Source organism: Heteronotia binoei, chromosome 15 (assembly GCF_032191835.1).
Source record: "Heteronotia binoei isolate CCM8104 ecotype False Entrance Well chromosome 15, APGP_CSIRO_Hbin_v1, whole genome shotgun sequence".
NCBI lineage: Eukaryota > Metazoa > Chordata > Lepidosauria > Squamata > Gekkonidae > Heteronotia > Heteronotia binoei.
Genome location: NC_083237.1, coordinates 56,988,290 through 57,110,185, shown reverse-complemented (window position 1 = coordinate 57,110,185; position 121,896 = coordinate 56,988,290). Strand labels below are relative to the sequence as shown.

At 47.9% G+C, this 121,896-nt stretch overlaps 2 protein-coding genes across 2 annotated transcripts; one reads left to right on the top strand and one right to left on the bottom strand.

Moving 5' to 3' along the window:
- Positions 1 to 741: 741 nt before the first annotated feature.
- On the bottom strand, positions 742 to 1,125 carry LOC132584117 (RNA-binding protein 25-like; the record flags this gene model as incomplete). Its single annotated transcript, XM_060255918.1, has 1 exon — positions 742 to 1,125. A coding segment is annotated over one exon (384 nt), but the record flags the coding sequence as incomplete, so codon positions are not given.
- A 301-nt stretch (positions 1,126 to 1,426) lies between these two features.
- Positions 1,427 to 67,638, top strand: IGFBP4 (insulin like growth factor binding protein 4). Its single transcript, XM_060255247.1, has 4 exons — positions 1,427 to 1,790; positions 59,806 to 59,969; positions 61,564 to 61,692; positions 66,011 to 67,638. The coding sequence occupies exons 1-4, from the start codon at positions 1,427 to 1,429 to the stop codon at positions 66,146 to 66,148; spliced, it is 795 nt and encodes a 264-aa protein (XP_060111230.1). The 3' UTR covers positions 66,149 to 67,638.
- The last annotated feature ends 54,258 nt before the right edge of the window (positions 67,639 to 121,896 follow it).

The window sequence follows — 121,896 nt, the reverse complement described above, 5'->3', positions numbered from 1 at the left end:
TTCTCAAAAGCCCCTTTGACAGAGCTGCAGGGGAGAGGCAGAGAGAGGCAAACTTGGTGACGATGCCAGTAGCCACTGCACCAGGCAAGTCAGGCAAAGAGCAGCTCAGTTGCTGGCTGTGCGTGCAGGCTGGGAGGGCTGCAAGCAGGGGGGAAACCGGGGAGAGGGAGCCAGCCTGGGGCCCTTAAAAGTGTGTGGGGGGGCCATAGGCCAGTGCCTACTTGGCCTAATTGTTAATCCAGCCCTGATCCCAGGCCAAGCCGTCCCAGTGAGCCCCTTTGGTGTAGTGGTTGCATGTGCAGACTTTTATCTGGGAGAACCGGGTTTGATTCCCCACTCCTCCACTTGCAGCTGCTGGAATGGCGTTGGGTCAGCCATAGCTCTCACAGGAGTTGTCCTTGAAAGGGCAGCAGCTGTAAGAACTCTCTCAGCCCCATCCGCCTCACAGGGTTTCTGTTGTGGGGGAGGAAGATAAAGCCGATTGTGAGCAGTTCTGACTCTGAGATTCGGAGTGGAGGGTGGGATATCAATCCAATATAATCATCTTCCTCCTCCTCCGCCTTCCCCAGCGCACCAAGTTCCCGGAGCCCGCTGGCCTCTTTGTTCTTCTTTTCCCCCACTCCAGTGGCGCAGCTGGTTTCCCTCCTTGCAGCTTCTGCAGCCGCGGGCTCTTTCTTTCTTTCTTTCTTTCTTTCTTTCTTTCTTTCTTTCTTTCTTTCTTTCTTTCTTTCTTTCTTTCTTTCTTTCTTTCCTCTTCTCTCTCTCTCTTTCTTTCTTTCTTTCTCTCTCTCTCTTCTGTCTCTTTCTTTCTTTCTTTCCTCTTCTGTCTGTCTCTCTTTCTTTCTTTCTTTCCTCTTCTGTCTCTCGCTTTCTTTCTTTCTTTCCTCTTCTGTCTCTCGCTTTCTTTCTTTCCTCTTCTGTCTCTCGCTTTCTTTCTTTCTTTCTTTCTTTCTTTCTTTCTTTCTTTCTTTCTTTCTTTCTTTCTTTCCTCTTCTGTCTCTCGCTTTCTTTCTTTCTTTCCTCTTCTGTCTCTCGCTTTCTTTCTTTCCTCTTCTGTCTCTCGCTTTCTTTCTTTCTTTCTTTCTTTCTTTCTTTCTTTCTTTCTTTCTTTCTTTCTTTCTTTCTTTCTTTCCTCTTCTGTTTCTCGCTTTCCTTCCTTCCTTCCTTCCTTCCCCGGGGCAAGTGAGGTCTTCGCTGCGCGGCGGCGCTGGGGCGGCCTCTTCTGCGCTGTGCTCTGGGTGCGGCGGGCGGGGAGGTGTGGCCAGAGGGCGGCGGTATAAAGTCCCAAGCGCGCGCGCCCCGCTCTCCAGTGCCGCGTTTCGCCCTCGCCGGAGTGGTGCCGAGGCTCCGCTCTGCCCAGCCGCCGCCTCCCTCCCTTTGCCGCTCGCCAGCCTCCTGTTGCCCGCTGGCTGCCGCCCGGCCCCCGATGCCCTCTCTGGCCATGGCCACGGCGGGCCCGGTGCCGGTCACGCTGCTGCTGCTGGCGCAGGTGGGCTTGGTGCGCCTGGAAGCCATCCAGTGCCCGCCGTGCGCCGAGGAGAAGCTGGCCCGCTGCAGGCCGCCGCTGGGCTGCGAGGAGCTGGTGCAGGAGCCCGGCTGCGGCTGCTGCGCCACCTGCGCCCTGGCCCGGGGGATGCCCTGCGGGGTCTACACGGCCCGCTGCGGCTCCGGCCTGCGCTGCTATCCCCCGCGGGGCGTGGAGAAGCCCCTGCACACCCTGATGCACGGCCAGGGGCTCTGCATGGAGCTGGCCGAGGTGGAAGCCATCCAAGAGAGCCTCCAGTCCACAGGTAAGGGAGAGGAGGGCGGGGGCGCGCCAGGTGGGCACGGCGGGCAGAGCGGACTGGCAATGCCCGGTGCCAGCCAGCCCGTTCCCAAAGAACCCCTTATAACTGGGCTGGCCAGACTTGCTTAACGTAAGAGCCGCAAAGAATACGTGTCAGATGTTTGAGAGCCCTAAGCCATGAGCATCGGATGTTGGAGAGCTGGAGGGAGGGAGGGAAATAGATGGGGGAGGGGGAGAGGTGGAAAGAAAGCAACTTTAAATGCAGTCTCAGCTGGCTTAGCTCGAAGAAGTGATTAAAGAGAAAAAAATGCCTTTTCCAAGCTGGGTAGTGGAGGCTTTGAGAGCCACACAATATGTGTGAAAGAGCCACGTGTGGCTCCCAAGCCACAGTTTGGCCACCCCTGCCTTATAAGGTCCATGTCAGGAGTGCCACAAGGGCAGCTTCCTTGGGGGGATGTCTTTCATCGAGGGCTAAAAGCTGGGGTTGGACAGGCTTCAAAGGGAACCCGCCAGCCGCTGCCTTTCCCATGTCAGCGGTGAGTTGCCCTTTCGTCGAGGTACAATTCGCCTTTTACCTACCCTTGCTTTTCCAGCCCTCTTCTGGGCTGTCAGTGACGGACCACAAACTTCTCCGCTGTCGATGTGACCCAAAAACAGCCCTTCTGCACATGCCAGATTGCCAGCACTAGGACAATCCTGCAACATTTCCCTTTACTTTTTTAAGGTTGTACTCCAAGGGTCATTTGATCATGGATGTTGTTTTTCTGTTGCAAGAGGGAAGAGTGCCCTCAGTTTGCACATACAGGCAGGGACTTTTTTGGGGGGGGGCGGGGGAATCCGCTCTGCTCCGCTTCACTGCCCGGAGCTTCACAGAGCCATAGCAACAAGCCGTGCGGATTTATTATTTCCACCTGTCGTGTATCGCCCTGTCGTTTCCACGTCGCCTTTTAAAACTCTGTAAGCGCTCAGAAGATAGCGCGTGTCTGGAAATAATTTCGACATCCCTAGCTGTGTCTGGATGCATGGTTTCAAAGCTTGGACAGATGTGGGCGCGGGGAGAGTTAACAGGTAGGCTTGCTTTCTCCTGTATAGGAGGTGTTTTGTGATCGACCATCAAATAGATTCCCCGAGAAGTCTGCTGTGGGTCGGTTGTGCTTTGTATACATCGTGGTCCCTTTTGGAATTGCGACCTCTGAGTTGCAGTTTAAGACCTTTCTTTCTTTGGGAATACCTCACGCAGGGGTGAACAACACACACAAAAACCTGACCTTGCACGCCTTGTTAATCTGAAATCATTCCACTCCTCTGACTCTGTACTGGTCGTCACAAGCACAGATGGGAAACGTTGCCTTCTCTTCTTGCAAGGACAGGGGGATTACATCATTTTACCCAGGAATGGGCGCACTGTGGCTCGGGAGCCACATGTGGCTCTTTCACACATATCGTGTGGCTCTTCAAGCCCCACTGGCCCATTGGCTGGCTTGGAGAAGGCATTTATCTTTTTAAATCACTTCTTCAAGCCAAGCCAGCTGGTGGCTTGGAGACTGCATTTAAAGTTAAAGTTGCTTTCTTTCCACCTCCCGCTCTCCAACATGTATTTGCTGCCTTCCTTCCTTCCTGTCTTGCAGCTCTCAAACATCTGACATTTATTCGATGTGGCTCTTACACTAAGCAAGCTTGACCACCCCTGATTTTGCCCAAGAACGTATCTGTAAAGAGTTGGATGGTGGATCAAAGGTGTTATAGCATCAGCAGGCACCATTACATGGCTACACGTATGCTTTGTGGACCAGTCCTGGTCTGTGGCCTGTTAGCAATAATTATTTCATTATATATTACAATGTAGTAATACTAATAATAAGACATTGGATTTATATCCCGCCTTCCACTCTGAATTTCAGAGTCTCAGAGCGGCTCACAATCTCCTTTGCCTTCCTCCCCCACAACAGACACCCTGTGAGGTGGGTGGGGCTGAGAGGGCTCTCACAGCAGCTGCCCTTTCAAGGACAACCTCTGCCAGAGCTATGGCTGACCCAAGGCCATTCCAGCAGCTGCAAGTGGAGGAGTGGGGAATCAAACCTGGTTCTCCCAGATAAGAGTCCACTCACTTAACCACTACCCCAAACTAATAGAAACACAGTGCACAATTGTATTATCCCAAACCCCCCACCCCCCCCAGTCCATGGAAAAATTGTTCTCCACAAAACCGGTCCCTGGTGCCAAAAAGGTTGGGGACCGCTGGTATCCAAGGTCCTTAGTATCAGCACTAAGGTGCACTGAAAGGGGACAGGCATCCGTCTTCTTACCTCTTTCCAGCAGGCCTGCTGCAGAGTTCCCTCTAAGCTGAGTTAGTGTGAGCTAGCTCCCAGTTTTTTAGCCTCCGGCACACACCTTTTGTCTTAGCTCAGGAAGGCCGGCCCCGGGGCAAGCAAATTTATGCAGTAGTCAAATTGCTCGCTCACAGCTTTAATGTCAGTAGCTCGTGAAGTAGAATTTTTGTTCACAAGACTCCACCGTGTAGAGGAGGGAGCATTGGCTGCAGTATTAACAGCTTCATGATAACAGGAAACCCAACAGGTGAGTTAGGCCATGTAGACTCCTCTCTGTCTATTGCATAGCTGTGCTGGCAAAAGTAGCTTCAGCTGACATGCGTAGCAGCTGTGCAGCGCTTAAGGGCACACGAAGGCTGCCAGGAAAAGAGCAGCGATGACAAAGCGATACAGCTATACTCTGAGCCCCTTCCATTGGGCACATAAGGCTGCTTAAACCAGAGCATCTGCTTGGTAAGCAGAAGGTCCCAGGTTCAATCCCTGGCATCTCCAAAAAAGGGTCCAGGCAAATAGGTGTGAAAAACCTCAGCTTGAGACCCTGGAGAGCCGCTGCCAGTCTGAGAAGACAATACTGACTTTGATGGACCAAAGGTCTGATTCAGTATAAAGCAGCTTCATATGTCCCTGCCACCAACCAGTATTGTGTGAGCACATTTCTAGGTGCTGTGATCCCACACTACATAAGTATGTGTGTGAATATGATCAGAGGGACAGAGCACACTGCATGGGGCTTCGAAGCTGGTCCCTCTAAAAAGTAAAGGTAGTCCCCTGTGCAAGCACCGGTTGTTTCCGACTCTGGGGTGACGTCGCTTCACATTTTCACGGCAAACTTTTTACAGGGTGGTTTGCCATGGCCTCCCGCAGTCATCTACCTTTCCCCCCCAGCAAGCTGGGTACTCATTTGACTGACCTCGGAAGGATGGAAGGCTGAGTGAACCTTCAGCCGGCTACCTGAACCCAGCTTCCACCGGGATCAAACTCAGGTCGTGAGCAGAGAACTCAGACTGCAGTACTGCAGCTTTACCACTCTGTGCCATGGAGCTGCTGGTCCCCCTACCTGTCAGTTAATGTCGAGAACAAAGAAGCTGTTTGAGCACAAGCAAGCAGAGGTCTATCGGTGGCTATTAGCCACAAGGTGGATGGAATGCTCTGTCTGGGGCAGTGATGCTCTGTATTCCTGCCCTGCTGATGGCTCGTGGGTGTTGGCCACTGGGTGACCCGGAGTGTTGGGCTGATATAGCCAATCACTGGCCTGATCCAACAGGGCTTCTTGTGTGCTTAATCATCAGGTGATGCTATTTAACTTGATGAAAGGAAATGAAATGTTTCCCAGTGCCCACTTCCACTCATTAAACTTCTATTAAAGGGGTGTGTGTGTTTTCTTTTCCTGACCCGTTGGCAACCTTAGCATGGCTCCTTCTCATACACCTGGCACCTTTCTGGGAAGAGGCAGGCTAGCTGGACAAGTGATAATCAGCCCCACCCGTGTGGCTGCGTTATTCTCCCTGAAGCCCCTTGCAGGGCTCCCAGGCTACTGGAAGTGTGTAAGAAGGATGCTGGCTAGTCTGCAGTTATAACACAAAAAACGAGGAACCGCAGAAGTTTGACAAAACTAACAAAGAACGCTGTGTTACAAAGTTATGTTGATCTTCAGTAATTTGACAAAAAAGTCATTTCAGTCTTTCGTTTTTCAGATTCGCATATGATTTTGATATATCAAGTCCACAATCAATATTTTGTCCTTCCAATCGTCTCTATAGTGGGATTTCCCTTATTAAAGTATTTTCTTTTGGTTGTATGCTCATATTTTCTTAAGTAAGTAAGTAAGTAAAATTTTATTTGTATCCCGCCCTCCCCCGCCGAAGCAGGCTCAGGGCGGCTAACAACATAATGACCAATGGTACATTAATAAATGAAACCTCATTAAGACCTCATTTGCAATATGTATGACTTTAGTATGGATATCATTACTTCTCTTATTCTCGATATCATATGATTATATGCCCTGTATATATATGTGTGTGTGTGTATGTGTGTTTGTATTATATATATATGTGTGTATGTGTATTTGTGTTTTATATATATGTGCGTGTGTGGATATATATGTGTGTGTGTGTTTTATATATGCATGTGTGTATATGTGTGTTTGTGTTTTATATATATGTGTGTGTATATATGTGTTTGTGTTTTATATATATATGTGTGTGTTTGTGTAGAAAAAGCCCAGCAGGAACTCATTTGCATATTAAGCCATATCCCTAACATTCACCATTGTTTTGCACAGTTTTTTGGCAGAAAAAGCCGTGCAGAACCTCATTTGCATGTTAGGCCATACGCCCTGATATCAAGCCAGCTGGAACTGCATTCCTGTGCGTCCTGCTTTAAAAAAGCCATGTGTGTGCATGCATGCATGTGTATTTGTGTATGTATGTGTGTGTGTGTATATATATGTGTGTGTATGTATTCTATATACATACAGCCTGCTCAGATACACTGGGTTGATTGCAGTGAGTTGCAGTCATCCCAAGAACCTTGGGTGCTGTGGAAAATGCTGAACAGATGGTATCTTGAGAGCAATAAGCCAAGAGCACCAGTTCCTTCATTAACTGTGACCAGAAGAAGATTCTTTAATAGAAACATGCTTTTGAGCCTGGGATGCATGTTGTTGCTTAGGAAAAAAAAATGTATGAATGAAACTGACAACTTATTTCAGGCTTCATGACTGGCATCACTTGAAATTGACAGCGACTTGTTGCAATCAGCCAGGTGTACCTGAGCAAGCTGGTAACTGCTGCAATTCTTTGTGGGAGGGCATAATATTGCTTGCGGACTTGATGTATCAAAACCTGAAAACCTTTTTTCATTGTGAACCTGAAAAACAAAAGAGACTGAAATGGCTTTCTTTGTCAAATTATTGGCTAGCATGTAGCAGTGCTACACAAGTCTTTGCTCGAGGGTCCATCTGCCATAGAGAACAGCAGTCCTGGACCTTTTATAGCTGTGAATTCTAGCAGGGGGAGCTTGCCTTGGTGGGATGTAACAAGCCAACAATGTAAAATTTCTCTTTTCTAAATGATGTGAGAGTTCTGCTTTCCTTTACACCACATCCCCAACGTGGAGAAACATCATCAACTTGGAGAAAGTATCTCTCTCTTTAAATCGCTTCTCCAAGCCAAGCCAACTGGTGACTTGGAGAACGCTTTAAGAGATACAGTTGCTTTCTTTACACCTCTCCCTCCCCATCGATTTGCTTCCCTTCCGTCCTTCCTTCCGGCTCTCAAATGTCTGACATTCATGTCTTGTAGCTTTCAAACATCTGATGTTTATTCTACGTGACTCTTACATGAAGCAAGTTTGGCCACCCCTGCTCTAGGGGTCTCCATAAATCAGCTGTGAGTTGACAGCAAAAAAAGAAAGTGTGTGTGTGTATATGGTGGAAGGGAAGCGAGAGCAATGGATGGCGGATGGGTGGTCAGGATTCAGTTAGAAGGACATTATCGTCAGGCTCGACTGCTGGCATGGTAGAGACACATTTGGGTGCAAGAGCTGTAAGACGTTCAATTTATGCTCATGTGCAATCTAGGAATTCAGTAACAGAAGGTGAGCTATTCCTCCGCAGTGGAACAAATAGCAGCCTAGAGAACAGGAAGAATTTAAACTAAGAAAATAGCAAAGTATGTGTGTGTGTTAACCTCCCCTCCCCTCCAGCAACACGGCCCTCCCAACTGCTTGAAAAAAGGAATCCTGTGACCTATCAGATTCAGCAGGAGCTCACAGGAGCGCAGTTCCTGAACCTTTCTGAGGGTTCCCCCTCGTCCTCCCCACCTACCTTGTCCATTGAATAGTAGGTGCAGCTGCATAACAATCCCTGGATTAGGAGAGCCAGCCAGCCACCAGGGGCTTTGCAGCTCTCATTAACCCCTGGAGAAACCCACACCACCTTTTCTCCACTTGTGTGATTTTGGGCAGCGGGTGGCTTGCTGGCCTTTTGACTGTGGGGGGAGGGAGGCAGCCCAGTAGAGCCCCAAGTGAGGCCTGCTTGAGCTGGCTGGATCTCTAGCCAGCCCAAGCAGGCCTCGCTCACCCGGGGCTCTCCTTTCTTGCATTGGATTGCTTTTGGCTGGGGGACGGGGGGACGGCGGCATATGCTAATAAGTTATGCTAGTGAGCTCCACCACCTATTTTTCTACAAAATGACCTCTGCCTATAACTGTGAGCTGGGAGAGGGAAACGCCTGTCTTCAGAATGTTGTGTAGTTTGGCTCCGTTCCTTTTGCACAAATTACCTGTTGCAGCAAAGGTTATCTATAATGGCTTAGGATGCCAGGCCATTGAGGGGGAGGGACTGGTGTCAGTGTGTTCCTTACCCCGAAATCATTTCTATTTCCAGAGGTGGTCCCTCTTTTCTGGAACTGGTCGGTCCCTGATTTATCACAGTGCCTATTTTTTTTACTTTGGTGGTGGTGGTGGTGGGGGGGAAGTCTTTGAAACCAACGTGTCAACGTGAGCTCATGTTCTCCAGTTCCCCTAAGATAGCTTCTTAGAACTGCTCTTCCAGATCAACGAAAATATGGATAGGTTTTAGGTTGCAGCTCTTGTATGACCGCCAGATGCACTGGGAAACGAAACATTCAGTTACGCTTTGTTATGGTCCCACCCAGTGTTCCCTCTAAGATGAGTTAGTGTGAGCTAGCTCACAGTTTTTAGCCTCCGGCTCACAGATTTTTTGTCTTGGCTCAGGGAAAATGGCCCCAGAGCAAACTCATCGATGCAGCAGCTCACAACTTTAATGCCAGTAGCTCATGAAGTAGAACCTTTGCTCACAAATCCCCGTTGCTTACGGAGAGGATTGCTCCCAGCTATGAATGCAACGTGCTTCAGAAGCCAGAGGCACGGAGGAAGCTGGCAAAGGATAAAAACCTTCAAGGGAAAGGAAAGCGTGTTCAGCATGGTGGAGTGATGGTTTGAGGCTGGATTCTTGGTGTGAGAACAGGGGTGTAATCTCCCCCCCCCCAAAAAAAAAATGGTGGAGGGGATAGGCTGTTGGCTTTCACAAGGCATGACTGCCAACTTGCAAGGTGCAGCTGTGCAGGAAATCAGTTTTTATTTAATTATTGGGATATTTAAATCCTGCTTTCCTCTGCACTAGGGAACCAAAACAGCCTGCAACATTGTTCTCCCCCCGCATTGTTAACCCTCACAACAACCCTGTGAAGTAGGCTAGAGCTGTGGGCACCAGGCCCCCCCTTTTTTGAGCCAGAACACACAGGAATGCAGTTTTGGCTGGCTTGGCATCAGGGGGTGTAGCCTAATATACAAAAAAGCCCTGTGCAAAACTATGATGACATCGGGGTGAGAGCCATTTTGGTGTAGTGGTTAAGTGTGCGGACTCTTATCTGGGAGAGCCGGGTTTGATTCCCCGCTCCTCCACTTGCACCTGCTAGCATGGCCTTGGGTCAGCCATAGCTCTGGCAGAGGTTACCCTTGAAAGGGCAGCTTCTGGGAGAGCTCTCTCAGCCCCACCCACCTCACAGGGTGTTTGTTGTTGGGGAGGAAGATAAAAGAGATTGTGAGCACTCTGAGATTCGGAGTGGAGGGCAGATATAAATCCAATATCTTCTTCGTCTAATATGCGAATGAGTCCCTGCTGGGCTTTTTCTGGAAAAAAAAGCGCTGGTGATTCCCCAGTCAGCTCCCACAGCAAAGCGAGAATTCAAACCTGGATCTTTTTGATTCCACTTTCACTCTCAGACCATTACACTACATGGGGGCTCCTCATTATATGCCTAGCACATTTAGATCACATTCCTCCCTCAAAAAGAGTAACGCGTGTGGTTTTTCCGTCTCTGTTTCACCATAACTACAGCTCTGTGATGTAAGTTAGGCAGAGTCTGTGTGATTGGTCCCGATATTAGCCCAACACTCCTATCCAAACACCACAGTGGATATTGACTGCAATGTCTATATAAATATTTATACGTTTATTATTCTTGGTGAACTGTGAATATCAGTTAAGTGTCCAGTGGCACCTTTACTACCAAATTTTATTGTAACATAATTTTTCGAGAAACACAGCTCTCTCCATCAGATGAAGAGAGCTGTGTTTCTTGAAAACTTACGCTGCAATAAAATTTGTTGGTTTTAAAGGTGCTGCTGGACTCTTTACTGTTTTGCAGCAACCGACTAACACGGCTAACTCCTCTGGATCTATGTTAATATCAGGAATTTATCAGGTGAAAAAAGGGATTTTGTTTTAAAATTCAAATGATAGTGCCATAGTGTACCCCCCAGGGTTGCCAACTCTGGTTTGGAAAATTCCTGGAGATTTGGGGAGGGGAGTGACCTCAATTTGGGGAGGAGAGTGACCTCAATTTCTTTCTAAAAGGCACTAAAACATCAGTATATCAACATAGACTTGTAAGTTTTTCTAAAAACCCAGCTTGCTTTCTTTTTTCAAGTAAATCTCTATGCCCTCCCCTTGCAAAGGTATAAGGAAAAAGGCATATCTCCACAAGTGAAAGACCCAGAGACTTTTTCCCTTTAAAAATGAGAGCTAGGCATTCAGAGAACCCGCTCTATCATTACTAGGCTTTTCTGAAATACTTGTTTTGAGTTTGCTTTTTTTAAAAAAAAATGCAGCCATGACGTTGCTATATCAGTGACAGCACCTTCCCTTGAAAATCCTGATTGTTTTAAGCAAGTGTGGAAAAAATTAAACTGATTTCACTGTGAAAATGGAGAGGGATAACAGACCTGCGGAAGAACAGTACCCTAAATGATTCCACTATTTGTGAATCAAATGCCAAGAAAATCAGGAGTAACCAGAGCATACAGAAAAGCCCAGAGTCTGCCCTTCAAAGGAGCTCACAACAACCCTGGAGTTACTAAGCTCTAGCCTGGAGATCAGTTGTAATTGTGGGAGATCTTACCTGAACTTCAGCAACACAAGCTCCCCCAGCTCTGTCCTGGACCTTCGACAGCCTGCCAGGTGGAAATGGAGGAGTTTTCCTATCACGGTTAGAAATACGTTCACCTGCTATAAATACCTGCTGTTAAAAGTGTCAGTGCAGAATCAGTCAAAAGAAAGCTTTTTTTCTTCTCTGGTGACTTCCTAGTTCCTATGTTTAGGCCAGACTCTTATGGACCTCTTCCAGAAACCCAACAATACATACATTAAGAAAGGCCTAGGATATACAACACATAAAGAAGTTAAAAATATAAAACGGGTGCCTGGTTGAGTTTGAGCCAACAGTGAAGAGGGTTTTTGGGCTGCTGCCAAGCTAATAATATCCCAAACAAGCATTCCAGCAAGAGTCTCTTCTGGTGCAACTATTTTCTTGCTAGTAATCTGCCTTTGAGGCCGTGATATTTTGGAACCCTCATACTGTCCAGGATAATTGAAAGTCTCCAATCGCTGGAATATGGAAGAACTGAGCCCTGGTTTAAACATATAGAAGAATGTATGGCAATGCTTCAAGTTGAGAGAATCACATGTGTGAATACTCTCTTATGCAAACAGAAACAACCACCCAACTCATCGCAAGCAGAAGACCAGCACAGCAGGGAGCCAACCTGGTTCATGTCTTTCTTGATATCTTAATTTTCTACCTGCAAGGAGGGCTTCCCCCTGTTGTGTGGGAGACCAGAGGAAAACAGTAACCCCTCAGCCTAGCAGTTTGAAGTGAAACTCTTCATTCTACCATCTGAAGATTAGGCACAGAGTCAGACGTAGCACATCGATAGGTATTTAATTGACTACACGGTAAAGAAGGTGATGATACTGGATTTATATTCCACCCTATACTCTGAATCTCAGAGTCTCAGAGCGGTCACAGTCTCCTTTACCTTGCCCCCCCAACAAACACCCTGTGAGGGAGGTGGGGCTGAGAGAGTTCTCACAGAAGCTGCCCTTTTAAGGACAACTCCTGCAAGAGCTTTGGCTGACCCAAAGCCATTCCAGCAGCTGCAAGCGGAGGAATCAAACCTGGTTCAAACCAGAATCAAACCTGGTTCTTCCAGATAAGAGTCCCCTCACTTAATCACTGCACCAAACTGGCTCTCACCAAACCAAAGGTATATGATTCCCATGTCTAGATGTACTGTGGATTAGGTTGGTGGTGAAACCATGCTTAGGTTTGACCACCCCTTGTGTGCAAAAAAAAGAGATAACATATGGCATCGAGCAGTTTCCGGACACTGCTTCTTACAGGACTGTAAATTTCCCTCTACGACCTTTCTTTAAAATGTAGTTTTGCTCTGAATTCAGTATTCGTCCAACCCTGAGAAAAGGATAATTTAGAATGGTCCTTAACCCAATAGACGGAAAATTGTAATCATGTGTTTATAATTCAAAATGGTCCTTAACCCAACAGACGGAAAAGTGTAGTCAAGTGTTTACAACACCTTACAGTGTGGATTAAGGAACGAAAAAGGTATTAAAATGTAGGTGTAGCCCTACTTACAAATCTCATCTTTTAAAATGCAAATTTCTAGTAATTATGGATGCGAAGAGAGTCTTGAACATGTGTGAACACCTGGTAGAGTTACTAGGTCCCCCCTGGTGACTGGTAGGGGAAGTGGGAGGTGGGGTTGCCAACTGCAGGTTGGGAAACTCCCGGAGATTTGGGAATGGAGCCTGGGGAGGACAAGGGCCCCAGTGGGGTATGGTACAATGTTATATCATTCACTCTCCAAAGCATCCATTTTCTCCAGGGGAACTGATCTCTGTAGTCTGAAGATGAGCTATAATTCCAGGGGATCTCCAGGTTCCATCTGGAGAAATCTCAGAAGCTAGAGGGAGTTCATTAGGATTTCTGGTATTCAGGACTAAATCTTTATCTCTTTTATCCTCCCCGTGATTAATACATTATGCAGGATTAATACATTATTATGCAGGATGTTTTGTGCAGATCAGTGAACATGGGGCTCAGAATTCTGATTTTTAAACCAAAACCTACCTTTGGCGTTCAGCATTGCGGATTTCTTCATGTCCTTGAACGGACTTTTTAAATCTTGGCTCAGGTAAATTAGGCCTAAGAGTTTGAACTTTATCATGCCTCTTTTAAATAAAAGTACTGGGCAAAGACTCTGAGTGGCTGTTCCGTCTTTTCTCCCCCCTCCCCCCCAATTCTGCCTTCTTTTCCCCAAAGGACCACACCGGCTGTTTAGTTTCAAGATGGTAGGAACCTCTGTTTCCATCTCAATTTTGCTTGGCCTCCCAAAGGATGCTACCCTGGAAGCTGCAGCAGGAAGCCACCTTTCCTGATTCCAGTGGAAACTGGGGAGGTGAGCCATCCAGGAAACAGCTGGGGCATCCGAGGAACATCCTCTTTGAGAATGAAGGCTGAGCAGGGGCTTCCTCAGTCAGTGTGTAGAAACAGTTTCCCCAACACCGAGATGGGTTGTATTGTGCTTATGGCCAGGTACCCCCTGACATTGCCTGGCAGAGTAGATCTGATGTTATGGAACGTTTATGGGCCCTCCATCTGCTTAGGGAACAAAGCTCTTGGTAACAAAATCATCGGTCTGCTTGACTGGACTATAACCTCACACAGACCTTACACAAGTTATTTTTCTGGGGAAGATTATAGAATCATAGAGTTGGAAGGGACCCCCAGGGTCATCAAGTCCAACCCCCTGCACAATGCAGGAAACTCACAAATACCTCCCCCTAAATTCACAGGATCTTCATTGCTGTCAGATGGCCATCCAGCCTCTGTTGAAAAACCTCCAAGGTAGGAGAGCCCACCACCTCCCGAGGAAGCCTGTTCCACTGAGGAATCGCTCTAACGGTCAGGAAGTTCTTCCTAATGTTGAGCCGGAAACTCTTTTGATTTTATTTCAACCCATTGGTTCCGGTCCTACTTCCTGAGGGCACAGAAAACAATTCCACACCATCCTCTATATGATAGTCCTTCAAGTACTTGAAGATGGTGATCCTATCACCTCTCAGCCGCCTCCTCTCCAGGCTAAACATCCCCAGCTCCTTCAACCTTTCCTCATAGGACTTGGTCTCCAGACCCCTCACCATCTTCGTTGCCCTCACCATCTTCGTTGACCCATTCCAGCTTGTCTATATCCTTCTTAAAATGTTGTGCCCAAAACTGGACACAATACTCCAGGTGAGGTCTTACCAGAGCAGAGTAAAGCGATTATAGCTTTATAGATAAACATATAGCCCTCATGATGCCTTCACATGTTCTTGACCAGCACACAAAGCAACTTACATACAAAAGCTCACAATGCCCAGCCATTTCATGTTTTCCATTGGTCCTAGGGCACAGAGCATTGACCGTGAGATTTCTGTAGTGAATGTCGATAAATCAAAAGTAGGCTTGCAATTTACAGGTGCACATCTTAACAGCATAGTCAAGATTGCCACAGCACAGGCATTGTCTCCAGATTTTGATGCAATAACTCAGAGCAAGTGGTGTCAGTTATCAGAGACTGTTAAACAAAATATTGCAGACATGCTAATGTTTTAAGTATGCTTTATTTCAAGGACAAAAATCTTTAACTGAGTTTGCCTGTGCCCTATAAAGTTTATATCTCCGCTACCTGGCATTACGTTTTATGACACACATGGCCTGGCCCAGCAAGGTCCCATTTAGGTCAGATACAGCCCTCGCAACAAATGAGTTTGAGACACTTGGTGCAGATAGTGGAGTAAGATATGAAAAACTGAGGTGAAAAGTAAGCAGAAGAGAGACACTTGAGGGAGAAGATTGGGATAGGGTTGCCAGGTCTGTATTGGAAAACACCTGGAGACTTTGCGGGTTGATCCAGGAGAGGGTGGAGTTTGAGAAGGGGAGGGGCCTCAGCATGGTCCAAGGCCATAGAGGCCACCCTTCAAAGCAGCCATTTTCTCCAGGGGAGCTTAAATCTGCCAGCTGGGGATCAGTTGTAAAAGCTGGAGATCTCCAGGCTCCAGCTGGAGGCTGGCAACCTTAGATTGGTACCTGTAGGCCCTGACCTGGGTAGTCCAGGCTAGCCTGATCTTGTCAGATCGCCAAAGTTAAGCGGAGTGGGCCCTGGCTAGTATTTGGATGAGAAGGCATGTTGGATCAGGCCAGTGGCACATCCAGTCCAACACTCTGTGTCACAGAAGAACATAAGAGAAGCCATGTTGGATCAGGCCAATGGCCCGTCCAGTCCAACACTCTGTGTCACATAAGAACATAAGAGGAGCCATGTTGGATCAGGCCAGTGGCCCCTCCAGTCCAACACTCTGTGTCACAGAAGAACATAAGAGAAGCCATATTGGATCAGGCCAATGGCCCCTCCAGTCCAACACTCTGTGTCACAGAAGAACATAAGAGAAGCCATGTTGGATCAGGCCAATGGCCCCTCCAGTCCAACACTCTGTGTCACACAGTGGCCAAAACAAGGGCCATCAGGAGGTCCACCAGTGGGGCTAGAAGGCCTCCCACAGTGCCCTTCCATGCACCAAGAATACAGAGCACCACTGCCCTAGAGAGAGAGTTCCAACAGTAGGCTGTGGCTACTATCCACAGATGGACCTCTGCTCCATATGCTTATTCAATCCCCTCTTAAAGCTGTCTATGCTAGTAGCCGCCACCACCTCCTGTAGCAGTGAATTCCATGTGTTAATCACACTGTGGGTGAAGAAGTACTTCCTTTTATCCGTTCTAACCCAACTGCTCAGCAATTTCATTGAATGCTCACGAGTTCTTGTATTGTGAGAAAGGGAGAAAAGGAATTCTTTCTCTACCTTCTCTATCCCATGCATAACCTTGTAAACCTCTATCATGTCACCCCACAGTCGATGTTTCTCCAAGCTCAAGATTCCCAAGTGTTTTAACCTTTCTTCATAGGGAAAGTGTTCCAACCCTTTAATCATTCTAGTTGCCCTTTTCTGCACTTCGATGGGTGACCTCCAAGGAATATCAGCATCATGATGCAGAGACAGGCAAGAAGAAGAAGACCACAGATTTATACTCAGAGCGGCTTACAATCTCCTTTATCTTCCTCCCCCACAACCGGCACCCTGTGAGGTAGGTGGGGCTGAGAGAGCTCTCATGGAAGCTGCCCTTTCAAGAGCAGCTCTGCAAGAGCTATGGCTGACCCAAGGCCACTCCAGCAGCTGCAAGTGGAGGAGAGGGGAATCAAACCCGGTTCTCCCAGATAAGAGTCCATGCACTTAACCGCTACACCAAACTGGCAATGGTAAACCACCTGTTTGTCTCTTTCCTTGAAAACCCTATGAAGTCACCATCAGAATCAGATGTCTGGACTAGAAGGCAAAAAAAAAGGGAGGGGTACTAAACAAAACAGTATGGGCCCATCAGGTCTAGACTTCAAGGGGGCCTCTGTGCCTTAAAGAATGCAACAAAAGGCAGGATTCTGTGAGATGGCAATTTTTAGTGTGCCATGAGATCTCAGAGTAGAACGGGACAGAACTTCACATATCAGTTTGGAGGAAGCAGCCAGTTCTGTGGCTGTAGGATTCTGGCTTGTTGAGTTCCCCAAACTGACCTTTCTTTTCTTCAATTACAGCTGCCTAACATGCATAACAGAGCCCATGGCGCAGAGTGGTAAAGCTGCAGTACTGCAGTCCTAAACTCTGCTGATGACCTGAGTTTGATCCCGGCGGAAGCTGGGTTCAGGTAGCTGGCTCAAGGTTGACTCAGCCCTCCATCCTTCCGAGGTTGGTAAAAGGAATACCCAGCTTGCTGGGGGGGGGAAGTGTAGATCTGGGGAAGGCAATGGCAAACCACCCCGTAAAAAGTCTGCCGTGAAAACATTGTGAAAGCATCACCCCACGATTTGTGCTTGCACAGGGGACTACCTTTACCTTTTTAACATGCATAACAGGACACGTGGTATAGTCCTGCATGCCCTCTCACTTCAGAATGCAGGCGAATGACTGCTCCCTCCTTGAAAAAAGCCTGCCTATCTATGGAATGCTACAAAGTCAGCAGAAAGGTGTTCTAGCCCAGCTTTCCCCCAGATGTCTTAGTTTTGGGGCTAGCGAAACATCATGCTTGCATTCTTTCTCCAGGACTGTCGAAGGAGGGCTGTATCATCTCCCACACACTTTCCACAGACTCTTGGGGTCATTCGTTTTCCAGGTTATGAAGCTTGTACAATTGTGGCGGCTACAACTTGATGGTTGACTTGCTATTTATCAGTAGACTGTAAATTCCTCAGTGTTGAGACTTCTTGTTCTGTGCACACTTCTCTCCATCGACCACGATTGTCTGTGCATTTCTTCCCTTGCCAGGCCCTCAAGGGGCTTTAATTTTTTTTTTTTGCTAACTGCTGTAGCATTCTCTCACTATAGCCAGGGCTTTTTTTGAGCAGGAACACACAGGAACGCAGTTCCGGCTGGCTTGGCAACAGGGGGTGTAGCCTAACATACCCATGAGCTCCTGGAATTTTCTGTAAAAAAGCCCTGTGTGAAACAATGATGGTGTTGGGATGTGTGGCCTAGTATGCAAATGAGTTCCTGCTGGGCTTTTTCTACCATAAAATGAGCTATAATTTCAGGGGATCCCCATGCCCCACCTGGATTCTGGCAGATAGAGGAGACCAGGGTTCCAATCTCTGCTCCACTGTGAAGCTCACTGGGTGACTGCACATACATGGGACTGGGTGACCTCAGCCTAGCCTACCTCATGGGGTTGTTGTGTGGATAAAATGGGGTGGCTTTTGAGAATAATCTATGCTGCTCAGCAGGGGTGGAATTCTAGCAGCAGCTCCTTTGCATATTAGGCCACACACCCCTGCTGTAGCCATTCCTCCAAGAGCTTACAAAAAAAGAGCCTTGTAAGCTCTTGGAGGATTGGCTACAGGAGGGGTGTGTGGCCTAATATGCAAAGGACCTGCTGCTAGAATTCCACCCCTGCTGGGCAGCAAAGGTTATTCTCAAAAAGCTCAGAGTTTGATGTAGCATTTTAAGTGTGTGGACTCTTATGTGGGCGAACCAGGTTTGATTCCCCACTCTTCCACTTGCAGCTGCTGGAATGGCCTTGGGTCAGCCATAGCTCTCGCAGACGTTGTCCTTGAAAGGTCAGTTGCTGTGAGAGCCCTCTCAGGCTCACCCACCTCACAAGGTGTCAATTGTGGGGGGAGAAGTTAAAGGAGATTGTAAGCTGCTCTGAGTCCCTGATTCAGAGAGAAGGGCGGGGTATAAATCTGCAATTCTTCTTTTTTTTTCTTCTTCTTCCTTGGAAGGAGAAAGGAAGCAAAACATAATCAGTAGAAACTTGCCTGGGACATTTGGCTGGACACTCCAAGGCCCAGTGGTGACCCAGAGTGGCAGTCCTTAACACGACACAGGCTAGCAGGAATTGCTGACTCCTGACTTATGCGTTGTACCTGGCAGGCGGCGCTGGGCGGTAGGGTTAATGTACAGCCCGGAGAGCAAACATTTTTTGTCTCGTGTTGCCTCAGTACTAAGAACAAAATCTTCTGAAACTGTTATTTTTGGCTCTGCCCTTTACAAAGGGACAAAGGCAAACCAATGCCCTTGGCAGTGGCGGAGGGAGGGCTGAGGTGGAGATAGGAAAGGGAGGGCAAAGGTGGTCGAAAGCCACAAATTGGCAAGAGAGATGCTTTTCTATGAAAAGGCAAGTTCTGTGTTTTGGGAACTGGGTCTCTCCCCCTCCTCTGTCCATTGCTGAGCAAAAAGCCTGCTGTAAAGGGGAGATGTTTAAAAAGGTTCTCACTCTCTCTCTCTGGCACTAAGCTTAGTTAGGCTGCGATCACACACACTTGGATCACACACAATTGGATTTTACTGTGTGAACAGGCAAAATCTAGTTGGAAAGTGCATTGAAAGTGGATTGAAAGTGCATGATTTAAAAAAATCTGCTGCACGATTGATGCTGAGGGATTGAAAATTGTCACAGGTGAGGCAAAACAGCCCTTCCCTTCCAAATGGTGGCTGCCAGTAAAGAGAGACTGTGGCCTCCTTTTCTCCCATGGGATGGTTGCTAGGCAATAGGGTGAAGCACAATGTCCCCCTCTAGTGGTAGCTGTATGTGAACAGAACTTAATATAATTACTGCTTTAGCTGAACGCAATCAATATTTTTTCCTGTTTAACTCCCCTAACTCTAGCTCTCACCAAGACTTTCTTCTCCATCCCTGTTTTTCCTCTCTTCTAATTTATTTATTTTCTAATTTTCATATTCAACTCTTTACACGTTCACTAGCATGAACATTTTGGATAGGAAAAGCCCAGCGGGAACTCATTTGCATATTAGGCCACGTACCCCAATGTCACTGTTGTTTCACACAGGGGTGGGTTTTTTGTAGAAAAAGCCCAGCAGGGACTCATTTACATACTAGGCCACACCCCCAGACACCAAGCCAGCTAGAACTGCGTTCCTGTGTGTTCCCGCTAAAAATAAAGTCCTGTTCATAAGGAGGATTCCTATCAATCGGATCTGTTTTCATTTCCCTTTTCTCTTTTTTTCCTCTTTAGTTGGACATGGTCTCCTTTTGGGGCTTTGATGGAACAGCTTCTGACTCATTTACAGTTAACTCGCTCTCTCTCACTCTCTCACTCTCTCTCTCTCTCTCTCTCTCTCTCTCTCTCTCTCTCTCTCTCTCTCTCTCTCTCCCCCCTCTGCCTCCACTTGTATAGTTAAAAGCTGCAACTGTTCTGTTATTTCCTAGTGAACTTTTGCCAAATCTGCCCAGGCCAGAATGTGACAAGGGAGTATTTTATTTTAAATGGACAATAATATCAGCTGTCTCGAGGGAAGCAACCCATGTAGCTCTGCCGCTCCCCTCTCCCCACCCTGTTTGCAAGCAGGGCAGCGTTTTAAAAAATGGCTTGATTGTTGTTTTATAGAATAAAATCTGCTCCCACCTTCACAAAATCGCAGTCTCAGGCTTCCTTCCCAATTACGTCCTGGAGAGGTACAGAATAGCTTCTTAATAATAAAGTGCTGTTAAGTTACAATTGACTTATGGCAACCCCTCGAGAGGTTTTCAAGGCAAGAGATTAACAGAGGTGGTTTTGCCGTTGCCTTCCTGGTCTTTCTTGGTGGTCTCCCAAGGCCAATCCTGATCTGCAGGAATCGTGGCTTAGCAGCAGAGCGTCTGCTTGACATGCAGAAAGTCCCAGGTTCAGCCCCCTGCATCTCCAGCTAAAAAGATCAGGCAGTCGGTGAGATGGAAGACCTCCGCCTGAGACCCCGGAGAGCTGCTGCCAGTCTGAGTAGACAATACTGCCTGTGATGGACCAGCGGTGTTCCCTCTAAGCTGAGTTAGCGTGAGCTAGCTCGCAGAGTTTTAGCCTCTGGCTCACACATTTCTGTCCTAGCTCATGAAGGATAACCCCGTCGCACACAGATGTATGCAGCAGCCCACACCTTTCACGCCAGTAGCTCACAAAGTAGAATTTTTGCTCTCAGGACTCTGCAGCTTAGAGGGAACATGGTGGACCAGTGGTCTGATTCTGTTAAATAGGGTTGCCACGTCTTACCTCTTTGCTGGTGGGGCCTGGGAGGGAGCTTTCCAGGAGAGGGGGGCGGGGCGACAGTAGGGTTGCCAATCCCCAGGTGGGGGCAGGGGATCCCCCGGTTTGGAGGCCCTCCCCCTGCTTCAGGGTCGTCAGAAAGCGTGGGGGAAGGGGGAGGGGAGGGAAATGTCTGCCGGGAACTCTGTTATTCCCTATGGAGATTTATTCCCATAGAAAATAATGGAGAATTGATCCGCGGGTATCTGGGGCTCTGGGGGGGGGCTGTTTTTTGGGGTAGAGGCACCAAATTTTCAGTATAGCATCTAGTGCCTCTCCCCAAAATATCCGCCAAGTTTCAAAACGATTGGACCAGGGGGTCCAATTCTATGTGCCTCAAAAGAAGGTGCCCCTATCCTTCATTATTTTCTATGGAAGGAAGGAATTGAAAAGGTGTGCCGTCCCTTTAAATGTGATGGCCAGAACTCTCTTTGGAGATCAATTATGCTTGTCACAGCCTTGATCTTGGCTCCACCCCTAATGTCTCCTGGCTCCACCCCCAAAGTCCCCAGATATTTCTTAAATTGGACTTGGCAACCCTAGGCGACAGTCTCGCTGTGATGACCTCACCCAGAAGTGACATCACGCCAGAGACGCCATGTGGCAATGCTCTGGTATTTTGGGCAATGAAGTCACTTCTACATGTCATCATGTTGGGGATGTCACATCAGGTCATGGCTGTTGGGGGGGGGGGCTATAGCCTGTGAAATTGGGGGCTCCCCCAATTCCAGCTGAGGTTGGCAACCCTATATATAAGATAGCGTTATGTGACGTGCTTGGACTAGTGTGGGCTATTCCGCCTCCTAATTTTTTATTTTAAGCATGGCTTTATCCCCCCATCTACTTTTAAAAGTTTCAGCATTTGACACAGGGCTGCCAGTCCCCAGTTGGAGGCAAGGGATCCCCTGGTTTGGAGGCCCTCCCCCCGCTTCAGAGTCATCAAAAAGCAGTGGTGGTGGAAATATCTGCTGGGCACTCCATGAAGATCGATTCCCATAGGGTATAATGGAAAATTGATCCGTGGGTATCCGGGGCTCTGGAGGGGCTGTGTTTTGAGGTAGAGGCACCAACATTTCAGCATAGCATCTGGCGTCTCTCCTCCAAACATCCTCCAAGTCTCAAAAAGTTTGGACCAGGGGGTCCAATTCTGTGAGCCCCTAAAGAAGGTGCCCCTATCCTTCATGATTACAAACGGAGGGAGGGCATTTAAAAGGAGTGTGGTCTCTTTAAATGTGATGGGCAGAACTCCCTTCGGAGTTCAGCTATGCTTGCCACACCCTTGCTCCAAAGTCCCCAGATATTTTTTGAGTTGGACTTGGCAACCCTAATTCGACATTCAGACCTAAAACAGAACAAACAAACAAACAAACAAATAAATAAATACATGTAGTTCTCAGCATCACTGCCTGCTAGATTCAGGGAAGGAAAAAGGACATACTTTGTAGGGTTGTCTGTCTCCAGCTGGGGCAGGGGATCCCCTGGTTTGGAGGCCCAGAAAGTGTGTGTGTGGGGAGGAGGGTTGAATGTCTGCTGGGCACTCCATCATACCCTAAAGAGACTGATGGAGAATCAATCTGTGGGGGCTGTTTTCTGAGGTAGAGGCACCAAATTTTAAGCATAGCATCTGGTCCCACTTCTCAAACCCCCCCCCCCAAGTTTTAAAAAGATTGGACGAAGGGAGCCCCAAAAGAAGGTGCCCCCATCCTCCATTATTTCCAGTGAAGGGAAGGCATTTAAAAGGAGTGCAGTCCCTTTAAATGTAAAGGCCAGAACTCCCTTCAGAGGCTAAAAGAACTGTGCACTAGCTCACACTAACTCACACTAGCTCACACTAACTCACACTAACTTAGAGGGAACACCGACCCAGTCCACAACTAGCTAAATAAATAATAATTCATCATCATCGTTTGGTGGTGGGTGTAGTAGTGTCTGAGCATGGGATGTGTGTAAGTTTCCCCACAATTTCCTTTCAATTCCTGTAGTGAGGAGGGGGGGGGAGGTGGTGGTTCTGCTCCCTCCTTTGCTGCTAACAGAAGACCTGTTCTCTTCTTCCCCCGACTGCAGCCGCTTAATTTGCATCGCTGTTCCTTTGCATGCTGTGCCTTTTGGGGGGGGCGGTGTCTGAAGAGGCTGCTGAAACAGAGGAATCCTGGAAAATCGCTGTTCTCTGCCTGGATGACACACCCAGGCACATAGCTAGTTAAATAAATAATAGTCGTCATCGCATGGAGGTCTGTGTTGTATAGCTAGGAGATCCTCGGACTGTCTGGCAGCCCGAATTTCTAGCTCTTATAGTGTTCTGCGCCACTAGGTGGCGAGCTACACTTGTTTTTAAGGCAAGCAGTAGTCAGAGGTGGTTTGCCATTGCCTGCCTCTGTGTCATGACCCTAGTATTCCTTGGAGGTCACCCATCCAAATACTAGCAAGAGCTGAACCTGCTTAGCTTCCAAAATCGGGCTAGGCTGGGCTCTCAAGGTCAGGGCATAACTAGCTAATTTTGTGCCTGAGCGAGAATATAAAATTGCACCCTTTATACTTTCATAGTAGTTATTTTGGTAAAAAATGTAAATACATAAATAACAAGAAAATGATAGTAACAACAGTAATTTTAGCAGTAATTTCTTCTTCAAGGCCAGCCTCTCAGATTTCAGTTCCTGCACATCAATAGCAATGTTTAGCAATGTTCAGGGACTTATTTGCACATTAGACCACACCCCCTGATATCACCATTTTTTTCACCCAGGGCTTTTTTGTAGAAAAGGCCCAGCAGGAACTCATTTGCATATTAGGCCACGCCTCCTGACGCCAAGCCAGCTGGAACTCTGTTCCTGTGCGCTCCTGCTCAAAAAAAGCCCTGACCGTATCCAATCTAAACAGCTGCTGTTTAGAACATTTAAGTTATTGATGTGAAAATGTTCTGCAAAGAATTGGTGATTTTAATGTTTGAATGCAATCTGGAAGTGTTGGGAGTTTTGGATTTCCTCTCAAACCTTCCTTGATAAAGACTATTTGAAATGGAGGATTACTGAGGCTAGCATCTCTGTAGGAGGAGGCATGAGAAGTTCCTTACCCATGGGCAAAGCTTTTTTTTTTTTGCAGAAAAAACCCAGCAGGAACTCATTTGCATATTAGGCCACACCCCTTGATGCCAAGCCAGCTGGAACTGCATTTCTGCGCGTTCGTGCTAAAAAAAAAACAAAACCCTGCCCATAGGAAGAATGGACATGTGAGCATTACAAGCACTTTCTACTACAATCACTTTCCGTCTTTCAAGTCTGGAGTTTGCATTTTCGAGTTTGGATGGACTTTAAAGATTTGCTTCTTGTTCTTAGATGTGTTTATGAATTGAAATATTGAAGCTGTGGATTGAAGTTGTGATTATAAACAGGTATGGAAGTCTACATATGTAAGATTCATTGTTATACTATATGGGTGGTATTTTTGGTTTGGTGCTTTATTCTTTGTCTGTGACTCTCCTAGGTGTTGTGAACAGGGCAGGGAAGCACCGGATTAGTAAATCTCTTGCCATGATTTTGGTGATGGCCTTTTAGATCACCAAAATCATGGCAAGATCACCAAAATCATAGCCTCACTCCCCACCTCTTTCAGGGCACACACACAGGGATTCCAGCCTCCAGGTGGAATCTGGGGATCCCCTGGAATTATAGCTCATCTCTGGATTACAGAGATCAGTTCCCCTGGAGAAAAGGGATGCTCTGGAGGGTGACCCCTGTGGCATTGTACCCCATTGTGGCATCATACCCTCCCCTTCCCAAACCTTGTTCTCCCTAAACTCCACCCCCAAAATCTCCAGGTAGTTCTCCAGTTATGGTTGCCAGGTCCAATTCAAGAAATATCTGGGGGCAGAGCCAGGAGCAAGGTTGTGACAAGTGCAATTGAATTCCAAAGGGAGTTCTGGCCATGTAAAGAGACCGCACACCTTTTAAATGCCTTCCCTCCATTGGAAAGAATGAAGGATAGGGGCACCTTGTTTGGGGGCTCACAGAATTGGACCCCCTGGTCCAATCTTTTTGAAACTTGGAGGGTGTTTTGAGGAGAGGAATTGAATGCTATGCTACAGATCTGATGCCTGTACCTCAAAAAACAGCCCCCCCCCGAGCCCCATATACTGTAGATCAATTCTCCACGATACCTATGAGAATTGGTCTCCATAGGGAATAATGGAGTGCCCAGCAGACATCCCCCTCCCCGCCGCTTTCTAATGACCCAGAAGTGGGGGGAGGGCCTCCAAACCGAGGGATCCCCTGCCCCCAAATGGGAATCGGGAACCCTATCTCCAGTTAAAGTTGACAACACTGGAGCTTAGGATTGTGAGGTTCTCCCTGGCCGTCAGCAGAGGATGGGAGCTAGGGTGGCAAGGTTCAGGTTGGGAAACTTCAAAAGATTTGGAGGTGGAGCCTTGGAAGGCCAGGGATGTCCTGAGGGGGGGCGGGTTTGGCAATCCTGAGTATAGAAACTTTGAAGCTCAAGCCTGGGGAGATTGGCAGTGGGCAGGGCTTTTGGAGTAGGAAAAGCCAAGCAGGAACTCATTTGCATATTAGGCCACCCCCCGGCATCACCATTGTTCTGCACAGGGCTTTTTTGTAGAAAAAGCTCAGCAGGAACTCATTTGCGTACTAGGCCATACCCCCTGACATCACCATTGTTTTGCATAGGGCTTTTTTGCAGAAAAAGCCCAGCAGGAACTCATTTGCATATTAGGTCACACCCCGTGACACCAAGCCAGCCAGATCTGCGTTCCTGTGCATTCCTGCTCCCAAAAAAGCCCTGACAGAGGGAAATGAGGCATCCACTCTTGAATTCAGGTGGCCAATGGCCCTGCTGGGCCTGGGAGACCTCCCGGAAATGGGCCCATCTCGACTTGAATCCAAATGAGCCACTTAAGGAATTGGTGCATGCAACTCCTGACGGATGCCATGTGCAGAAGAATGACAAATTGGAAAATCAGCCCGACATCCTGGTAGAGGGTAGGAAATCAATGCCAGCGCTTTCTTCCCGAATTTCCTTTCCTAGGTGCCAATTTTCCCCGTCCCCGTTTTTCACGGCGCTTCTATGTTCCATTAACCTTTTTTTTAAAAGGCTCTGTTTGCATCTGGCTTCATTCAAAACAATTTTATTTGCTCCCATTTAAATTCAATACCGAGGGAGAGATTTCAATTTTTTGTAGAACAGGCCAGGACCACTTCCTTTGCCCCGAGCGCTTTCCTTAATAGGCACCAGAAATGCAAACATTTCTGAACGATGATGAAGGAAAAACTGTTGCAGACTCATCCCATAAAGCAACTGCACCCCACTCCTTGCCTTTACTCCCTAAATTTTGCAATTTAACAAACCCACCTAGCTTGTGGCAAATAACCCTGCAGGAAGTGCAGCAACTATTAAAATACAAGCCAAAAGCCAAGAGGGAAAAAAAAACCCATCAGAGCATATACACAAACTTAACCTCGCTTGAAGTGGTTCTTTAACTGAAGAATCTTGGAAGCTGTCGTTTTGGAGGCCTCGTTTATGCTTGTGGCAGAGATAGGGTTGCCAGCCTCCAGGTAGTGGCTGGAGACCTGCTATTACAATTGATCTCCAGGCAACAGAGATCATTATAAAGGTAAAGGTAGTCCCCTGTGCAAGTGCCAGTCGTTTTCGACTCTGGGGTGACGTCACATCACGACATTTTCACAGCAGACTTTTCACGGGGTGGTTTGCCATTGCCTTCCCCAGTCATCTATACAGAGATCAGTACCCCTGGCGAAAATAGCTGCTTTGGAGGGCTGCCTCTATGGCATTATAATCTGCTGAGGCCCCACCCCTCCCCCAGGCTCCACCCCCAAAATCTCCAGGTATTTCCCAGTCCAGAACTGGCAAGCTGTAGGGCAAAATGAGATAGTACAATGAATAGGGTTGCCAGGTTTTACCTGGCTTCTGTGGGGGGGGGGAGGGAGTAAGACCTGGTACCATAGAGTTTTTTGCCCAAATGCTAGAGCATCCTAGTGCAATGATGATGTCACTCCCGGGTGACATCATCATGCTGGGCACGTCGGGTGCTGACAGAGCTCTTTGGGGGCAGCGCTTCCTTGGCCAGTTCTGTGCTGGTGGGTTGGAGACCCTGAAATTGGGGGAAACTCCACCCCCAGTGGGAGGCTGGGAACCTTAACAGTGAATGGTAATTCTGCCACTGTCTGGAATTTCGTTACAGCATTTCCCTGCGGGATTCTTAGCAGTTTCCGTGGAGATGGTGGAAAGTGCTGCCAAGTCACAACTGACTTACGGCAACCAATTTATATTGCGTAAATACAATAATCTCATTGCATATACTAAACGCATCTTCCACTATATTTTAATGCATTATTTTTTCCAATGACAAACTACAGTGATGTTTATAATGTATGTTACGTGTTAAAAAGCTTACAGTAGGCCCTATAAGAAGAGCCCTGTAAGCTCCAGGAGGACTGGCTGCATCAGGGGTGTGTGGCCTAATAGGCAAAGGAGGTCCTGCTAGAATTCCTTACAGGGCTCTTAGTACAGGGCCTGCTGAGAGCTCCAGGAGGACTGGCTGCATCAGGGGTGTGTGGCCTAATAGGCAAAGGAGGTCCTGCTAGAATTCCTTGCAGGGCTCTTAGTACAGGGCCTGCTGAGAGCTCCAGGAGGACTGGCTGCATCAGGGGTGTGTGGCCTAATAGGCAAAGGAGGTCCTGCTAGAATTCCTTACAGGGCTCTTAGTACAGGGCCTGCTGTAAGCTCCAGGAGGACTGGCTGCATCAGGGGTGTGTGGCCTGATATGCAAAGGAGTTCCTGCTACAAAAAAGCCCTGCCTTTTTAGAAAAACCGTTTTAGAATCATATAATCTTTTTATACATTACAGCAGCACAAGAAAGGTCCATTCTCACATTGCAATATTACAAGAAAGGTCCAATGAGCACCCAGATAAGTGTATATAGTTATATTAGGAGCTTAAGCCAGTCCTGAACTTCTTCTTTATCCTGATGCAAAAGCCTTCTGGAGTTGGCTGGCAAATTGCTCTCTGCAATATTTTTTCTTTGAAGCAAGTTGTTCCTTTTGATGGCAAAAATGCTCTCAAACTTTCTACAATTTATTTATTTATTAGTAGTAGTATTTTATTTGGAGCAAGCCGTTTCTATTTGATGGCAAAATGCTCAATGCCACTTAAGTGTATAATTTTGAGCAAGTCGGTTCTGCACCTCTTCTCTAACTAGATGCCAAAGTCTTCTAGAGCAGGGATGGCCAAACTGTGGCTTGGGGGAGCTTTTTTTGAGGTAGAGGTACCACATTTTCAGCATAGCATCCGATGTCTGTCCTCAATACACCCTCCAAGTTTCAAAACAACTGGACTAGGGGGTCCAGTTCTATGAGCCCCAAAAGAAGGTGCCCCTATCCTTCATTATTTCCAATGGAAGGAAGGCATTTAAAAGGTGTGCGGTCCCTTTAAATGCGATGGCCATTTGGTGTAGTGGTTAAGTGTGTGGACTCTTATCTGGGAGAACTGGGTTTGACTCCCCACTCCTCCACTTGCAGCTGCTGGAATGGCCTTGGGTCAGCCATAGCTCCCACAGAGGTTGTCCTTGAAAGGGCAGCTGCTGTGACAGCCCTCTCAGCCCCACCCACCTCACAGGGTGTCTGTTGTAGGGGGAGAAGATATAGGAGATTGTGAGCTGGTCTGATTCAGAGAGAAGGGCGGGGTATAAATCTGCCCCCACCTCACAGGGTGTCTGTTGTGGGGGGAGAAGATATAGGAGACTGCAAGCCGCTCTGAGTCTCTGGTTCAGAGAGAAGGGCAGGGTATAAATCTGCCCCCACTTCACAGGGTGTCTGTTGTGGGGGGAGAAGATATAGGAGATTGTAAGCCGCTCTTAGTCTCTGATTCAGAGAGAAGGACGGGGTATAAATCTGCCCCCACCTCACAGGCTGTCTGTTGTGAGGGGAGACGATATAGGAGATTGTGAGCCGCTCTGAGTCTCTGATTCAGAGAGAAGGATGGGGTATAAATCTGCCCCCACTTCACAGGGTGTCTGTTGTGGGGGGAGAAGATATAGGAGACTGCAAGCCGCTCTGAGTCTCTTGATTCAGAGAGAAGGGCAGGGTATAAATCTGCCCCCACCTCACAGGGTGTCTGTTGTGAGGGGAGAAGATATAGGAGATTGTGAGCCGCTCTGAGCCTCTGATTCAGAGAGAAGGGCGGGGTATAAATCTGCAATTCTTCTTCTTCCCTTTGGAGTTCAATTACGCTTGTCAAAACATTTGCTCCTTGCTCCACCCTCAGTGTCTCCTGGCTCCACCCCCAAAGTCCCCAGATATTTCTTGAATTGGCCTGGCAAGCCTTGTTGGCAATCCAGTGCTCAGAATCACTAACAGCCCCCAACATCCCATCGGCTGGTTTGGAGAAGGGATTTGTCTCTTTAAATCACTCTTCCAAGCCAAGCCAGCTGGCAGCTTGGAGAACACATTTAAAGTTGCTTCTTTCCACCTCTCTCTCCCCCAGTCCATTTTCCCTCCTTCCTCGTGGCTCTTAGGCATCTGACGTTCACGTCTTGTGGCTCTCAAACATCTGACATTTATTCTATGTGGCTCTTGCATTAAGCAAGTTTGGCCACCCTTTATGACGGCAAAGTCGCCCTTTGAAGCTGCTGTTTTCTCCAAGGCAACTGATCACTGTACTCTGGGGATCAGTGGAAATTCTAGGTGGACCCAGGTCCCAAATGGAGACTGGCAGGTCCCAGTGGACTGATGTCCACACACACAAAAACGAAGCAGGCGAAACGTTTCCAATTAACGTGTGCCAGAAAAAGCCTCATGAGGATATTAGTACAAGAACAGGGTCAGGGCCAATAAAATAAATATTAAGAAAGGCTCTGAATTTGAAATTTCCACATGCTCTGCCCTGGCCACTGGAAGGGGTTGGGGTAGGGTTGCCAGATCCCGCCTGGGAAACTCCTGGAGATTTGGGGGTGGAGCCTGGGGAGGACAGGGACCTCAGTGGGGTACAATACCATAGAGTCTACCCTCCAAAGCAGCTGTTTCCTCCAGAGCAGCGTTTCCCATTTGCAGGGTTGTGACCTGGTACTGGGCCATGCAAGCCTCAATACCGGGTTGCCAGGGGCGACCCAACAGCCCCCTCCCTTTTTTATTTATCTTCAGCGCCGCATGCCACGCTCCAGCTCCTGCCCCCCAAGCCACCGCCTGTAGCACTCAGAGAGCACTACAGAGACTGCATTCTGGCCAGAAGCCCTCTCTCGTCCTTCTCTGATGTTCAGAAACATCAGAGAGGGTGGGAAAAGCTCCTGGCTGGCGCGCAGTCTCTGTATTGCTCCCTGAGCGTCCTCTGCCTCGACCACGGGGAAAGAACTGGGCCACGGGGTGGGAGGGGAGTTTGGGAAACCCTGCTCCAGAGGAACTGATCTGGAGATGAGCTGTAATCCTGAGGGATTCTCAGGTCCCACCTGGAGGCTGGCACTCCAAGCCCAAAATGTCCTTCCCCTTAATCCCAGAATCGATGAGACTGGATGTCTCCTGGCATCCTGTATGGCTTCTCAGGGCTCCAATGAAATTTTGGATGTGTTACTAACATCACTTTACAGAACAGCCCAAGCACCAGCTCATTAGTCCACTAACCTAAAACGCTTAGAACAAAGTAGGAGTCCAGCACACTTTTAAGACCAACAAAGCTTTATTCACAGCGTAAGCTTTCGTGTGTGCATGCAGACGAGGAATCAGGTACAGTGAGCAGAGCTATATAGTGGTTTAGAATGCTAAATAGTACAAATTTAAGATCCAATGACAGAATAGTAAAATTAACAAACTGAGCAAATCTTTGATCTGGGTAGCATGAGTGTGCGAAAGCAATAACACAGTAATATGTCAAAATGTGAGAATGTCTGTCAATCGCTCTGTTATATAAGCGTGGATCAAAAAGAGGGCATTACTTTCTCAGAAGTTTTTCCCATCTGACTAATTTACCTTTTAACATGTAACATACATATAGTTTGCCATTAGAAGAGAAATACATTAAAATAAAGTGGAAGATGGGTTTAGTATATGTAATGAGATAAACAGCCAGTATCCCCATTTGAGTATGTCAGTACAGCTAAAAGAGAAATACATTGGATAGTGGCTGCCCCCTTGGATCTATCTAAAAAGTTTCTATCATGTAAATGCCATGGATTTCCCCAGGTAATCCTGGCAGATGTAGGATACTGAGTGTGCTGGGAATTCTGTTAATGGTTCTGAGTATAGGGTTGCCAACTAGGCTTGACAGGCCAGTTCAAGAAATATCTGGGGACTTTGGGGGTGGAGCCAGGAGAAAAGATAGGACAAGCATAATTGAACTCCAAAGGGAGTTCTGGCCATCACATTTAAAGGAACCGCACACCTTTTAAATTTATTTTATTTATTTATTTACTTATTTTAAAGTCATTTTTACCTAAAGCAAATAAATAAATTTTAAAAGCCTTCGCTCCTTTGGAAATAATGAAGGATAGGAGCACCTTCTTTTGGGGCTCATAGAATTGGACCCCCTGGTCCAATCCTTTTGAAACTTGGAGGGTGTTTTGAGGAGAGGCATCAGATGCTATGCTGAAAATTTGGTCCATCTACGTCAGAAAACAGCTCTCCCAAGCCCCAGATTCCCATGGATCAATTCTCCATTATACCCTATGGGAATTGGTCTCCGTAGGGAATAATGGAGTGTCCAACCGACATCCCATCTCCCTGTGTTCTGATGACTCTGAAGCGGGGGGAGGGCCTCTGAACCAAGGGATCGCCTGCACCACCTGAGATTGGCAACCCTATTGCCGCACTCTAGGTGGGGCCTGGAGATTTCCTGGAATTACAAATGGTCTTCACACCATGGAGATGTGCTCACCTGGAGAAAATGCCTGCAATAGCATTATTCCCTGCAGAGGTCCTTCCCCTTCTGAAACCCCGCCCTTCCCAGGCTCCTCCCCACCAAATCTCCAGGTGTTTCCCAACTAGGAGTTGGAGCTTTGCCTGCCTCACATTTCCCGAGTTTCCTTGAAGATGGGCAATAACTGTCAAAACCAGTTGACATCAGCAGCACAAATATACTTTGACAAACCTCTTTGGCTGAATGTGCCAGGTGGCAACCTTCGCATTGGAGATTTTTCTTTGAAAAAAATTACAGATTAAACTGAAAACAAACAATGCAGAGAATGAGAAGGCGGGCAGGGGGGGGAGAGAAAGAAAACAGAAAGGAACAATTTACCAACTAGCAGCTTCAGACTTTAACCTTGTTGGGAAAAGAAGAGGGAAAATTATCTCTGTCAAACATGCCTTGGAAAGAGGGAGGTAATAATAAGAAGGTATGTGGCCTGCATTTCCCAGTTAGGCTGGTATTCTTTTGCACAGCTCTCCTGCGGCAGCGGCTTGTCTATTCAAAATATTAAGTTGGATGTAACTCTGGTATTTATGCATATGAAGTCAAGCAAGACTTCTTTTTGTAGAAAAAGCCCAGCAGGAACTCATTTGCATATTAGGTTACACCCCCTGATGGCACCACTTTTTTCACACAGGGCTTTTTTTTTTTTTGTAGAAAAAGCCCAACAGGAACTCATTTGCTGAATCAGGCCCCCGGAGGGCTCCTATCAGGCCCCCGAGCAACTGGCTCTTTTCTGCTTCCTTCTCCCTCTTTCTTGCTTCCTTCTGCATCTCAACTTGCTTGGTGGGCTTGCTCAATCTCACAGGAGCAAAAGAGCAAAGCCTCGATTTTCTCCATTGGTTGAGGCTCCTCCCCCTCCCGGTCCCCTGGGGAGGGAGGAAAAGAGTCAGATGTTTCTTTGCCCATCCCGTGGGAGAAATCCAAAGAAAGCACCTTTAAGACCAACAAGTGCTAATGTTTTAAGCAGGTTTTATTTTAAGGTGTGTTTTTTTTTTAAAAAAAATAATTTTAGTCATGTTTGTCTGTGTCCTTTAAAAAGTTTATATCTCTGCTACTAAGTCTTAAATAGGTACACACATGGCCCGGCCCAGCCCGACAAGGTCTCATTTATGTCAGATCCGGCCCTCATAACAAATGAGTTCGACACTCCTGTGGGGGCAGCTAACGCTAAAATGTTATTGTAATCTTTACAGCCAGTCTGATCTCAAATGGGTAATCAGGAATCCTATTGGCTGGGAACCCACATAGCCTCACCACTTTCTGTTAATGGACATTGTGGCACCCTATATTGGGAGCCCCTGTTCTATACACTGAACTATTGGCTCAGACATCAGAAGTGTATGCCTGAATTGGTCTTCTGAGATGAACAAGGAGGTACTAACACATCTGTCCAGTACAGGGATGCATGGCAGATGTTTCAGCGCATGAGCTGCAATAGTTTGTCTGTGACTATGTGCATGCGCACAGAATCTAATGATTTACTTCCCCATCCATCTAGGTTTCTCAGTCCTATATTATTCTATTTAAATTTCAATTTATTTGTTTAACAGAAGTTCCTATCCCACTTTCCTGCCTTCATAAGGGCCAGCAAGGCAGCTCACAAATTAAAATGTACATAAGAAAATCACATCTTACAAACCATGAAAACCAACAAAAGATGCATCAAAACAATTAAAAGCAGAGCTAAAATATATACAGAAACATAAAAAACATTAGGCAGGAAGGGAGAATTCCTGAGGGAATGCCAAATGAAGGCAACAAACATAAAAGAGTATTCATCCGCTGGCATTAGGTGGCAACAAGGGGGCATATGCAACATTGGGGAGATATGTCCAGAGTTTTGGGACCACAGAGACCATCTCCCACTCACCTCATCTCAGAAGGCAGGGGGCACCCTCCAAAAATGATTATATCAGTCAGGTATTTGTAACTGCTAATTCCATTTCAGACAAACAGGTGCGGTCTCATTTGGAGTACTGTGTGCTGTTCTGGTCGCCGCACCTCAAAAAGGATATTATAGCATTGGAGAAAGTCCAGAAAAGGGCAACTAGAATGATTAAAGGGCTGGAACACTTTCCCTACGAAGAAAGGTTGAAACGCTTAGGGCTCTTTAGCTTGGAGAAACGTCGACTGAGGGGTGACATGATAGAGGTTTACAAGATAATGCATGGGATGGAGAAAGTAGAGAAAGAGGTACTTTTCTCCCTTTCTCACAGTACAAGAACTCGTGGGCATTCGATGAAATTGCTGAGCAGCCAGGTTAAAACGGATAAAAGGAAGTACTTCTTCACCCAAAGGGTGATTAACATGTGGAATTCACTGCCACAGGAGGTGGTGGCGGCCACAAGCATAGCCACCTTCAAGAGGGGTTTAGATAAAAATATGGAGCAGAGGTCCATCAGTGGCTATTAGCCACAGTATATGTATAAAATTTTTTGCCACTGTGTGACGCAGAGTGTTGGACTGGATGGGCCATTGGCCTGATCCAACATGGCTTCTCTTATGTTCTTATGTTACTCTTTGAAGCAGGGATTCAGACATTGCTGCTTCCTTTCCCCCTGCATAGTGAATTAGCACTTGAAAATCTCAAGACGTAATTAATCCTCCCCCTTTCCTCCTCTCCCCTTGTGACCCGTGGCATTAGAAGGTTTCTCAAGTTGATTTCCATACATATATGAAGAGAGCACTGACTCCTGAAAGTTCGTTCTGAAATAAATGTTGATAGATCCCAGTTGGCAGCCATGTTGATCTGAAGCAGTAGTACAAATTTGGAGTCCAGTGGCACCTTTAAGAGCCACAAAAGAAGAAGAAGAAGACTGCAGATTTATATCCTGCCTTTCTCTCTGAATCAGAGTTTTATCTCCTTCCTCCATAACAGATGCCCTGTGAGGTGGGTGAGGCTGAGAGAGCTCTCACAGAAGTTGCCCTTTCAAGGACAACTCCTACCAAGAGCTATGGCCAACCCAAGGTCATTCCAGCAGATGCATGTGAAGGAGTGGGGAATCAAACCCGGTTCTCCCAGAAAAGAGTCTGCACACTTAACCACTACAGGGGGAGAAGGTCTATGAGAGCTATGGCTGACCCAAGGTCATTCCAGCAGATGCATGTGAAGGAGTGGGGAATCAAACCCGGTTCTCCCAGAAAAGAGTCTGCACACTTAACCACTACAGGGGAAGAAGGTCTATGAGAGCTATGGCTGACTCAAGGCCATTCCAGCAGATGCATGTGGAGGAGTGGGGAATCAAACCCGGTTCTCCCAGAAAAGAGTCTGCACACTTAACCACTACAGGGGGAGAAGGTCTATGAGAGCTATGGCCAACCCAAGGTCATTCCAGCAGATGCATGTGAAGGAGTGGGGAATCAAACCCGGTTCTCCCAGAAAAGAGTCTGCACACTTAACCACTACAGGGGGAGAAGGTCTATGAGAGCTATGGCTGACCCAAGGTCATTCCAGCAGATGCATGTGAAGGAGTGGGGAATCAAACCCGGTTCTCCCAGAAAAGAGTCTGCACACTTAACCACTACAGGGGAAGAAGGTCTATGAGAGCTATGGCTGACTCAAGGCCATTCCAGCAGATGCATGTGGAGGAGTGGGGAATCAAACCCGGTTCTCCCAGATAAGAGTCCGCACACTTAACCACTACAGGGGAAGAAGGTCTATGAGAGCTATGGCTGACCCAAGGCCATTCCAGCAGATGCATGTGGAGGAGTGGGGAATCAAACCCGGTTCTCCCAGATAAGAGTCTGCACACTTAACCACTACAGGGGAAGAAGGTCTATGAGAGCTATGGCTGACCCAAAGCCATTCCAGCAGCTGCAAGTGGAGGAGTGGGGAATCAAACCCGGTTCTCCCAGATAAGAGTCCACGCACTTAACCACTACAGGGGAAGAAGGTCTATGAGAGCTATGGCTGACCCAAGGCCATTCCAGCAGATGCATGTGGAGGAGTGGGGAATCAAACCCGGTTCTCCCAGATAAGAGTGCGCACACGTAACCACTACAGGGGAAGAAGGTCTATGAGAGCTATGGCTGACCCAAGGCCATTCCAGCAGGTGCAAGTGGAGGAGTGCGGAATCAAACCCGGTTCTCCCAGATAAGAGTCTGCACACTTAACCACTACAGGGGAAGAAGGTCTATGAGAGCTATGGCTGACCCAAAGCCATTCCAGCAGCTGCAAGTGGAGGAGTGGGGAATCAAACCCGGTTCTCCCAGATAAGAGTCCACGCACTTAACCACTACAGGGGAAGAAGGTCTATGAGAGCTATGGCTGACCCAAGGCCATTCCAGCAGATGCATGTGGAGGAGTGGGGAATCAAACCCGGTTCTCCCAGATAAGAGTGCGCACACGTAACCACTACAGGGGAAGAAGGTCTATGAGAGCTATGGCTGACCCAAGGCCATTCCAGCAGCTGCAAGTGGAGGAGTGCGGAATCAAACCCGGTTCTCCCAGATAAGAGTCCACGCACTTAACCACTACAGGGGAAGAAGGTCTATGAGAGCTATGGCTGACCCAAGGCCATTCCAGCAGCTGCAAGTGGAGGAGTGGGGAATCAAACCCGGTTCTCCCAGATAAGAGTCTGCGCACTTAACCACTACACCAAACTGGTGTATTTAAGGTATGAGCTTTCGTGTGCAGACACATGTTCCTCAGATACATAGAAATGGAAGTTAACATTACATATTATGACCTATAAGCTTGACTTGGTTTTTGGTATTTAGTCTTTGCATCTGTCAAAACATCTTCAGTAAGTTGTATGCTGATTTGCTGTTCACCTATGTAAAGGCATCTACATAGAGATAGATAGATATGAATTGTTAACTTCTATTTCAATGTATCTGAGGTAGAGCGCATGCACACGAAATCCCAGACCTTGATAAAACCTTTTGTTGGTCTTAAAGATGCTACTGGACTCACAATTTGAAATAAATATCGTTAGTCTCTAAGGTGCCCCAGGCCTTTTGTTGTCTTTTGTCAACTTCACAGCGAGTATGATATAATGGTGAGAGGGCTAGGCCAGGATCCGAGAGGTCCAGGTTCAAATCCTGGCTTGCTATGAAACTGACTGTGAGCCAGTGTCCCTTGCAGGGTTGCTGTGAGGCGAAAATGGAGGGAAAATGCTGAGCTCGCTGGGGGAGGGGTGGGATTTAAAAATCATGAAGTAAATGAACTTCATATGTGAGGCGCAGCCTGACTTTCCCAAGAGCTAGCAATGTCTTGCACATTACTGTGTGATAACCAGAAGAGATATAATGCGATACATAAGCTGTTAATTCTTATTAACATGATCCGCAATCAATGCTCAATCACCAAAGGATCTCTCAGTATTTTGGGGGCTGCTTCGTTCCTAGTACAGCCTTTCTTTTCTCCCAGCACGCATTTGCCCATTGTGAAATATTTAAGATTAAATGGGATACCCACGTTGGGATAATTGAGAGTTGTCAGCTGTACTTTCTCTCTCAGGACTGGCAGAACTATTATTCTTGGCATTTCCCCTTGTAGAAGCCTGTCCTAGCCCAACTGGGCTTTCCCTGTAAGACTTCTCACAGCATCCATAGGCTTGCCCAGAGGGAGACCCTCTTCAGTTTCATTCGAAAGAGCTGGCAAGAGGCCCTAGGTTCTGGCAGCCGGTTTTGTTTCAGTCCGCCGGCGCTGCTCATCCTCAAAGCGAAAGTGCCACGGAGCTCTTTTCCGTTCGCAGAGATCGATAATTTGATACAGACCATGGCGGGCGTGGGAGCGGGCGCTTAACGGCGTGACATCCCGACCTTGCAGCTGCAACTGAGTTCAGCGAGAAGAGAAAGGGGAGAACACACACACTCGCTCGCTTGCTCGCGTTGGGGAGAAATTCTGTTTGTTCTTACCAAAAATATGAAGCTTGAAATGCCCCGAGTTCTCGGCATCCTGCATTTGCAAGGAAACGTCGAGCGAACCAGATGTGCTCTCTTGACACTCACTGTCCCAGCTGCCAACATCTGGTTATCCCACTGCTGGGATCGCATTTAACCCCGAAAGTCATTGCCAAGAAGACTCTCCCTAGTCGAAGTTCACTTTTATACTTTCTGCCATTGTGTTTCTTTTCTTTTGCTCCCTCCTTCCACGTTGTTTTAACATAACGTGCAGCTTTCCAGAGCTAAGCACTGGACTCTTTTGCACTTCTCTGACCAGACAACCGTGCAAGTTGAGTGTCATTCCCCTTGCCCCATGCGAGGCAATTCCAGTGTCCAAGAGATTCGGGGGGAAGAAGAAGAGGAGGAGGAGAAGATTAGATTTATACCCTGCCCTTCACATGGAGTCTCAGAGTGGCCTACAATCTCATTTCTCTTCCCTTCCTCACAACAGACACCCTGTGAGGTAGATGGGGGCTGAGAGAGCTCTGAGAGAACTGCTCTTGAGAGAACTTTGACTGACCCAAGGTCACTCCAGCAGTTGCATTTGGAGGAGTGCAGGATCAAGCCTAGTTCTCCTAGATTAGAGTCTGCGCACTAAACCACTGCATCAAACTGGCTCTAAGATGGGGTGTGTGTGTGTGTAAAATTACCAGATCTTCAGTTCATCTCCAACAGTGGCAAAGATACAGCAAAAGGTAATAAGCAGACCATTTTGGCCACATCTTCACTCATTCGATATACCTTAAGGTTGCTAACCTCCAGGTGGTGGTTGGAGCTTTCCCGCTATTATAGCTGATCACAGGGGTAGAATTCTAGCAGAAGGTTCTTTGCATATTAGGTCACGCACCCCTGATGCAGCCAATCCTCCCAAGAGCTTACAAAAAAGAACCTTGTAAGCTCTTGGAGGATTGGCTGCATCAGGGGTGTGTGGTCTAAAATGCAAAGAAGCTCTTGCTAGAATTGCACCCCTGGATCACTAGGTTGCACAAAAAGCGCAGCCGCCCACACTCTGCGACCCCCCAAGCAAGGGGCATTCTGACATACACAGCCTTTCCTACAGAGGCTGCATTCCAGCCCCTGACCAGCCTCTCTTGCTGCTTTGCTCCCTCCAGAAACTCTCCGTGGTAACTATCAGGACACATTTTACTTGATCAACAGGGGCTGTGGCTCGGTGGAAGAGCCTCTGGTTGGCATCTAGAAGGTCCCAGGTTCAGTCTCCAGCATCTCCAGTTAAAAGGACCAAGTAACAAGTGATGTGAAAGACCTCTGCCTGAGACCCTGGATAGGAGCTCCCAGTCTGAGTAGACAACACTGCCCTTGAGGGACCAAGGGTCTGATTCAGTATACGGTGGTTTTCATGTGTGTGTGTGTGTGTGGTCACGTCTAACGTGAGAAGAAGAAGAAGGAATTCTTCAGATATGGCCTGCATTGGGAATTGCAAATAGAATCTCCTGTGCATAAGAATCCATCTTCAAGGAAATGATAGGGAGGGAATGTCTTGAAATAAGAATAGTCTTGCTGAATCAGACCCAAGGCATCCATTTTCCCCCAAACAGTGCCTAGGTAGGGTAGCTCACAGAGCATTGTGGAGATGGACACTTTCTTGCATGTTTATTATTTACTTCATTTATGCCCTGTCCTTCCTGCCCAGTGGGGACTCAAAAGCAGCATATGTAGTTCTGTTTTTCTCCATTTTTATCCCTCACAACAGCCCTGTGAGGTAGACTAGGGTGAGACGGGCCCGGAGCCACCCAGCCAGCTTCTGTTAGCTATCATGGATGTCTCTTCTAGATGTTTAACAGCAGCGGCCTTAACAACAGAGCATTCCATCAATGCTCCAAGGACAGCCGGGTCTGTTATTTCTCGTAATCCTCAAGTACAAAATACACAAAACTGGTGTGTTTACTTTCCCAATTACTTCATAGTTCTGCGTCGTTAATCAAATACGTTGTCCTTAGAACACTTTTTCCAACATTGTCTGTCGAATGACCTCGGGGTATTTCTGTCAAGTCAACTGCAGAGATGACAGTGGGGGATGTAATTCCAGGGCATCGTATAGCAGCAGGTCACTCGCCACAAGCGAGTCTTGTCAGCCACCAGCGAGCCTGCAGCAAACGTGGACTATTGCACCCTTCTTAAATCTTCGTTCGCGAAGCCAAGCCGAGAGACTCGCCACAAGCCACCAAAAGAGCATGGACGGAGGACATAGACCACGTGGCAGTATGCAGGCAAATCCTTATTTCATTCAGAGCAGTGTTGGGTCTGCTGGACCACACCTGGACCTAACCTCGGACACCCTGTGTGAACTGGCAGTGTGCGCAACAATAGTGTGTTGAATGCTTAGGCTGCCAACTTCCAGTTGGGATCTGGAGATCTCCTGGAATTACAAATGCTTTTCAGACTACCATAGGGTTGCCAAGTCCAATTTAAGAACTATCTGGGGACTTTGGGGGGTGGAGCCAGGAGACTTTGGGAGTTGAGCCAGGAGACATGGGGGTGGAGCCAGAAGCAAAGTTGTGACAAGCATAATTGAACTCCAAAGGGAGTTCTGGCCATCACATTTAGAGGGACTGCACACCTTTTAAATGCCTTCCTTCCATTGGAAATAATGAAGGACAGGGGCACCTTCTTTGGGGGCTCATAGAATTGGAACCCTTGGTCCAATATTTTTGAAACTTGGAGGGTCTTTCAAGGAGAGGCATTGGATGCTATGCTGCAAATTTGGTGCCTCTACCTCAAAAAACAGCCCCCCAGAGACCTGTGGAGCAATTCTCCAATATTCCCCATGGGAATCAGTCTCCATAGGGAATAATGGAGTGCCCAGCAGCCATTTCCCTTCCCCCTGCTTTCTGATGACCCTGAAGCAGGGGGAGGGCCTCCAAACCAGGGGATCCCCTACCCCCACCTGGGGATTGGCAACCCTAGAATACAGAGATCAATTCCCCTGGAGAAAATGGCTGCTTTGGAGGGGTGGCATTATACCCCCCCCCAAGTCCCTCCCCTCCGAAATCCCACCCTCCCCAGGCTCAATGGCCAATGCTCACTCTCGCTCATCCTCCCCACCCAGACCTACCAGAGTAGCATCAATCAATCCCAACTAGGAGTAAAAAAAAAAAGGAAGGGAAAACTAGAGCCAAAGAAGGCAGGTTAAGCAAAGGGGTGGTCAAAGCTGCTTAATGTAAGAATAAATGTCAGATGTTTGAGAGCTGAAATACATGAATGTCAGATGTTTGAGAGCAGGAAGGAAGGAAGGAAAATAGATGGGGGAGGGAGGGAGAGGTGGAAAGAAATCAACTTTAACTTTAAATGCATTCTCCAAGCCACTGGCTGGCTTGTCTTGGAGAAGTGATTTAAAGAGAGAAATGCCTTTTCCAAGCTGGCCAATGGGGTGTGGGGGATTTAAGAGCCACACAATATGTGTGGAAAAGCCACATGTGTCTCCCGAGCCACAGTTTGGCCATCCTTGGGCTATCTATACCATATTAGAGAAGATGTTTTGTTATAAAACATGATATTAAAGGTATTTGAAGACATGCCATTAAAGGTATTTGAATATTTTGCAAACTGCCCAAACTCTCATGTCCTGAACAAGGAATTTAGCTTGGAAAGGTGCACTGGCCACAAGGTTAGCCTTGACACTGCTGAAGTTATAACCAGTGGCCCCTCCTTTTTCTGTCATGGGAACCTGATAGGGATGCCAAGTCCAATTCAAGAAAAATCTGGGAACTTAGGGGGTGGAGCCAGGAGACATTAGGAGTGAAGCCAGGACACTAGAAGTCCTCCCACTGTTGCCCCTCCCAAGCATCAAGAATGCAGAGCATCACTTGCCCCAGACAGAGAGTTCCAACAATAGCCACGGATGGACCTCTGCTCCATATGTTCATCCAATCCTCTCTTGAAGCTGTCTATGCTTGCAGCCGCCACCACCTCCTGTGGCCGTGAATTCCACGTGTTAATCACCCTTTGGGCGAGGAAGTGCTTCCTTTTATCCGTTCTAACCCGACTGCTCGATTTCAACCAATTTATGGTTGAGGGGACTGAAAAGGAAATAAAGGGTTTTTTTTTTAAAAAAAATAATAATAAGGTCAGTGTTTTACTCTTGATAGTCTTCCAAGCAGCTCCAGGGTTGCCTGAAACACATTCTGAAAACCATTCAATTAAACCTCTCATCGTTTTACAAACAGAGGAAAACAAACTGCTTGGAGACTCCGCGATTGGGCCATATTCACAGTGGGGAGCTGAAGTGCGGGAGGGACCAAACCTTTTATACTGGTGGCCAGCCACTGTGCCACATCTCACGCCACGTCCTGCAGGAGGACTGGGCTTCAGGGGCATGAAGGAAGACTGCCGTCTCCTTTCAGCTCCAGAGCAGCTGATTGCCTGGCACCGCGCCTTTTGCTTGCTCAGTTTAAAGCATATAAATAGAAGTGGGGCGGTGTGGGGGAAGAGGGGCAGGGGCTGGCTTTTGTAACGGTTACTAAGCTTTCCTGTTAGCTGCTGGGATCCTTGGCCTGGAGCCAGTCCAAAAGGCCCGTGAAAGCCAAAAAGAGGCTTGCTGATAAAATGCACTTTAGCCAAATTTCCTCTTGATGAAAACAAAGGAGGGGAGCGCTGAAGTTACTGCCAAGTCGGATGTACAAGGTTCATTTCCTGAAACCACCTGCAGCAATAGGGTTGCCAAGTCCAATTCAAGAAATATCGGGGGACTTTGGGGGTGGAGCCAGGAGACTTTTGGGTGGAGCCAGGAGCAAGGGTGTGATATGCATAACTGAACTCCAAAGGGAGTTCTGGCCGTCACATTTAAAGGGACCGCACACCTTTTAAATGCCTTCCCTCTATTGGAAATAATGAAAGATAGGGCCACCTTTTGGGGGGCTCATAGAATTGGACTCCCTGGTCTAGTCCTTTTGAAACTTGGGCAATGTTTTGAGAAAAGGTACTCGATACTAAAAGAGCCCCGTGACGCAGAGTGGTAAAGCTGCAGTACTGCAGTCTGAACTCTCTGCTCCCGACCTGAGTTCGATCCCGGCGGAAGCTGGGTTCAGGAAGCTGGCTCCAGATTGACTCAGCCTTCCATCCTTCCACGATTGGTAGAATGAGTACCCAGCTTGCTGGGGGGAAAGTGTAGATGACTGGGGAAGGCAACGGCAAATCACCCCATAAAAAGTCTGCTGTGAAAACAACTGGTGCTTGCACAGGGGACTTACCTTTACTAGACGCTATGCTTAAAATGTGTTGTTTCTACCTCAAAAAACAGCCCCCCCCCCTGAGCCCCAGATACCCTCAGATCCATTCTCAAAAACCCTATGGGAATCGGTCTCCAGAGGGAATAATGCCCAACAGACATTTCCTCCCCCCCCACCCCCGCTTTTTGATGCAGGGAGAGGGACTCCAAAATAGGGGATCTCCTGCCCCCACCTCGGATTGCCAACCGTATGCAGCAAAGAGTCCAAGCAAGTATCCAACCCATTACTTTATTTATTTATCACTTACTTACTTTAGTTTTATAACCCACCCTCCCCACTGATGGGCTCAGGGTGGGTAACAGGTATCAGTAGAGATAACAGAACAAAGCTGGAGTGCAGTAGCATCTTTAAGACCAACAGAGTTTTATTGGAGAGCCGGTTTGGTGTAGTGGTTAAGTGTGCGGACTCTTATCTGGGAGAACCGGGTTTGATTCCCCACTCCTCCACTTGCACCTGCTAGCATGGCCTTGGGTCAGCCATAGCTCTGGCAGAGGTTGTCCTTGAAAGGGCAGCTGCTGTGAGAGCCCTCTCCAGCCCCACCCACCTCACAGGGTGTCTGTTGCGGGGGAGGAAGGGAAAGGAGATTGTGAGCCGCTCTGAGACTCTTCAGAGTGGAGGGCGGGATATAAATCCAATATCTTCTTCTTATTATTGAGAATGTTCGCTTTTGCGTGCTAAAAGCACGCTTCATCAGACAATAGCGTGGGATGGAATTAGCAGTCCCACATACGTAGAGAGTGGGCAGTGAATTAGCATGTAAAAAGTCTGCCGTGAAAACGTCATGATGCAACGTCATCCCAGAATTGGAAAATTCTGTGGCAGCCAGGTAAGATTTGACAACCTTCTTCCTGTAGAAACAGCCCGCTTCCAAAAAGGCTCTGTCATCTGTTTTATGCCAGCTGGGGCGGGGGGGGGGGGTAGACAGGAGGATACTCAGGAGATACTGAAATCTGATATTGCCATCTGTGGCATTTAGAATTTTTCATGTGTAAAACAGTTTTAATTTTATGAACTGGTTTTTAAAAGGTAAAGGTAGTCCCCTGTGCAAGCACCAGTCATTTTACCCAAAATGCTACAGCGTCCCTATGTGGCACGATTATGTCAGTGTCAGTATGTTTATTATAATAGTCACAGACCAGGTAAAAAGCACAAATCTATCAGTAATAAAGAGTATAACTCCGTCAAAGGTATACTACTAAAATACATGTCCATATAAAACAACAACATTAAAATGCACATAAAATTTTAGTACATAGCGGTAGTTATTTGTAATAGCTCCACAAAGTCTACACCAAAAGAGAAAGCTCCTATGACATAAAACTATTCTTCTGTTTGATCACTTGGCCGCAAAACCTAGCTGTCACTCTCGTGATTGCTGGTATTTCATCAGCCAGCAGTTTCCTCAGAGAGATCTTATCCGTTAGCACCTTAAAAAGGTGCAAGCACCAGTTGTTTCTGACTCTGGGGTGACGCTGCTTTCACAACGTTTTTACGGCAGACTTTTTTACAGGGTGGTTTGTCATTGCCTTCTCCAGTCAGCTACACTTTCCCCCCAGCAATCTGGGTCCTCATTTTACCAACCTCGGAAGGATGGAAGGCTGAGTCAACCTTGAGCCGGCTACCTGAACCCAGCTTCTGCCGGGATCGAACTCAGGTCGTGAGCAGAGCTTAGGACTGCAGTACTGCAGCTTTACCACTCTGCGCCACGGGGCTCTTGTTAGCACCTTAGACTGTTCCAAAATAGGGAGAAGTGTCTTGTCCCTAACTTCCTTATAGCGGAGACAACAAATAAGAATATGTTCCAGTGTTTCCACCTCACCAGTGGGGCATGTACAGATTCTCTCGCTGTATGGGGTCCTTTGATATCTCCCTTCTGTTACCTTAGATGGCATAACATCACACCTGGCAAGAGTAAAAGCCCTTCTATAATGATTATGTCACTTCTTGATGACAGCATTGGGCACATCGGGCACTGATGGAACTTTTTGGGGGTGGGGTTCCCCCACCGGCCAATTCCATGCCACTGAGTTGGAGGTCCCAAAACTGGGGGAAACCTCTCCCCCAGCAGGAGGCTAAGAACCCTAGCAGGGGGGCCATATGTTGGTGAAGTGCCCACTGCCCCAACCAAAGGCCTGGTGGAGCAGCTCCGTCTTGCAGACCATGTGGAACTGCAGCAGTTCCTGCAGGGGCCTGATCTCCAATGGGAGCTTGTTCCACCAGGTAGGGGCTGGGATAAAAACACTTGGTCAGGGGTGGCCAAACTGTGGCTTAGGAGCCACGTGTGGCTCTTTCACACACACTGTGTGGCTCTTGAAGCCTCCACCGCCTCATTGGCCAGCTCAAAGAAGGCATTTCTCTCTTTAAATTATGTCTCCAAGACATGGTAGCCGGTGTCTTGGAGAATGCAGGGCTTTTTTTTTTGTAGCAGGAACTCCTTTGCATATTAGGCCACACACCCCTGATGTAGCCAATCCTCCAAGAGCTTACAGTAGGCCCTGTACTAAAAGCCCTGTAAGCTCTTGGAAGATTGGCTACATCAGAGATGTATGGCCTAATATGCAAAGGAGTTCCTGCTACAAAAATAGCCCAAGAAAGTTGATTTATTTCCACTTCTCCCTCTTCCCATCAATTTGCCTTCCTCCCTATGTGGAGTGCTTATACAATAAAAAAAAATGTAAAGCTGTCAAAGGCAATTTTTAATACAGCTTCGGTGTTCAAGGACCCGAACCCTCATTGGGCATATGGTATTTCCCACATAGGGGAGCCCACATTCACACAAAATCAAATAAATGGCATTCTTCATAGTGCGTGTGGAATAATGCTTTAAAAATATAATTGTATTTTTATGTCCTCACATTTATACTTCTGTGTTTAAGGTAGGTAAAGGTAGTCCGCTGTGCCAGCACCAGTCATTTCTGACTCTGGGGTGACATCGCATTACGATGTTTTCACAGCAGACTTTTTACAGGGTGGTTTGCCATTGCCTTCCCCAGTCATCTACACTCCCCCACAGCAAGCTGTGTCCTCATTTTACCAAGCTCGGAAAGATGGAAGACTGAGTCAACCTCGAGCTGGCTACCTGAACCCAGCTTCCGCTGGGATCGAACTCAGGTCATGAGCAGAGAGCTTGGAGCGCAGTACTGCAGCTTTACCACTCTGCGGCATGGGGCTCTTTGCTTGTGTGTTTAATACATTATAATTTTGTAATTTTGGTCACTATAACCTTTGGGTTGTGTGTATTTTTTTTACCACCTGGAAGCTGGCAACCCTAACTTCATACTACAACCACACTCCCAAATAAGCAGCTTCTGGTAGCTGTCTGTTCAGCATCCCCAGTTCTGGGTTGGAGCTTTTGAGAGTGCCACCTGACGAGGGGAAAGAATCTCAGCAGAGTACAATTCCATGCAGTCCAAAGCAGCCCTTTTCTCCAGGGGGGAACTGATCTCGGTTGTCTGGCGATCCATTGTAATAGCAGGAGATCTCCAGGCCCTACCTGGAGGTTGGCAGCACCAGGAATGGGAACTTAGTTGCTTCGGAAGCTGCTCTCATAGGAATAGGCTGCATTTTGGGAGCTTTGCTGAAGGCACGGAAGGGGACTGGATTGCAAAACCTCTCCTAGCTGGCGGTACACTTCCATGAATTGCCAGTGAGGGTACTGGGAAGTGAATGTGCGCATACACTGAGCTTACCTTTCCCTGCCAACATCAACACTTCCAAGAAATCCGCTAGTCCCTCCGGAATCAAGAGGTCTCTCAGTCACTAGATATGATGACTAGATTTTGTGGAGTTGCCAGGTCTGTGTTGGACAATACCTGGAGACTTTGGGGGTGGATCCAGGAGAGGCCAGGGTTTGGGGAGGGTAGGGGCCTCAGCATGGTCCAAGGCCCTAGAGTCCACCCTTCAAAGCAGCCATTTTCTCCAGGGGGGCTGATCTCTGCAGCAGGAGATCAGTTGTTAAAAGTGGGAGGTCTCCAGGCCCTACCTGAAGGCTGGCAACCCTAAGGTTTTAGCATTTAAGTCTCTTTCTGTGGAGGGCCTATTATTGAAGTTTCTGCCAAGGCAAACCTAAAATTTATCTGTGGAAATTCGGGATCTTTAGTGTGCAAACAGAAATGGCAAACGGCTATATTTAAGGAACGTCTAGTATAGGGTTGCCAAGACCAATTCAAGAAATATCTGGGGACTTTGGGGGTGGAGCCAGGAGACTTTGGGGGTGGAGCCAGGAGCAAGGGTGTGACAAGCATAACTGAACTCCAAAGGGAGTTCTGGCCATCACATTTAAAGGGACGGCACATCTTTTCAATCCCTTCCTTCCATAGGAAATAATGAAGGATAGGGGCACCTTGTTTTGGGGCTCATAGAATTGGAACCCTGGTCCAATCTTTTTGAAACTTGGGGGGTATTTTGGGGAGAGGCACTAGATGCTATACTGAAAATTTGGTGCCTCTACCCCAAAAAACAGCCCCCCCCCAGAGCCCCAGATACCCGCGGATCAATTCTCCATGATTTTCTATGGGAATAAATCTCCATAGGGAATAATAGAGTTCCCAGAAGACATTTCCTTCCCCTCCCCCCGCTTTCTGATGACCCTGAAGCGGGGGGAGGGCCTCCAAACCGGGGGATCCCCTGCCCCCACCTGGAGATTGGCAACCCTAGTCTAGTAGCAGCCCCGTGGCGCAGAGTGGTAAAGCAGCAGTACTGCAGTACTGTGGCCGGAACTCTCTGCTCATGACCTGAGTTCAATTCCGGCGGAAGCTGGATTCGGGTAGCCGGCCCAAGGTTGACTCAGCCTTCCATCCTTCCGAGGTCGATAAAATGAGTACCCAGCTTTGCTGGGGGGAAAGTGTAGGTGACTAGGGAAGGCAATGGCAAACCACCCCGTAAAAAGTCTGCTGTGAAAATGTTGTGAAAGCAATGTCACCCCAGAGTCAGAAACGACTGGTGCTTGCACAGGGGACCTTTCCTTTCTTAGTGTTCCTACAGGATCTCAATCTAAATATGGCCCAACTGTATCCTGTGGGGGGGAAAGAAGAAACAATTATTAAGAGAGACCACCATCTGATAAAGAGCCATTAGATGATGTAATGCAAAAGAAGGATGGTAGCTAATCTGGGACTAGAACAGATGAGAGGAGCAGTGCCTCGAATACTCCGTGGATTTCCCATCCTTTTCCGACAAACTATCTTCGGGTTCACCATTAGAGAATTGCCCGGATGCTGTGGCCAAAGACCTTATATAATTATAGCCTTCCTTCTCATTGTTTTCATGAGTGAACAATGAGATTATCTCAGGCTAAAGAATTTCCGATTAGAACACCTATGGGTAGCTGATTTCCTCTTGTGACATGCTAAATTATCTTGGTGTTTTCCTGCACTTGGCCAGTAGGTTTCAGTGTGCATGGGCAGGTATATAATTTTTGCACAGAGTTATAATTTGGGGCCCTCCATCTTTGCCATTTGCCCTCCCCCCCCATCATAGCCAGTCTTTTAGTCTTTAGATAGCTTCTCTCTCATCCCCTTGAAGGGGATACTTAAGAGGTCCCCCCCCCAAAAAAAAACAGGTAGTTTTGTCCAGTTCTTTGGACAAAAGGAGAGCCAGTTTGGTGTAGTGGTTAAGTGTGCAGACTCTTATCTGGGAGAACCGGGTTTGATTCCCCACTCCTCCACTTACAGCTGCTGGAATGGCCTTGGGTTAGCCATAGCTATTGCAGGAGTTGTCCTTGAAAGTGCAGCTGCTGTGAGAGCCCTCTCAGCCCTACTCACCTCACAGGGTGTTTGTTGTGTTTTCAGTCCCCTTCCTTATAATTCCCAGCATAGCATTGGCTTTTTAAAAAATTCCGGTGGTGAACTGAGTTGACATCTTCAGTGAGTTATTTACCAGGACTCCAAGATCTCGCATGATCAGTTACTGCCAACAAACACGAGGACCTTGTAATGTGTGGAAAGATCAGGAGAACACTTTCTTAGATTTATCAAGTTTTATGTACCTTAGACCATAGAGAGTGGGGGGGGGTGGGACTGCAGGGGGAGGCTTATGAACTAAACCTGCAAGAAAAAGCAGATTTTTGCCATTTGCACACAAGTAAGTATGAGAAAGTTAATACGGAAGGATTTGTTATTGGGATGTGACTTTTTTTTCCAGCTTGCATTTCATTTTCCTTCATTATAATCCCTTGCTGGAAAGGCCGCAGGCAGCCGGGAGCCTTTTAACATTAATGGTGGGAATCGCCAGTAACGTGGACTTATTGGGAACACATTTTGCCAACATGTAATTTGGTTTTCCATTGCCTAATAGTGACAGGACCCCTCCCCCCAAGTAGTTCTATCATGCCATTTGTCATCTATGGAGACCATACTGCTTCCGTGCAGAACTATTTTCTAATTTGTCAGCAATCATGATAGCTCTTTTTTTGGTTTATGGATGTCAGAAACAACCTCACTTTGAATAAGCAGATGGATAAATTATGGGACGTGAAGATCATTAAACTTTCAGATTTGAGCAACTAGGGGACAAGGCAACTTGCATTCCATTTTTTAATCATTCCCATATCTCACATAACTGGAAGCCCAGGAAAATAATACACAACTCCTGAGAGATTCAGGAGTTTTTAAACATATTTTTATGTAGTTTTTATGTATTTTCCCCTCTCCCTTAAGCACCACTGTTATTGCCTAACATATGTCTTTGTGGAGGTGTTCGCTAGCTAACGTCTGTCATTTTATTTCTTTTGGATCACCTATTTTAGTTAGCATTTCATTGATAAACATTATATTCCTTATTCTGAGCTTGTACCCTTATTTATCATGGTTCACTTACTTTCACTTTGTTCTGGTTTGCGTTATCAATCCGTTTTCTGTCCAGGTGTCCTTTTTCTTTTAAACTCCTTTTCATTTTTTATTTCATTTGCCTGTAACAACGTTTTAAAAAACTCGGTTGAAATTTTTTAAAAAAACAACAACAATGCAAACTTTAGAAACAAAAACAAATGTGCTGTTTGGTTGTATGTTGGCCAATGATAAAAGGCCTCCAACTTTTCCTGCCTCTCTCAGAGAGCCCTTCCCTATCGCTTGCCTTGAAAGGGAAAGATCAAGTCAGAAATCTTCCAAATGTAAATTGAATATAGTGGCAATGGTGCCCCCACCTGGGGATCCCCCAGTTTGGAGGCCCCCCCCCCCCGGGGATTGGCAACCCTAATCATCCCTAGAATTTACCCTCCTAGCCTCAGTAGTGTCAGTTCAGTTACCTTTATTGGCATTAAAGGAGAGATAAAAGAGAGGAAGGGGGGAAATAGAGATGTACACACACATGCATACAAATAAAAAAACCATGCCAACACGAGTCAAGACAAAAGAGCATTCTAAAAGGGTCCAAGATCTGTACAAAAATAATTCAAAAGTCAGTCTGTCTAAAGACAAATTCAAATTACAATACATTACTGCATATAAGAAGAACAGCTTGCAAAAACATCAGTTGTGCTCCCATCTTTGTTGTTTAATAGATACAGCAGTTTATATGAATCAGGAAGCTCTAAGATACTATCAAGGATTAACGATAAAGTGCTGTGCTGAATAGTAACATAATAACCGCATTCTAATAACAAGTTAGGCACAGTTTCAATGGATCCACTTGCATGAGGACATAGTCTATTACCAAAAGATATACTGTTAGCCTCGGTAATGGTGATGCACAGCTAGGGCCTTGGAAGAACCCAACTGGAGAGTAGGCTTATAGAGGAGAAAGCAGTCCTCTAGAGAGCCAGTAGTGCAGTGGTTAAGTATGTGGACTCTTATCTGGGAGAACTGGGTTTGATTCCCCACTCCTCCACTTGCAGCTGCTGGAATGGCCTTGGGTCAGCCATAGCTATCGTAGGAGTTTTCCTTGAAAGGGCAGCTGCTGTGAGAGCCAGTTTGGTGTAGTGATTAAGCGTGCGGACTCTTATCTGGGAGAACCGGGTTTGATTCCCCACTCTTCCACTTGCACCTGCTAGCATGACCTTGGGTCAATCATAGCTCTGGCAGAGGTTGTCCACAATCTCCAGCCCCACCCACCTCACAGGGTGTCTGTTGTGGGGGAGGAAGGTAAAGGAGATTGTGAGCCGCTCTGAGACTCTTCGGAGTGGAGGGCGGGATATAAATCCAATATCTTCTTCTTCTTCTCTCAGCCCCACCTACCTCACAAGGTGTCTGTTGTGGGGGGAGAAGATATAGGAGATTGTAAACTGCTCTGAGTCTCTGACTCAGAGAGAAGGGCGGTGTATAAATCTGCAATTCTTCTTCTGCCTTGCTGGAAGACAGTCTTTCCTGCTACTACCTGTTACTATCCCGGCTTCTGCATTTCTAATCAGTTAAAGCTTCTAAGCAACCTTCCTAGGCAGCCCCATGTAGAGTTTGGTCCAGTTGTCCAGTGTGGTTGAGAGCTGTTTCACTGTGGAACTTTGTTGGGCTTTTTAATCGGGGTATTCTTCCGTGCTGTGCATCTTACAATTCTTCTCTGAACCTGACGAGTCAAAAAGCTGGCTCCTCCCAGGTTCTTTTTATTTGGCAACATGGATTTGATTTTGATTGTCACGATTAGGGGCATCAGACTCATTTGTTAGGAGGGCCGGATCTGACATAAATGGAACTTTGTGGGGCCGAGCCATGCATGTCCTAAATTATAATGCCAGATAGAGGAGATATACTCTTTATAAAGGACACAGGCAGACACAATTAAAGATATTATTTTTAACTTAAAATACAAACATGCTTAAAACCCTTACAATATTTTGTTTAAAACGGAAAGGCAGGGGAATAGTGGGATTTTGCAATGCAGTTTTAAAAATGAAACATCAAGGAAAAACACAAGGATCACACAGCAGAAAACTAAAAATATGAAATGCTCTCAGCCTGGGAAAACATGAAATGGCAAGGCATTGCAAGCTTCTCTCACCCACCCTTTGGCTGGTGACTGCTCCTGCAAACCCTCCCTCATGATTTGGACCCCACCAATCAGCTGATTTGTGGACCCTTTAAATGACATGGGAGGGGCAGCAGCTGCTCCTGGGTGCCCTCCCCTATATGATTTAAATTGTAAAGGAGGGAGAGGAGCAGTCTGGGGGTGAGGGGCCCCCAAAACTGTCAGGGGGCCAGGCCCCGTGGGCCCCTGGTTAGCTACGGGCCTGTTTCTAGGCTACAGAAATCAGTTCTCCTGGAAAAAATTGGCTCCTTTGTGAGGATTCTGTGTCATTATACCTCACTGAAGTATCCTCCCCTCCTCAAACCCCACTGTCTCCCACAATCTCCAGGAATATCCCATTCCAGAGCTGGCAACTCTACCCAGTGGTGGCAAGGGGGGATTTTGCAGCAGTGAGGGGGGGGGGGGGTTCACCCTCCAATCATTCTCCCGTCCTGATTCCCCAGTTTGCGCCAGTGTTTCCCAAAGCAGTCCTCCCCCCAAATGTACAGATTTTCAAACTTTCCTCCCTACACTGGTGTCATATAGGGATGTCAGCCTTTAGGTGGGACCTGGGATTCCCCCAGGATTACAGTTTATCTCCAGGCTACAAGGATCGGTTCTAGGCTTGCCAAGCTTTACCTTGGCTCCAGCAGGGAATCAGTCTCACCCGGAAGTGACATCATCATGGTACCATAGACGGGTTTTTTTAACTCAAATGCTAGAGCAGGTGTGGCCAAACTGTGACTTGGGACTCGGGAGCCACGTGTGGCTCTTTCACACATGGTATGTGGTTCTCAAAGCCTCCACCACTCTATGGGATCACTTGGAGAAGGGATTTGTCTCTTTAAATCACTTCTCCAAGCCAAGCCAGCCAGAGTCTTGGTGAATGCATTTAAAGTTAAAAGTTGCTTTCTTCTCACTTCTCTCTTCCTTCCCCTTTCCCCCCCATCTATTTGCTTTCTTTCCACGTACATACTTTCCTTCATTCCTTCCTGTCTTGTGGCTCTCAAACATCTGACTTTCATGTCATATAGAGGATGGTGTGGAATTGTTTTCTGTGGTCCCGGAAGGTAGGACCAGAACCAATGGGTTGAAAATAAATCAAAAGAGTTTCCTCTTCCTTGGAGGTTTTTAAACAGAGGCTAGATGGGCATCTGACAGCGATGAAGATCCTGTGAATTTGGGGTAGGTATTTGTGGGTTTCCTGCATTGTGCAGGGGGTTGGACTGGATGACCCTGGAGGTCACTTCCAACTCTATGATTCTTTGATTTTATGTCTTGTGGCTCTCAAACATTTGACATTTATTCTATGTGGCTCTTACATTGAGCATGTTTGGTCACCCCTGTGCTAGAGTGTCCCCAGTGTGATGTGCCCAGCTGGATGACGTCACTTCCAGGTGATGTCATCAAGCCAGGCACATTGTGTGACGATGGAACTCTTTGGGGTGGGGATCCCCCCTGACGGCCTGCTCCCTGCTGGCAGTTTGGGGGCCTCCAAAGTGGAGGAACCCCCGCCCACCCAGCAGGAGCTTGGGAGCCTTAATCGGTTCCCTTGGAGCAAATGGATGCTTTAGAGGGCGGAGTCCATCCTATAGCAGAGGTGTCAAACTCATGTGTTACAAAGGCCGGCTCTGACAGAAATGTGACTTTGTTGGGCTGGGCCACGTCTCCCATAAAATGTGATATATTGTGTACTGGTGATATAAACTTTGTAGAGGACACAGGCAAACCTAATTAACAATGTTATTTTTTACTCTAAATATAAGCAAAAAGGAGTTGATTCCTAGAAGAGAAAGCAACTTTCAGTGGGGAATCCACAAAAGCCTCAATAAATGTATTCAATCATATGCAAGACTATGGCCGTTTTCCCACTGACCTTACTCCGGAGCGACGTCCCTCTTCACCGCGCAGTTTACATCTGCGACGCAAAAGCCGCGGCTCTTCCTGATTGCAGCAGTTGGTGGGAAATCCGTGCAGACACTAAGCGGTGAAGAGGGACGTCGCTCCGGAGTAAGGTCAGTGGGAAAACGGCCTAGGTTTTTTCCAAGGGATACCACACCTGCCCCCTAACTATTTCCTTTCATTTCTTGACAACTTTGACCATGCATCATCTGCAACCACATACTTGCTTCCCCCCACCCCGAGCAGCCTCCTGCCTTTCTTCTCTCGCACCTGCTGCTTGTGGGAAGGATATGAGCCCTGGACCTTTCTTTGGTTTTATATGCTTAGAAAATGTGTGCACGCTCTCTTATATCTAAACACCGCTCATGCATGCACTACCTTATGGGTCACAAAAATGGGTTTGAGCTAGTGTCGCCCACCTCCGTGTGGGACCTGGAGATCTCCCGCTATTACAGTTGATCTCCAGACAGCTGAGTTGAGTTCCCCTGGAGAAAACAGCTGCATTATTTCCCCCTCCATAATTTATTTTATTATTCAGGCACTGAGCATGAATACCATTGCAAAGAGCCAAGCGTTGCTAATGGCTGTGCTTATAAAAACATATATATTTGTATTGTGAATTTAAGGCAACAACACATTACTAAGAGTAATACTAGGTTTAGGTGTACATTTGGTGCATTCAGACATCCCTGAACAAAAAGCATCATTGAAAGGTGGACTCTATGATACTGTATCCCACTGAGGTCTCTTTCTGCGCCAAACCCTGCTCTTTCCAGGCTCCACCCCCAAAGCCTCCAGGTATTTCCCCACCAAAAGGTGGCAAACCGAGAACTGGCAGCTTTAGGTTGGGAAATTCCTGGAGATTTGTACAGCCTGGGGAAGGCACTGTTTGGGATGGAAAGGGACCTCAGTGGGTCCACCCTCCAAAGCAGCTGTTTTCTCCAGTTGTACTGATCTCTGTTGTCTGGAGATCAGTTGTAATTCCAGGAGATCTCCAGGCCCCAACTGAAGATTGAGAAAAACAACAAGCTCTCTCGGTGTAATCTAAATAATCCTCAACAGTTCATGATAAATTACAATGCAATACAATAATGCAGTTAGAAAACCATCCGGTGCACAACACGGCTGCTGTCCAAAAATCACAATGCTTTCTAAATAGAGTCCGACGATAAAAGAGCTGGCCCAATTTCATTTCGGATATGAGCTATCCTTCTTCTGGGAACCGTCTTTCACATTCATAGGTCCAGTAGACCTATGTCCAGTGGACCTATGAATGTGAAAGACGGTCCCCAGAAGAAGGATAGCTCATATCCAAAATGAAATTGGACCGGTTCTTTTATCGTCGGACTCTATTTAGAAAGCATTATGATTTTTTAACAGTAGCCGTGTTGTGCACTGGATGGTTTTCTAACTGCATTATTGTATTCAGGGCTTTTTTTTTGAGCAGGAACGCAGTTCCAGCTGACTTGGTGTCAGGGGGTGTGGCCTAATATGCAAACAAGTTCCTGCTGGACTTTTCCTACACCCCCCCCTGTGTGAAACAATGGTGATGTCGGGGTGTGGCATACTATGCAAATGAGTTCCTGCTGAGCTTTTTCCTACATAAAAAGCCCTGATTGAATTGTATTGTATTGTAATTGATCATGAATTGTTGAGGATTATTTAGATTACACAGAGAAATTATTTTGTACACCAGGGGGTGGGGAACCATTTTCTGCCAAGGACCATATGGATATTTATAACATCATTCGCGGGCCATAAAAAATTATCAACTTAAAAAACAGTGCTCCTCCGAGGGAGAATGATTCAGGCCATCAATATTAATGCAAATAATTGTTTTTTTTTCCTATTTGAAGTCATACGGGGAGAGCCTAATCTGGCAAATGCATAGGTCCAGGGCTTTTTTGTAGAAAAAGCCCAGCAGGACTCAGCATATTAGACCACATCCCCTAATATTAGCATATTAGGTCATTAGCATATTAGGCCACACCTTCTGGGATAATCAAGTGCAAACTGAACAGTGACAGTAACTTTTCCAGGCCCTGCAGCAATTCTGGCCAGCCAGGCCCCAGAGAGGCTGCCACATGGCAATCTATGTATCTCTCCAGCGATCCCCAAGGGCCACACCAAGTGACCTCAAGGGCCATATGAGTTCGTTGTTTTTCTCAGTCACTTCGCCTCTGTGGTCCCTCTACTTGCTGACGCCAACTGACGATTGGCAACCCTAGTTGAGTGGAAGGTCTTACCCATGGAGGACAAAACAAATTGTGAAGGCAGTCTGGCTCAACAAGGACGTCCCTTTTTTATTTCATTTTTCCATCTTGCGAGAAAGGAGCAAGGGAATATTTTCAAACCCGTTTCTCTTTCCTGATGCTAATTTTTTTGATTTTTTTAAAAAAGGAGATGGCCGTTTTTGCTCATCACTTTAAAAAAAAGCTGGGGGGGAGACTCCTTGTCTCTGCCTCAGCAGTCAAACAATCTTAACATCTCTAAGTGAGCTTTTGGGAAGCTGATCAGAAGTCGTGCACACGCTCATGGAAACTTGGATCCCACTCATTTGGAAATGGGGAATAGAGGAGAGAACAGCCCTGCTTTAGAAATCCAGAGGGAGCCAACTGGGCAAGCTTTAGAAAAGAAAAAAAAAGGAGGGGGGGCACTTGAGGCAAACCACAAAAGGGCTGTGTGTGGGCTAGCGCGGAGAAAGGTTGCCAAAAGAGAATTTCTGTGGCCCGGTTTCCTGGCCGCGCACCCTCTCCAAAGCTTAATTTGCCTCAGGATGCAGCCCCCACTCCTGTTTTGATTGCGGGAGCTGGACACACAGGGCCGGCCTTAGACTGTCTGGCACCCTAGGCAAGGCTAAATTTTGGCACACACACACCCATGCGCTGATAACACATGGGGGTCACATGGGTGGCGCCCAATTCGGCGTCCCCAGAACGCCAGCACCCTAGGCAATCACCTAGTTTGCCTCGTGGCAGGGTCGTCCCTGTGGACATGTGATGTAATAGCCTCTCTGAACATGTGCAGAATGCCTCCAGTCTTCTACCAAAGCAGAGCTTAAAGGGGAGCAAAATATCCGGAAGTTCTGCAAACCTGTCTCTGCTGTGTTAAAAACGTGTCGTCATGAAGAAGGGCAAAGATGCTCTACTGCGTGGCTACACAGCCACATTTCTGTGCAATTCTGAGATGATAGCGGTTCAAGATGATCTCAGGCTAGGAACTCCACGAGAGCTCATGCATTATCCAGTTCTCTTTCAGAGGTTAAGGACTGCCCCCATTTATTTATTTTATTTCTAGACTGCCCTCCCCCAAATATGACTCAGGGTGGTTTACAAAATTTTAATAAATACAATTTACAAAAAATATATATTACAATGTAAATCGATAACAAAGAACAGGAATGACCAGCTGTTTCAGACTATTTAGACTGTGGGTCAGCCATAAATTCTCTCAAGAGCAGTTCTCAAAAGAGCTCTCTCAGCCCCACCTACCTCACAGGGTGCCTGTTGTGGAGAGGGGAAGGGAAAGGAGATTCGTAAGCCACTCTGAGACGCCTTTGGCTGGCGAAGGGCGGGGTATTAATCCAATTTCTACTTCTTCTCTTCTTCTACTTTGTCCTTACCCCTTGGAGGGGGAGGAGAGATAAAGGAGGTCAGGCTTAGTGTCAAACGGTTGCTGACCTCAGCCATAGGCCTGGTAGAACAACTCTGTCTTAAAAGCCCTGCTAGGGTTGCCAGGCAACCCCCTGTGGGGGGGATCCTTGGTCCTCCCTGGGGTTGTCTGCTTGCAGATGACACAATGACATCACCCAAAAGTGACATCATTACATCACTGACGTTAGGGGTGACACTCTAGTTTTTGGACAAAGCTCTATGGTTTGTAGCAATTTTTACCAGAGTTCTGCCCAAAAACTAGAGCGTCATTTTGCAGCATCAGCAATACGATGACATCCAAGGCTTAAAAAAAAAAGCCCAGCACAAACTCATTTGCATGTTAGGGCGCACCCCCGGGTGCTAAGTCAGCTGGAAGTATGTTCCTGTGTGTTCCTGTTCAAGAAACACATTGATGACATCACTTCTGGATGACACCATCATGTCTCCTTTCGAGCCAGTTACAGGAGAGATTTCTCCTTACCAGCCAGCTCCCCTCACCCCTGGTGGTTGTCTGCAACTCTAAGCCCTGTGGAGCTGGACTAGGTCCTGCAGGGCATGGATGTCATGAGGCAGGGAGTTCCACGAGGCCGGTGCCAGGACTGAAAAGACCCCAGCTCTGGTTGAAGACAACCAGATGTTCTTTAGGCCAGGAAGCATCAAGAGCATAACGCCCTTCTCTAATTTCTCCCTGCGGCGCCTTCCTTAGAGGTTTTACGCACACACACAAACAGCCACATTGTGCTTGAGAACTTGGCCGATAACTGAAAACAAACTGACCATTTTGCTTTGAAAGGAGGGCCGAGAGTGGTCATGGATCTGTTCCCTTGTGGGCTGCTCAGGTGACTGCTTTAGAGGGCAAGGAGCAAGGCCTGCGTTCTTATTCTGAGATGGTGACTGCTACCAGGGTGTTTGTTATAAATGGGGTTGTCGGGCTGTAAGCTGGAAACTTGCCTGCTATTCCCTTTACAACTGATTAGCAGGAAATCAGATAACATCTCACTTGTATTCAGGCCTCGGATTCAGTGGGAGCTCATAGGAGCGCAGCTCCTGAACCTTTCTTCCACCTCCTCCTTCCCACCTTGTCCATTGAATAGTAGTTGCAGCTGCATAACGATCCCTGGATGAGCTCCACCACATATTTTTCTACAAAATGACCCCTGCTTGTATTGCTTTCCACGCACCCTCTGCCACTTCCTCAATGTGCACCTCTATTCACACCAGCAAATGTGAGGTGCAGGGATGGGTGGAGAAATAGAGGAAAACAATGGATAAGAAACAGTTGCTTCGTCAGTCATTTTAAAGGTCTGCAAACTGGCAAATGTAGCTGTTAAGGGTGACAGACCCACAGGGAATACGAGTCATTAGGAAGTTCTCCTAAAGCCAGTGCAGGGAGATTTTGAGGGTGGTACCTGAGGAGGCTGGAGTTTGTGGCAGATATGATGCCACTAATGGTGATGCTCTAGGGATTTCTCATCAACTTGATGGTAAAGAACATAGAGGCACGGTGGGAAATTCCAAGAGGGTTGTTATGGAGGTCATTTTTTTTTCTTCTGCTCCTTAATTTCTCGAGAGTGACAGATTGGGGCTGAGGGCAGGAGTTTATTTACCACAGGTAGGTAGATAGCAAGCCTGGCAGGAAGTTGTTGAACAGCGTGACCCTATAAAGCATCCATCACAAAGCACCTTGAGATACATGTTTATGAGGGCTGCCAAGTCTGATCATCGTGTCAGTGGGGAGACTGGGGGGACGTTCTGGGAGTGGACAGGGATGTTGAGTGACATGCATAGCACCCAGAAGTGATGTCAGAAGTGATGCAGACACATTTATGATGCTGGGAGGGGTGATGCTCTGGTTCTTGAGCAAAACTCTATGGTAAAATCGCCCTCAAACCATAGAGTTTTGCCCCAAAACCAGAGTATCGCCCCTTTCAACATCATAAATGTGCCTGCATCACTTCTGCGTGATGTCAGCATGTCATGCACAACATCACTATTTGGGGGGTGGGTTTCCTCCCACTGACCACTGGCAGGAGGGTTACCATCTGGGGAATGGTAACCCACAGGACTTTTTTTGTAGCAAGAACGCCTTGGCATATTAGGCCACACCTCCCTAATGTAGCCAATCCTGCTGGAGCTTACAGTAGGCCCTGTACTAAGAGCCCTGTAAGCTCTTGGAGGATTGGCTACATCAGGGAGGTATGGCCTAATATGCAAAGAAGAAGAAGAAGAAGAAGAAGAAGAAGATATTGGATTTATATCCCGCCCTACACTCTGAAGAGTCTCAGAGCGGCTCACAATCTCCTTTCCCTTCCTCCCCCACAACAGACACCCTGTGAGGTGGGTGGGGCTGGAGAGGGCTCTCACAGCAGCTGCCCTTTCAAGGACAACCTCTGCCAGAGCTATGGCTGACCCAAGGCCATTCCAGCAGGCGCAAGTGGAGGAGTAGGGGAATCAAGCCCGGTTCTCCCAGATAAGAGTCTGCACACCTAACCACTACACCAAACTGGCTCTCCTGTTCCTGCTACCCAAACAAGCCCTGGTAACCCTAAGTTTATTCTTAAAAACATGTTGGGATTGCTCCTTGTACCCCCTCCCATAAACTGAAACCCCTCTATTGACCCTTTTCGCCCTCTTGTGGCTTTGTTCCTCTTCAGAACAGGAGGAGGTTGAGCTCCCCAGCAGCAATGTGAACCTCTGCAGCAATCATGACAAAAAGTGCATCCATAAGCAGCAAGCCAGAAATCGGGAAAGGATCAACCTGGGGGTCAAGATGAAGAGCACTGGACTCCTGACTCCCCGGGAAGATACCCGGACAGTGGTGAGGTGTTCTGCTTTCATTTCTTCAGGGGAGGTGGAGCCACGCATCACATCCGGGCAGATGCCCCTCTCTGCCGATCTTTGAACCTGTTTCTCACTGCAGAGCTAAGTCAACACAGTTATTTCCACCCGGCTGGAAATGGAGTCATCTGACCGACTTCAATTACTACTAGCCTTTTAACTCCAGGAGCTTTGAGTGAGGCAACCCAGTGCTCCAGTTTAACATGTAAATACAAGCTCGGAAGTTCTGGGGAAATATGCAAGAAGCCGCTAAAGGCTTGTGCAAAGACAATAGTTCTTTAACCAGCACTATCCACCTGCTATTTGTATCTGCACTGTAAGCTGAAGAGGTTTACTGTAGCTGTATTACAGTGTTCCTTATTGGAACAAAGCGAGTTGTACCTTTAAGACCAACAAAGTTTTATTCAGAATGTAAGCTTTTGTGTGCTAGAAGCACACTTCATCAGACAATAGGATGGAACGACAAGCAGTCCTAAATATAGAGAACGTGGGCAGCGAGTTAGTATGCAAAGGCACGAAAATGTTTTTTTTAGCAGATTAAAGGAATCACAAGTAGGGGTCTGGTGATTGTTAGTTTGTGTTGGCTGGGCTGAGACAACGACGAAAGCTATATAAGTCAGAATAGCAGATTGATGTCTACGTCATTAAGGTCTCCTGGGTGTGAAGTGCAATAAATGGGAGTCTGTTGTAATGTTAGCTCTGGGTTAAAATAGGTTTCTCAGAGGTTTAATTTAAACATATAACAGTGGCGGCTACAAGTGTAGACAGCTTCAAGAGGGGATTGGATAAAAATATGGAGCAGTGGTCCATCAGTGGCTATTAGCCACAGTATATTATTGAAACTGTCTGGGGCAGTGATGCTCTGTATTCTTGGGGCGTTTTCCCACAGAGCTTACCGCAGAGCGACGTCCCTCTTCACCGTGCAGCGTCTGCGTGGATTTCCCACCAACTGCTCCGCAGAACCAGGAAGTGACGGACCTTTTGCGTCGCAAATGTAAACCACTAAAAACCAGTTTACGTTAGCGACGCAAAAGCCGCGGCTCTTCCTAGTTATGTGGAGCAGTTGGTGGGAAATCTGCGCAGACGCTGCGCGGTGAAGAGGGACGTCGCTCCGCGGTAAGCTCTGTGGGAAAACTCCCTTGGTGTTTGGGGGGGGGCAAAGTGGAAGGGCTTCTAGCCCCACTTGTGAACCTCCTGATGGCACTTGGGTTTGGGGTTTTTTTTGCCACTGTGTGAAACAGAATGTTGGACTGGATGGGCCATTGGCCTGATCCAACAGGGCTTATCTAATGTTCGTATGTTCACATATATTGTATGCATTGTAGACCTTAGCTCTTCAACTTTTAGCCACAGGTGCATCAGATGTATTAGAATTGCCAGCCCCCAGGTCCCCATGGTGTTTCCCCCATTTTGGGGGGCTTTGATCTGGATTCAAGGCCTGCCATGTATCCCAGAGAGGGAGAGTCAGAGATCCCCATGTCAAAACCACAGAAACAAACATCCTAGCCACACAAGCAAACCCAAAGGGAAGCATGAATGTTTGAGGTGATCCTTCCCTCTTCTTTCGTTCTTAGATCCTAGGCGCATGTCAGAGTCAACTTCACATAGCGCTTGAGAGATTAGCAGCTTCCCAAACCCGGACCCACGAAGACCTGTACATCATCCCGAACTGTGACCGCAATGGGAACTTCCACCCCAAACAGGTAATGCTGGAGCATTTGGTTTCCGCCAGTAAGGGTGGTAGGGTTGCCAACCTGCAGGTGGTAAAATGGAGAGAGGTCACTTCTAGACAATATAAAGAAAACAACCAAAGGTTATAGTGACCAAAGAATTATGTTATACTAATAACAATAACAGTGAAATAATTATATACCGCAATTATCATATTTTGGAATATATGAAGACCGAGGAGGGGGAAATTATGCTGTAGCTGCTTTGGATTCCTACTGATGTTGACTCAGCCCCTTTCTCCACCATCCACCCCTGATAGTGTTTTTTCGTGGACTTTTCCCAGCTGTGATCTCAAACCTGGGACTTTCTAAATACCAAACCAAACCAGATGGTTGAAAGATAATGTGAGTTGATGTTTTTAGCATTTTCAAACACTTGTGGGTCCAGTTCAGATTCGGACCACAGTGCAAGAGGAGAGACTTTAACTTCTCCCCTTCCCCTGTGGTTTCCCTGGACTGAACCCTTTCCCCTGTTGTTATTAACTCTGGAAAGGTTTGATTTGACCATAAGGCATCTGTGCTGAGCTGGGTTCCCTTTCCAACATCTTTTCCCACATCTTTTCTTTTTTTTCTTTTTGCCAAAATACGATGTATTCCCCTGTCAAAAGGCAAGGCAAGGCTATAATTTGCTCATCAAAATTCCAAACATGAGACTGAAATCATATGTGTGCTTTAAAGTTCAGGAAGGTTGAAATGGGATTGTAAATCATCCTCTCCTGCTTGACCATCCATAAGTTCAGGGAGCCGACATTGGCATGTTTGCTTTTCACACATCGGGAATCCAATACTCGTGCACTGAGAACTGCTTTTCACTCCTATACACTGAGGTTGAAAAAGCACTTCAAGCAGCACATATAAAATTGTTATCCATACATTTGAGGCTCTTGGGCTCCACGATTGCAGAGATGCTGCAGGAAGTGGTGGCAGCTACAGGCTCATAGACAGCTTCAAGAGGAGATTGGAGAAACATCTGGAGCAGAGGTCCATCAGTGGCTATTAACACAGCATATTGTTGGAACTCTGTCTGGGGCAGTGATGCTCTGCATTGTTGGTGTTTGGGGAGTTCTGGCCCTACTGAAGGACCTCTTGATGATGCCTGGGTTTTGGCCACTATGTGATGCGGAGTGTAGGACTGGATGGGCCATTTGGCCTGATCCAACATGGCTTCTCTTCTGTTCTTCTGTGACACAGAGTGTTGGACTGGATGGGCCAGTGGCCTGATCCAACATGGCTTCTCTTCTGTTCTTCTGTGACACAGAGTGTTGGACTGGATGGGCCATTGGCCTGATCCAACATGGCTTCTCTTATGTTCTTCTGTGACACAGAGTGTTGGACTGGATGGGCCACTGGCCTGATCCAACATGGCTTCTCTTATGTTCTTCTGTGACACAGGGTGTTGGACTGGATGGGCCACTGGCCTGATCCAACATGGCTTCTCTTATGTTCTTCTGTGACACAGAGTGTTGGACTGGATGGGCCATTGGCCTGATCCAACATGGCTTCTCTTATGTTCTTATGTGACACAGAGTGTTGGACTGGATGGGCCATTTGGCCTGATCCAACATGGCTTCTCTTACGTTCTTATGAAATATCATTAGATTGCTTGATTTGTGAAAATCATAGGACTGGTCCCAGGTCACTCTTCATGAGACATGGACAAGAGTGGAGCAAGCAAGCGAGCAAAAGGCTTTCTAAAGAAAAATATTATTTGCTTGCTTTGTTTGTTATTCCTTTACAAAATTTGTATCCCATCCTTCTGCCCTTGCAAGGACTGCCAAGGCAGCTAAGAATTTAAGGCATATAGGATAAAATTGCATTATAAAACCATTTATATCAACCTCCCTCTGAAACATCTATCATTGGAACCATTTTTAAAAGCGTTTTAAAAAAACAGAGTTAAAACCCCTTACAAAACAGTTAAAATACATTTGTTGTTCAGTCACACAGTCGAGTCCAACTCTTTGTGACCCTATGGACAAAGTCACGCCAGGCCCTCCTGTCTTCCACCATCCTCCGAAGTCTGCTCAAATTCGTGTTTGTTACATCAGTAACGCTGTCCAGCCATCTCATCTTTTGCCGTCCCCTTCTTCTTTTGCCTTCTGTTTTTCCCAGCATCAGGATCTTTTCCAGTGAGTGCTCCCTCCTCATTGGGTGGCCAAAGTATTTGAGCTTCAGCTTCAGCATCTGACTTTCCAGGGAACAGTCTGGGTTGATTTCCCTTAGGACTGACTGATTGGATCTTCTTGCAGTCCAAGGGACTCTCAAGATTATTCTCCAGCACCACAGCTCGAAAGCATCTATTCTTCTGCGCTCGGCCTTCCTTAAAATACATACAAAACATAAAAGCACTGGTTAGGAAGGAGGGGTTGTTGAGGGAATGGCAAATGAAACAAAAAAGTCTTCACCCCACTGGCAGAAGACAGCAACAGAGTCCCAGAGCTGTGGTGCCATGGCTGATTTGGCCCTCTCCTGCATTGTCACCCAGGACCTCCCTGGAAGCAAGGCCTCCAAAGATGACCACAATGGTCAGATGGGTCCATAAGAGATTAGGCAGTCCTTCAGTAAGTTTACCATTCCCCATGTCTTGGCATAGGGTTCCCAGCCTCCTGCTGGGGGTGGTTTTTCCCCCAATTTTGGGGCCTCCAACCCGCTGGCACACAACTGGCTGGCAGGGAAGCCCCACCACCAAAGAGCTGTGTCCCTGTGCTACGTCACCAGTACAATGATGTCACCCGGAAGTGATGTCATTGCACCAGGCTTGTCGCATAGAGACGCTCTAGCATTTGGGTACAAAAATCTATGGCAGTAGGAGGTTTTGAAGCGTTCCTTACCCTTTATGGAAAACAGACACATGAGCACTACAAGCACTTTCTGTCTTTCAAGTTTGGAGATGTAAATATCATAAGCATCTTCCACAAGCACGCTGAACCTGTCAAGTTTGAAATTTGGACCATTTGGACTAAAGTGAAAAACTCATGGGCTTGGCAATGTATTGAGAGTTGCAAGTTGAAATTTTTTGTTGCACCTCTGTGTAAGATTATGAAGTAGTGTTCTAGTTTCGAGAGCCAGTTTGGTGTAGTGGTTACGTGCGTGGACTCTTATCTGGGAGAACTGGGTTTGATTCCCCACTCCTCCACTTGCACCTGCTGGAATGGCCTTGGGTTAGCCATAGCTCTCACAGGAGTTGTGCTTGAAAGGACAGCTGCTGTGAGAGCCCTCTCAGCCCCACCCACCTCACAGGGTGTCTGTTGTGGGGGAGAAAATGTAGGAGATTGTAAGCTGCTCTGAGTCTCTGATTCAGAGAGAAGGGCAGGGTATAAATCTGCAATTCTTCTTCTAGTTTATAAGATATTACAAGAAAACTATTTAACTATATTGGTGGTGTTTTTTAATCAGTCATGGTGCTGTGTTGTTGCTCCACCCCTTGTCTGTGACTCTCCTCTGAATGGCAGCAGTTTTCCAGTGTCTCAGGTCTTTCACCTAATCTTTTTAACTGGAGATGCCAGGGATTGAATCTGAGACCTTCTGCATGCCAAGCAGATGTTCTACCACTGAGCCACAGGCCTTCCCAGTCCCACACACTCAGCATGCAGTTCTGTGTGCTGTCATTTTAGCTTCTGAAACTGGGCTAACTGGGGCCATCCAGATCAGGGCAATACCCAGGAGTGGAATTTTAGCAGGAGCTCCTTTGCATATTAGGCCACACCCCCTGATGTAGCCAGTCCTCCAAGAGCTTACAAGGCTCTTTTTTTTTGTAAGCTCTTGGAGGATTGGCTACATCAGGGGGTGTGGCCTAATATGCAAAGGAGCTCCTGCTAGAATTCCTCCCCTGACGCTCTGTCAGATATAAGGACAGCACGAAGAACTGCATGTTGACTATGTGGGACTGGGAGGGGCTGTGGCTCAGTACCAGAACATCTGCTTGGCATGCAGAAGGTCCCAGGTTCAATCCCTGGCATCTCCAGTTAAAAAGATTAGGTGAAAGACCTGAGACACTGGAAAACTGCTGCCATTCAGAGGAGAGTCACAGACAAGGGGCGGAGCAACAATACAGCCTCCGGCCAGTCTTGAGTGAACAGATGAATAACTGCAGGGGTGGAATTCTAGCAGGAGCTTCTTTGCATATTAGGCCACGCACCCTTGATGTAGCCAATCCTCCAAGAGCTTACAAGGCTCTTTTTTTTAAGCTCCAGGAAGATTGGCTACAAGGAGCTCCTGCTAGAATTCCACCTCTGAATAACTGCATGTGCTCTGGGCCAACCATGAAAGTCCCCCTCTCTCTCTTCTCCAGTGTCACCCAGCATTGGATGGGCAACGAGGGAAATGTTGGTGTGTGGATCGGAAAACTGGGATCAAGCTGCCGGGAAGCCTGGAGCTCAAAGGAGACCTGGACTGCCACCAGCCTACAGAGAGTGGAGCCCAAGTGTGACTTGACTGATAAGAAGCAGACATTGGGCCTTCCTTGGTGAGCTGCCAAGGAAGCTGAAATGGTGCTGTTGGAAGAACAGATGAATCACCAACTGGGACTTTATTACCACACCAGGGGGGGAGGTATTTTTGTGGGAGGGGGACGAGTACACGACAGCAACATCTGCCCCCTGCGTCGATCCACGCAGGACGGCCAACCCGCATCCTCGGCCATTTAATTTGGTAGCCACAGAACGGTCAGAGCTCTTTCGTCATGGACTTTGGAAATGACAATTCATTTGAGTGACCATTGATGACAAAAAGCCCTAAAAGCTTTAATTGTAAATTCTTGGGTGGGTGAGTGGGTGTCTTTTGATTGAGTCCCCCAGATAGACCAGTTTTTGCTTTTAGCTCAAACTGCTGGGGAATACTTCTTCAAGGGTTTCTGCTTAGGAACTGGAAAAGAGGAACAATGGAGGGAACCTTCTCTACTGATCCTTTCCCAAATCTAAGCAGGTCAAAGTCCTCTAAGGTTGCCAATCCACGGGTGGGAGCAGGGGATCCCCAGTTTGGAGGCCCTCCCCCACATCAGGGTCATCAGAAAGTGGAGGGTGGGGGAAGGAAATGCCTGCTGGGCACTCCATTATTTCCTATGGAGACTGATTCCCATAGGGTATAATAGAGAATTGATCTGCGGGTATCTGGGACTCTGGAGAGGCTGTGTTTTGAGATAGAGGCGCCAAATGTTCAGCATAGCATTCAATACCTCTCCCCAAAATGTCCCCCAAGTTTCAAAAAGATTGGACCAGTGGGTCCAGTTCTATGAGCCCCCAAAGAAGGTGTCCCTATACTTCATTATTTCCAGTGGAGGGAAGGCATTTAAAAGGTGTGTGGTCCCTTTAAATGTGATGGCCAGAACTCCCTTTGGAGCTCACTTATGCTTGTCACAACCTTGCTCCTGGCTCCACCCCCTGTGTTTCCTGGCTCCACCCCCAAAGTCCCCAGATATTTCTTGAATTGGACTTGGCAGCCCTATTTTCCTCCTACCCGATCCTAGCACACTCTAAGGCAGGGGTGGGGAACCTTTTTTCTGCCAAGGGCCATATGGATATTTATAACATCATTCACGGGCCATAAAAATTATCAACTTGAACAACAGTGCTCCACCGAGGAAGAATGATTCAGGCCAGCAAAATTAATGCAAATAATTGGTTTTCTATTTGAAGTCGCGGCTGGGCCCCACGATACTCGCTGGCCAGCCAGGCCCCAGGGAGGCTGCTGCATGGCTTGGTTCGTTCCAGCAAACCCCGAGGGTCACACCAAGTGACCTCAAGGGCCGTATATGGCCCTCAGGATGGAGGTTCCCCACCCGTGCTCTAAGGCAAAAGGGATTGCAGCCAAATGTCTGGGAACAGGTAACTGAATGTCCCCTGCTGCAGTTAAAGCTGATATGAATGCAAGGTCTCAGTCCCGTGTCAGGTACATGACGCACACCTCATAAACACACAGAAATCTACTCTCATTCACACATCTCTGGATTAGGATGCAAAATTCCCAGCCAAGCGGTGAGACTTCAGCATCTCGTCCCCTTCCCCATGACATAAAGAAAGCATATGCAAACAATATGTAGGATTTTCACCAACAGCAGAATTTAACTGAAGTGCTGTAGGATTATTTGCATACGTGGAGAGGGGGATTTTTTTGCTTGAAGTGCCGAATATCTACCCAGTGCTAACGACAGAGACTGGCTCAGTTTCAAGGCCAACTTGAGCAGACCTCCCACAACTGAAACATTCACAGCCCCTGGGGGCCAGTTTGGCTTCCAGCCTCCAGCACAGCTGGAATCAAATACATCTGAGACCTTGAGCGATTGCATTGCTGAGAAGCTCAAAACTTGACCCAAGAAGACCTGGATTCAAATCACTGTGAAGCTCACTGGGTGACTATAGGTCAGTTACTCCTTCTCTCCATCGTAGGGTAACCTACCTCATGGGATGAAATGAAGGGAGAACCAGTTTTTTAGTCCAGTGGCACCTTGAAGACCAACAAAGGTTTATTCAAGGTATGAGTGTTCGTGTGTATAAGCTCCTCCTACCTTGAATAAAATGATGTTGGCCTTCAAAGTGCCACTGGACTCAAAGTGGTTCTACTGCTTCAGACCACCACAGCTGCCCATCTGGCTCTGTCTTGAAGGAAGAGTCATGTACGCTGCCTTGAGATCCTTGGGGTAGATATGTGGTAGGCAGCGGTGGAATTCTAGCAGGAGCTCCTTTGCATATTAGGCCACGCACCCCTGATGTAACCAATCCTCCAAGAGCTTACAAAAAAGTCTTGTAAGCTCTTGGAGCTTACATCAGGAGCTTACATCTTGGAGCTACATCAGGGGTGTGTGGCCTAATGTGCAAAAGAGCTCCTGCTAGAATTCCACCCCTGGTGGTAGGTAATTTCCCTTGTTGTAGATGAAAGAGTCGTTTTGGGGGAAATTCTGTATATGCTGGCTGGCTGAGCAGCAGCAGAAGAAAATATCGGATTTATATCCCATCCTTCACTTGGAGTCTTAGAGCAGCTTGCAATCACCTTCCCTTCCTCTCTCAACAACAAACACTCTGTGAGGTAGGAGGGGGCTGAGAGAGCTCTGAGAGAACTGTGACTGGCCCAAGGTCACCCAGCAGGCTTCATGTGGAGGAGCCGGGGATCAAGCCCGGTTCTCCCAGATTAGAATCCTCTGCTCTTAACCACTACACCAAACTGGCTCTAAGAGTGCCATCTTGGGTTGCCAGCTCTGGGAAGGGAAATAACTGGAGAGTTTCAGGGTGGAGCCTGGGGAGGGCAAAGTTTAGGAAGGGGAGAGGCCTCAGCAGGATTTAGTACAACAGAGCCCACCCTCCCAGGCAGCCATTTTCTCCAGGGGAACTGATCTTGGTGGTCTGGAGATCAAATGTCATAGCAGGAGATTTCTAGGCACCATGTGGAGGTTGGCAACCCTAGTGCCACCACATCTTTTTACTGTGGGAGAATCAGGGCTTTTTTTGTAGCAGGAACTCTTTTGCATATTAGGCCACACACCCCTGATGTAGCCAATCCTTACAGAGCTCTTAGGACAGGGCCTACTGTAAGCTCCAGGACAATTGGCTACATCAGGGGTGTGTGGCCAAATATGCAAAGGAGTTCCTGCTACAAAAAAACTCTTGGGAGAATATTGTACCTCCTCAGATGAAATAGTTCCCAGTCTTCAGCAGGCCACACCTTGCTGCACAATATGGCGCTCTGCAGCAGTGGAATATTAGCAAGACCTCCTTTGCATATTAGGCCACACACCCCTGATGTAGGCAATCCTCCAAGAGTTTACAAAAACAGCCTTGTAAGAGGATTGACTACATCAGGGGTGTGTGGCCTAATAAGCAAAGGAGCTCCTGCTAGAATTCCACCCCTGGCGCTCTGTCAGATATAACTTGTCCAGAATGCCTTTTTTCAAAACTTGTTTGGGAAAGGAGAGATCAGGGAGGGAATTCTGGCAGCAGGGTACACTTGTCTTCATTCCCTGGGAGCCAAGTCTTCATTGTGCGATCAGAAAAACCATGTGGCACTCCCCTTGCTGGATTCAGTCACTTCAGACAGCAGGGTATGGGATTGCTTGTCTGAATTATGTCCATCCAAAAATTCTCAGAGATGTAGCGGGGGAGGGAAATAGCTTTGCGTAGAATGCTCATCTACCCCTCTGCTTTGTAATTCAAGAGTTGTCTGTCAGATACGCAGTCTAAGGTTGCCAAGTCCCCCGCGGCCTCTGACGGGGAACTTTTCTCATGCGCACTTTGCACGCACGGCGCGATGACATCACCTGCAAGTGATGGCATTGCTCCGGCGACATCGCGGGCCGGTCGCTCTAGGCGTTTCTGGGAAAATGTTATGGTTTTCCCAGACGCTCTAGTAATTTGGGAGGGAAAACTCTATTGTACCATATGTATATACCACAGCATATACAGTATAGAAAAGGTACCATAGAGTTTTCCCCTCCCAAATTGCTAGAGTGTCTGGAAAACCATAGAGTTTTCCTGGAAACACCTAGAGCGACCAGTGTGTGACATCGTCAGCACGATGACATCACTTGCAGGTGATGTCATCGTGACAGCGACGTCGAGGGAGGTTCCCCCCACCGGCCCAATGTGGGCCAGTGGATTAGGAACCTCCAGGGTGGGAGAACCTCTGCCCAGCCTGGGGGCTTGGCAGCCCTAACGCAATCCCATCCCCCATTCTAAAGTGGTATAGTCCAACAAGAGCATGCACAGTTCTGATGATTGTGGAGTTAAAGTCTAGATTTTCTGAAATCCAGGTATTCCATACTCGCTGGTCACCGTGTGTAAATCATACTATACAATCTCTTGATTCTATTGCCAGCAACACTAAAGTTTTGCACTAATACAGCAGTTGGCTCAGTGCGTCCTCCGCACTTAGTTATCAGTGCAGCAAATCTCTTCACAAAAGGCCACAGCATATACAGTATACTATGACAATATGTGCACAGCAGTACAGTGTATACTCAAGATTTTAAGCTGCTTTAGCTGGTAACAGGCAAGAAGCTGGTGGGATGGGCAGAGATTGCCAAAATTGGTATTGCTCGATATGGTGATGTCATGTCTGTGTGGAGACCCAGAAGTGACATCACCTCATTACCTGGCTCTCTAGGATTTTCCTGAAACTGCGGCGAACACCATAGAGCTTCAGGGGAACCCCTAGAGTGTCACTTGGATGCATTGACATTGACCCGAAAGTGACATTGAGCAATGCCAGTCCTCCCATTTCCTCTCTTCTGGAGAAGTGCCAGCAGAAGTTTACCCACTGAGAGGGGGTAAATGGCACCCCTAGTGATATTGCATTTTAGTACACTGCCTTGAGAGGGAAATTGCACTCTTCCCCCCAGGCAGTCATTGCTACGGCATGCAACTAGAATGCAGAAATGTGGGCTTATGATTGCAACCAGCCAATCTTGCTTATTTCTTGCAATGCAGATTGTGAAATATGACATATGCCTTGCTGCATTGTTGAACATCAGTTCTGTCTCAATGCCTGTGTGCTCCCTGCTACATAATTTCAGGACTGTAGCACAAAGCTGGCTCGGTTTCTGAGCCTGAAGATCAGCTTTTCCCCGTCTGCCATTAAATCTTTCTTCAGCACTCCCTGCTGTCCTTCTACCCCTTACCCGGAGGCACGCTATCATGCTACTGGTGCTGGATTGGGGATTGCGGGACTCTTGTGCTAAGTATGAAATGCGATTGGGGGCACATTTGTTCCGATCGGGCAGGAAGGTTCTAAAAGACGTATGTTGCGGTGTGCTTTTCACACACTGAAACCTAGCCATACGAGGGAAGACAAAGAATGTTAAAACAGTTTTGTGAAAAACACTTGAAACTTATATTGAAAATTGTGAACTTTCGTTTTCTTATAATAATCAAGTTAGTGTCCGTGTGCCGCATTGAAACCAACCAACAGGAACAACTGAAACCTGGTTTTCACCAAGACACTCATATTGTCTACTGCTTATCAACACTAGCATTTTCTTGGGACCATTGGCAACATCACAAAGCAATGAAAAAGTCCTCAAATTCCCAACGTTCAGGTTGCGTGTTCCGTTTTGTATAAGTTGGGAGAGAGAAAAAGACCTTTCAGGACATATTGGGAAAGTCCAGCTGCCTGCAGTGTGTTGACAACAATCTTGGGAGGGAGAACAGGAGCTGCCTTCAACTTGGCTAGACTGTTCCAAACAGGGCTGTTTTTTTTGTAGCAGGAACTCCTTTGCATATTAGGCCACACTGGTGTAGCCAATCCTCTTAGCGTTTACAGTAGGCCCTGTACTAAGAGCCCTGTAAGGAATTCTAGCAGAACCTCCTTTGCCTATTAGGCCACACACCCCTGATGTAGCCAATCCTCCTGGAGCTCTCAGCAGGCCCTGTATGAAGAGTCCTGTAAGCTCTTGGAGGATTAGCTACATCAGGGTGGGGTGAGGTGGGACCTAATATGCAAGGGAGTTCCTGCTATAAAAAAGCTCTGCTTATACTGAATTAGACCCTTGGTCAGTCAAGGGCATCACTGTTTACTCAGACTGGCTGTGGCTCTCCAGGGCAAAGGTCTTTCACATAACCGCCTACCTGATCCTTTCAATGAGGTGTTGGGGATTGAACCTGGGACTTTCTGCATGCCAAGAAGATGCTGTACCGCTGAACCAAGACCCTTCCCTTCAGCGTGCTCCTCACCCATATGCACACCAGGCAAAATTCTGACACAGTGTCATACATGGTCTTTTACTGAACATTGCTGGGGGAGATAAGCCACACGTCCCCTTTTAACACCTGTATGCAAGTGCTCATTCATGGAGGTGTGGCTCTTCTTCCATAGGATTCAAAAGCTGAGCGGATCCATGAATTATACCTGTGGCAAACCACTTCTGTGCAGTGATTCTCTTGGTCTTCTTGGCAACCGTCATTGGGCTTTTTGTGTGCAATTAGTGCTGCAAATTTCTGCTTAATATATTTTTTTCCCCCAAATTGCTGTGAATTTTACTGCTCTTAATCATTTTTTTTTCAATTGTAATGTCATTATTCTTGTGCTTCGCTTACTTTGGGCATTTCTGAAACAGCTATTTATAAACGCTACAAATAAATGATGATTTTAAAAAAAAAACTGTATCCGCTTTCCATACCTGTGCCTCCAGGAAAATCCAGCACTGGTAAGGAAATCACCTTGAGATGAACCACAGAAGAAGCTGCACCGGCCCTTATAGTGCAGGGGTGGCCAAACTGTGGCTCGGGAGCCACATGTGGCTCTACACATATTGTGTGGCTCTCGAAACCCCCACCACCCTGTTGGTCAGCTTGGAGAAGGCATTTCTCTCTTTAAATCACTTTTCCAAGCCTACTTTGAGAATGCATTTAAAGTTGCTTTCTTTCCATCTCTCCCTCCAACATCTGACATTCATGCCTTGTGGCGCTCAAACATCTGAGATCCATGTCTTACGGCTCTCAAACATCTGACGTTTTTTTCTATGTGGCTCTTCTATTAAGCAAGTTTGGCCATCCCTGTTATAGTGAGATAAGGAGAATCGCCACACACAAAGGATTTCCCAGGGAGGTAAAGTAACCAGGTGCTGTGAGTTTTGCCCTGTCAGTTAATGTGAATGAATGTATCACTGGTTTTTGCATAAGTGAGTTAGGGATTGTATTTCAGTGTTTCTTGAACAGCTGTGGACGTTTCCTGAACTGGAAAAGTTGGGAGGGGGTCCGTCGGAGAGAGAAACAGCAGCTTTTGGATTGGGAACTGACAGAATCTCCAGCTGAACTTCACTAAAACTGAAGGTGATTCTACCTGGGAAAGGAAGCGCGCATTTGCCTCCATCTCTGTTCCGCTTGTATATTTGTAAATAAAGCAATTATGGTAAAAGACACCAAAAGTCTCCAGGGCTCTTTCATCCAAAGGAAACCCAGACCTGGTAGCTTTGCCCCTGGAACTTCTCGCCACTTGGGGAACTGGGAAGCTCACTTGACCAAAGAGTAGGGAGCTCAGAGCAACGTTCCCTCTAAGCTGAGTTAGCGTGAGCTAGCTCACAATTTTTTGGCCTCCAGCTCACCCATTTTTGTCTCAGTTCAGGAAAAATGGCCCCAGAGCAAATTAATTTGTGCAGTAGCTCACAACTTTATTGCCAGTAGCTCACAAAGTAGAATTCTTGCTCACAAGACTCCACAGCTTAGAGGGAACATTGGCTCAGAGCTTCCTTTCCAGCGGGCATTGCCTCTGGCAAAGACCAGGGACGTAGCCAGGATTTCATGTTTGGTGGCACCTACAGCAGGATTTGTTGTTTGGGGGAGCTGGGGGGGGGGCATCCAGTTTGGCAGCCCAGGGCTCTCGGCACTGTAAGCTGCAGTCTTCTTCTTGAATTCCACAAGCTAAGCCCCCTTCACCTGGGCAGTCACAGCAGCTCCACTCACCCCACCCCTTTCTTATGCGCCCCTCTCCCAGAGAGACAGAGACCTCTTGACTCCCCCCCCCCGCCTTTTGCTGTACACGCTGTGTTAGGGAAGGGGGCAGAAAAAAGCGAAAAGACCAGCAGCGATGCTTCCACTTGTTCAGAGTGGCGGTGAGCAAAGGGGGCAGATTGGGGGCCCTCCAATGGAGGGGCCATATAGTTGGAAGGGGGGGGGGTTGAAAGGATGGGTCTTCTCCCCCCTTGCCCCACTGTAGCTACGGGCCTGGCAAGGACAGGACTGCAGTCTTACAGTGGCTTTGTAAATGTAACAAAATGATGAACCTAGGACTTTCTGTATAAAAGGTGTGCCCAGGCCCCATTTTGGGCAGGAGCTCACAGGAGCGGAGCTCCGGAACCTCTAAATTTGATTGTGCTCTTTCTTTCTTACTTCCCCCTCCCCCACAATAGTTGCTTCTGGGCTCCGTTGTTCAAACCCCCTGTGAGAATTTTGCTGAGCTCTTAAGATCTGACAAACTTTCTAACATTTCCCCCCACTAAAAATGGGGAGATAACCAAAGCATGTAAAGCAGACAGATGGAAATCTTTGTCATGCCACTGTGGCCACATAGGAGAAAGTAACTGAAAAAGTACAATGGGAGTAAGGTTTATTATAATTCAAGAAACATTTGAAGGTAGATGCTGAGCTGATAGAATTTAGTACCCCATCCAGTGATGTCAGGGGTGTGGGGCATACAGTGTTCCCTCTAAGCTGAGTGAGCGTGAGCTAGCTCACAGATCTTTAGCTTCCAGCTCACAGAATATTTTTGTCTTAGCTCAGGAAGGATGACCCCAGAGCGCACTGATTGATGCAGTAGCTCACAACTTCAATGCCAGGAGCTCACAAAGTAGAATTTCTGCTCACAAGACTCTGCAGCTTAGAGGGAACATTGGGGGCTTATGCAAAATGAGTTGGGCTAATGAGCTCCAGCACCTCTTTTTCTACAAAACGACCCCTGGGCGTACCTATTAAAACAAAGTGATAGTCTTGGCATCAGAAGTCCCAAAGTGGTACAGCAGTTTAAGAGCTAGACTAGAGAGACTTGGGCTGGGCCGGAAAGCTTGAGTGACATGGTCTATTCCTTTCTCTCAGCCTAATTGTTCTCACGGGGTGGCTGTAAAGAATAAAACGAGAGAATCCCACATAAGCTGCCTTTTGCTCCTAGGAGGAAAATAAGAGAAGTCATATAATTATGGACCCCTGTTTTCCCCGCACTCCAGAAGCAAAATCAAGATGTGTCTGTAGTTTTGATTGTTACAAGAGCAAATATTTAAGGCCAAATCTTTTGCAAGGAACAGATGTATACCCTCTGGGATTTTAACCGTGCTCCTCTCAGACTTTAATAGCTACATAACAGGCAGAAATTCAATAGCCAAAGCATTCACCGTGACTGCAGAAAATTATCTTATGACTGGGCAAATTCCGTTTGTACTTGGAGTGTCTAAAGAGGCTGTGGTGGTAGCCATCCAGCATCCCACAACCCTTAATTGTGAAAAACTTCAGCACGTTGTTAACCCATTCCATGCTGGGTTAGAATAGCGCTACCCGGTCCTCAGATTCAGTAGGAGCTCACAGGAGCACAGCTCCTGAACCTTTCTGAGGGCTCCCCCTCCTCCTCCCCACCTTGTCCATTGAATGGTAGGTGCAGCTGCATAACAATCCCTGGATGAGGTCCACCACCTATTTTTCTACAAAGCAACCTCTGGTGCTATCTCTGTTTCTGCATCCTTCTTAAAACTCAAGTACAAGTCCAATGGAAGAAGAAGAAAACTGCGGATTTATACCCAGCCCTTCTCTCTGAATCAGAGACTCAGAGCGGCTTACAATCTCCTATATCTTCTCCCCCCCACAACAGACACCCTGTGAGGTGGGTGGGCCTGAGAGAGTTCTCACAGCAGCTGCCCTTTCAAGGACAACCTCTACAAGAGCTATGGCTGACCTAAGGCCATTCCAGCAGCTGTAAGTGGAGGAATGGGGAATCAAACCTGGTTCTCCCAGATAAGAGTCTGCACACTTACCCACTACAGCAATCTGGGGGTTACACCAAATTGGGGTTTTTCAATATCCAAATATTAGGCATGTAGGGTCACCAGCTCTGAGCAGGGAGATTTCGTGGATGGAGGAGGGTGGGGTTCAGAGAGGGGAGGGACAGCACCAGCAGGGAACAATGGCAACCCCCAAAGCATCCATATTTCTCCATCTTGTCTGGAGATTGGTTGTAATAGTGGGAGGTCTCCAAGCCCCACCTGAGAGCCAGTTTGGTGTAGTGGTTAAGTGCATGGACTCTTATCTGGGAAAACCAGGTTTGAGTCCCCCACGCCTCCATGTGAAGTCTGGGTGACTTTAAGTCACGCACAAGTTCTCACAGAACTGTTCTCTCGAGCAGTTGTCTGAGAGCTCTCTCAGCCCCACTTACCTCACAGGGTGTCTGTGATGGGGAGAGGAAAGGAAGGAGATTGTAAGCTGCTCTGGGACTCCTTTGGGTAGTGAAGGGCAGGGTATAAATCCAATCTCCACTTCCTCTTCCTCCTCCTCCGTCTATACACACAGCCTGCTCACACTGAGTTTGAAGGTATTCTTAGAATGTAGAACACATATTCTAAATTAACAGATTGCTTTTGCATTCTGCATGTTGTAGCCTCCCTGTAGCTCTGTGAGGCTAAGAGCAAAAGGCCAGCTCACATAACCTGCACTGCATGCTTTGAACACGGGGGCAGCATTGACAAGTGACATGTACAAATGAGCCATGACATCTCAAAGCCACAGAGAGAACATTGGCTTTTTAAAAATCTAATTATTGCAAGATAGGCTACTTTTCAATGGGAGTCCAGTATGATTGCCAACCTCTATGTGGGGCCTAGAGATCTCCCAGGATTGTGACTGCTTTCTATAATGCAGAGATCAGGTCCCCCAGAGAAAATGATTGCTTTGTTGGGTGGATTCTATGGCAGAGAGAGAGAGAGAGTGTGTGTGTGTGTGCTGGACTAGTATATAGGAGACCTGGGTTCAGATCTTTACTTGTGCCCAGAACACACACACAAAGCTGCTTTATACAGAATTGGTCCACCAAAGTCAGTATTGTCTACTCAGACTGGCAGCATCTTTCCAGGGTCTCAAGCAAAGGTCTTCCACTTAACCTACTGCCAGATCTTTTTAACTGGGATTGAACTTGGGACCTTCTGCATGCCAAGCAGAGGTTCTGTCAGCCCCTTGGAAGCTCGCTGGGTGACCTTGGGCAGTCACACTAGCTCAGCCTAACACACCTCACAGGGTTGTTGTGAGGATAAAATGGAGGAGAGAAGAATGATGTAAGCCACCTTGGGTGTCCACTGGGGGGAAAGGCAGGGTACAAATGAATTCAATGATTATGCTCCCCTGAAGTCTACCCCCTCCCTTCCCCCAACCCCACCCTCCCCAGGATCTGCACTCAAATCTCCAGGAATTTCTCATGTTAGAGTTGGCAACCCTAAATCTCCATCCCACCCACCCCAGGACTTTTTATGCAGCAGGAACTCCTTTGCATATTAGGCCACACACCCCTGATGTAGCTAATCCTCTCGGAGCTTACAGGGCTCTTAGTACACGGCCTGTTGTAAGCTCCAGAACGACTGGCTACATCAGAAGTGTGTGGCCTAATATGCAAAGGAGTTCCTGCTATATAAAAAGCCCTACCCACCCCCAGCCTTACAACAAGACCTCTAGCTGGGTTTTGTTAAGTTTTATTCAGGGCTTTTTTTTTTTCTGGGAAAAGAAGTGCTGAAACTCTCAAGAGGGAAATGAAGGAGAAACACACGGGTGGCCCTCATGAACTTTTAAACATTTATTGAGAATCTGTTTCCACTAAGAGGTTCCGGAACTCTGTTCCACTGCATTCCCCCAGGAGGGGGGAGTTCTGGTTTTAATACCTTTTTTTGTTGTTTTTATGACTGTTGGGTGTGTGTGGGGGGGGTTGACTTCTGCTTATATCAAGGTTGCAGCTAGTGGAGGTGCATACACACACAAATATAAGATTTATGCCTCTCCACCCTGTATTTTCTGCCAGCTAATAGAAGATTATGGGGCCTTCATACTGGAATCCTTCATTTTAATGACTCTTCCATTCAGGAATGACGTGCTGATAAGATAAATGTCGTTTCCAGCTGCTCCTTCCTTTTCTTGGCAAGTCAGCTCTCTCGGCCTGTTTGTTCCATCACCATCTCAGCCCACCTTTTTGGTAGGACTCGACCGATAAACACACCGAGAGAAAAGGCCGCGCACAACGGAGGAGGATGGCCAAGGGCCCCATCAGCATGGATTCTGAATCCAAGCCAAGAGCTCGCTCGCTTCTCTCCCTCCACCTCTGGCAGCCTATCCTGCCTCCTTGGGCATATCAGTTTTCCGAAAAGAGGACCAAGAAGAGAGGAGACAGTGAGATCATAGAGTTTACGGAGGAAGGGGGAGAAAGAGAGGCCCAGAAAGGAGGCAGCTGTCCCCCACGCTAAGAGATCTCTTTCACATAAAGATCATATGTCCTTTTCAGATGTGAGCAGGGCTTTTTTTGAGCAGGAACGCACAGGAACACAGTTCTGGCTGGCTTGGTGTCAGGGGGTGTGGCCTAATATGTAAATAAATCCCTGCTAGGCTTTTTCTAAGAACAAGCCCTATGTGAAACAATGGGGGGTGTGGCCTAATATGCAAATGAGTTCCTGCTGAGCTTTTTCTACCAAAAAAGCCCTGGATGTTACAATAGCACATTCTGTGAGCCTGGGGATTTGGTGGTAGAAACTGGGGAGGGAAAGGGGAGATCTCAGTGGGGTATCATGATAGGAATGCCAGCCCCTAGGCAGAATCTGGGGATCTCCTGGAATCATATCTTAGCTGCATAGGCTTGCCAGGTGCAATTCAAGAAATATTTGGGGACTTTGGGGGTGGAGCCAGAAGCAAGGTTGCGACAAGCATAATTGAACTGGTCATCACATTTAAAGGGACTGTACATCTTTTAAATCCCTTCCCTCCATTAGAAATAATGAAGGATAGGGGCACCTTCTTTGGGGGCTCATAGATTTGGACCCCCAGTCCAATTTTTTTGAAACTTGGGGGGGGGGCAAATTTGGGGGAGTTGAGGCAAACTTGGGGGGGTGTTGAGGCAAATTTCTTGCCTCTGCCTCAAAAAACAGCCCCCCCCTCAAGAGCAGCAGAGCCCAAGATACCTGTGGATCAATTCTCCATTATACCCTATGGGAATCGGTCTCCATAGGGAATAATGGAGCAGACATTTCTCTCCCCCCCACTTTCTAATGACCCTGAAGTGGGGGGAGGGCCCCCAAACCAGGGGATCCCCTGTCCCCACCTGGGGATTGGCAACTCTACATCTGCAGACTGCAGAGATCAGTTCTCCTGGTGAAAACGGATGCTTCGGAAGGTGGTCTCTATGGCATTGTGTCCCACTAGGCTTCCCAATCCCCATGTCCCAGAGGGGGATCCCCCGGTTTTACAGGCTTCCCTCCTCCCCCAGCCAGCTGGCCGGCAGGGGAAGCCCCGCCCCCACAACCATCATGCACCTCCATGAACGATTCCCATAGGGAATGATGGTGAATTGATCCGTGGGTATCGGGGTCTCTGGGGGAGTTGTTTTTTGAGATAGAGGCACCAAATTTTTAGCATAGCATCTAGTGCCTCTCCCCAAAATACCTCCCAAGTTTCAAAAAGATTGGACCAGGGGGTCCAATTCTATGAGCCCCAAAAAGAAAGTGCCCCTATCATTATTCATTATTTCCTATGGAAGGAAGGCATTTAAAAGGTGTTCAGTCCCTTGAAATGTGATGGCCAGAACTTCCTTGGAGTTCAATTGTGCTTGTCACAACCTTGCTCCTGGCTCCACCCCCAAAGTCTCCTGGCTCCACCCCCAAAGTCCCCAGATATTTCTTGAATTGGACTTGGCAACCCTATGTCCCACTGAGGCCCCGTCCTTCCCAAGCTCCACCCTCAAGTCTCCAGGCAGGGTTGGCCCTGCACTAAGCAAACTAGGTAATTGCCTAGGGTGCCAGCCTTCTGGAGGGGGCTGAATTGGGTGCCCCCATATGACTTGGTGATGTTATCAGTGCGAGGGGCAGGTACGCCGGAAGTTAGGCTTGCCTGGGATGCCAGACAGTCTAGGGCCGACCCTGTCTCCGGGAGTTCCTAAACTTGGAACTGGCAACCCTATTCTGTGCCAGGGGGACTTGGCAACCCTAAACCATGGAGATTTTGTAAATGTGTAGATGGAATTCAGAGACAGCTAGTCCCACCAGAAGCAGCTTATGATGATTATGATATTGGATTTATATTATACCTCACCCTCCACTCTGAATCTCAGAGTCTCAGAGCGGCTCACAATCTCCTTTATCTCCCTCCCCCTCAACAGACACCCTGTGAGGTGGGTGGGGCTGAGAGAGCTCTCCCAGAGGCTGCCCTTTCAAGGACAACCTCTGCCAGAGCTATGGCTGACCCAAGGCCATGCTAGCAGGTGCAAGTGGAGGAGTGGGGAATCAAACCCGGTTCTCCCAGATAAGAGTCCTCACACTTAACCACAACACCAAACTGGCTCTGCAATTCAAGCCCTTGTGTTGTTCCTCAACAGACATGGGGACTTTGTAACATGTAGATGGAACTCTGAGACAGCCAGTATCATTCCCTCTCTGTAATGCTGTTGTGTCCTAGGTTCAAATGGAGGACTGTTACTTTTGGAGGGAACTGTTACTTTTGGAGGGAAGCTGAACAAGCCAATCTTGTACTCCACACCAGGGTTCCAGAGAAGGCCTAAGCGTGCCCAATCAGGGGAAGGATTGAAACAAGTAGCCAATCAACATCTAGGCTCATACTGTACCCTGATAGGCCCTTAGGCCTCTGTAAATAGCCAATCCATGTACATAGTTAAGGTCCAATCAGAAGGGGGCAAGAATTGTATAAAGGAGCGGGAGGTTTGAATAGAGCTCAGTCTGTGTTGTGTTCCTGAAGTAAAGCTTGCTGAAATCACTCTCCGACTCTGGTTTCTTACTGCGCCAACCCCAGTACTTTACAAATGCATAGCTACAGCAGAGTGTTGGGTGAATTTTAAGGCAAATGACTGATTCGACCAGTGGCTTAGCTGAACCGAGTAGGTGCTGTCATAAGTGACTCACCAGATCCTCGTGTAAAGTTCTGGGGGTTTACTGGCCTGTGAATCGCTGTGGAGTGCGCTCCGTGAGAGTTGAAAGCCTGAGAACCTCTGGCCTCAACTGAGCAGCGGTGGCCGACAAAAGGCCCCAAGCAGAGATCTTTTCTGGCCCTGGTGCTCAAGATGGGGCTGCTGAAATGTAAAACATCTGCTCTACTGTTTGGAAGAATAACAGCATAAATCAGGTTGTAAGGGATGGAAGTAAAGGAAGAGGGGAAGGTGTTGGGCATTTCCCTGTTCCCCTCCACAGCATGTCCCATTCGCATGACCTGGGGCACAGGTGGCTCTGCGAAGGCCCTTCTAGCTGCATGGAACAATGGCCTGGCTGGGGCCACCTCCAGGTGATGCAAACAAAATACCAACAGGTATCATCACCAATCTTCCCTCTAAGCTGTGGAGTCTTGTCAGCAAAAATTCTACCTTGTGAGTTACTAGCATTAAATTTGTGAGTTGCTGCATAACTTCGTTTGCTCTGGGGCCATTTTCTCTGAGCTAAGTCAAAGCGTTCAAGCTGGAGACTAAAAACTGTGAGTTGACTCATATTAACTCAGCTTAGAGGGAACACTAATCATAACCCCAAATTACTAAACTAACACTCATGGCACAAATTACTAAACAAACGTAAATGGCGCATTTCAGAGAGCTCTGAGAGAGAGCAGATAAGAAGTGCTATAAGGGTGAGGTTTGGCTTTCTAAACAGCTGGGGAAGTTGCTGAGAATTTCTGCGTTTGTGTGACTGTGTGATTGCTGAAAATTCTGAGTTTGTGGTTGCTGGAGAACTGCTGTTTGTTTGGTTTGAGTGGACTGAAGGTGATTGATGCTGATTGATTAGGAGTGACTGTGTTCATGGGGCAGACTGAGGCCCCACCCTCTTTGCATTATTAAGCTGCGCCTTGCCAGAGGCGCGAGCTAAAGGGCTTTTGGCCTGGGTGCTGTGTAAGGACCAGGAACCCAGATCCCTATTTTCCTTGTGTTCCCAATAAGGTAAGTAGACCCTCCAGAAGGAGAGCCATATAAACAAACAGGATTTAAAAGGGGTGTGAGGAAATGACCCCTCTTTCCCCAATACTATAGTCTCAAGCATGGTTGCCAGGGCGCCTGGAGAAGTGAGCTTGCACCCGTCTGGCCAGAGAGTGCGAGTAAAGCCATCCAGGAACTGAATGGGACTCATGTGTACAAGCAGCCTAAGTGTATAAGTGTTTTAAACAGGCACAGAGTGCTTGTCAACATGCACGGACGTTTCCCCGCTACTGCGTGGAGTCCGCCATGGTGGGGAAGAAGCTGCGCCGCCATGGAGTTGTCCAGGCGACCGGTGTTGAAGCACTAAGCATGGAAACCACTGTGTTTCGCTAACACCACTTGTAGCCATCTTCCTGCTTGGTATCACGAGCTGGGGCCAGGCCAGGCAAAGTCCAGGGGCAGTCCAAGGTCTGTAACCGGTGAGCAAGAGTGTCCAAGGTGCCAAAGCCAAATCGTTGTCCAGGTATCGTAGGTCAGAGGTTCAGAAGCCGTAGTCAGGGGGTCCAGAAGTCAAGCCAAGGTCAGGAGGTCCAAAGTCAAAAGCCGAAGTGGATGCTAGGACGTCAGGTAGATGACTAGTTGCTTCCACAAAGCCTCCTCCCAAAGCCTACAGCTATATAGCCCTCTGCTGGCTGTTGCCCATTTGGGCTAATTGCTGGCTCAGAGAGGCAGCCAGGATCCTGTTGCAACTCAAGCATCCTTGCTCTTAGAAGGGCCAGAATCCTCTCAAAACTCAGGGCTCAGGGAGCGTCTTGCTTGTGAGCGTGCCGCCCTCCTCCAATCCCTGAGGTCCTGACGGAGGCGGTCACGCACACGCGCCACCCGAGAGGGCGAGGCAGGGGGGCTGGGATCTTCTCCAGCAGGAGGCAGGGGCACTGGTGCAGGTGGCAGGGGCACAGTTTCTGCTGCAGGCTCAACTTCCTCTTCAGGGTCCCCAGCACCCATGACACTATCCCCCCCCCCAGGGCCCCTCTCCGTCGAGGGGCCTGGGAGGTCGGGGTGGTCGTTGTGGAACCGTTGCACCAAGTCTGGGGCATGAAGATTGTCCACGGGCTCCCAAGACCGGTCTTCTGGGCCGTATCCCTCCCAGTCCACAAGGTACTGGAGGCCTCCACGATGGTACCGGGAGTCCAGGATCTGGCGCACCTCGTATTCTTCTTCATCATCCACCAACACTGGTGGTGGTGGCGGTGGAGACGGAGGCCGAGCTGGGTCAGGGCGTGCAGCTGGAACAAGGAGGGAGCGATGGAACACGGGGTGAATGCGGAGGTGGGGTGGCAACTGGAGCCTGAAGGCGACGGGGTTTATTTGTTCTAAGACAGGGTAGGGTCCAATGAACCGCGCATCCAGCTTGTGAGACCGACCAGGCCGGCGCAGGTAGCGAGTTGAGAGCCACACCTGATCCCCCGGCTGGATTGGGGGGCCTTCCTGCCTCTTCCGGTCCGCAGCTAGTTTATAGGCTTCCTTGGCCCGCTGTAGCTGCTCTCGGAGCAAGTCTTGGCTGGCGCGGAGTTCTTGCAGGTAGGCCTCAACGGCGGGGACATTCGTGGGTGGCAGGATCGCCGGGAAGAACCGAGGGTGGTACCCGTAGGTTGCAGCAAACGGGGTCATTTGGGTGGAGGAATGGACCGCGTTGTTGTATGCAAATTCCGCTAGAGGCAACAGAGTGGTCCAGTCGTCCTGCTGGTAGCAGGTGTAACAGCGGAGATATTGCTCTAGCGTGGCATTGGTGCGCTCTGTCTGACCATCTGTCTGTGGGTGGTAAGCTGAGGACAGGTGCACTCGAGTCCCCAGGCTGGAATGGAGGGCTTGCCAGAACCGAGAGGAGAACTGGGGGCCCCGGTCTGAGATCAGGTGGGCTGGGAGTCCGTGCAGACGAAAGATGTGTTGCAGGTAGAGCTGGGCTGTCTCCTGAGCTGTGGGAAGTTTCGGGCACGGAATGAAGTGGGCCATCTTGGTAAATAGGTCGACGACCACCAAGATGCACGTCTGACCCTTGGATCGTGGAAGTTCCGTGATGAAGTCCATCGAGATGGTATCCCAGGGTCCTGAGGGTGTGGGCAAGGGCTGTAACAACCCCGAGGGTTTGGCTGGGACGTCTTTGGCCCGTCGGCAGACGTCACAGGAGCTGACATAACGGGCAACATCGGAGCGAACTCGTGGCCACCAGAATTCCCGTGTCAGCAAGTGGGTGGTCTTATGTTGTCCAAAGTGCCCAGCGGGTAACGCGTCGTGGGTCATGCGTAGTACTTCTGCCCGCAAGGGCCCGGGAGGCACATAGAGGCGTTCGTGGTGTAGCAAGAGGCTGCCTCGAGTCGTGAACTCGCCTGTTGAGCCATCTTGGAGTGCCTGGAGGTGTTGCTGGACCCAGGGATCATTGGCCTGGCTAGCACGAATGTCCTCCACGAGTGCTGGTGAAGTGGAGGTGGCTGCAAACACTGAGGGTGGCAGGATGGGAGCAGCAGGCGCGGTCTCAGTCGAAGCAGGAGCGTATTCCGGTTTCCGCGAGAGCGCATCGGCTTTCCGGTTCTGGGTATGGGGGATGTAAGTGATCTTGAAGTCAAAGCGGGAGAAGAATAGGGACCACCGGATCTGGCGCTGGTTGAGACGGCGGGTGGTCTGGAGATGCTCCAAGTTCCGGTGGTCGGTGAGCACTTGGACAGGGTGGCGAGCCCCTTCAAGGTAATGTCTCCAAACCTCAAAAGCCACCTTGATCGCGAGCAACTCCCTCTCCCAGATGGTGTAGTTCCTCTCTGCCGCAGTGAGCTGGCGTGAGTAATAGGCGCAGGGCTGGAGTGGCTGGGACGGCTCCTCGCGCTGGGACAGCACTGCTCCCAGGGCCACGTTGGAGGCATCAGCTTCCACCGTAAAGGGAAGCTGGGGGTCGGGGTATCTCAGGAGTGGCCCGGTGGCGAAGCGGGTCTTCAGGGTGGAGAAAGCGTTATCGGCCTCTGGGGACCAGTGGAAAGGTTCTTTGGGGCGGAGTAGTTGAGTCAGGGGTGTTGTCAGAGATGCATAGGCTGGGATGAATTGCCGATAGTAGTTGGCAAAACCAAGGAACCGCTGCAGGTCTTTGCGATTCTGAGGGGCCTGCCAGGTCAGGACCGCTTCCACCTTTTTCGGGTCCATGAGGATTCCCTGTGGTGACACGATGTGACCAAGGAACTCGACGGAGCGCAGGTCAAAGTCGCACTTCTCCAGCTTGGCGTAGAGGCCATGGGCTCGTAGGCGCTGTAGGACCTGGCGGACGTGCTCGGCATGCTGGGCAGGATTGCGGGAGTAAATTAGAATGTCATCCAGGTATATGATCGCGAAGCGGTCGAGCAGGTCCCGGAATACATCATTCATGAACCTCTGGAAGACAGCGGGGGCGTTGGTCAATCCGAAGGGCATCACCAGGTGCTCGTACTGCCCGTATCGGGTCCCAAACGCGGTCTTCCATTCGTCTCCGGGCCGTATGCGCACCAAATTGTACGCTCCGCGGAGGTCCAGCTTGGTGTAGATTTGGGCCCCCTTTAAACGATCCAAGAGTTCAGGGATCAGTGGTAGAGGGTACCGGTCGCGGATGGTGATCTTGTTCAGGGCCCGGTAGTCATTGCACAGCCGGAGCTCCCCGCTTTTCTTCTTCACGAAGAGGACTGGAGCAGACAGGGGAGAAGTTGAGGGTCGGATGAATCCGCGCTTCAGGTTCTTGTCCAGGTAGTCTCGCAAAGCTGCCAACTCAGGCTCCGACATTGGGTACAGACGCCCCACCGGGAGTGGTGCCCCAGGTACCAAATCAATGGCACAGTCATAGGGTCGGTGAGGGGGAAGCTGATCTGCTCCTGTCTCTTCAAAGACATCGGCGAAATCTGCATACTTCTGAGGGAGCTGAGGACCACCACTCGGGATGCCGGCTGCTAGAGTGGTGGGAGGAGTCAGATGGGGGCATGGGTCTCGGAAGCGTAGTTCTTGCTGAGCCCAGTCCACGATGGGGTTGTGCAGCTTCAGCCAGGAAAGGCCTAGAATCAGTGGGAAGCGAGGCATGCGGGCGACATCAAACTGCAGCTGTTCTTGGTGCTGCTGGACGTGGAAGGTGATGGGACAGGTCTCCTGGGTGACGGGGCCAGAACAGAGGAGGCGCCCGTCAATAGCCTCCACCAGCGTCGGAATCTCTTTTGGCTGCACTGGGATCTGGTGCTGCTTTACAAAGGCGGCATCTACGAAACAGTGGGCCGCTCCCGAGTCCAGCATGGCATACACGAACAGCCAGCGTCCATCGGGCAGATGGAGTTTGACTGGTAGCAGGAACGGGCCCGGGGTATCAGCCTGTTGTTCGGAGGACCCAGCTAGTCGCCCCAGGCTGGAGGGTCCACTTACGCCTGGGGCTGGCCTTTTGGCGGCGGTGGCAATGTAGGTCTGGGTATTCGATGTTTAGCAGGGCAGCCAGAGGCATAGTGGCCTGCCGTGCCGCAGTAGAGGCACAGGTTCTGCGTGCGGCGTCTGGCCTTTTCTTCTGGAGTCAGGCGGGGTCGAGCAGCTCCAAGCTGCATAGGCTCACCCTCGTCTCTGGTACTAGCTGGGGATGGGAGAGGAGCCAAGTGGCATGGCGCAGGGAGCTGGCGCCCTCGGGTCTTGGCTTGGCGGCGACTTTCCAGGCGGCCATCAATGCGGAGGCAGAGGGTGATAAGTTCCTGGAGCGTGGGGGGCCGCTCCACCCTGGCCAGTTCGTCCAGGACTTCCTCTGCCAACCCCTCGGTAAACTGGTCCATCTGAGCAGCCTCATTCCACGCCAAGTCTTGGGCCAGGAGCTTGAATTCGGTGGCATACTGAGCCACCGAGGACTGGCCTTGTTTCAGGGCCCTGATTTTCCGGTTGGCTGTGGCTGCTTGGACTGGGTTGGAGAAGGCAGCAGACAGGTGGGCCTCAAACCCCTGGTAATCAGTCAGTAGGGGAGAGGACCCAACCAGTAGGGGTGTGGCCCACTTGGCCGCCTGCCCCTTTAACAGACTAATGATAAAACACACCTTCGTCTTGTCATTGGGGAAGTCCCGTGCTCTTAGTTCAAAGTACAGCTGACACTGTGCCAGGAACGCAGGAAATTCTTCCACAGCACCCCCAAATCTGTCAGGTGGGGGAACTGGGCACTTGGCTGGAGCACTGGCTGCAGGCTGTTGCTGCAAGTGCACTACTGCCTGTGTCAGCTGCTGTACCTGGGCTTGGAGGGCAGCCAGTAGTCCTGCGGTTCCACTTGCTTCAGCATCCATCCTGTGGAATGGGTGTTTGTGTGGGTGGAAGCAATCTATCACGAGCTGGGGCCAGGCCAGGCAAAGTCCAGGGGCAGTCCAAGGTCTGTAACCGGTGAGCAAGAGTGTCCAAGGTGCCAAAGCCAAATCGTTGTCCAGGTATCGTAGGTCAGAGGTTCAGAAGCCGTAGTCAGGGGGTCCAGAAGTCAAGCCAAGGTCAGGAGGTCCAAAGTCAAAAGCCGAAGTGGATGCTAGGACGTCAGGTAGATGACTAGTTGCTTCCACAAAGCCTCCTCCCAAAGCCTACAGCTATATAGCCCTCTGCTGGCTGTTGCCCATTTGGGCTAATTGCTGGCTCAGAGAGGCAGCCAGGATCCTGTTGCAACTCAAGCATCCTTGCTCTTAGAAGGGCCAGAATCCTCTCAAAACTCAGGGCTCAGGGAGCGTCTTGCTTGTGAGCGTGCCGCCCTCCTCCGATCCCTGAGGTCCTGACGGAGGCGGTCACGCACACGCGCCACCCGAGAGGGCGAGGCAGGGGGGCTGGGATCTTCTCCAGCAGGAGGCAGGGGCACTGGTGCAGGTGGCAGGGGCACAGTTTCTGCTGCAGGCTCAACTTCCTCTACAGGGTCCCCAGCACCCATGACACTTGGTTGGATATTCCTTCTCAATGGGAACCTCACGTACACACCTTGAGTCATTTCTAGCCCGCAAGCAACCCATCCGTTCTATGAATGGATTAACAGCTCGACTGTTGATCCTAATTGCTCAGTAATATCCTGAACAGTAGCCCTGGTCTAGGAGATGATGAGAAAAGAGGAAGGATCTCTCCTGTCACATCCAAGCCTTTTGTCTACACCGGGGATACCTAGGTCCATATCTGATTCCCTATTGTCACATTCCCAGATAATCCCATCTCATCCCAAGCACCCAGCCATTTCCATATTGATATCACTGGAGCCGCCCCAGGCCCTGTCGCAACCTGGAAGTTTCCAGGATGCCCAGGACGAAGGTGAAGTTCATTGGTCAAAGTATACACCCAATCAGGTGTCGCCAAAGACTCACCATTGGTTCAGCCGATGTCCAGCCTTCTTGGTCATCAGCAGAACCTCCCATCTCTCCTCCCAGTCACCTCCCATCCCCTCGGGACTTAGGTGACTCTTTATAACCTGTGGACTAGCTACCCACAGGTGTGCTTTCTATTCAGCAACCCCCATTTCCCGCTGTGTAGATACATCCCCGATTCCTGATCAGTTTCGGGTCCTCCCCCATTCCCTCACTCGTCGCCATCGGAGTCTTCCTTGGAGTCTGCGAGAGGTAATATCGCCCTGTATGTCTACCCTTATATGTACCCCTATTGATCTATCTATATTTCCTAGACCTGTGTGAATGTGTGATTGTTTTGTATTTTGTCTTGTGTGAAAGAACTATTATTCCAAATAAATTACAATTGATTTTATTAAATTAGAGTCCTTTTATTGAGCATTTACTATCTGGATGGTTGAGCCTGGTATACATTTGGTAAAAAGATTCCTATTAAGCCGGGTGTCCACCTAACTAATTCCCCAACCTCGTTTTGAGGGCATTTCGGCTTACAGGGGACTGTATATTTTTTTAAAAAAGCTATCATGAAGGTAGAATGCCAGCAGGGGGGTGGGGGCTTTCAAGTGTTTTGCACTCAGTGTCACATGTATGACTATCTGCCCACAGGACAGAAGTCTTGGGTGTGTGCTCGATGCAAGGAACTCCTGGTCCTCAGGGAACTAGTTCGTACCCTTGAGGCTGAGGTGACTGACCTGGAGAAGCAGAGACAGTTAGTTAGGCACTTGGAGAAAACTCTCGGGGACGTATTAGATGAGCCCCACTCTGAACATGGCAGCCCCGTTGCTGCCAGGAAGCATGAGGGTCGAGAGGGAACAGGGCACCGTGCTGAGGATAAGGGGAATGCGCCCGCAGAAGGGACCTCTTCTTCAGTTGGTGAGCGGGTATCCTTTCACGCCAAGGAACCAATTTTACTTTGAACACTTCTAGCATTTGTATACAAACATCTATAATTTCCCAGGCAAGTTAGGCCCACAACCTTCCTCCTGCTGCCTCGAGACTTTGGCAGACAGTCCATAGTAGTCCAAGTAGACAGCTGGGTGGCAAAACCATGTACTGACCGTATAGTGATTTGCCTGCCTGGTGCGAAGATAAAGGACATTATGCGTGTTGTAGATAGGCTGATAGACAATGCTGGGGAGGAGCCAGTGGTTGTGGTGCATGTTGGCACCAACGATGTGGGGAAATGCAGTCTTGAGGTCCTGGAGGAAAAATTTAGGCTGCTAGGCAGGAAACTTAAGGCCAGGACCTCCAAGGTAGCCTTCTCAGAAGTGCTACCTATTCCACATGCAGGGCTGCAGAGACAGGCACAAATTAGAAGTCTCAATGTGTGGATGAGACGATGGTGTAGGGAAAAAGGGTTTAAGTTTGTTAGGCACTGGGATGCTTTCTGGAACAAGCGGGAGCTGTACAAAAGAGACGGTCTCCCCTTGTTCCGGATGGAACCAGGCTGCTGGTGCTTAAAATCAAAAAGGTGGCAGAGCAGTTTTTAAACTAAATCTTGGGGGAAAGCCGACAGGAGATGAAATATCCCTGGTTTGGGAGGACTCATCTCAAAGAGATGAAGGGTTAGCTGTTACTTTTCTACTAGGTAATGGATCAGAGTTGTCCACTGAGATGGTGACAAACAGTATGGACTGTCTGCCAAAGTCTCGAGGCAGCAGGAGAAAGGTTGTGGGCCTAACTTGCCTGGGAAATTATAGATGTTTGTATACAAATTCTAGAAGTGTTCAAAGTAAAATTGGGGAGTTGGAATGTTTAGTGTTGGGGGAAAACATAGACATTGTGGGAATTTCAGATACTTGGTGGAATGAAGAGAATCAGTGGGACACGGTGATTCCTGGATATAAGTTATATCGGAAGGATAGGGGGGGAAGGGTTGGAGGTGGGGTGGCTCTGTATGTCAGAGAGGGTATACAGTCCAGTAAGACTGAGGTCAGAGAATTAGATTCCCTTCTAGAAATGCTTTGGGTCAAAATAGAGGGCCCAAAAGGAAATTTGACTAAGGGAGTTTGTTATCGCCCACCAAATCAAACGATAATAATATGATGGAAGGATTAAAAATAGTAGCTAAACGTAAAAACTTGTCATAATAGGTGATTTTAACTACCCGCAGATTGATTGGGTCAATATGCGTTCTGGTCGAGGGAAAGAGATTGAGTTTCTAGATGCTCTCAATGACTGTGCTATGGAGCAGATGGTCACAGAACCTACCAGGGGTGAGGCGATCCTGGATTTGGTCCCAAGTAATGCCCAAGACTTGGTGAGAGATGTAAAAGTGATCGCACTGCTTGGGAGCAGTGAACATAAACATTATTGATTTCACCATTTGTATAAATAGGGAGTTGCCCCAAAAGACCAGCACAACCACATTTAACTTTAAAAGGAGTAAATTCTCTGAGAAGAGGAGGCATGTGAAGAGGAAACTGAAAGGAAAGGTAAATACGGTCAAAACCCTTGGGGAAGCTTGGAGACTATTTAAAATTACAGTCCTAGAAGCTCAGATTAAATATATACCACAAGTTAGGAAAGGCACAAACAGGTATAAGAAAAGGCCTGCATGGTTAACAAACAAAGTAATGGAAGCTGTAAAAGGTAAGAAGGATTCCTTTAAGCAGTGGAAAGCTAGTCCAAGTGAGATTAATAAAAGGGAACACAGGCTGTGGCAAATCAAATGCAAGACTGTGATCAGGCAGGCAAAAAGGGACTATGAGGAGCATATTGCAAAAAACAAAAAGACCAACAATAAAAAATTCTTCAAATATATTAGAAGTAGGAAACCAGCCAGGGAGGCAGTGGGGCCCTTGGATGACCAAGGGATCAAAGGATTACTGAAGGAGGATAGGGAAATGGCTGAGAAACACATTTTTTGCCTCCTCTTCACTGTTGAAGATGAGAAGTGTTTGCCCAATCCAGAACCGCTAATTTTGGAAGGGGAGTTGAAAGACCTGAGTCAGATTGAGGTGACAAGAGAGGAGGTCCTACAACTGATTGACGAATTAAAAACTAATAAGTCACCAAGTCCAGATGGCATACACCCAAGAGTTCTGAAAGAACTCAAAGTTGAACTTGTGGATCTCCTGTCAAAAATATGTAATCTTTCATTGAAATCTGCCTCCGTTCCTGAGGACTGGAAGGTAGCAAATGTCACCCCCATCTTTAAAAAGGGTTCCAGAGGAGATTCGGGAAACTACAGACCAGTCAGTCTGACTTCAATTCCGGGAAAGTTGGTAGAAACCATTATCAAGGACAGAATTAGTAGGCACACTGATGAACACAAATTATTGAGGAAGACTCAGCATGGGTTCTGTAAGGGAAGATCTTGCCTCACTAACTTGTTACAGTTTTTTGAGGGGGTGAACAAACATGTGGATAAAGGGGACCCAATAGATGTTGTTTACCTTGACTTCCAGAAAGCTTTTGATAAAGTTCCTCATCAAAGGCTCCTTAGTAAGCTTGGGAGTCATGGAGTAAAACTACAGGTCCTCTTGTGGATCAAAAACTGGCTAATTAATAGGAAGCAGAGAGTGAGTATAAATGGGCAGTCTTTGCAGTGGAGGATGGTAAGCAGTGGGGTGCCGCAGGGCTCAGTACTGGGTCCGATGCTCTTTAATTTATTCATTAATGATCTGGAGTTAGGAGTAAGCAGTGAAGTGGCCAAGTTTGCAGATGACACTAAATTGTTCAGGGTGGTGAGAACCAGAGAGGATTGTGAGGCACTCCAAAGGGATCTGTTGAGGTTGGGTGAGTGGGCGTCAATGTGGCAGATGAGGTTCAATGTGGCCAAGTGCAAAGTAATGCACATTGGGGCCAAGAATCCCAGCTACAAATACAAGTTGATGGGATGTGAACTGGCAGAGACTGACCAAGAGAGAGATCTTGGGGTCATGGTAGATGACTCACTGAAAATGTCAAGACAGTGTGCGGTTGCAATAAAAAAGGCCAACATCATGCTGGGAATTATTAGGAAGGGAATTGAAAACAAATCAGCCAGTATCATAATGCCCCTGTATAAATCGATGGTGCGGTCTCATTTGGAATACTGAGTACAATTTTGGTCACCGCACCTCAAAAAGGATATTATAGCACTGGAAAAAGTGCAGAAAAGGGCAACTAGAATGATTAAAGGTTTGGAACACTTTCCCTATGAAGAAAGGTTAAAACGCTTGGGGCTCTTTAGCTTGAAGAAACGTCAACTGTGGGGTAACATGATAGAAGTTTATCAAGATTATGCATGGGATGGAGAAAGTAGGGAAAGAAGTACTTTTCTCCCTTTCTCACAATACAAGAACTCGTGGGCATTCAATGAAATTGCTGAGCAGTCAGTTTAAAATAGATAAAAGGAAGTACTTCTTCAACCAAAGGGTGATTAACATATGAAATTCACTGCCACAGGAGGTGGTGGCGGCTACAGGCATAGCCAGCTTCAAGAGGGGATTGGATAAAAATATGGAGCTGAGGTCCATCAGTGGCTATTAGCCACAGTATATTACTGGAACCGTCTGGGGCAGTGATGCTCTGTATTCTTGGTGCTTGGGGGTGGGGGGCAAAGTGGAAGGGCTTCTAGACCCACTTGTGAACCTCCTGAGGGCACTTAGGTTCTTTGTGGGAGGGGGAGGTTTGGCAACTGTGTGATATAGCATATTGGACTGGATGGGCCATTGGCCTGATCCAACATGGCTTCTCTTATATTCTTATAAAATATTTTTGGAACACTTGGGATAGTTGTTGCCAGGGCTTTTGTCATAGAAAAAGCCCAGCAGGAACTCATTTGCATATTAGGCCACACCCACTGGTGCCAAGCCAGCTGGAACTGCATTTCTGAGCATTCCTGCTCAAAATAAAAAGTTTGATTAATGGTTTTGTAATTTGTTGTAGGAAAGAAGCTTTGGCTGGGATAAATAATAATAATAATAAATTTATTTTTATATCCCGCCCTCCCCTGCCAAAGGCAGGCTCAGGGCGGCTAACACGACATGGTATGCACCATGATTACGGTAAAATACAATCATTACTACAAAAAAATTTAGCAATTAAAATAGATAAAATTACATTCATAAATTAAGTTAAAATTAGATAAACAGTTAAACCATTGTAAGTTATAGATTTCGGTGCTACAGTTCAAACTATGTATAGGATGGCTAGATGTCGTTTCCCGGGTTTTATCTTAATGCGAGCTGAAAGAGGGCAGTTTTGCAAGCCCTGCGAAACTGATTTAGGTCTCGTAGAGCTCGCACCTCTTCTGGTAGTTGATTCCACCATTGGGGAGCCATTGTTGAGAAGGCTTGCTCCCTCGTTGGAAGCCGAACACGAAAACTGAAGCGATTAATCCTGTCGCACGTATGATTAATCTGCTGTAAATAATAACCTGAAGAGGAAGAACGCACCCAAAAAAATTCTGTTTGTAGAAAAGTTACTTGTAGATTTGATACAATCCACACTTTTCTAAAGCATATGGCTTCCTTTAATAAATTGAAGTTTGTTTATGAACACAGTTAAGTGGACTTCATTGTGGGAAGATACTTTGGAGGCTGGTTTATACACACAACCTTTTGGTTTTTTTCCTTTAATCCCCAGTCGGGGGCAAGGGATTCCCTGGTTTGGAGGCCCTTCCTCTGCTTCAGGGTTATCAGAAAATGTGGGGGATTGAATGTCCGCTGGGCACTCCATTGTATCCTATGGAGATTGATCCGCACAGGGTATAATGGGAAATCCATCCCTGGGTATCTGGGGCTTGGGGGGGGGCTGTTTTTTGAGGTAGAGGCACCAAATTTTCAGCGAAGCATCCGACGCCTCTCCTCAAAGCCTCCCCCCAAGTTTCAAAAAGACTGGGCCAGGGGGTCCAATTCTATGAGTATCAAAAGAAGGTGCCCCCATCCTCCATTATTCCCAGTGAAGGGGAGACATTTAAAAGCAGTGCAGTCCCTTTAAATGTGATGGCCAGAACTCCCTCCTGGCTCCACCCCCAAAATCCCCACCAGGGCTTTTTTTTGTAGCAGGAACTCCTTTGCATATTAGGCCACACACCCCTGATGTATCCAATCCTTCTGGAGCTTACAGTAGGCCCTGTAGTAAGTGCCCTGTAAACTCTTGGACTGAGTACATCAGGGGTGTGTGGGCTAATATGCAAAGGATTCCTGCTACAAAAAAAGCCCTAGTCTCCAGATATTTCCTGAGTTGGACCTGGCAACCCTAGCTCCCTCCACCTTCCACCACCATTGTGTCTAGACTAGATGCCAACCTCCAGATAGGTCCTGGGGATCCTCTGGAATTACAACTCATCTCCAGACTACAGAGATCAGTTCTCCAGGAGGACAGCTTTGGAGGGTGGTCACTATGGCATTATACCCTGCTGAGATCCCTCTCCTCTTCAAATCCTTGGTTTAAAGCTGGGTCCCCAGGCTCCTCCCCCAAATCTCCAGAAACTTCTGAACCTGGAGCTGGCAACTCTAATTGCGCCAGCTGAATCTCATCCAGTTTGATTGTTTAAAATAGTTGCGTAAAGAACTGCTGCTTTTGAAGTCTTTGGTGGATGGGAGGAAGAGTATAATACGGACTTCATTTGGTTGGAAGTACTTCAAAACACATACCGGTCTTTCTTGGAAATTGATGTGTTTGGTTTAAAGTGGTTTATGGCTTGATAACACCTTCGTCTGAGTCGGCCCTGGGCTATGAGCAAGGCCCTTTGCCGATAATATCCTTCTCCTCTGCTCTGATTTAGAGGCCCAGTCGAGAGCAAAATTATCTACTTGCTTACTTAGTTTATACTTTGCCTTTCTCCCCAAAGTACCAGAAGTTCCATAAGCCAACTATGGGTTGGGAAATTCCTGGAGACTGGTGTGTGTGCGTGGAACATGAGGAAAGAGGGATTTGTGAAGGGGGGGGGACCTTAGTGGGGTGCAAGACCACAGAGACCACTTTCCAGAGCTGCCTTTCTCCAGGGGAACTTTGTATTTTGGAGATCTCCAGGCCCCACATGGAGGTCTGGCAACCAACGGGAAAACACAGTAAGGTTGAGTACTGGAGAAAACCTTGTAATAAACAATTTTGTAAGCAATGCTTAAGATCAATTAATTTTTTATGTATATAGTATCCTAATATGTAATAATACAGTTAATAATTCACAATTCACAATTGAACAGTATGCAATTGTAACATTAATTGCTTAGAAACGACGCAGAGAGTCCACATTTAAAGAGGCAAGCTCTATACTTATATTATGCTGCCAGTTAAAGACTGATGCTGTTATGCTGGTGCATTTTCTTTAGCAAAAATGCTGAGATTCAGCCAAAACAGTGTTGGTAGTAATTTTCTTCAGCAAAAGAATGCCATATTTCATCGAGGATGCAGTGTGACACGCTTCCAGTTTTAAGGCGTGTTTCGATGGCCTTTGTCTGACACATTTGTCTTCAGTATCTGGAACCAATGCTCAAAAAAGTTACAGTGCGTTAGTCTACTGGTCAATTCCTCAAGCGATATTAGGGGCTGGGAGGGGGGGCTGGTTTTGGTTTTGTTTTGTTAGATAGAAGCCTCAAATTTGCAGCATAGCATCTAGTACCTCTCATCAAAACACCCTCCAAGTTTCAAAAAGATTGGACCAGGGGGTCCAATTGTATGAGCCCCAAAAGAAGGTGCCCTTATCCTTCATTATTTCCAATGGAGGAAAGGCATTTAAAAGGTGTGTGGTCCTTCTAAATGCTGATGGCCAGAACTCTCTTTGGAGTTCAATTATGTTTGTCACAACCTTTGTCCTGGCTCCACCCCCAAAGCCTCCTGGCTCCACCCCCAAAGTCCCCAGATATTGCTTGAATTGGACTTGGCAACCCTAGGATGCATACTGCACTTGAGGTGGACAAGAGAGGAAGGCTTATGGTCTGAGCCTCTTGAACTATGTAGGGGAAAGGGGACCTCCCTTGTTTGCTTTGGATCGGCTCCCTTTCTCATCCAGCTTTAATCCTCCTCTTTCGCTACTGTTGGCCCTCACACCCATTACCGGCCTTAGGCCTCACGTTGCTCCCTGCGTTTCTCCTTGTGTTTTCTTTGTAATATCTGATGCGGGAGACATTTCTGAGGCCAGCCGTTGTGAAAACACAAGCCCTTGTTCCCTGCTGAAACTCTTATTTTGCTTAATGAGTCAGAAATGCTAAATGCGTTGCCCCCGATGTGCTTGGCAAAGAGGTGGGAGTCTCACTGCACATTAAACACTGTTGGGGGAAGGGGAGGTGAACATCTTAGGCTGAAACCCAGCAGTGTCTCAAACTGTGCCCATTTGTAGATAAATTTAGACTGTTCGTAGAATTCCCGGCCTTTACAAGGAGGGTGGTGGAGAGAACCAAGTGATATGTGGACTAGTCCATATTTTAGGGTTTTGAGGAGGGAAATACATGGTACTTCCCACCCCCACTGGCAAGAAAAGTTAATTATTTTAATTATTATAGGGATGGCCAAACTGAGGCTCAGGAACCACATGAGGCTCTTTTACACATATCGTGTGACTCTTGAAGCCCCAAGTGGCCTGTTGGCCTGCTTGGAGAAGGCATTTCTCTCTTTAAATCACTTCTCCAAGCCCAGTCAGCCGGCGGCTTGAGAATGCATTTAAAGTCGCTTTCTTTCTATCTCTTCCCTCCTCTCTCCCCTTAGGCTTGCCAATCCCCAGGTCCCAGCGGGGATTCTCACGCTTTCCCAGGCTTCTTCCCGCTCACAGTCAGCTGGCTGGTGGGGGGAGCCCCGCCCCCACAGCCACCATGTGACTTTCCACCTCCCGAGGCTTCCGTCTCCGACTGAAAGGCTTCCTTTTGGGATGGTGTGTCTGTGTTACTTTGAAGAAGTTGGCAGCAACTCGTGAGTAGAGAGGCCAATCCCTCACTTCAGAGTCACCAGAAATGGGGGTGGGGGGAGGGAAATGTCTGCTGGGCACTTCATTATTCCTTATGTGGAGATTGATTCTCATAGGATATAATGGGGAATTGATCTGGAGGTATTGGGGGCTCTGGGGGGCCCTGTTTTTTGAGGTAGAGGCACCAAAGTTTCCGTATAGCATCTAGTGCCTCTCCCCAAAATACCCCCCAAGTTTCAAAACGATTGGACCAGGGGGTCCAATTCTATGAGCCCCAAAAGAAGGTGCCCCTATCCTTCATGATTTCCTATGGAAGAAAGGCATTTTAAAAGGTGTGCTGTTCCTATAAATGTGATGGCCAGAACTTCCTTGAAGTTCAGTTATGCTTGCCACACCCTTGCTCCTGGCTCCACCCCAATGTCTCCTGGCTCCACCCCCAAAGTCTCCTGGTTCCACCTCCAAAGTCCCCAGATATTTCTTGAATTGGACTTGGCAACCCTACCCCATCTCCTTCCTTCCTTCCTTCCTTCCTTCCTTCCTTCCTTCCTTCCTTCCTTCCTTCCTTCCTTCCTTCCTTCCTTCCTTCCTTCCTTCCTTCCTTCCTTCCTTCCCTCAAACATCTGATGTTCAAGTCTTGTGTATCTCTCAAACATCTGACATTTATTCTATATAACTCTTACTTTAAGCAAGTTTGGCCACCCCTGTTATAAACTGACACCATCCACCCTAAGGTTGATAGTCCCTTGGTTGGGGTGGGTTTCCCTCCAATTTTGGGGAGTCCAATCTGCTGCTTGCCACCTGGCTGATAGGGAAGCCCCACTTGCTGCTTTGGAGGATGGACACTTTATGTCATTATATATACCTTGCTGAGGTTCCTCCCCTCCCCAAACCCCGTCCTCCTCAAGCTCCACCTCCAAAATCTCCAGGTATTTCCTAACTCAGAGCTGGCAGCCCTAGCAGTTTTAAGAATGTCACCTTGCTATTTAATGTTATTAGAGAGAAAATTTTCTACTCTCCTGCCGCTTTAGGCAAGGCTATATGGGAACTGTGGTTTTGTGGAAGTGTTCTTGACCAAAGAAGAGGATTTTTCTTTTGTTTTTGCACTTACTGCATTTTAAAAGATTGGAGCAATGCCTTGTGAAATCTCATAAGCAAGAAAAAGTGGTCATATATGGCTCTGTGTACCTGTCGCATGGGGTTTTCTTGGCAAGGATACTGGAGTGGTTTGCCATTTAGGTCAGATGCTGAAGCTGAAGCTCAGATACTTTGGCCACCCAATGAGAAGGGAGCACTCACTGGAGAAGATCCTGATGCTGGGAAAGTCAGAAGGCAAAAGAAGAAGGGGATGGCAAAAGATGAGATGGCTGGACAGCGTTACTGATGCAACAAACATGAATTTGAGCTGACTTCGGAGGATGGTGGAAGACAGGAGGGCCTGGTGTGACTTTGTCCATGGGGTCGCAAAGAGTCGGACTCGACTGTGTGATTGAACAACAATCTTGGGGAGGGACGGTGGCTGAGTGGTAGAGCATCTGCTTGGTAAGCAGAAGGTCCCAGGTTCAATCCCTGGCATCTCCGACTAAAAGGGTCCAGGCAAATAGGTGTGAAAAACCTTAGCTTGAGACCCTGGAGAGCCACTGCCAGTCTGAGTAGACAATACTGACTTCGATGGACCGAGGGTCTGATTCAGTAGAAGGCAGCTTCATATGTTCATATGTTCATAACCTGTCACAAAGGCCTTGTGCTTCTTGGGGGCTTTGTAGAACATGTCTAGTGGGTATTTTGTGCTTCTCAGATTGGATTTTTTTTCTTTCTAACCACAAAATTGTGGTTTTGCATCCACAAATAGCAACCTAATTGTTCCATTGAATGAGGAACCTTCATACACATACAAGGTGGAAGGGGGGTTCTAATGAACTTATTTAACCTGGGAGGAATTAAAGAAATATTCTTCTCGTTTGGAAGGAGAAAGGAAACAGTTAAACCCAAGAGAGAAGAAGGGTGCCAGGAACACAAAAAGCCAGCCTGACAAATTCTTGCCAACTCATGTCTCTGGTATTTTAATTTCAAGTGGATAAAATCCAGAAAGGAAATAAGAAAAAAGGGGAGGGAGAAAGGGGAGTAAATAATAATAATATGATAATCTTAAATCTTTGCAGAACAAAAATCCCAGACAATCCAGAAAGGAGAATTAACAGCACTGCTATTAGCAATGAGCAAAGCATTAGTAACGGGATATTTCCAGCAGATGGTAGGAATTTAAAAAGGTCTGCACAGGCCTGTTTTGTTAGAATGATCTTCAGGTGGGTGAATTCGGGTGAGGGGATTTGTGTAAGGAGAGATGAACCCTTCACTGCCTTGGCATGTTGAGAATATCAAACTGAATGTCGAGATGGCAGCAGGCAGAAACAGGGTTGCCAATCCCCAGGTGGGAGACTGGGAGAAAACCGCCTTACAATTGAAAAATGACCAACATTAAGTCACTGTCATTCACGAGAAGTACTGATTACACATTACTCACAAGAAGTACTGATTACACATTGCTTATTATTAAGTATGTCTAGAAAAATAATTTAACATTCATACATTGAAGAAAGCATACACTGAAAATATGAACACATATATCAATCTACAGGAAAAGCACTTAATACATGAAAATTATAGGAAGGTGCCAGAATTTTCTCATCCAGAAGAACGTGTGAATGTGACACGATTCTGGTAAAGCTCTCTATGAGCAGCCAAGGTCGCAAGCTGAGAGCAATTAATCTGGAACCAGTGCTCTATACTCTATACTCTGTTGGTGATCAGTATACTCAAGGCAGACACTATCGATTTTCGGCTTGCGGCACTGGTTGCTCATAGAGAACCGTTGCCTAATGAAATTGACCTAAGCATAATATGGATTGAACTGTGGTTCTAGAAAACTACCTTCTTTTGTCAGACGAAGAATCGCATTCGAAACACGAACTTTACCGGGCACTCCATTATTCCCTATGGAGACTTATTCCCATAGGAAATCATGGAGAATTGATCCGCAGGTATCTGGGGTTCTAGGGGAGCTGTTTTTAGGTAGAGGCACCGAATTTTCAACTTAGCATCCAATGCATCTCCCCAAAAAGCCCCCCAACTTTCAAAAAGATTGGACCAGGGAGTCCAATTCTATGAGCCCCCAAATAAGGTGCCCTATCCTTCATAATTTTCAGTGGAGGGAAGACATTTAAAGCATGTGAGGTCCCTTTAAATGTGATAGCCAGAACTCCCTTTGGAGTTCAATTATGCTTGTCACAACTTTGCTCCTGGCTCCACCCCCAAAGTCCCCAGATATTTCTTGAATTGGACTTGGCAACCCTATTCAAAAGGTGTGCTGTCCCTTTAAACATGATGGCCAGAACTCTCTTTGGAGTTCAATCCTGCTTGTCACAACTTGCTCCTGGCTCCAGCTCTGAAGTCTCCTGGCTCCACCCCCAAAGTCCCCAGATATTTCTTGAACTGAACTTGGCAATCCTATTTAAAAGGTGTGCGGTCCCTTTGAACATGATGGCCAGAACTCTCTTTGGAGTTCAATCCTGCTTGTCACAACTTGCTCCTGGCTCCAGCCCCAAAGTCTCCTGGCTCCACCCCCAAAGTTTCCTGGCTCCACCCCCAAAGTCCCTGGATATTTCTTGAATTGAACTTGGCAATCCTATTTAAAAGGTGTGCGGTCCCTTTGAACATGATGGCCAGAACTCTCTTTGGAGTTCAATCCTGCTTGTCACAAACTTGCTTCTGGCTCCACCCCCAAAGTCTCCTGGCTCCACCCCCAAAGTTCCCAGATATTTCTTGAATTGAACTTGACAATCCTATTTAAAAGGTGTGCAGTCCCTCTGAACATGATGGCCAGAACTCTCTTTGGAGTTCACTACTGCTTGTCACAACCTTGCTCCTGGCTCCACCCGCAATGTCTCCTGGCTCCACCCCCCAAGTCCCCAGATATTTCTTGAATTGGACTTGGCAACCTTAGCAACCTTACAGATCAGCCATCCAAAAGTGCATCCTTCCTTGGGAAAGTAGACACAGAAATGCATCCGCATTACAGCTCGTCAATTCATTGTCCTATAGAGACAATGAAAACAGCAGATGTCTTCTTTTAGTAAAGGATACCAGGTTCCTGCCCTCTGTTAGTTGAAGGACAAAGTGAGATCATAGAGTAGGACTGCTAGCTCCAAGTTGGGAAACTCCTGGAGATTTGGGGCTGGAGCCTGGGGAGGACAGAGACCACAATGGGCCACAATGCCCTTCAGCCCACCCTTCAAAGTACCCATTTTCTCCAGAAGAACTGATCTCTGTAGTCTGGAGATGAGCTGTAATTCTGGGGGATCATCCCCACGTCCCACTTGGAGGCTGGCATCCCTACAAAGCCTGGTTGCTCCCCAAAGATTTGTCCAACAAGGTAAGGACAAGAGTAGTTTTGCTAATCCCCAGTTGGGGGGCAGGGGATCCCCTGGTTTGGAGGCCCTCCCCCCACTTTATGGTTATCAGAATGGGCAGGGGGAGGAAATATTCGCTGAGCACTCCATTATACCCTATGAATACCAGTCCCCATAGAGTATAATAGAAAATCAATCTGTGGGTATCTGGGGCTCTGGAGGGGGCTATTTTTTGAGGTAGAGGCATCAAATTTTCAGCATATCATCTGGTGCCTCTCCTAAAAAAAAAAAAAAAATCCCTCAAGTTTCAAAATGATTGGACCAGGGGGTCTAATTCTATGAGCCCCAAAAGAAGGTGCCCCTATCTTCCATTATTTCCAATGAAGGGAAGGCATTTAAAAGGAACACAGTCCCTTTAAATGTGATGGACAGAACTCCCTTCAGAGTTCCATCATGCTTCTCAAAACCTTGGTGCTCCACCCCCAAAGTCTCCTGGCTCCACCCCAAGGTCCCCAGATATTTCCTGAGTTGGATCTGGCAACGCTAGACAAGAGTGACAGTTATGACATCGTATAAGTCGGAGAGCCCAACCATGTTGTACTGTGGGCACTTTTGGAATGCTGACAGCAGGCAGTTGACATCACCACAAAATGGCTGCCATGGAGAGTGCAGCCAATCACAAAATGGCTGCCACAAGCGCTGGGCTCAGTAACAAAAGATTAGGAGGTTCCAAGCCAAGCATCTTCCTATGATTTTTATTTATTTTTTGTACTTATATCCCGCCCTCCCCGCCGAAGCAGGCTCAGGATGGCTAACAACATTTTAACATCAAGCATAAAACAGTAAACAAGCAATTACAATAATCAATTATCAATTAAGCAGTTAAACAATTTAAAACAGTTTAAAAGTATTAATACAATTTTAAAACAATTTTTGGTGCTAAAGTTAATACAATGCATTCAGTAGTGTTGGGCATCTATGTAGTTTGGCTGAAGGCCAGTTGAAATAATGTTGTTTTGCAGGCCTTGCGGAACTGGGCGAGGTCCCACAAGGCCCTGACATCTTCTGGGAGTTGGTTCCACCAGTGAGGGGCTGCAATTGAGAAGGCTCTTTCTCTGGTAGCCTTCAATCTTGCCTCCCTCGGCCCAGGGATTGACAATAGGTTTTGCGAACCAGATCTAAGTACCCTCTGGGGAACATGGGGGAAGAGATGGTCCCTCAGGTAGGCAGGTCCTCGGCCATATAGGGCTTTAAAGGTAATAACCAGCACCTTGTAGTGAATCTGGAATACTATTGGCAGCCTCCGCAGCCCTGACTGTATGTGGTCCCGCATAGAGAAACCCAATAACAGTCTGGCTGCCGCATTCTGCACCAGCTGCAGTTTCCAGATTCGGGACATGGGCAGCCCCATGTAGAGGGCATTACAGTAGTCTAGTCTCAAGCTGATTGTTGCATGGATCACCATTGCTAAGTCGCTATGTTCTAGGAAAGGGACCAATTGTCGTGCCCGCCTAAGGTGGAAAAAGGCGGATCTCATAGTGGCTGCTATCTGGGCCTCCATAGCCAATGTGGGCTCCAGTAGCACCTCCAAGCTTCTGACTTTCGGCGCTGATATCAATGGTGCCCCATCAAAAGCTGGTAAAGGGATTTCCCTTCCCAGGCCACCGTGGCTCAGACAAAGGACCTCTGTCTTCATCGGATTCAGCTTCAGACGACTCAACCTGAGCCACCCTGCCACGGCTTGCAGTGCCAAGGCTACATTTTCTGGGGCAGAGGCAGGCCATCCATCCATCAGCAGATAGAGCTGGGTGTCATCAGCGTACTGATGGCAACCAAGTCCAAATCTCCAGACAATCTGGGCAAGGGGGCGCACATCGGGGAGAGCACCGCCCCCTGAGGCACCCCACAATTAAGCGGATGTCTCTGGGACGATTGTTCCCCGATCGCCACCTTTTGTCCCCAACCACGGAGGAATGAGGAGAGCCATTGCAGGGCCAACCCCCGGATCCCCGCGTCGGCGAAGCAGTGAACCAGCAACTGATGGTCGTCCATGTCGAACACCGCCGATAGGTCCAACAACAACAGTACTGCTGACCCGCCTTGATCCAGTTGTCGCTGAAGATCATCCACTAAGGTGACCAGCACTGTCTCTGTCCCATGGCTTGGGCGGAAGCTGGACTGGTGTGGGTCTAGGATGGAAGCGTCCTCCAGAAAGCATTGTAACTGCAGCGCTACTGCCCTCTCAATGTTTTTACCCCAAAAAGGTAAATTCGAGACTGGCCTATAGTGTGCCAATTCGGCCGGGTCTAATGTTGGTTTCTTCAAGAGGGGATGGACTATTGCCTCTTTGAGGGGCCTTGGGAAAAGCCCCTCTGAGAGGGTCCTATTTACAATATCCTGCATGCTTTAATCAGCCAGGAAGGGCAAGGGTCCAGATCACATGTTGTTGGGTGTACAGTTGCGAGGATTCTGTCAACTTCCTCCAAGCTGAGTGTAAAACTGTCTAAGGCTGATCCGGAAAACAGGCACAGAGCCTCGAGCTCACATACTGTTTCAATTGTGGCAGGGAGGTCGCGGCGGAGTGATGAGACTTTATCCACAAAGAAAGTTGCAAAAGCCTCACAGCCAATATCCAATTCCCTACGATTTGGTCTGCCTTGTGGCAGAGTTGTAAGAGTCCGAATAATACTAAATAATTGGGCCGAGCGTGAGTTCGCAGATGCAATCTTGGCCGCAAAGTAAGCTTTCTTTGTGGCTTTGATTGCCATCTCATAGGATCTCATATAAGATGTTCTGGTTGCTTTGTCATGAGTCTGCCGCCACTGCCTCTCTAGCTGTCTGAGCCTCCGTTTCATCAGCCGCAAATCCGTGTTATACCACGGTGCCATCTTTGAACGGGGGCGCACAGGGCGCTGGGGAGCAATCTCATCAATGGCCATGGTGTGCTGATTTTGCCATGACTCGACCATGTCATCGAGCGAGTCGCCAGGGGGCCAGGGATCCCGCAGTTCCCTCTGGAACCGTACTGGGTCCATTAGGTTCTGCGGGCGAGCTAAAATATGTTCGTCGCCTAAACAGGTTTGGGGAGGCACATTCACACGGGCCTTCAGGACATAGTGGTCCAACCATGGCACTGCATCAGCGGTAATTCGGGTCACTGTAACCCCCCGACGCAAAGATCAAATCCAGCATGCGCCCGGCCTGGTGTGTGGGTGTAGTTACAAATTGAGAGAGTCCTAGCGTAGCCATGGATGACACTAGGTCCGTCACCGGATTAGGGTTCGCGTCATCCGCATGGACGTTGAAATCATCCAGGATTCAAAGCTTTGGGTGTTCCAATGCCCAGCCTGTTGCGGCCTCCATCAGGGATGATAAGGCGCTGGCTGGTGCGTTAGGCGATTGGTACACCAGCCGGATCGCCAAACCCTCTCCAACATCCCACTTCAGACCTGCACATTCAATGTCGTCGATCTCTGGAGTCGGGAGAGCCCGGAAGGAGTAAGCCTCCCATATGAATAGTGCTACTCCTCCCCCCCACCTGCTAGTCTGTGGCTGGTGGAAGACTGAGTACCCTGGGGGGGCCACTTGGGAGAGGGCTACCATCTCCCCGTCACGTACCCAGGTCTCAGTCACGCATGCCAGGTCCATATCCTGTTCACTCAGGAAATCCCGAAGGATTGAGGTCTTATTGTTTATGGACCTGGCATTGCATAGCACCAGTGATGGAGGCGAGTAATTCAGCCTGGCCCCACCCCCTGTCACCCTTGGGATGGGACACAGATTGGAAGGGGGTCGAGCACCCGCACGTCTCAGCCACCTTTTGTTACATTTATGTCTGTTCCCACTGTCATATCTTCCCAGAAGTACTGGAATCCCCAGAAGTACTGGGTACCTTCTGGAGTACCTTTAAAGGTGCCAGTGGACAAACTTTGTTCTCTTGCTTCAGACCAACACAACTACCCACCTGAATCTCTCTTCTTATATGTAAGGGTTGAGGAGGTCTGTTTCAGCACATCTGAAGAAGTGGGCATGCACAAAAAAGCTTATATCCCCAGAAGTACTGGGATCCCCAGTCAGCTTTTCCAATGGAGGAAGGAGATGCCTCCTGGGGTCTTCTGAAGCCCCTCCTTTTTCAGTGAGATCAGCTCCCCTGGATAAAATGCAAAATACAAAGTTCAAAACCTCACTGGTTGAATTATAACCCTCACACAATGAGTATGTAAATAAATGTTTAGTGCACAATTAATAATAAATGCATGCAGCAAACCAATAAAACGTACACCCTTTCACAACTCTCCCAATCAGTCTTTTCTGCTTCAAAGTCTTAGAGGCATCACCTTCGGCCGCTTCTCACAGTCCAAAACTTGGGTGGAGTTGGGGGTGTCGTTCTGCACAACTTCTCGTAGAGAGAGCAAAAAAGACCGTATTTCCTGGATTCTTTACGGTTTCATTGGTTTTAATCCTTCGTCAGTCTTCTCTCAGTGCTGCTTTAACTGGAGCCGCAGCACAACAAATTCAATTATGGATCAACGCATGCATGCTCAAGTCTCTGCTACCGGCTCTCTCTTGGAGAGAAACCATTTTCTCCAGAGGAACTGATCTCAATTGTCTGGAGATCCCCAGGTGCCACTGGGAAGTTAACTACCCTGCATGGCACCCATAAGCAGCACATTAGAGATCTCTGGTGTAAGTCGTGTCCTCCTTGTACATAGCAGAGGCACTTTATTAAGCTTGCAGTTGATGGGAAAAGAATGCTGGCGTAGACAGACTCTTGGTCTAATTCAGTGAGGCGACTTTTCGGTTCTTTTGTTTTTGAATATTGAACATTTATGGTTCCGGGATAGGTTCCCCTCCCCACCTCGACATGGTTCTGTATCTGGCCTTCAATTTGTCCTTCAGTCCATGAACAGGAGCCAGAAGAAACATATTCGTGTTTGGCACAGGCTTCGTTAATTCAAAAACAGCAACAATCCCATCCTGTTGTGGGCATTCTGTTGACTAAGCAGGGCTGCAGTTACAGGAGACCTGGGGAGTGCGGTGGGGGAGGAGACGGGCTGAAGTTTCAAGAGATGTCCCCCAGCTCCACCTTCCCCCAGGGCCAGATTAACAATTAGGCCAAGTAGGCACTGTCCTATGGGCCCCCATGCCTTTAGGGGCCCCGGGCCAGCTTTCCCCCCCAGTTTCCCCCCTGCTTGCAGCCCTCACAGCCTGCGCAGGCAGCCAGCAGCTGAGCCGCTCTTTGCCCAACCTGCCTGGTGCGGCAGCTGCTGGTGTTGTCGCCACGTTTGCCTCTCTCCCCCTCACAGCTTTGTCAAAGGGGCTTTTGAGAAGGTACCTGCAGACTGCAGCGGGGCCCGTGGGCAATGGGGCGGGCGTTCCAACTCTGAGATAATTTGCGAGGGCCCCCATGTGATTTTTACTGCCTAGGGGCCACCGCAGGGTTTAATCCGGCACTGCCTGCCCCCGGTGTCTAACTGAAGAACAAACAGAACAAAGTTGGATTCCAGTGGCACCTTTAAGACAAGCAAACCTGAATTCCGGATACAAGCTTTTGTGTGCATGCCCACTTCTTGCCCACTGGGAGAGCCAGTCTGGTGTAGTGGTTAAGTGTGTGGACTCTTATCTGGGAGAACCAGGTATGATTCCCCACTCCTCCACTTGCAGCTGCTAGCATGGCCTTGGGTCAGCCATAGCTCTGGCAGAGGTTATCCTTGAAAGGTCAGCTGCTGTGAGAGCCCTCTCCAGCCCCACCCACCTCACAGGGTGTCTGTTGTGGGGGAGGAAGGTAAAGGAGATTGTGAGCCGCTCTGAGACCCTTCTGAGTGCAGGGCGGGATATAAATCCAATATTTTCTATCTTCTTCTTCTTCTTCTTCAGATGTGCTGAAACAGACCTCCTCAACCCTTACATATAGGTAGAGAGATTCAGGTGGGTAGTTGTGTTGGTCTGAAGAAAGAGAACAAAGTTTGTCCAGTGGCACCTTTAAAGGTATAAGCTTTCCTGGAAAACATGAAAATAGAGTAGGGGTGAAACTCAACCCAAGATGATGATGAAGAAGAAGATATTGGATTTATATCCCGCCCTTCACTCCAAATCTCATAGTCTCAGAGCGGCTAACAATCTCCTTTATCTTCCTCCCCCACAACAGACACCCTGTGAGGTGGGTGGGGCTGAGAGGGCTCTCACAGCAGCTGACCTTTCAAGGACAACCTCTGCCAGAGCTATGACTGACCCAAGGCCATGCTAGCAGGTGCAAGTGGAGGAGTGGGGAATCAAACCCGGTTCTCCCAGATAAGAGTCGGCACACTTAACCACTATACCAAACTGACTCTGTGATTTATGAGGGCCAAGCTGTCAAAATAAATTCTTATTAAGATACAAATATTTATTATGGTGCACACATTAGTAAAAGATAAAATAGGTTTTAAATGGTCCAGATATCAGACTCTTGAAACTTTATACATACAGAGATAACGGTTACACATCTACAATTGATGGATATATCTTATGACCAATAGACCATATGCGTATTGGCCCCCTGGGGTACTTTTGACAGAAGCGACACACATCCAAACATGTTGGATATTTGGCGCCAGTGCAGAACAATTTGGAGAGCATGTGCAATTAGCACGAGAGAATATCCGTGGCCTAATGAGTAAACTTTTAGTAATTGCACATCGTATGAGAAAGGAACACTGGGCTTTAAAGAAAATCTTTGTTCATAAATTTACTCCTGGATGTGTGTTGTTTTATAATAGTAATATTGGCCACTGAGGAAGAACATAAGAACATAAGAGAAGCCATGTTGGATCAGGCCAATGGCCCATCCAGTCCAACACTCTGTGTCACACAGTGGCCAAAAATTTATATATATATATATACACACACACACACACACACTGTGGCTAATAGCCACTGATGGACCTCTGCTCCATATTTTTATCTGCACATGACCTATTGGTCATAAGATATATCCATCAATTGTAGATGCGTAACTATTATGTCAGATATTTGGACAAGTTTGGTCCTATTTTATAAGCTTCCATGTGCATGCACAATTCTTCAGAAGCATGCATGCACACCAAAGCTTATACGCTAAATTAAACTTTGTTGGTCTAAGTACGGTTGCCAATCCCCAGGTGGGGCAGGAAAACAGGGAAAACTCTCCGCAAAAACCAGCCCCCAAAATTATGAATAAATAACAATTTTCATTAGTCACATAGATAATTGAGGCTAAATAATACAAAATATTTCATAAGTTAATGAAAGTGCATAAGGAACACCAACCCACACCCAAGGTCCTTTAAGAGACAAGTCAATGTCCAATAGTTGGGCGTAGGCAGAATATCTTGAGCGAAGTATGAATGGAGATTCACACTCTGGAGAATCTTATTTCAGTAAAGCAGTCTTCAAAGGAGAACCTTGCTCCAAAAAGGTCTTCTTCTGTACAACACGGCAAAGAAACAAAATGCAACACGGCAGCGCTTTATTCAACGTTTCACTAAATGCTTCTACGAGCTGTACAAACAACAAATCAACCATATAAAATGTACACTAAGTATATACGTTTAACAACACACGTGGGATTATCTCCACGGCAGAAATAGCATACCTTGCAAGAAAATTCTCATTCCTATTCAAATGCTGTTCATACTTCATTCAAGATATTCTGCCTATGCCCAACTATTGAGAAGGATTGGACATTGACTTGTCTCTTAAAGGACCTTGGGTGTGGGTTGGTGTTCCTTATGCACTTTCATTAACTTATGAAATATATTGTATTATTTAGCTTCAATTATCTATACTACTAATGAAAATTGTTATTTATTTATAATTTGGAGGCTGGTTTTTGTGGAGGGTTTCCCCTGTTTTCCTGCTCCACTATCCACATAGCTCTTTGGTGGTTGCCAATCCCCAGGTGAGGGCAAGGGATCCCCCAGTTTGGAGGCCCTCCTCCCACTTCAGGGTCATGAGAAAGCCGGGGCGGGGGGAGGCAAATGTCTGCTGGGCATTCCACTACTCCCTATGGAGACTGATTCCCATAGGGTATAATGGAGAATTGTTCCGCAGGTATCTGGGGCTCTGGGGGGCTGTTTTTGAGGTAGAGGCACCAATTTTTCAGCACAGCATCCCATCTCTCTTCCCAAAATACCCTCCAAGTTTCAAAAGGATTGGACCAGGGGGTCCAGTTCTATGAGCCCCCAAAGAAGGTGCCCCTATCCTTCATTATTTCCAAGGAAGGGAAGGCATTTAAAAGGCGTGCAGTCCCTTGAAATGTGATGGCCCGGTCTCCTTTTGGAGTTCAGTTATGCTTGTCACAACCTCGCTCTGGGCTCCACCCCCGAGTCTCCTGGCTCCACCCCCAAAGTCCCCTGATATTTCTTGAATTGGACTTGGCAACCCTAGGTCCAAGGTGCCACTGGGCCTTAAAGGTGCTACCGGACACTTCTTCAGGTGGGTAGCCACGTTGCTCTGAAGCAATAGAACAAAGTTTGAGTCCAGCGGCATCTTTAAGACCATCAAAGTTTAATTCTGGGTATAAGTGTGAACTGAGTAACGTAGCATTTGTAGATGTTTCTTCAGATACATTGGCTGGAACAGACTTCTTCAAGCATTACATATAAGTAGGGGGGGGGGGGAATGGGTTAGTTAGTTGCCTGGAAGTCCAGTTAACTTTCTGTGTGACTGATTGGTGAATCAACAGCCTCATGGGCACTTGTTTTCTGGGTTTAAGAATGATACGCACTTGGCACTTATTTTTAATCGCATTAACAGTAAACTTGCTTTTCTTGCAATGATTAAATCAAATCCTCAACATCCACTGGAGTGACTTTGTGACCAACACTGAAGTCCTCAAGCGGGCAGAGGTTACCAGCATCGAGGCACTGGTGCTGAAGACGCAGCTGCGCTGGGCAGGGCATATTTCTAGGATGGAAAACCATCGCCTTCCCAAGATTGCCCTGTATGGCGAACTCTCCACCGGCCATCGAAATAGAGGGGCACCAAAGAAGAGGTACAAGGACTCCTTGAAGAAATCCCTTGGCACCTGTCGCATCAACCATCACCAGTGGTCTGACCTAGCCTCAGATCGCAAAGCATGGAGGCACACCATCCACCAGGCTGTCTCTTCCTTTGAGAACGCACGCAGAGCTGGTCTTGAGGACAAAAGGAGATTGAGGAAGAATCGCACTGCTTCAGCACCAACCCCAAATCAGACTTTTCCCTGCAGCCGCTGTGGCCGGATCTGCCTGTCCCGCATTGGTCTTGTCAGCCACCAGCGAGCCTGCAGCAGACGTGGACTATTGCACCCTTCTTAAATCTTCGTTCGTGAAGCCAAGCCGAGAGAGAAACCAAATACAGAGTTGTCCTTATTTTTCTTCTTAACGTGGGTTGTCATTACTTCTGTTGCCAGAAGCTTGAACATGACAGCTGGAAATCCAAGAGGAGATGCAGTGAGAGGGGAAACTGCCTGCGATGTAATGATTAAAGCAGCCGTGTTGAACCCATTTGTTATGAGGGCCGGATCTGACATAAATGAGACCATGTGAGGCTGGGCCATGTTGGGCTGGGTCATGTTTGTACCTGTTTAAGATTAGGTAGAAGAGATATAAACTTTATAAAAGACACAGACAAACACAATTAAATATATATATATTTTTTAAAAAATAAAACGTGCTCAAAACATTAGCACTCATTGGTCTTAAAGGTGCTTTCTTTCGTATTTCTCCCATGGGATCCAGGGAACTGGGCAAAGGAAGCTCTGGCTCTTTCCTTCCTTCCCCAGGGGACCAGGAGGGGAGGAGCTTCAACCAATAGAAGGAAGAAAAACTTGGCTCACTAGCTCTTCTGTGCGATTGACAGAGCCTGGCAAAGCAAGCTCTGCCTCGCCTGCCCCCCTTCCTCCCCAAGGGAGGAGCCTCAGCCAATGGAGAAAATAGAGGGTTTGTTCTGCAGCTTCTGTGTGATTAAGCAAGCCTTGCAAAACAAGCTGTTATGCAAGAGAAAGGGAGAAGAAAGCGGATGAAAGCCCTGGGGACCTGATAGGAACCCTCCAGGGGCCTGATTGGGCCTCCGGACCGCATGTTTGACACCCGTGTATTAAAGTCTCTGTCCTAGCGTGGTGCTAGCATGACGCAGTGGTTAGAGGGTCAGGCTAGAATTTCAGAGAGCCAGATTCAAGTCCCTATTCTGCCATGGAAACCCCCTTGCATGACCTTGGGTCAGTCCTAAACTGAGATTATGGAAAGGATCAAATGGAGGAATTTGGTTGCAGGTGGCATCTGGAGATCTGGGATTATAATTTATCTCCAAGCAACAGAGATGACTTCATCTGGGAAAATGGCCACTCTGGAAGGTAGACTCTATGGCATTATACCTCATTGAAGCCCCTCCCCTCCCTCAATTGTGCCCTCCTCAAGCTCCACACCCCCAAATCTCCACTAGTTCCCAACCTGGAGCTAGCAACCCTGAGAAGGAGACAGTGATGTTGTTTGTCTTGTAGGACCCCTGATGGGTAGAAAAGCAGGGTATAAATATCTTAATTCAATAAATAGGAAGAGAAACTGGGTGATGATTGAAGATCTGAGAGAAACATCCTGTTACAGAAACAGCGACTACCATGAAAAAACCTGCATGGCTGGATCACATCAGATTCCATCTGTTTCCTCCAGTGGCCAAAACAGACATCTGGACTTTCGTAAACAGAACATGAAGATCTTGACTGCCCCCTGGTGTTTGTCTCCAGCTCCTTGTATTCAGAGGTATAATGCTCCTTGACAAAGAGGCTCCATTTTGCTGCCTAAACCAGGGGTGTCGAATTCATTTGTTATGAGGGCCGGATCTGACCTAAATGAGACCTTGTTGGGCCAGGCCATATTGGGCCGGGCCATGTGTGTATCTATTTAAGATTAGGTACCAGAGATATACACTTTTTAAAGGACACAGACAAACACGACAAAAGATTTTTTTTTGAAAAAACCCCCCCAATACTTAAAATTAAACATGCTTAAAACGTTAGCACTCATTGGTCTTAAAGGTGCTTTCTTTGTATTTCTCCCATGAGATCCAGGGAACTGGGCAAAGGAAACTTTGGCTCTTTCCCTTCCTCCCCAGGGGACCAGGAGGGGGAGGAGCCTCAACCAATGGAGAAAATAGAGGCTTTACTCTATAACTCCTGTGCGATTGAGCAAGTCTTGCAAAGCAAGCTGTAACGCAGAAAGAAGCAAGAGAGAGGGAGAAGGAAGCAGACAAGAGCCAGTTGCTCGGTGGGGGGGCTGATAGGAGCCCTCTGGAGGCCTGATTTGGCCTCTGGGCCACATGTTTGACACCCTTGGCCTAAACAGTTTAGGTCATTCCTGCATCTCTGATGTGGCAGCACATTCAAAATATTCGCCCACAGAGTGAAAAGTGCTTCCTTTTCTCTGGCCTGAACCCAACACCAATCACCCTTCTTGGGGCTGTGAGTTCTAGTATGAAGGAAAGGAGCCGAATTTCAGGACTGCTTTGCTGTTAGCCTTGCCAACCTCCAGGCGGGGCCTGGAGACCTCCAACTATTACGCCTGACCCCCAGACTAGAGAGAGCAGTTTCCCTGGAGGAAATGGCTGCTTTGGAGGATGGGCTTGATGGCATTGTGCCCTGCCGAGGTCCCTCCCGTCCAGTGTTCCGTCTAAGCTGAGTCAGTGTGAGCTGGCTCACAGATTTTTAGCCTCCTGCTCACACATTTTTGTCTTAGCTCAGGAAGGAGGACCCCAGAGCACACTAATTTATGCAATAGCTCACAATTTCAATGCCAGGAGCTCACAGCTTTAGTACCAGTGGCTCACAAAGTAGAATTTTTGCTCACAAGACTCCGTAGCTTAGAGGGAACATTGGCAGGCCGTCCCCAAACCCCACTGTCCCCCGGCTCCAACCCCCAAATCTCCAGATATTTCCCAACCCGGAGCTGGCAACCCTATGTACTCCCAATGTTAGTCTTTAAAACCACTGTGGTTTTTAAATGGTAGGCGTGAATGCAAACTTTAATGAGGATTAGTCACTCAGCATGTTTTAGTAAACACTTGTGCATTCGCAGCGTCGTTAAAGAACAGTTAAATGGTAGATTCCCCCCCTTCCCTCCCACTCTTTCGACACATGTTTATGCAGGTTTTGCAGAGTTTAATCTCATTAGTTAATTGTACAGAACCGGGGTCCAGTTTCCCCTTGTGTATATGCACACCATGCTTCCAGAGCTGAGTCAGGGACAATGGCCGAAATACTACCCCAGGCCTGATGGCTCCCAGTCCCCCACTGCGCCTTGCGTTCTTCCAAAACAAACTTTTGCTCACATGGCGCCCAACACAATGCGTGAAGCTTCAGCTTTTGCTATTTGGTGTTAACAGCCTGTTCCTTCCCAAATACATTTTTTGGAGACAGGAGGGGAACACGCCGTGACCCTGGATCCTGTAAACAATTTGAGCAAAGCTAGACAGAATCGAAGGATATCTCTGCCTCTCTCTCTTTCACCCCCTGCTCTTCTCTCTCCCCCCCCCCCCCCACAACAAATCCTTTTGCAAAGCGTTTTGGCTAGGAGTACAGTTTTGGGGAGTTGTGCGTTAGCAGAATATTAAAAGAAAGCCGAAAGCCAAAGCAAAGCTTAGAGAGAGAGGCTTTTGTGTGATTTCAAAAGCTCCGTATCAAGGACTTGCGTGTGTGTGCATTGGTGTGTGTGGGGGGGGGGGGGGTGGTGGTGATAAAGTTCACCGTGAGCAGAATAACTGACACAGATTTACATACATTACTTCTGACTACAAGATGGATCTTTCCTTCTGAAACAGGGCTCAGCACAATTTTGGCAGAGTTTGAAAAGGGGAAAGATATGTTGGTTTGGGTTCTTTTTCTTTTTTCTTTTTGTAAAGATGGGGAAATGAAAGCAAGGGGGTCATGAGATGGAGCCAGGCATCATTTTGGGCAGAAGCTCACATGAGCGAAGCTCCGGAACCTCTAAATGTCGTGTGGTGCTCTTTCTTTCTTACTTCCCCTCCCCCCCCCCCAAAAAAAGCTTGCTTCTGGGCTCCATTGTTCAAACCCCCTGTGAGAATTTTGCTCAGTTCTAAGATCTGACAAACTGTCTAATATTTCCCCCCACAAAAAAAGGGAATATAACCAAAACATATAAAGCAGACAGATGGAAATCTTCATCATGCCACTGTGGCCACATAGGAGAAAATAATTTGAAAAGTATGATGGGAGTCAGGTTTTATTATGACAATTATAACTCAAGAAACATTTTAAGGTCGATGCTGAGTTGATACAATTCTGGTGATGTCAGAGGTGTGTGGCATATGCAAATGGCTTGTGCGAATGAGCTCCAGCACCTCTTTTTCTACGAAATGACCCTTGGATGGGGATAAAGAACCAGAAAATGCCGTTAACGACTGGGGGAAAGCAAGGTGGGATGAGCCAAGACTTGCTGAGTAGTCCATGAAGGAGGAAGAGGCTTGGCTTCTTGGCATGCATCAACCCCTCTGCCACACTGCGTGGGAGGAACTGCTACCGGGGCTCAGCTATACAAGGCACTGGTGATGTGGAAGCCAATCTCATTCTGCCCACCGCAGGGTTGCCAACCTCCAGGTGGGACCTGGAGATTGCTCCTAAGATCGGTTCCCCTGGAGAAAATGGCTGCTTGGACAGGTGACTTCTATGGCATTATGTCCTGTCGAGGAGCATTCACTTCCCAAACCCTGCTCTCCTCAAGCTCCGCCCATCCCCAATCTGCAGAAATTTCCCAACCCCAACGTAGGTGTTGTGTCCTAGGCTCAAATGGGAGAACTGTTACTTTTGGAGGGAACTGTTACTTTTGGAGGGAAGCTGAACAAGCCAAGCTTGTACTCCACACCAGGGTTCCAGAGAAGGCCTAAGCGTGCCCAATCAGGGGAAGGATTGAAACATAAGTAGCCAATCAACATCTAGGCTCATACTGTACCCTGATAGGCCCTTAGGGCCCTGTAAATAGCCAATCCATGTACATAGTTAAGGACCAATCAGAAGGGGGCAAGAATTGTATAAAGGAGCGGGAAGTTTGAATAGAGCTCAGTCTGTGTGTGTGTGTTCCTAACGTAAAGCTTGCTGAAATCACTCTCCGACTCTGGTCTCTTACTGCGCCGACCCCAGTACTTTACAGTAGGCAATCTTGGATGGTGGTGATGTTGGGTGAATTTATAGTTGCCAACCTCCGGGTGGGGTCTGGAGATCCCTCAGAATTATAACTGATTTCCAGACAACAGCTTTTACTACTTCTGGGCTGGAAAAAAAACCCTGGAGATTTTGGGAGTGGAACTTGGGTAGGGCAGGAGGGGAGACACCTAGGCAGGGCTTCTTTTTTGTTGAAAAAGCCCAGCAAGAATTCATTTGCATATTAGGCCACACCCCTGGTGTCACTATTGTTTCACACAGGGCTTTTTTTTTTGTAGAAAAAGCCCAGCAGGAACTTATTTGTATATTAGGCTACACCGCTGACACCAAGCCAACTGGAACTGCGGTCCTGCTCAAAAAAAGCCCTGGACCTAGATAGGGTACAGTGCCATTGAGTCAAACCTTCCAAAGCAGCCATTTTGTCCAAGGGAACAGAACTCCAGGCAATCTCCAGGTGCTACCTGGAGGTTGAAAAACCTGTCTTTTCCCCTACTCCTTTATGGTTGTACTTGCTTCAGAGGGAAAGTGGGGGGGGGGGATCATTCAGCACCTGCTCAGAGGTTCTCTCTTATAACTTTTTAGGGCTGCCAATCACCTCTTGGGGGCAGGGGATCCCCTGGTTTGGAGGCCCTCCCCCACTTCAGGGTCATCAGAAAGTGGGAGAGGGGGGAGGAGATGTCTGCTGGGGGTTCCATCATGCCCTATGGAGACCAATTCCCACAAGGCATAATGGAGAAACGATCCATGGGGCTCTGGGGGTGCTGTTTTTTGAGACAGAGGCCCCAGATTTGTAGCGCAGCATCTGTTGCCTCTCCTCAAACCCCTCCCCCCCTCAAGTTTAAAAAAAGATTGGGTCAGGGTGTCCAATTCTGTGAGCCCCAAAAGAAGGTGCCCCCCTGTTCCATGATTTCTAATGGAAGAAAGGCATTTAAAAGGGACACGGTCCTTTTAAATGTGATGGCCAGAACTCCCATTGGAGTTCAATCCTGCTTGTCACAACCTGGCTCCACCCCCAAAGTCTTCTGGCTCCACCCCCAAAGTCCCCAGATATTTCCTGAGTCAGACATGGCGACCCTACTTTATGTGCTCCAAAGCTCTGGTATTGGCTAGAGTTGCCAATCCCCAGGTGGGGGCAGGGGATCCCCCGGTTTGGAGGCCCTCCCCTTGCTTCAGGGTCGTCAGAAAGCGGGGGGGAGGGGAGGGAAATGTCTGCTGGGAACTCTGTTATTCCCTATGGAGATTTATTCCCATAGAAAATCATGGAGAATTGATCCACAGGTATCTGGGGCTCTGGGGGGGCTGTTTTTTGGGGTAGATGCACCACATTTTCAGTATAGCATCTAATGCATCTCCCCAAAATACCCCCCAAGTTTCAAAACGTTTGGACCAGGGGGTCCAATTCTATGAGCCCCCAAAGAAGGTGCCCCTATCCTTCATTATTTCCTATGGAAGGAAGGAATTGAAAAGGTGGCTAGAACTCCCTTTGGAGTTCAATGATGCTTGTCACAGCCTTGATCTTGGCTCCACCCCTAATGTCTCCTGGCTCCACCCCCAAAGTCCCCAGATATTTCTTGAATTTGACTTGGCAACCCTAGTATTGACTGGCATGTGGTGAACGCTAAACACTGCCGCCGGTACATTGTCCCAAAGAGGAAAAGTATTATGCCATTAAAAGGTCAAGAAAGAGAATAGAAAATAGAACTAAAGTACAAAAGCAAAGAGGGGGGGCGGATTTTTTTTGGGGGGGGGAGAGAAGGAAATGGCGAAGAAGCCTTATCAAAAAAAAAAAAAAACCAGCAACAAAAGAAAAGCAGAAGAAAAGCTGCAAACTGAGCAGCCCCCTCTATTTTGACAAACAGATCCTTGAAACCGGAGCCGCTTAAAAGCCTCACCACCGTCTCCCCTCCTCTCCCAAATGTTTTCCTCCGAGGGGTTTTGCGGCAGGCGATAATGGAGTGGGGCCTTGGCGGGGCCTGCCCCTCCCGAAGTACATCTTTTAAACTGTTTTCTTTTCCTTTCAAAAAGCAATTAAGGGGAGTGCGGGGGCAACCGAGAGCAAACATTCCAGCTCCGAAACCCTTGGACTCCGCTTCGTGATCCAAAACCTCTCAGGGCTTTGTCATGGGTTTCTTTCCCCCCCCCTTCCAGTTAGACCCTGAGGGCGAAGCGGCCTTTCCCACCCCCAGCTGCACGTGCCAGGACTTGGCACCCAGCCCTTCCGCCCTCTCCCCCCCCCCCCCCCAATTGGCATCTAACAATTTTTCCATTAAATAAATCCCTCTTGGCCGGGCTCCTTTATCGGCGTGTGCAAAATGCCTCTCGGTGGCCAGCACATCTGGGGGAGGGCGCGCACACATAGGTGGGCTCCTAATAACGAGGCAGGCGGCAGCCTTCGCTGCATTATGAAACCCTAGCTGAGATCAGTGGAGCTTAGGGTTGCCAATCCCCAGGTGGGGGCAGGGGATCTCCCGGTTTGGAGGCCCTCCCCCCCTCCGCTTCAGGGTCATCAGAAAGCGGGGGGGGGGGGGGGGGGAGGGGAGGGAAATGTTTGCTGGGAACTCTATAATTCCCTATGGAGACTTATTCCCATAGGAAATAATGGAGAATTCATCCGTGGATATCTGGGGCTCTGGGGGGCAGTGTTTTTTGAGGTAGAGGCACCAGATTTTCAGTATAGCATCCAGTGCCTCCCCCCAAAATACCCCCCAAGTTTCAAAAAGATTGAACCAGGGGGTCCAATTCTATGAGTCCCAAAAGAAGGTGCCACTATTCATTATTTCCTATGGAAGGAAGGCATTTTAAAAAGGTGTGTCATCCTTTAAGTGTGATGGCCAGAACTCCCTTTGGAGTTCAATTATGCTTGTCACACACCCTTGCTCCTGGCTCCACCCCAAAGTCTCCTGGCTCCACCCCCAAAGTCCTCAGATATTTCTTGAATTGGACTTGGCAACACTAATGGAGCTTCTCACAACTAATTCCTTAGACTGTTCCCCCCCTTGAAATGCGCAACTTGTTTTTGCCCTAGAATAGATGCTTTTGAGCTGTGGTGCTGGAGAAGACTCTTGAGAGTGCCTCGGACTGCAAGAAGATCAAATCCGTCAGTGCTAAGGGAAATCAACCCAGACCGTTCCCTGGAAGGTCTGATGCTGAAGCTGAAGCTCAAATACTTTGGCCACCCAATGAGGAGGAAGCACTCACTGGAAAAGACCCTGATGCTGGGAAAGACAGAAGGCAAAAGAAGAAGGGGATGGCAAAAGATGAGATGGCTGGACAGCGTTACTGATGTAACTAACACGAATTTGAGCAGACTTTGGAGGATGGTGGAAGACAGGAGGGCCTGGCGTGACTTTGTCCATGGGGTCGCAAAGAGTTGGGCTCGACTGTGCAATTGAACAACAACAAAACCATATCCTCACCTCGGAGAAGATGTAGTCCTTGGCTTGGAACTTCATCCTTACTCACAAGAAGGAGGAGGAGGACTACCTGAAGGAGTCTCAGAGCGGCTTACAATCCCCTTTCCCTTCCCCTCCCAACAACAGAGACCCTGTGTGAGGTAGGTGGGCCTGAGAGAGCTCTGACAGAAACTGCTCTTGAGAGTAACAGCTCTGTGAGAACTTGTGACTGATGCAATGGCACATCAGCAGGTACATGTAGAGAAGTGGGGAATCAAACCCGGTTCTCCCAGATAAGAGTCTGTGCACTTAACCAATACACCAAACTGGCAGAGATCAGAAAGAGCCCAAAGAGAAGAAGAATTGCAGATTTATACCCTGCCAGTTTATGTAGTGGTTAAGTGTGCGGACTCTTATCTGGGAAAACCGGGTTTGATTCCCCTCTCCTCCACTTGCACCTGCTAGCATGGCCTTGGGTCAGCCATAGCTCTGGCTGAGGTTGTCCTTGAAAGGGCAGCTGCTGTGACAGTCCTCTCCAGCCCCACCCACCTCACAGGGTGTCTTTTGTGGGGGAGGAAGGGAAAGGAGATTGTGAGCCGCTCTGAGACTCTTCAAAGTGGAAGGCGGGATATAAATCCAATATCTTCTCCTCCTCCTCCTCCTCCTCCTCCTTCTTCTTCTTCTTCCTCTTCCTCCTCCTCTTCTTCTCCTCCTCCTCCTCTCTGAATCAGAGACTCAGAGTGGCTTACAATCTCCTTTATCTTCTTCACCCTCAACAGACACCCTGTGAGGTGAGTGAGTCTGAGAGGGCTCTCACAGCAGCTGCCCTTTCAAGGACAACCTCTGCCAGGGCTATGGCTGACGCAAGGCCATTCCAGCAGCTGCAAGTGGAGGAGTGCGGAATCAAACCTGGTTCTTCCAGATAAGAGTCCACACACTTAACCACTACACCAAACTGGCTCTCTCCAAAAAAGCTTCTATCCTGGAGGCTGGTTCTAATCTAACTCTGTGTATTTATGGTTGCTTACTCTATAGTGGAAGATGTCATTGTGGCGCAGAGTGGTAAGCTGCAGTACTGCAGTCCAAGCTCTGCTCATGACCTGAGTTTGATCCTGGCGGAAGCTGGGTTCCAGTAGCCGGAGAGCCAGTCTGGTGTAGTGGTTAAGTGTGCGGACTCTTATCTGGGAGAACCGGGTTTGATTCCCCACTCCTCCACTTGCACCTGCTGGAATGGCCTTGGGTCAGCCATAGCTCTGGCAGAGGTTATCCTTGAAAGGGCAGCTGCTGTGAGAGCCCTCTCCAGCCCCACCCACCTCACAGGGTGTCTGTTGTGGGGGAGGAAGGGAAAGGAGATTGTGAGCCGCTCTGAGACTCTTCGGAGTGGAGGGCGGGATATAAATCCAATATCTTCTTATCTTCTTCTTCAAGGTTGACTCAGCCTTCCATCCTTCTGAGGTCTGTAAAATGAGTACCTAGCTTGCTGGGGGAGGGGGGGGGCGGGAAGTGTAGATGACTGGGGAAGGCATAAAAAAGTCTGCTGTGAAAACAGTGTGATGTGACATCACCCCAGAGTCGGAAACGACTGCTGCTTGCACAGGGGACTATCTTTACCTTTAACGTTAAGCAAGTTTGGCCACCCCTGCTCTAGTCCTTGAGTATTTTTAGGTAAACACTCCTTCCTCCAAAGGGTAAGAAGTTCCAGGGGTAGCCACTTCCTGAGCTGGTTCCTTTTACATGAGACAGCATGTGAGGCAGTTTTTATAGTCTTTAACTTTATTTGCAAATGTGGAGTGTGTGTGGTGGGGGTGGCTAATTGGCAGAGCAGCCATTTTGCAAAGCAAAGGTCCAGTCCCCAGCATCTCCAGCTTACAGGTAGGAGATGAGTGCAGGACTTTGACCCCGATGTTCTGGAGAGCTTCCCCCTCTGCCAGTCAGAATAGCCAAGTCTGCCTTTGAAAGACAACTGGTCTTCCAATATGAAGCAACTTCAATAATAATAATAATTATTATATTATGCTGCGGTGGAGCACAAGTGAAAGCAGAGAATTCCAGCCGGTCTGCTGCTTCACATCCAGTTGGCCACCGGAGAACATGATTGGCTGTGCTGGTTGCTTTTTTCAATGTTGCTTTGGCAGCAGCTGCCCACCCAGCACATGGGTCTTTGGGGTCAGCTGCGGCAGCCATTTTGTGGCTGGCTTGACCTTCTACAGCTGCTACTTTGTAGCTGCGCTCACCACGCTGTGTCAGAATTCATGCAGGCAGGGCTTTTTTGGCAGGAAAAAGCCCAGCAGGAACTCATTTGCATAGTGGGCCACACCCTGAAACACCATTGTTTCTACAAAAAGCCCAGCAGGAGCTTATTTACATATTAGGCCACACCCCCTGATGCCAAGCCAGCTGGAACTGCGTCCCTGTGCATTCCTGCCACATACAGGCT

Excerpts from the sequence above, each read along its gene's own strand:
- IGFBP4 (XM_060255247.1), top strand. The coding sequence starts at position 1,427 with ATGCCCTCTCTGGCCATGGCCACGGCGGGCCCGGTGCCGGTCACGCTG. Across the intron at positions 59,970-61,563 it reads GGGAAGATACCCGGACAGTG|ATCCTAGGCGCATGTCAGAG; the intron begins GTGAGGTGTTCT and ends TTTCGTTCTTAG. Across the intron at positions 61,693-66,010 it reads GGAACTTCCACCCCAAACAG|TGTCACCCAGCATTGGATGG; the intron begins GTAATGCTGGAG and ends TCTCTTCTCCAG.